The 143,792-nt window shown below is 40.4% G+C and overlaps 3 protein-coding genes and 1 non-coding gene across 6 annotated transcripts; 3 read left to right on the forward strand and 1 right to left on the reverse strand.

The window, feature by feature from the left end:
• The first annotated feature begins 28,842 nt into the window (after positions 1 to 28,842).
• adamts16 (ADAM metallopeptidase with thrombospondin type 1 motif, 16) lies at positions 28,843 to 83,929 on the forward strand. Its single transcript, XM_078253415.1, has 24 exons — positions 28,843 to 29,396; positions 29,552 to 29,630; positions 32,492 to 32,850; positions 44,353 to 44,755; positions 47,368 to 47,570; positions 49,805 to 49,888; positions 51,317 to 51,476; positions 53,102 to 53,207; positions 53,886 to 54,023; positions 57,041 to 57,194; positions 60,312 to 60,407; positions 63,180 to 63,328; positions 65,698 to 65,870; positions 65,975 to 66,105; positions 66,447 to 66,570; positions 66,712 to 66,956; positions 67,174 to 67,309; positions 68,843 to 68,969; positions 80,365 to 80,569; positions 81,278 to 81,472; positions 81,609 to 81,665; positions 81,944 to 82,159; positions 82,866 to 83,013; positions 83,164 to 83,929. The coding sequence occupies exons 1-24, from the start codon at positions 29,307 to 29,309 to the stop codon at positions 83,277 to 83,279; spliced, it is 3,894 nt and encodes a 1,297-aa protein (XP_078109541.1). The 5' UTR covers positions 28,843 to 29,306; the 3' UTR covers positions 83,280 to 83,929.
• Positions 83,930 to 92,694: 8,765 nt separating this feature from the next.
• trnae-cuc (transfer RNA glutamic acid (anticodon CUC)) lies at positions 92,695 to 92,766 on the reverse strand. Its single transcript has one exon. It is a non-coding gene; the product is annotated as a tRNA-Glu (tRNA).
• Positions 92,767 to 93,442: 676 nt separating this feature from the next.
• ice1 (KIAA0947-like (H. sapiens)) lies at positions 93,443 to 106,194 on the forward strand. Its single transcript, XM_078253416.1, has 23 exons — positions 93,443 to 93,664; positions 93,858 to 93,916; positions 96,062 to 96,173; positions 96,380 to 96,456; positions 96,567 to 96,604; positions 96,725 to 96,807; positions 97,017 to 97,093; positions 97,245 to 97,282; positions 97,411 to 97,493; positions 97,646 to 97,722; positions 97,926 to 97,963; positions 98,095 to 98,177; positions 98,277 to 98,313; positions 98,578 to 98,634; positions 98,804 to 98,893; positions 99,058 to 99,425; positions 100,043 to 102,568; positions 103,015 to 103,183; positions 103,459 to 103,619; positions 104,328 to 104,518; positions 104,657 to 104,757; positions 104,870 to 104,968; positions 105,358 to 106,194. Exons 1-23 carry the CDS (start codon positions 93,584 to 93,586, stop codon positions 105,555 to 105,557), a joined length of 4,845 nt encoding a protein of 1,614 aa, XP_078109542.1. The 5' UTR covers positions 93,443 to 93,583; the 3' UTR covers positions 105,558 to 106,194.
• A 1,107-nt stretch (positions 106,195 to 107,301) lies between these two features.
• On the forward strand, positions 107,302 to 119,805 carry LOC144519902 (terminal nucleotidyltransferase 4A-like). 3 transcript variants are annotated; one of them, XM_078253417.1, is made up of 12 exons: positions 107,302 to 108,223; positions 108,800 to 108,923; positions 111,421 to 111,467; positions 112,278 to 112,398; positions 113,622 to 113,729; positions 113,816 to 113,944; positions 114,587 to 114,800; positions 115,191 to 115,317; positions 115,443 to 115,546; positions 115,721 to 115,905; positions 116,124 to 116,261; positions 117,402 to 119,805. In XM_078253417.1, the coding sequence occupies exons 1-12, from the start codon at positions 107,523 to 107,525 to the stop codon at positions 117,837 to 117,839; spliced, it is 2,436 nt and encodes an 811-aa protein (XP_078109543.1). In that variant the 5' UTR covers positions 107,302 to 107,522; the 3' UTR covers positions 117,840 to 119,805. The 3 variants fall into 3 exon arrangements, with proteins under 3 accessions (XP_078109543.1, XP_078109545.1, XP_078109544.1); XM_078253419.1 differs by having other exon boundaries at positions 117,456 to 119,805; XM_078253418.1 differs by having other exon boundaries at positions 115,191 to 115,308.
• Positions 119,806 to 143,792: the final 23,987 nt, after the last annotated feature.

A 143,792-nucleotide genomic window follows, 5' to 3' on the forward strand; every position in this document is an offset into this window, starting at 1 on the left:
TGCACACACAAAACTTAATATGTGAGTGATGATTGACTTGCCCTTACTTTGGCTCAAATATCAAAACCTCATCAATACCGCATGATCAAGACTAGATTTAAATGCCAACGTGTAAATGTTTTAACAGATACGTTTACAACAAAGCCATCTATCACGCATTATCACTAATCTGAAAATTGCACATGCAAATAATATGCATACACTGTGCACGCTTGCATGACATCTTAGCAGGTGCCGGTCATTCATCTTGTCAGTCTTTTTTAAGTAAAGCAGCTCTAATTATCCTACAATCACAGAATATTTTCTCCTTTGAAAACAAAATTATAGCCCCCCCCCACTCTCTTTTGCAGTCATTATGGAATGCAGCCTTGGCTTTATGTGTGTGTGTGTGTGTGTGTGTGTGTGTGTGTGTGTGTGTGTGTGTGTGTGTGTGTGTGTGCATGCGTGCGTGTGTTCTACACTGTATAACTAAGCACAGAAAGAGAGACTGTCAGTCTTCAAACATTTGGCACAGGCCCTAGATATGTTACCATCCTAATTAGGTTGATTGAAATGCACCCTTGGATTATCACGTAAAGGTTTCCATTCATTAGACAGAGGTTTGTTGCAAAATGAAAAACATGAAATGTGGTTCTTCCATCCTAGTTTCCATTCAGTCTCTCTACAGAACTGGAGGTAGAGGAACTGTAGACTTCTTTCACTAGTTAACCCTTTTCATAAAAAGAGGCAATGTAACTGCAGGGAAACCATCCATTAACAGGATGCAATATAATGTAGCCCTACATTATTTTATTAAATAAAAGTTGCCGTAACGTTGCGTGTGAGCTAATATTGACCCTAAAAAATGAATACCACTTATCTGCTTACAGTCTAGTTTTGACTGATTTATTTTCTCACAGCAACAATAATAATAATAATAATAATAATAATAATAATAATAATACCACATTTACATCATGTAGAAGTTTGTTATTTTTGATCCATCTACAGTGTAGAAATTATCATTAATGAATCATAGGTGTGAAGAATATACAAACCTGGTGCCCCAAGACAACAGTAGCTCGCCGTGCAAGGTAACCAAATCTTTATGTTTCAGTATCATTTACGTACATGGTATCAAGGTTTGTTCTTTTTTATTAGGTAAAAAAAGGACCTGCTTGTCAACAACGAAATAGAGCGTAAAAACCTATTATTGTGCTGGATTTTACTGGAGCAAGCATGTTTGCTTGCCTGCCAAATGTGTGGAATCAAAATGTGGTGTAAAAATAGTGAAACTGGCTACCAACCGACCCTGAGGCCTGTATTGTCCTTGCTCACAGTGTTGATGCCAGGTCAGTCTTTATTATACTTGCAACATGTGCTGCTGGCTCAAAAAAAAAAAAATGGTGCTTCTTTATTTTACCCACTTCACAAAAACTTTGAAATTAAACTAAGCTCAGGAACTCCAATTATTTTGGCATTGATCAGTTGATGTGATTTCACCTCACTAACTACTAAACACTGTTTGCAACAATACTGAGGCACATAATCCCTGGTGTATCCAAATTGAGGTATTCTTAACAACCTTGTTTCAAATAGTAAAGTACAAAGCCTTGACTATTGGTAAATGACTCAATTAAACAGTGCAAGTGCTTACCTCAGACACCCTTCCCTGATTTGTAATCAGCTTAGTCTAATGATGTTTTTAATAATGACTAATGAACTGTAACAGCTCTGCAAGTCACTGATTGAGTGGGCATTTTTTTTATAGTGGAGGGAAAGGGTGGGTACCTAAACAATGTAAGAGTGATTGACGAGATGTTTGGAATACCATTTGAGCCTAGTTGGTTTTCAGCATCTCTCCGTTTCTTTGTTTTATACTCTCTTCTTTTTCTTTCCCTCTCTGGGTCACTAAATAACTTTCCATGGGAATTCCCCGATTCTCCTTCCAGTCACACAATAGCATGCCACCACCAGGACATCCACTCATATACTCTCACTCAAACATGAATAAAACACTTTTCTCCCATCATCCCTCTCTCACATCCCACTTCCCACAGTACCTGCCAGTCATAGAGGAGCCTTTGCTGTGACAATGCCAGCCTTTGTCTGATAGATGAGGTTTGTGGGTATTCATTAAATCTAGCACAAGTGAGCACTTCCAGTGGCTGCCCATAGAAATAGACTTGAAAGTGTGGTTGTGTGAGCCCGCACAGTGGTCACCTGGAGGCAACGGTGTGGAATTAGGAGAAAAATGTCATGCGTCCTACCACTTACAAGGACAGATTGAGCTAAAAGAGGGAATGTTGGAGCTTGTAGAGTAGCTCTCATGTAGGTGGTTTATGATGTGATAAATATCCAACAGTCTAAAAAGACTTGTTTCTTGGACAAACCAAAGTTTTTTTTTAAAGTGGGTGCATGAAAACGTTTCTGTACTTTTTGTCACAGGCATCTCATGCATAGTAACGATATCAGCAATAGTGATGTTCAAAGTTGGAAAAGATTGAACATTAAGTGCAGCAGGGAAATGTAAAGCACAAGCACCATGCAACACCCAACGTTGTGTTGCCGCAAAGTTCGGGTTGATTGTGACTCTGCACCCCAGTCTCACGGCAGTTCGTGAAATGGTCACGTTATTGAATCTATCGATTGTGTACTGAACACGTTAATGTAATTATTTTGTGTGGTGAGCACAAATTTTAAAGTATGTATTTCAATGGGAAGCATATTTCGTGATCACAGAACGATTACAGTAGCGAGTAGTATAGTACAACACAGGACTTTCACCCCGGAGACCGGGGATCGCTCCCCGCGTGTTGCAGTTCATTTTCGCGTTATTCTCTTCCTAACCACAACCGTCCCATTGTTGTCGGCGTCTCCTGCGTGTGACGGTTCCTTTCCCCGTTCATCTTTTCGTAACCACAACCGTCCCGTTGTTGTGGCCGGCGTGTGGCATTTCATGTCCCCGTTGTTGCGTGCCACAGAGACCGCGGATCGTGTCCCTGCACCCGGGGATCGCGTCCCGCGTGTGGCGGTCCGTCCCGTTGTTGTCGCTGGCGTGTGGCGCCCAGTGATTGTATCCCGCGTGTGGCGGTCCATCCCGTTGTTGTCGCCGGCGTGTGGCGTTTCATTGCCCCGTTGTGGCGATTCATTTTCCCGTTGTGGCGTTTCATTTTCCCATTGTTGCATCCCCCAGAGCAGCCCAGTGTCATGACAGTTCGTGAAATGGTCACGTTCGAAAATCATAACCTGTACACAAAATAAACGAGAAAATCGTGACCTGTACACGAATCAATAAATCAAAATAACGTGACCATTTCACGAACTGGCGTGAGACCGGGTTGGACTCTGCCACGGATCACATGTAGATAAGCCATAGAAAAAAAACATTGAATTTAAAATCTCTATTATATCTAAATGTCCATTATGTATGTAAACAGGTAGTAAAAGCATAAATATATACAGGAAATAAACCCCCTGTAAATATAACATTATCCACTGCAGCAGTCCTGCATAAGACGTTGACTTTGGCCAGCAGGGGGCGTAGTTCCACTTTCTCTTAGGGCAGTGTGCCTGCTGAGAGGTCAGTGGCTGAGTGAAAATACAGGAGGAAAAAAAAACCTTTCTCACTGGACAAAAACACACCAACACCAACTAACATCTGGCTTTTGTCTTTAGTGGGAAAGGGTACAATCAGCATTCATTCCTGGGACAAATTACTCTGCTCTCTCTCACTTACTCCACCACACACAGACCGGTTCTGCTATTCTTTAAAAGAGATTTGCTACTCTTACAACACAGGGTAGAAAGCAGCCTGGAGACCAGTGAAAATGTTAGTGGTTATTCAGTCTCTTTCAAACTCGTTACTGACTAAATTTGAAACAATGTTAGAGCGCTGCTTGCACAGAGACGGACAGATTTTGTGGCTGACATGACAAAGAGTCATAGCAGAAAATTTGCGTGTCCACTCGGGTGTCATGTTTCTGTCACTGCCGATTGGAGCTGGAGCCGATAAATACCTGCGACTAAATTCAGAGCGAGCGATCGGAGTGGAGGACAGTTTAAGTTAAGTAGCAAAGATATCAAGTAGTGTTGTGCATTGTATTGGAAAGCTGTAGCAGTAAAATTTAAGACCTGTTTTCCGGCGTGTTCTTGACGTCAAATGTGACACACCAGCAAAAAACAAAAAACAAAGGCATACTTGTCTACTGGCAATGGTAAAAGGAGTCTAGTGCTTATTTTTAGCGGGTTTACCCGTGTTTAAAAAAAAACATTGTATACACGCTATTTTGCTAGTAATGGCTGCTGTTGCCGATGCTTCTTGAGTGATAGCAAAAAAATAACTAAATAGCATTTGAAGTCTTGTGTGGGATTTATCCCGGCTTCACATATACAATTTTTTGACTGAAGCCAGGTCTCACATTCCAAGTGTAATCTGCGCTTTGACAAAAACATATGAAAAAGGATTGAAAAAGTACAGACACGGGGTAGCATATTGCAAGACTAGTCTGTCTGTGGGTAAACATGATTTATCAAAAATCCTAATAGTATTATAATAGAATGCAATGCCAGAGTAGATACAATAAAAAGGTTAGAAGTGAAATGACTGAATTTACAGTAAGCACAGTGGAAAAACAGACATGAAATGTCTGTTGATGCCATCTGATAAATAAATAATAGGCGGCTGCAGCTTTACCCCCCTAAGATCTTGGTTAACGGGATATGGGTGTCTGGCTGGTGTACAAATCACCCACTGTTCCATAGCCACCAATCGTCTCTTAAAACATCTGAAATTATTATCTATGGTTTTGCGTTAACTCGACATCTTACACATCTTGGAGAGAAATCTCCATGCCTGATAAATCAAAATCCTGAGCATCAACAGGAACAAGGAGAACTTGAGAAAGCACCTGTTAAGACAAAGGATTCCTTTTGATAACAGTCGAGTGGCTTTAGTCGTCACAACAGGTGTCTTTGTCCGAACCTTTTCACATGGCTCTGTTCTTTTTCCAAATAGGAAAAAAAATGTAATGGGAAAATTCAGACACTTGCTAAAAACAACTGCTGAGAAAATGAACATCATTTGGTAAGTGAAGTGTGACTCAAGTGTGTAATACATCACAGGGAAACCCATTCATTTCTCAGTAAATCAGTCGAACTGATGTCCGTATCAAATCTACAACCCACAATTCAGGATGGAAGAAAAGCCACTTTGTAGTGACAACTACGCTCTTGAAAAAAAAGACATAATACAGAATGCTTCAGGAAAAATGGAAATAATGGTCTATTTTCTCATTATGTCAAATCATGGGCATAATAAGTAAAATTCGGACATAAATGCAATAGCCTTTTACCCCTTGGCTTTTGCAGTTCCTGGCACAAAATGGATTATGCTTATCCACGTAGAATATTGGTCACATAACAGACAGAATATCTGCCAAAGTATGTCACACTGTTGCTGCGAGTATGAAACACAAACATATTTGTATATAAACATGCAGTAATTATTTGGAGATCGAAGGCTTGCAACTTGTAAAATTCCTCTAGGTACTTACATGGCGATAGGTTGTGCTGCGCAGATTCAGCTAATAGCCAGCCTCTTTCTTTGTGGAAACTCATTTGTTAGGGTCATAACATGGCAACTGTATATTTTTATAATCAGTATCGCATAACAGTGTGTAGTATGGGTATGTAAGACAAAAAGAGCATCACCAGAAATTAGTACATCAGTTCTTTGTTGACCTCTATTTGCCGTTAGCTTGGTCTACATTCTACAAAGTTATATACTCATGACAAACTAATATGACTCCAAATTGGATTGGATGAGCGCTAACGTGCCTCTGCTGCCACGTAGTCAGGGCAGCTGCTACCAAGGGAGGTTGTCTCCAATGAAAGGGATTAGTGAAAACCAGTTGTCAGTGGATAAATGAGAGCCATGGGAGCAAAAGGGTCTCCCTGTAACTGAAAAACCCACACATACACACAATTTAAACAGAAGCATGTAATTTTACAAGAGACCACGTACAAACCGTTTTTTTTATGTAGAACAGTGCTCTAAGTCCACATATGGGCTTACTATTTGTTTGTTTTTTTAAATCAAACTTGACATTCCGTCTTACTTTTAGGCCCAATGCTGGGACAAATGTAAAGAAAGTCACAATTTCACAGCAACAACTATAAGTGAAGAAGACATCTAGTCCTCCGACACAGAATGCAGGTGTTTTAATTGTTCTGTTTTTATTGTTAGACAGCTATAAAAAAATAAATAAATAACAATTCTAATATCTGCGGAATTACCATTTTCTGACCCTGGACTCACCTTTTGAAACACATGCAGCTGTGTGACAGACAACAGATCAGAAACGATAGTTACGTTATTGTAACTCCAGATTCTATGAGTATAGGCGTAGCCCTCTAAGCCACGCTATGGGTTTATCCCTTCGCGCATGCGCAGTCGTGAAGATTTTCTTTCCCGCCCTTGCGTACCGCTCGGGCTTCAACTACGTCCGCAAATACTGTATATAAACAGAGCGGACCCATTGCTCTGCTCCCAACATAAGCTTTTTCTTCAGCTAATGTAACTGGAGCAGGTGGCCCAGATCTTAGAGGGCTACGCCTATACTCATAGAATCTGGAGTTACAATAACGTAACTATCGTTCTATTTCGTATAGGCTTTGCCCTCTAAGCCACGCTATGGGTTAGGGCGAAGCTGATGTAGTCAATTATTTTCCCTCACTGTCTCTCTCTCTCATGCACTGACAGGAGACTGTATCAGATAAGCCGTTATCTAGGTAACGGAGCCTGCCATGGTAATGATTTGGCCTAGCTGGCTGTAAGGCCCAAGCTGATAGTGCAGGCATGCATGATTGGTGAGGGTAATACATGATTGATAATTATGGGACGCGCGAGTTCCTCCCAGCCACCTGGAGTGGGGGGGGGGGACCCCAGGCAGTACACATGCAGCGGCACATATCATGATATATATATATACACATACTGACAGCGCGCATAAGTCGCTCACTCGCTTGGCTGACGTCAGGGCAAGGAGAAGCGCCGTTTTTAGAGACAGCAACCACGATATAGGGTCTGTTTCCCTCTCCGTGCACCAGCGCTGGAAAGCGGACCAACACGCCGCGTAACATGCTGTTGTAGAGGGGACTCTCGCGCTCTGAATAGTGCGCACCACGGCAGGAGGCAAGCCTAACCTCTGCAAGCGTTCCCGTTCAGCAGCCAGCCCCACAGTCGCTGGGTTATCACCGGGGGGTGGGATATCGCGCCGTCCAACTGTGACAAGGAGTCCTCGCGCCACGGCAATTGCCAGGGGGGGCCTGCCAGCAGCTGGACCAGCGTCGGGAACCAGGATGCGCTTGTGTGCTCCGGTGCCACCAGGATGACCGACAGATTCTCCTCCTGGATGCGTTCCAGGAGACGAGGGATCAGAGGGGCCGGGGGGAAAGCATATAGGAGGGTTCTGGGCCGGGGTTAGTGGGAGAAAGCGTCCACGCCGAGGGGTGGATTGTCCCGTGTGCTCAAGGAAAACCACAGAGCGCATTGTGTGTTTTCTCGTGAGGCGAACAGATCCACCTCCGCTTCCCCGAACCTGCTCCACAGCTTCTGAATGATAGTGGGATTCAATTTCCACTCATTGTAAGAGGGCCCTCCCTCGACATTAGGTCTGCCGCCCGGTTTAGTATCCCGGGGATTTAAACCGCCTTGAGGGACAGCAGATGATTATGTGCCCACAGCAGAAGGCTCCTGGCTATTTCCAATAGCCGGGCCGAACGTACGCCGCCCTGGCGATTTATGAACGCTGCTGCTGTAACATTGTCTGTTTGTACGACAACATGACTCCCCGCTACCACTGGGGCGAAGTGCTTTAAAACCTTCAGCACCGTGGACAGCTCCAGGCAGTTTATGTGTGGGGGAGGGGGAGGTGGCCATTCCCCTCCCACCACCTGTGATTCGCACATCCCTCCCAAGCCAGTGAGGGACGCATCTGTGTACACTGTCACGTATGACGTCACCTTGCCCAGGGTAACCCCAGCTGACAAGGTCCTGGGGTTCCCCCAATATGACAGGTCTGACTGCAGAGAAGGAGGGATAGTCAGCATTCGCCACTTGTGGCGTATGGGGTCGACGCGCTGACGGAGGAACCACCTCTGGATTTTTCTCATGTGGAGAAGCCCCAGGGGTACTACCATGTAGCCCGCGGACATCATGCCCAGAAGGCGCATGACAGACAGCGCTGATACCTTTGCGCGTGGCGTGGTGCGCGACAGGAGAGAGATCAGCGCGTCTTGCCTTGGCGTTGACAGCCTGGCCCTCATAACAATCGAGTTTAGCACTACGCCCAGATAAACTATCGATTGTGTGGGAACCAATGAACTTTTCTGCCAGTTTATGGCGAAACCCAGTGTCTGCAGGTGCTGCAGAACTGCCACAGTGTGCAGCGCTGCCGTTTCCCGAGAGGGAGCCAAGATGAGCAAATCGTCCAGATAAAACAGGACTCTGACGCCTTTTTTCCGCAACGGCTGAAGTGCCATCTCCATGCACTTGGAAAACGTGCGGGGGGCCAGTGAGTAACCGAACGGTAGTCGGTTGTACTGGAAATGAGCCCATTCTTGGTGGCGCACGCATTCCAACACATGTCTGATAGTCAGCATGTGGAATGGACGCTCCATGACGAATCGGTTGAACTGGGACAGGTTAAGGATGGGGCGTAACCCGCCTGACTTTTTTGGAGTGAGAAAGTAGCGGGAGTAAAATCCCTCGTTCTCCTCCCCCGGAGGAACGCGGGAAATTGCTCCTTTGACAGCAGTTCCTGTAGTTCTGACGTCATGGTGTCTGATTCTGCCTGGGATGACACAGTTGTCTCCAACACGCCCACATAGCAAGGCGGGGGGGAGGCGAACTGGAGTGTGTAGCCCCGCGATATCAGTTTTGACATCCACGAGTCCATGTGTCAGCCTGATCCATGACGCGCTGTGCTCCGAGAGCGGGCGCGCGCATGTCTGTGTGTTGTTCACAGACATAGCTAGCAAGAAGCACAGAGCCCGTCCCGCCGCTGGGCAAGACATGAGTAGATTGTGTCGCCCAGCCCATGGTAGGGCCCTGTCGAAAGGGTGGCGGGTCATCCTCATCCTCATCCCGCTGGCGTAGCCGGGGGGAGGAGGATAACTGAGCGGCGCTAATTGTAGCGGGTGGGCATTTGCTCCCGCTGTCTGCATAGTGAGAGAGCGGTGGAGCTCCGCGAGCAGCGGTGACCTGGTGTGTGCTTGTGTGAGGAACATCTGTCATGACATCAGCGTAATGTTCAGTGGGAACAAGGGCTGCTCGGTTGAAGGGAAACTGCTCTTTAGAAAGACTGAAGTGGCCCTTAAAAGGGCCGTTGTGTTTCCAATTTTCAACCATGGAGGGACAGACATTCCCCGTGCCCCGACGCCGCTGTTTGTTGGGTGGCTCGGGGGGTGGGTTAGACCAGGTGGGGGCCGCCTTCATGGTCCCCCAGCTCCGCGAAGCCTGCCGGTCATGTGGGGCTAGCAGTCGCTGCGGAGGGGGGGCCGGGCGGAGGAGCGGAGCTCGAAGCCTGGGAAAACGCAGCCGCAGCACAGGCTGTGGTGCGCGACTCCACTTATCGGTGGAGGGTGGAGCCGCCTGAGGCAGAGGGGAAGACCGCCAGAGTGGTGCCCTTGGCCATTCCGGAGATGGGGAGAGCCGCAATGGGAGGGCATCGATCCCCGTTACGAGGCCAAGTTCTCCCAGGGGGGAGGAGGGACAGCCGGTGACGGAGGCGTTATCTGAGGGAATCGAGCCATCGGACTCGTACTCGTCGACAAAGCCTTCCTCCGGCGGATTCAGGGTGTTGACGGATTGCCGTCTGTCTGCCCAGCTGCCATCCCCTTCCCCGCTAGCCTGACACTCCAGAAAAGCTTCCGCCTGCCGGTTAAGCTCTTTAGATGGCAGGTGGATGCAGAACTGGCAGGAGGCGTCGGGGGTGAGAGCCTGACACTCCAGAGAAGCTTCCGCCTGCCGGTTAAGCTCTTTAGATGGCAGGCGGATGCAGAACTGGCAGGAGGCGTAAGTGGCGCCAAGGCAGGTCTCATAGCGGGGATGGAGGTCCAGCGGCAGGATGCAGCCGGTCCGGCAGGTGGAGCAGAGGTGAACACCGCTAGAAGTCGAGCTTGTCTTCATACTGCTAGCTTGAAGAAAAAGTGGGAGCAGAGCAACGGGTCCGCTCTGTTTATATACAGTATTTGCGGACGTAGTTGAAGCCTGAGCGGTATGCAAGGGTGGGAAAGAAAATCTTCACGACTGCGCATGCACGAAGGGATAAACCCATAGCGTGGCTTAGAGGCCGAAGCCTATACGAAATTGAACATGTCAATGACAATGGCTATGCTGTAGTGCACACTATTAAAACGCAACATCCATGATCACAGAATCTTGGAAGCAACAAAACAGTTGGCCCAGTATCATTGCTCATACTGGTGAGAACTCATCTATTTGAAAATCTGATGGCAGTCTGACTGCAACCATTGAGATGGCATAGAATCACAATAATTCATTCAGGAAAGACAAAACCGTCTCTCTGATCAAGAGGTCAAACATTACTATTCCTGAGCTTTGGTCAAGAAGTTTTTCAATTAGATACTTAACATTGCCCATAGATTCTACAGTGTAGTGGGGCATTCTAGCATCACTGTGATGTGCCACAGACCTAAACACAGGACAGATTTCTTCTCAGTGTCTTTTTCACCCTCCCCTTTTTCCACCCATGTTAATGGTTTCATTTTTCTCCACTTCTCACATTGCTGAATCTGCAGGCTTCCTTTATGTGCGATCTGCAGTGAAAGGCTTGTCATGCCAGGAGACTAATGGTCTGCCATTTTCAGATAATAGGCTTTTAGTTGTCTCAGCTACATGGACAGAGTGACAACTACTTGGGGACTGCCCACACAAAATGCTCGGCCTTTCTCACGAGGAAAGGCTTGTGGGAGAGCAAATTGTTTGGGAACTGCTTTGGTTTTCTGGGTCTTGTCTAGTTTGACTCTTTGTGTTTATGTTTGCATTGTGTCACTTTAAGTGAATACAAAATGTTATTAGGCTAATGTAAACACAAACATTACTATATGTCTAACAACTTAGGCCAGACATCTTGATACACAGATGAAATATTGAAAAGGGGGTTAATTTAAGTAAACAATGTATTTCTCTCACTTATTGTTTAAGGCTTCTTGATTGAGACACTCCTGGATGAACAAATATGATATATATTTTTAGTTCTGTATGTGTATATGAGTGGCTGGAAAAAATTATTACCATCTCCTGCTTACAGTGCTTTAATATAGTCCCAAATTGCCAGTGATTGAAAACATCCAAAGTTAGAAAACATTTAAAAACTCATTTAGTACTGTGTGGCTGACATGTTTTTGTCCTCTAGGCTTACAGTAGCTGTACATGATGCTGAGATTGATCATCACAACAAATTTGTATACTCGACTAAACCTGAAAACTCAATTGCTGTGAAAAAGACTGAACAGTTACATTAATGCAAGAGAATACCGAAAGTACCGCATGGGGACTTCATGGTTCATCAGATTGGTGATTCAGAACCAGACCGTACCCCCAGAGCTCGTGAGCCTGTGGCTGCCTGTGGATTTTGGTGGGACTTGTTACTGCAATTTGGTTGATAATTTGATGATGTATTTTGTATGTTAGAGTAATAAATGTTTAGATGAATTGATAGCATGGCAGCCATAAGTGGCCAAACATAAACACAACATAGACTTAAAGAAAATAAAAATCTTAATTTAATTTTTCTAAGCTGATTAGTTAGATGCAGATGGATGAAAGATAACCATGACATGGCAGCCATGATAGATAAAGAGAAAAAAGATGGATAGAGAGAGGAGGGGAAAATAAAGACATTAATGGATGGATGGCGGATATATTGAGAGACAGACAGTCATGGCACGGCGGCCATGATAAATATGTAGGCACAGCAGCCAAACAAAAATACATAACAGACTTCAAGAAAATGTAAATTACAGTTATCCCTCACACTAAATAGATAGAGAAATGAGGGACAGATCAAAAGATGAGGGATAGATGAAAGGATGATGGATTGATAGATAGTCATGGTGCAACAGCTATGATGATAGGTGGAATTCTGGAAGAGACTCTCTTGGAAGAGACAGAGACGAGGGAAAGATGGAGAGTTGAGGGATAGATAGAAAGATGAGGGATAAATAGAAAGATAGTCATGGTGTGGCGGCCATCGTAGATAATCAAAGAGATAGATAGGTATGCGCGTACTTTTTGTAGCTCTTCCTGGGGTGGTGGTAGTTCAGTCTGTAGGGATGTTGTGTGGGAACCAGAGGATGGCCGGTATAAGTCCAGCACGGACCACTGTACGTGTGGTCTGGTAGCTTGAGGTGCCAGTACAACTCCTAGGCACTGTTTATGTGCCCTTGAACACCAAAAGCCTAACTGGCTTGGAGCCCTGAATATGTGGCAGTCCCATTACTTTCCCAAATCTCTCTACAACTAATGCATGTCTATAGGTTCGGTGTTTGCATGTGTTTATTTCAGGCCTATGTGTGTGTAATGAATAATACTAGTGTAAACATTTAATTTCCTTAAAAGAGGTATTAATAAATAAAAAATGTATTGGACCAATATTGATCTACCCTAATTAGAAACAGATGAAAGATTAATGACACAGCGGCCATGATAAATAGAGATACATAGAGAAATGGATAAAGATATTAGGGATAGATAGAAAGATGAGGGATAGATAGAGAGATAGTCATGGCGCGGCAGCCATCATAATCAAATAGATAGGTAGGCACGGCGGCCAGCCAAAAACACATCACAGCTTTAAAGACAATTAGAATGACACTTACTTTTTGTAGATCTTCCTGGGGCAACGGTACCTCAGTCTGTAGATATGTGTGGGGATCCGACAGTGGCCAGTTCAAGTCCAGCACAGACCACCTTACAGACTGTGGTCTGTTAGCTTAAGAGGTGCCAGTAGTACACATCCTGGGCACTGTCTATGTGCCCTTGAGTAAAACACCAAAAACCTAACTGCTTGGAGCCCTGAATATGTGGCAGTCCCATTACTCTCACATTTTTCTACAACTAATGCATGTCTATAGGTTCTGTGTGCATGTGTGTATTTCAGGCCTATGTGTGTGTAATGAATAATAGAGTGTAAACATTTAAATGGCTCGGCGGCCATCATAATCAAATGCATAGGTAGGCACAGCGGCCAGCCAAAAACACATCACAGCTTTAAAGACAATTAAAATGACACTTACTTTTGGGGCACTGTCTATGTGCCCTTGAGTAAAACACCAAAAACCTAACTGCTTAGAGCACTGAATATGTGGCAGTCCCATTAGTCTCACATTTTTCTACAACTAATGCATGTCTATAGGTTCTGTGTGTGCATGTGTGTATTTCAGGACTATGTGTCTATAATAATAGTGTAAAGATTTAATTTCCCTAAAAGAGGGATTAAGTAAATTAAAATGGTATTTGACCAATATTGATCTACCCTAATTAGACACAGATAGATAAAAGCTATTCATGACACAGCAGCTATGATACATAGAGAGATAAATAGACATATGGATAGAGATATGAGGGATAGATAGAGATTTGGAAGATATAAAGAGATGAGGGACAGATAGAGAGTTGAGGGATAGATAGAAAGATGAGGGATAGATAGAGAGTTGAGGGATAGATAGAAAGATGAGAAATATATATATAGAGAGATAGTCATGGCGCGGCTGCCATCATAGATAATCAAAGAGATGGATAGGCAGGCACGGCGGCCAGCCAAAAACACATCACATACTTTAAAGACAATTAAAGTCGCAGTTTTTGTAGATCTTCCTGGGGCGACGGTACCTCAGTCTGTAGGGACATAGGTCGTGTGTGTTCATGTGTGTATTTCAGGCCTATGTTTGTGTAATGAATAATAGAGTGTAAACATTTAATTTCCCTAAAAGAGGGAAAGATGAAGTAAATAAAAACATATTGGTTATTGTTATTGGACCAATTTTGATCCACCCAGATGCAGATTGATGAAAGATGTTCATGTCACAGCGGCCATTATACATAGAGGGATAGATAGAAAGATGAGGGATAGATAAAAGTAAGAGGGTTAGATAGAGATTTGAAAGAGCTAGAGAGAGGAGGGACAGATAGAGAGTTGAGGGATAAATAGAAAAATGAGGGATAAATAAACTTAGCACAAAAAGTAAGGAAATTTGTGTTTGGTAGATTATTTCTCTGTGGTAACAATACTTTTTGGCAATACATCTTATACCGTTGGAAAGTCTGTTTAGTTCCATTTCAAATGGTGACCCATTTGTAAGGAACATGCATTTGTGGGATGAGCAGCAGCGCTGAGTATGTGGGTTGCGCCCATGGAAAATTTGCTAAATCTTCTCTGCCAATGCCAAACAGCTTATTCTGCCATTGACTCGTTTGGTGTTTGGTGGTTTGGATGATTCTGCCGACGGCAGTTGGATCGTAGGGTCAAATTGTGGAGAAGACGCGGAGAACGCTATGTTCTATTTCGTATAGGCTTCGCCCTCTAAGCCACGCTGTTGGGTTTATCCCTTCGCGCATGCGCAGTCGTGAAGATTTTCTTTCCCGCCCTTGCGTACCGCTCGGGCTTCGACTACGTGATATATAGGTAAATTAAACTAATAAAAAGTTAAATTAATGAACTCTATTCAAAATGACAAATGACTTAATAGTCTTTTACACAAATTCAATGTGGTGCTTCCTTGTAAAATTTTCATCCACTATGAAACCTAGTAATTTGACACAATTAACTTGAGTTATTTCAATATTGCCTATCTATATGTTGGCTTTTTCTTTTGCATACATTTTATTTTTGTCACAAAATATCATCAAATTAGATTTATTTATATTGAATGAGAGTTTGTTTATCTAAAACCATTTTGAAAATGTACAGACCAATACCTAAATTGAAAAGTTGGCAGCCCTACCTACCAAGGGCCCTAAATACTATTGAAGCTACAGGCCCAGTCAGTAAACCACAAACACCATTCACAAAAAGTGAAGTCAAATAAATAAGACTTAAGCTACAGTACATACATACTGATATTTTAGTAGGTTACAACATCACAACAAGCAAAGGCAGCCAAAACAACACATACAACACACCATACAAACACCAAAAAATAAACTGCAAAAAATGACTAACTTACTGTTTGTTGTCACTTGGAAAAAGTCCATGTAGCAATCTTCATGAAGACATCTGTTCTCTTGTAAAAGTCCTCGCTCTTGGCCTCCAGCTTTACCAGAGACTTGACGACCAGTACAAAGCATTTTTATCAGTTTGAAAATAATGTCAGCTTAAAAGTTCAGTTTTCATCCACACACTGCTGCTAGTTGAAAACACAGCATAGCTGCCTTCCTTTCTTTGCAGCAGATTGAGTGTGTGGGTCTTCCATTTGCAAACTTTTCCATTTTCTTTGGCATTTAATGCAGGAAGGAATTGGCTGGCTACCTAATTCAGAATCAAACTCAACCTTGCATTTGCTCTGCCTCCTAATGTGCATCTTTGGTTTGTTCAGCATGTTTAAGAATGGAGGCAGTGAACTACATTTTCACATAATTGTTTGCAATGTGGGATTTTTACTTCCTGGAAAAATGACTTCTTCTTCTTTTTCTTCTTCTTCTTCTTCTTCTTCTTCTTCTTCTTCTTCTTCTTCTTCATTCTTCTTCTTCTTCTTCATTCTTCTTCTTCTTCTTCTTCTTCTTCTTCTTCTTCATTATTCTTCTTCTTCTTCTTCATTCATTCTTCTTCTTCTTCATTCTTCTTCTTCTTCTTCTTCTTCTTCTTCTTCCTCATTCTTCTTTTTCTTCATTCTTCTTCTTCTTCTTCTTCTTCTTTATTCTTCTTCATTATTCTTCTTCATTCTTCTTCTTCTTCATTCTTCTTCTTCTTCTTCTTCTTCTTCTTCTTCTTCTTCTTCCTTCTTCTTCATTCTTCTTCTTCTTCTTCTTCATTCTTCATTCTTCTTCTTCATTCTTCTTCTTCTTCTTCTTCATTCTTCTTCTTCTTCTTCTTCCTCATTCTTCTTTTTCTTCATTCTTCTTCTTCATTCTTCTTCTTCATTCTTCTTCTTCTTCCTCATTCTTCTTTTTCTTCATTCTTCTTCTTCATTCTTCTTCTTCTTCATTATTCTTCTTCATTCTTCTTCATTCTTCTTCTTCATTCTTCTTCTTCTTCTTCTTCTTCCTCATTCTTCTTTTTCTTCATTCTTCTTCTTCTTCTTCTTCTTCTTCATTCTTCTTCTTCTTCTTCTTCTTCTTCATTCCTCATTCTTCTTCTTCTTCTTCTTCTTCATAAAAGTTACTTCCTGGAAAACAATTGGTGAAATGCTGCATAAATAGGTGGGGCTAAACACTTCACCCAATAAAACCATCACAAACATTTTGAACATTCTCCAATTGGTTTGTTTTTTTGTTTTTGTTTTATATTACTGCTGGTTGTTTAAAGTCATGATATTACACACGCCGGTACAGTAGGTGGTGGCATGCAGCTTAATTGGTGGTTTGTAGCCTGTCAATACAACTAAAAATGGGAAGAAGACAAAGAAAAAGAAGAAGAAAGTAAGGAAGTAAGGATACCATTTCATCAGGCCTTTGAAGAGTACTTGTTTGAGTGCTGTTAAGGAGGATTAGGGCTTTCAGGTGCTGACCCTGAACTAGGTTCAAAGTTTAAGTCTAGTTGCATGTCAGTTCCTGCTATTTGTCATGTCCATTTAAAATGTCCACAATAGACATAGCAACATGATGCTAATTAAACTGCTAAATTAGCTGATAGCAATGCAGCTGTGAACTGAACAGATATGAATTCTTAACGTCTGATTCAAATACATTCACGAGTGGAATTGGAGCACAGACAATCCAATCATGTTGCTTAAATTAATCAGTTTATGTGTCTACAAGTGTAAGCAATTTTTACATCTGACACCATTTATCCAGATTTCCAAGGTCGGCATATTTATCCACAGCTGGTGATAGAAAGTGACCCTTCTCTTTACTGTCTCCTCCGTTTACTGTCTCCTCCGTACTGTCTTCTCTGTCTCCAGAGAATGGCTTACTGACTGCTCCAAATGTCCACCAAATGAAGAAGGTCAATATATGATTATGTGTGACTTTCACAGGCCATTTCCATGAATAGATGCTCTTGTCAATTTGCCTGGTAAAATATTATTTAATAGGCTACAGATCTGGATTTTTGTTTTAAAAAAGTGCCACAATCACTCCAAGTTTATTATGTTAACTCCAAGTAGCAAAACAGCCTATCACAGTTTCTTTTCTCTGTTGTCCAGACAAAAAAAAAGAGACAATGCTTTTGTTACATTAGTTAAACAGGAAAAATGGAAGACATATATTTAGAGTTAGAGAGTTTTTTCTCTTCTTGTTTGGACAGCTACCAGAACATTCAACAGCTTCACTTCACCCAAGGGATTGATACTGCTCCTATGTCTAAGAGAAATGTAAGCCGTGGTATATGCAGTGTACCTGTATATGTTAAAATGGCGAAAATGTAACAGATGCTAATGAAAAAAAGAAAAAAAAGCTTGCCTGAAAGGGGGACAGAACTTCAGATCTCTTGAAATTGCAGTCAAGGTGAATGTATGGTTGAAAATTTACAAAAGACAACATAATTTAGAAAGTCCTACCTCAAGGAAGCACAGATTTAAATATGGCACATACTTGACATCTGTGTGTCATAATGTGTGGTTATATTTTATTGTACAGTTTTTTTTTCTCGGGCTTCCAAAAGAAAGTTGTTTCTGAATGTCAGATCTTTTTCGCTTGTCAGCATCAGATCTCATCATCTTTCATCTTTGACCCAGTTCGAAGGTAGGAATGTGCTTTTTACTAGTGGAGAGATGGATATGTAAACTCCCTGCACTATGGGGTCAGAGGCCATGAAACATTCCAAAGGAAGCCCTTTTTTAAAGTCATAATAGTGACAACAGAAATATATTTATAGAGACTTTGTGGGTGATGGCTTTATTTCTTATTGTCATGCTGAGCAAATCAACTATGTATGACACATTTCAAAAGAGGGATTGTATAGTAAGTGGAATTACCAATTTAATATGTTGTTTGGTGGGCAGATACTCATTTCTTTCCTTCCAAAATTATTTGGTTGTTGGTTGTTTTGCCAACTTTACGATCATGACAAAGGAAATCTGCAATAAAAATTCCAAACTAAACACAGTGAAAAACTAAAAGAAAACTAAAACTTATATCGTGGATTTCAAGTAAATAAATCCAAGACTGCCAATTTTAAATTTTCACATAAAAAAATACACTGAGAAAAACAAATGGTGCAAGATACCCCACCCTTTAATCAAACAACTAAGTGGACATGTTTTTAGTTGCTTTCATTCTACAGCCTTAGTTTTCACCCATGGGTTTCTCTTAGTGGTTGATGCTTTCCAACAAATATTTTCAGGTTCACTGACACAGCCACTCAGGCAGCCATGACAGCTTCTGTCAACTTGCATCTCAGGACCTTTGAACCTCACAACCAAAATAAAGCTTTGCTCCTGCTACGGATGGTCATCTATTCTGTCTCTGATGGGGACAGATGCTGATGGAGGTTTTGACCTGTGATGATTGTCCAGTTGCATGTAGAGTATTGTTGTTGTTTTTGTTGTCGTTGTTTCTCTATGTGTGAGTGCATGTTTGATGAGGTACCCAAATGAGGTTTCTTTTCGAGACTGGATAGCCATTGGAAAGAAGAGGGCTATTTCACAAAACCAAGATAAGGGATTAAGCCAGGATTTCCCAGCTATCCTGGCTCAATTTAGCCTTGACTCGGTTTCACAAAAGCAGAGGCACCTATGTTACCATGGAGATTTATTCTGTACAGCTAGCCTGCTCCTGACCAGGCTAACAGCCAGGATGTATTAATCCTGCTGCCTTTTCTGTTCACTCAACAGTGGTTTTACCCTATTGTTATCAGCCTGCATTAAAATACAACATGTGAGGGCAGTGGTGGCCTAAACGTTAAAGAAGTAAGCTTGTGACCGGGAGGTCACCAGTTCAATCCCCAGACCGACAGGATAAAAAAATCTGTGTGGGGAAAGTGAAAGAGCAGTGCTTGTCCCCTCCCTCATTTACCACCACTGAGGTGCCCTTGAGCAAGTCCCTTAACCCCAACCACTCCAGTGCTCAGTGGCCAGCAGATCAGACTGTGGTTGTACTGGGTAGCTTCCAGGTATGAATGTGTAACTGTGAATGTGACAGGTTGTCGTTGCAAATGAGAATTTGTTCTCAATTGACTTACCTTTAAGGTTAACAAAAAAAGTGCATTGCTGTTCATTACAGTTTTTTCTGATGGCTTAGGCACATTTTTTTGTAACTATTGGCTATTTTTGCAAAACTCTACACACAAATAAGAAAACCTTTCACCAAATCAGCAAAACATTGTAGTTCTCTTGCAAAAGCTAATAAACCTTGCTTAACTCTTCAAACCTTTGTAAAAATTGTATTTTCGTATCAAACAGTTAACACAAGCCATCACATTAATAAGCACACAATGCGCCAACTACACACTGATGGCATGACTAAAGAACACATCTGGCTTTTGCTTTCTCTGTGCACAAGGTAGGCTATGTCAGTTTGAGGTCATACTTTTGTCATAGTTCTGTAAACATACAGGGATCCAAACTTCAAGTATTGGTGTTTATTTACACACATCAAAACAAACACAAGTGTTTTTTTCCAAGTCAAAACACAAAATAGTAATTTCATTGAGAAGAAAAAAAAAATCAGTCTACATCGTGTCGTCTCTCTGGGTCCGGCCACAAAATTTTGTCTACATCACATGCAATGTCCTCTAGTCCAAGACACCGGGGAAAATATCTTCTGGAATGCTGTATCCAGCCATGACATGCCTCCTCCATTGCCTGTAAAAGGGCTATGTGTTGATGGGGATGACGGTCATAGACCTTCCAGTGCCAGGCAGAGAAGAACTCTTCAATTGGATTCAAGAATGGAGAGTATGTGGGGAGGTTGAGTACAGTGAAGAGTGGGTGATCTGTAGCAGACCAAAGCAGCCCTATGGAAACTAACATTGTCCCATATGATGACGTATCTGGTCTGCTCTGGTCTCTGAACATTAGTGAGCATGTCATGTAAGGTGTCCAGGAATGTAATGATGTGTGCAGTGTTATATGGGTCTAAGGTTGCATGATGGTGAACAACACCATTTTGACTTATAGCTGCACACATAGTTATGTTACCACCACGTTGTCCTGGGACATTGATTATGGCACAGTGTCCAGTAATGTTCCTGCCACGTCTCCTTGTTTTAGTGAGGTTAAAACCTGCCTCATCCACAAAAAGCAGCTCATGACCCATGGCATCTGCCTCCAGCTCCATCACTCTCTGGACAAGACAAAACAAATGCAGCACAGCAGGCCCATGCACAGCACTACAGTATGCACTTCCAGATTCAGTACCAATGATACTATATCTTACCTGCACATAATCATATCGCAGTTGTTTCACACGTTCACTGTTTCTTGCAAAAGGGACTCTGTAGATTTTTTTCATTCGGATTCTGTTGCGGGCAAGTACACAACATAATACAGAAATGCTCACATTGTGTATGTTTTGGAAGGTGGTGTCATCCTCAATTATGCGCTGCTGTATTTCTCGTAGCCTTATGGAATGATTTGCAATTAGACTAGGTAAGCCTCGCTTTATCGATTATCCTGGATTTATAAATTCTGCTTTTGTGAAACATCCCCAAGGTGTGTCCAACTTACGTAATGACTCCTTCCCTCTTATGTTATTATTATGTGACTATGTGCGCGCACACACACACACACACACACACAAATACACACATGCTCACTGGTATATACATTCACACCTGGAAGCCGCTCGGTACAGCAGGGGTAAATTAAGTGCACCTCAATTCTGCTCTGTCACTTTTTTTGCCTGGATTTATCTTGCCAATTTGAATGCCAATTCTAAATGAGGAGTCACTCATGTTTATAATAGACATGGCTAAAAAGGCCCTGCAGACTAATAAAGAAATTTGAGCTTCTGCATCCAAATAAAACTTATTAACCTAAAATAATGTGAGTTGTGTCACTTGTATCTCTTACAGGCTCATTCATGGACACTAATTTATTGCTGTGAGTAAACATTAGCTTGAATGCCCATTAGTATAATCCTGTTCAGCTTGTCTGCACTTTTAGAAAAGAAAGAAATGAAGCATCACTAAAAGAACAAAGCAGGACCTTCATAGGTGAAGGTGAATGGTTCCTGTAACCACGCAAGGCATTCCTCTCAGCAGAAAGATTGCTGTGGATGCGGGGGCATGGCTAAACATCTTGGTGAAGGATATTTCCATTGTCAGTTGGGCCATTGTGCCACCTAGCAAAACGTACAGTATGTGCATGTGTAAAAGTGCAATGAAACTGCCATACACTCTAATATTTCAGACTTGAGCTTTTGCTAATTTTGCAGGACTTTGTGGAAAAATACAACTTCACATTCGGGAGGGCAATCTGCACCATGCAGTGCCTGTGTGTGTGTGTGTGTGTGTGTGTGTGTGTGTGTGTGTGTGTGTGTGTGTGTGTGTGCGTGTGTGTGTGTGTGTGTGTGTGCGTGTGTGTTTGTTTGTGTGTGTGTGTGTGTGTGTGTGTGTGTGTGTGTGTGTGTATTCATGTGTGTATTCGTGGGTGGTCTGCGAGATTTCCATACTTTGATTATCCTGGGGGGCGAGGCAGGTTGTTGGTTTGGTGACTGGTGGTGAATTAAAGTTTGTCAGCATTATATGCCAACAAAGGACATTTTAATCCACATCAGCAAGTTCACTCGGTGCAGCTTTGAATAGTGCTGTGGCCCAGCTCAGTTGTTAGGATTCATAGTGCACAAATACAGTTACTGTGATCAGGTGACTGAGTAAAATGTGTAAAGTATGTCAACATAATGTGGTTGAAATGAAAACCTGAAATGTAATTTACTCATCAATAAACCTCAAGACACTTTGTAATGAATCTGCTAGAGTTGATTAGTTGCACTGAATAAAACCTAAAGTTGAGTCCGTGCCACTGTATAAGCCCACGCTGTGTTACAGTTGCAAGTATTTCAGAATAGTTTCTCTGGGAAGTAAATTAACTATGAAGTAGTACTTAAAGGAGTGCAGCAAAAGTATGTAGAAAGATGGATATCTGATGCTGATCTAATACTTTATGGAGATTCTCCATACAGTTATCACACAACCGGGAGAGGTCAGGTTTTTTTAATGTCCCAAATGTAAGTATGGAATCTAGATTTTATTTAAAAAGAAAACACAAACCCCTTGCAGCATATTTCATTGCGTTATCTTTAATAAAGAAACTGATACATTGACAGGTTTTTCTACTTCTTCTACTTAACTCAGAAAGAATTTTGCAGTATGAACATTCACACACAGCCTACAGCTAAATGAGGACTTTTGTTCTTTTCCTCATCTTCGTGCCAGCGGGTTCAGTTCCACACCACACTATGGACACTGGTGGGTTGTCTGGGTCAGAGACTCTTGGCCAGACATCGGTTCCCACAGGGTGAAAAACCCCGCCACCAGTATGCAGACATGCAAATGTTTGAGAGCCGAGAGAGAAACACTTTCCTATGGGTCTGGCAGTGTAAAACTGTACAGTACAGAAGGTGAGACTGGCAGTGCTACTGAAACTGGCATCATATTCATCTTAGTACTTTGTACTTTGTACAAGATCCAAGTAAAGTTTCCGGAGATTAAGGCTTTTAATCATAATGATTCAGTCAAATTTACAGCACATCCTACATATTTATTACTCATGGAAATATGCTGTTATATCCAACTCTGATACAAAAACCCTTCAAGCTGGCTTTACAGGCTTTTTTCCTTGCCAAGATAAAGGCATTATAACTGGGCTGCTTACACAATACAGAGGTGGTGAACTTTAGCAGGCTCTCACCCCTGCAGAGTGTCATAAGACTAGCCACTTTGTTTTTAGGTTTCACCCCTCCAGAGATGCTCTTTCTGCCCCAGTGATCACATACAGCTGACTACCAATAATTAGCGAAATTCTTCAGGCCTTCATTTTCATCTTGGGCTCTCAAACCCAGAGAGAGGGGTGCTGGGTTAGCAAGTTGCTAATATTTCTTTTTTCTTTAATGTAAGGCAGAAAATAAGTGAAAACAAAGAATCTGTGTATGCAAGTTGCAGTTATGGATTTCAGTGGTTTATTTTCATAAAATAAAAGTACAATACAACATAGTTATCATAGGAATATGTGACCTAAACCATTAACTCTGTTAGTGTTGTAATTAAAGAACTTCACGCACTCAAAGTGTAACCAATGTTTTCGATACGATCCTTGTTGCCGTAGATAATGTGCAACTGATTGGATTAATAGCCTAAACCACTACTTGGACAGCAATACATCAACATGATGATTACCTCTATAAATCAGAATAATCAGTAATATGTCAACTTCATCCAGTACTACTCACAGGGTCAGGACAAGACCTCCCACACTGCAACACGTCTCGGGCCAAGTGATGTAGAGCACTGACATCAGCACAATAACTTCACTAATTAGTGGTTATTATGAAGAATAATACTTGAGTCACTCAGCCATGTCCAATACATTATCTAGTTCAGTGGAAGCTATTAAAAAGGGAGGGGTGAGGCAGTACAGTAACATATTCCTAGTGCAACTTTCCACTGGAGTGCTGGTGAACCTACAGAACCAAAAATCGGCCGTTTTGTGCTCAATTTGGCTTACTGAAACTAGCAAGCCTCCATGATTTTACTGACTCCTGTTGTAACCCATAAATAAAACTGGCCTTAAAAAAAGTTGGCCCATAGAGGCAGACATTGTGGCAGCCTGTTTTCTGCCATTATAATGAAGTACAATATGTTGTTGAAGAATAATGTGCACGGACTGTTTTAGTCTTCTGAAGGAAAACTGTTATCATAATTCACAGATTCACAAATTGACTTCAAATAACATTTGAAGAGAGCAACTGTCCTTTCCTGTGTTCTTTCACGCATCTGACTTTGTGTTAATGCTCATATGTTACCCCTTAACCAGTGTGGCTGCTAAAGACAAACCATATGTAGCTTTAGCACACTTCTTTGCTTTGACAATGCAGATGACAGCATATACTGCGTGTCATTCCTCATGGTTGCTACAGTAGGTAATATGAAGATTGAACCTTTATCATGTCAAGATTTCAAGAACTGTTACTGGTGAGAAAGAAATTACATGCTGCCAAGTTATGTTGGATTGACGATCAGTCATAGCTTTTTATTCTCAAATTAAAGCAACACTATGTAACTTTTCCCACTTCGGTCCCCCTACAGGTTGTCTCATTGGAACTACAGCTGCAGCTAAAAGTTACATAGTGTTGCTTGAAACCAAATTCAAATTAAAGCATTGTGGAACATTGCAAGGTTCCCAGTATTGCTCATAAACCTTAACATATCATTGGACCATTATATAACATGCTACTGATTATTCAAGTGCTTGTCATACTCTCATCATTTTGAACATACACGTACCACCAAAACAAGTTCCTTCCCGAGGCTATTTCGCAGCGGCACCGGGGCTCTGTCCGGCGCTTAGCATGACGATTGTGATTGGTTTAAAGAAATGACAATAAACCAGAGGACGTTTTTCTCCCATCCCGGAATGCTTTGTGGACTAGCCAGACCCTCCTCTGCAGCGCTGTGGAGAAAGTTCTGGCAAAGCGAGACTACTTTTGCACCAACCAGCCTGGCACGACCAATGTTCTTCTTTTCATACATGCCTCTTATTGCATACATCTTACACATGGAAATGTATCTTCTCTGCTAATATCATGTAAAAACATATCTTTCATCCAACTCAATCAAAACAAACCACTATACCTTATATATTTCCACAGTTTTATTCCTAAATCATTCATTTGTGAAATGTTCCAAATACAGCGTTGTTTAACAGTAGTTTACATTAGTTGCAATTTAAAATAAAATAAAATAAATATTAGTCTTCTAAATTATAAAGTAAAATAGATAAATGGATAACTTGGAATAGGTCCAGCGGTGGCCAAAAGCCAGACTCTAGCACCATCTGCAAATATTTAGGGGAAACAGTTGTTTCATTCTGAGCTGATACATCCAGGGTGAATGGGTTACACTCAATAAGGTCAAGACAATAACAGTAAAGGTATCAGTATTCTTTGACAGCGCTACAGAATTTCTGCAAAGCCTGACTAAACCTTCAATCGTCAAACTGGCTGGCAACCACCGTCTCCCCCTGCTCCACACTCACCTTCATCTTTCTCTCCCACCTCCCTTCACTCTTGCTCCCTGTCAGCTCCCATCAGCCTCCCCTCTGTGATGCTCAGAGAGGAATTTTACAGCTGTTGTCAGCTTACTATTCTCACACGCACATACATATGGACCAAAACACACATGCACATGCATACATGCATGTACAGGTTTACACACACACATTTACGCACAAAGACCTACAGTGTGCACACAAATTCACATTATGCTCACCACAAGCGTACACCCTTGTGCACGCTCACACACATCTTGCCCGGATGACAGTTTTAGACAGCTAATTAAATTAGACCATGGAGTGAAAACTACCTGGAGAGACTAAAACAGAAGAAAAAAAACTTTAAGACCCACATTGTGAGACTTAGGGGAATAGTTTGAGATTTTGGAAAATCATTTATTCACTTTCTTGCTTAGAGTTACATGAGACGATAAATGCCCCTCTCATATTAAATTAGCTTAGCATAAAGAATGGAAACGGGAATATCAGCTAGTCTGGCTCCGTCTAAATGTAACAAAATCTGCACCTCTAAAGCTCACTAATTAACACATTGCATCCCTTTGTTTAATCTGTACAAAAACTGAAATATAAAAATGACAAATTGCCATTTTAAAGGTAGGTTGGGTTCCAAACTACAGTATTTTCTTGGCTGGGCCCAGTTGTCAACCAGTGGAGACTGCATGAATTGATTACACTACACATCTTGGTGCGGATTCAACAAACAAACAAATTTTGTTACCTCTGAAGAGAGCCAAGCTAGCTTTTTCCACTCGTTTCCAGTCTTTGTGCTAAGCTACCCTGCTGCTGACGATAGCTTCATACTTAGCATCAAAATGAGAATGGTATCAATCTTCTCATCTAACTCTCAGCAAGAAAGTAAATACGTGCATTTCCCAAAATGTTAAAAAATCCCTTTCCTCTTACAACCACATCCAAAAGTTGCACAACAATTTAAATTCTTGCAGATGTCTGTGAAAAAAAGATAATTGTTTTAGTGCATGTATTCCTTATTTCAGACCAGTATACAGATCAAACTCCTCCTGTAGTGATCGGGTATGAATGTTTGCAGCTTGTAAACTGATGCACTGCATGTGTAAGACTACATGCCTCAGTGTGTGTGGAAATACGTGATGGAATAAGCTTCCTTTATGTGCCAGCTCTTTTGTACATCCCAGAAGATATTAAAGACAGGCTGTCAGGCAAATAGTCAAGCAAAAAGAGAGACAGGCAGGCAGACGGAGAGGGATACAGAGGGTCAGGGGTTCACAGGTCAAATCACTTACAGCAGCCAGCTCAGTTCGGACTTCTACAATCCAATACGATCCAATACAATACAGCATCTTCTCTGGGCCACCAGGTCCCTAAATTCATAAAGTGTGTATGCACTGTGATGTGTAAATGTTGTATATATTGCTTGCTTCTCTCCTTTTATTGTATTTATTGTTATTTGTTTTTATTTATATTTATTATGCACTGGCCGAAGAAGCACTGCAATTTCATTGTATACCCGATGTGCAATGACAATAAAGATTCTTATCTTATTCAATCTGCTGTACCTGCACACTCCCACAATGACACATGCAACTGTCAGACTGTTTCAAAGTTCAAAGCATTGAAAACTTTCCAATCAGCTGTGTACATGTGCATTAACTGAATAAATATAAAGAATTGACTCACACAGAAATATGCGAACCAGTATGTTTTCAGGTGCAGTGAGTATTGTATTGCAGTGTGTGCACACATACGTGCAAGTAAGAGGTGTGAAGTGTGTGTGTATGTGTGTGTGTGTGTGTGTGTGTGTGTGTGTGTGTGTGTGTGTGTGTGTGTGTGTGTGTGTGTGTGTGTGTGTTGTGTCTACCAATGTAGGAGGAGGGGCGATATAACTTCAGCAGCAGCTGACACTGTAAAGATTTTCTGAGCTTCCAAACATATGGTAGGGATTGTCTTCATGATGGCATGTTATCACTGATTAAATCCAGAATTGGCAAACTTAGGCAGAGATCTGGAAGTCAGTTTTGTATATGTATTAGTTTTATAAGCTGAGAGCATAATACTCTCAGTATGACAATGGTCTTACTTCTTTTGCCCACTTCTTATCTGTGGGGGAGTTGGTCATTTGGTTTTGATACTGCAGCATTGTGTCATGTATTATTTTCCTTTTCGATCACAAGAAATAAATCCTTCATGGCTGACACTATATCTGATCTTACGTGACACAGTGCATTTGGAAGATGCATCCAACACCTAGCACAACGTCTCTGGACAGAGTGTCACAGAGAAAGTCCTGTCCCACTTTTTCACTTAAATGTAATTTATCATAGATGCCTCCCCTTATCACTCTCTAAAATTCTGACACATGACTGGGGTTTCTTTCCTTATCTTAAGCTAAATGGGTATCAATTGCTGTGCTGGGCACCTGAATCTGTGAGTAAGACCCATCATATGCTCACATGTAATTAAATTGTTCTATTTAAAGACATAAAACCCCCTTTGCATGTTTCAGCTTTGTAAAAATATTAAAAAAAAACGTATACAAATAAAAACTTGACACTTGTGGTACAGAGGCTATAGTTTAAAAAAAGATGGTGGAACTTAACAGACCAACTTGCTTACAATCACCTCGATTTTTTTCACTCTGATCCAGATACTCGGACTCTGTGCCAAAAAGATCACACCGTAAACCGTCACACATGTATCTCTCCTGCAGCACAGCAGAACACTCATCTGGTTTTCTTTTGGGGAGGATGAAATGCTCCAGAATATAAAACAAGCGCTCCCGATCTTTTGGCTCTCACACTCTGAAGCTCTTCTATGAATGATTGTGGGGAAAGTTTAGAAATGTTGGCACGCTGCCTATCAGTGCAGCTGCGGAATACGGGAGAGATGGGAGAATGAGAAGCAGATTAAACAGGGTCAAATGTTAAATTTCAGACCGTAATCCATCACAAATTACTGATTATACCTGCTTCAGGCTGTAATCTCCAGATCACGCTTGGGTTACACAAACCCAGACTATTGAATTCAAATAAATATTTTCATTCATGTGTATACATATAGGCTACTTTATAGCCTACTTTTGAAACGCATCATCAATTTAAAACTACATGATGTGAAACAAACATAACAAACACTTGTTGTTGCAGACTGTCCTTACAAAGAGGGAATGTAATTAGGCCTACTTCATTGCCCTGCAAGGCAAACAGAACACTCTTTATGTGTTCTTTTTATCACACACTGTTCCTCTCAAATACATCCTCCTGCAACCTGAGAGCTGGACACAAACCCCATCTCTCGGCACAGGTGTCAATTGTGATTGTCTACAGGCTGTACTTAACTACACCACCCCACCCACACCCCCTTCCTCAAAACACGCACAGCACTCGGCAGCCTTGCGTTCAGTGCTCCCTCAGCAGGCTCCCGGGGGGGACACAGATTCATTTCTGATTCACACATCGGCTTTCATAGAAGTCTGCTATTGCTATTGCTATTGCCAAGACGAGACGCAGCCTATTTAAGACAATCACATGATTTCACTGGGAGTCAAAATGGTCCGCGGGGGTCACTGGGTAGAGAGAGAGAGAGAGAGAGCGGCAGAGTGAGCGTGTGTGTTAAAGAGAGAGGGAGATAGAGACTTTGAGACTCAGAGAGATACTGGTCGGACTGTCTGAGTGAATTAAAAAGAAAATGACTCGCCTGGAGAGAGGACTTGAGTTGAAGCGATTTGCCGCATTGGAATACTGCGCTTGGAAATGATTGGAAACCAAAGTGGCCCAAGTGGAGAAACCTGCATCTGAAACTCGTTGATGCCTCAGCCACCACAAGTTCTGCAGAGCTGCAGCGGCGGCTGTTGGACCGGTTTATTAAAGCTCTCTGGACTGCCGGCAAGTGGCTGTGTGATTTAGGCTTCAGCTTTTGCGTAAAGGTGACCAGCAGCGATGGCTTTCCTACGGATTTGTGCAGAGTGGAGAAACTGGACGCGGCCGTTGCTGGTTTTCCATCTCTTTTGCCTTTTTACTCTGAGCAAAGTAAGTCAGTTGTATTATCTCCGCTGCGCCTGTACGTACATGCATGCAGAGCTCATAAAGTTGTCAACACTTCAAATGACAGAGTGCCGAGTTATTTTCCATGATATTTTGCAGGATACACAGACCAAGTCTTATGTACATTTCCTTCCTTACAGAGCGTGCTTTTGACAAATGGTCCTGACAGTGTTGAAGCATCGGCCCTGCTCCGCTCTCTCAATTTACCTCAACATACAGGTAGGCTAAGTGTGGAACAAAACCACATTTCATCAGTGTTTCTGCGACTGTGATGCCATTTTTGTTAGTGTGTAAGAGTGCATTATGATCCATCAGTTCATGTTTTGCTTTTCGGTACAATAATAAACATTAAAAGTAAAGTCATCCACTGCCTCTCTCAAACGGCCAGCAGCATTAAACAGCGCTCACCTGCGCTGTGTGTTGCCTCTCTTCACCGCTGGGGGGCGACCTGCACCCTGACAGAGCCACCAGTGTCTGCTGCAGCACTGCAGCTTAAATTGGTGTTCACGGCAAAATGAGACATATTTTACTTTTGTAAATCGCTAATTTCTTTTAAATTAACAGATTATTAAGGTACTTAGTTAAAGGAACTATTGATTTGTGGAACACTTGAGCAATAATCAGTTAATAGAAAAGTACCAATAGGCAATGTGACAATCTGAATAGCACAGTGAAAATGCCTCCCTTAGTAGTACATTGATTTTTATAACACACTGGGGAGTCCCCAAAACCTTCAGTGAAGGCCCGCTATAGCTGCTTAGTCAATTCAGTAATTAGTGCAAGCAGTGAGTGCATCATCTGTTCTGTGTTTTGTGGGTCTAACCTCATGTGGTGCGCTGAGTCAGCAACTGCTTTGGCTGTGTAATCTCCTTCAGATCCTTTGTTGTTGTTGTTTTTAGTTTTTTTTTTCAGTTACCATGAAAAGCAGACACGTAAACAAATAAACAAACATCAAAACTCCTTTCACAGGGCACATGTGGAGATGATCTGAAACAGAAGTGAGGGGAAGCCCTTACTTCTGTTTCAGATCATCTCACAGCCAGCACTTTAGAAATTATAGCACAGTGTTACATTCATTCAGCTATGTTAGAGCGGGTGGGGAAAGAGTTCACATGTTCAATCTTTTGTTAAATTGAAGCCAAGGCACCCATTGGTTAGACCCCCTATCAGTACTAATGGCACTCAGGAGCCACTAAACCAACAAACTTACCACACCAGGATCTTGTCTCAGTCCATCAGACAAGATGTGTGTGTGTGTGTGTGTGTGTGTGTGTGTGTGTGTGTGTGTGTGTGTCACTCTGTTCCCGCAGAGTCTGTGTTTGTATACTGTCAGACACGGGTCACTGCAGCTGGTTTTTTAGTTAGGGCGGAACAAACACAGTTGACTAGCTTTAAATGTGTGAGTGTGTGTTGGGGGTCGGTGGACAAAACGCCAAAGATAGTGAAGACCATTTTCTGGTTTTGCCTAAGTGCTTTGGTGTCTGCACAGAAAATGCTTGAGACTTGAAGTATGTGTTTGCTCTTTGCAGTTATGTTACTCTTTGTGTTGATCTTGGTTGTAACACTTCAAGGGGTTGGAAGTTTGCTTCCCACTGTGACCACCCAAGCTTGTATGCAGCCATAGTAATGCAAGGTGCTTTAAATAAATGCATCCACTAATAAGCATATGTCATGTTGTGGGTAGGGGCTTTAAGTCCGCTCAAGGTGCACCAAATAGCCAAGTTCAAACCTCAGGCATTCACACTGCCAGTGATGACACACTGTCTGCCACCCTGCATGTTTCTCCCACTGCCAAAACATGTCTGACTGTCTGTCTGTCTGTCTCTCTGTCTCTGTGCTATATTTAATTATTATTCAGGCTTGCTAAAGCAGACCATACGGTACAGTAACTAAGACTGGCTCTTGCTGTTATTTCTGTGCACTTTAGGCTGACAAGAGTGGACACATTTGTCCATTACAACACTGTGACAAAATCAACAATGACACTGCTTTATTTGTTTGTTTTGTGGTTACTCATAGACCCAAAGTGTTTCAAGTGCATAATGTGTCAAGGTGTGTGTAATGGCTTACAGCACCAGAGACTCTATTACCATTAAGATCCCACCACAGTAACAAAAGTTACTGTAAAACACCATGTAAAATTTCTCCCAGCATCAGTTAAGCATACAATAATTCACACTTCAATACATTTTGTTGCATTTTATGATTCTTTTGTGCATGCAACAGGCATGATCTCCCAAACCCTGCAATGTATCCAAAGCTATAAAGACAATGAAATGCTTCATTGCTTATGCAGGATTCCCTGCTTTAGTAGGTCAGCCCATTCTTCGTTCTGACTCGGAGGATGGACAGGAGCAGCATCAACTGTCATGATTTCCTCTGGAAAACTCATTTTGGTTCAGCTGAATGAGTCAGCTACTCCTTTGATTTGACCTTTGGAGGAACGCCTGTTAGTTTGTTGTCTGTTAGTGGCCACAGCACCATTAGATATTTAACTGGTCTAAAAGGCCAGGCCTGTGACCTGCCACCATCTCCCTTTATGACCTGCAGTTTTTCAGCCTGAGCTGTAGTAAAAAAACTAGTAAAACACTAGGTCAAACACGATTCACTCTCCGCTATTAGGCCTGTGTTGGAATTGTCTAAAACCCTTCCTTTTCTTGTAACTACTTCATGACCCTGCCGGCAAAAGTATACGAGGCAGGTCAAGGAAACTTTACAAAGGGAACATTTTGTTGTTTTTATTCAGTCCATAATGCAGCCAAGGTAGCAGCTGACACAGCATATCACAGCAAATGATGTTGACATATCAAATTATTAATGAGTGACCACAAGGAAAATGTGCTTAATGTTTGCCAAGTTGCATTTACAAAATATAGTTCATGACATCATAGCTTTCTCTCAGCAGTCTCTCCCGCTGTTTTGATCCCATGACATCTCTATTAATTTAATTGTCAAAAGAGTAGATTTTGCCTTTAAACTGGCTGCTTTCTCTATATATATATATGTTCTCATTGCATCTAAATTCACTTTGTGAAAACACCCAATAATCTTATTTTCTTTCTTCTTTATCTCTCATCCAGAATATGAGATTGTATCTCCCTACGAGGTCAACCACCAAGGCGTTTACATCTCTCACGAAGTTGCCCACCACCAGCGCAGAAGGCGACGCAGATCCCTGGCCCCAGATGCAGGCTTATCAAACAGCGACAGCAGCAGCGAAATGGTTCACTTCCGGCTGAGTGGCTTGGGGCAGGACTTCCACATGGAGCTGAGGGAGGCCTCTGAAAGCCTGATTGCACCTGGCTTCGCCATCCAGGTCCTGGGAAAGAACGGCACCAAGAGCCTGAGGGCCTACGAGCAGGACAACCTTTGCTTTTACCAGGGGTCGCTAAGGTCAAGGGTCAACTCCTCGGTGGCACTGTCCACATGCACAGGGGTGGTAAGTCTGAACATGCACAGAGTCGGGTTGCGGGAGGGTTTGGATGAGAAGGGGGGGGAGTAGATGAGTCTGATCTGTGTTGGTGTGTTTGTGTCAGTCAAAAGGACTCCAGAGTCAGTTCATTTGAAAGTTTTTGCATTTTTTATTTTGGCAGCATTTGGATTGATCTACCAAGTGAGTACTATAATTGCACTAACTGACCTAGAAGAAATACTGAGCCCTGGAGCCAAATTTAAGAAATGTAGCTCATCCTGGGACAACTGTTAATGTAAACACAGCATTAGTGTTCTTGTCATACTGAATTAGCGTGGAGACCATAGGGAGAAGGAAATTACTGAAAGCGATACATAACATGTTTTGTAATTTTGGGTTAGAATTAATATTAGACACCCAATGCCAATCAGACACTGAGATACTGGAAAGAGTGAGAGGGGAACGAAGTATGAAAGAAATCTGATTACAGCCATCCAGTAGATCTAGAAAAACAAAAAATATTTTTTTTTATTATAAGGCACTTTCCTTTTCTTTGACAAAGTCATCAAGCAGTCCTTTCAGTATGCTACTTGAGTCGGTGCATTGTTGGTCTGGTCTGGTCAAAAAATGTACTTCTACTTGACTTAAATTGACTTAAAACCCACTGGCTAAGTTGCATGCAAGTCATGCACAGAAGTTTCTTCCTCCAGTCTGCCGCGCATCATTAGTCCAAGCGCATTCCGTGTATATTGCACTTTTGCCCAAATCAGCTAATGAATAACTAATGAATGGAAAAGTAAACTCTGTGAACACCACGTCATGTTGGTTAATTAGCCAGGACAATCCCCTAAACACATCCAGTACATGCCAAACATGCCAAAACAATGTTTTGGTGGTAGTTCATCTTCTTATTTAGCACACAGTATACTGTTTAGTCAGATGTAATGGCCAACACATGACGTACAGTTCACAGATACATTTTATTTAATATGTTTTAACCTTAAGTTGCATCTTTTGCATGGATTTAATAAGGTTCTCGAACACACCTGGCAGCAATATTAGGGAACTGGCTGTGTGCAAATTGCAAACTACAGTATATAGAAAATGTAATTGCACTGAATTATCTTATAAGAAAGGGTGGGGTGCAACTTGGTAGCAAGCTTACTTGTTAGTTATGTTCATATTAACATGATATACAGCATACTAAAAGCTACACGACTAATAAACTGATATCCAAATCCAAAATTGTGCAGATGTTTTGGTGTTGAGATGATCGGTTCATAACAGAAGTTATTGGTCATTTTATATTGTATTGAAGTGTGTGAACCAAAGACAAGCTCTGTATTTGTTTTGGTGGTGTTTAATATTATTATTTTTTTCTTTCTACTATTTCTAATGTTATACATCCAACTTGTCTCAGATAAAAGTCTAAAAATATAATATGTTGGCTGATAATGCTGAATGTACAAATGCTAGTACACCTGGACTTGTTTGTGTTCTGTGGAGAAGGCTGGCTGAATTTCAGTTCTTGCCTTGGTGGTCCTCATCTTCTGTATGAATATAAAGGAAACATTACTGTCAGAATGACATTAAGTAAGCCTAAGTGAAGCAGTTCTACCCCAGTAAGACTCAAGTGTTATAGCCCTCTTAGCAGTCTGAGAGTAGAGAATAAAGGACTTAATGAATACACAGTAATCATTTCAGTCTTGAACTCACATACACATGTATTCATTTATAACTAAACAATCACTGGAGACAGAGTGCGGCAACTGGGCAACAGGAACATACATTCTTGTAATGTTACTTATTTGCAGTTACGTAAATTGAAAAAACGTCTTGAGCTAATTCCATCTGGAGGACCTTGTTACTGCAGAAAATAAGATGCAATGTAGTCATTCAAAGTTGCTTTCTTCACAGTTTTAGAGTAAACCAAACAAATGTTTTTACTGTAAAACAAGTATGACCACATTTCGCTTCAGCATTGCTTTTCGGTGTTTTAAATATATTAAATTCCTGGCCTGTCTTTGCTTGTTTTCTGTTTATACTTTCATTGTAGAGGTCCACTGCTATGTCTGAGAATAGCCTACTAAGAGAATGGCATGTCTCCAGGGATGCTTCTTCTTCTGTGTGTGTGTGTGTGTGTGTGTGTGTGTGTGTGTGTGTGTGTGTGTGTGTGTGTGTGTGTGTGTGTGTGTGTGTGCGCATTTCAGACCACATCCCAATAAAAGATTCAGCCAAAAGGTCCGGGGTTGCATAGACTGTAAATGTGGTTCTCACGAATGAGGCTGGCTAGGATGGACTGGGTCAGTGCTTCAATGAGAATTCAACTTTTTCTTATGTGAATACGGGAACTCTGCAAAGCTACATCAGCAGATAAAGCTATTTAGGCTCCTGGGGAATGCCAAAGTTGGAACTATTTTTCAAAAGCCCCAAATTGACTCTCATCATGAGCTGAACAGCATAATTTTACCAATATACATTTTTACAACAGGACCTGGATACTAAATATAATACGTGTTCTTACATTCATTCCTATAATGAAATAAAATCATGATTCATATAGATTAGAATAGCATATTGGTAATATATACATTTCTATCTTTGATGTAGTGTAAAACTTGAACTCAACGTCTGCAGTACCAACCTGGCAATGCATTTAAAAAGATTGCCCTTGATTATCTGACTGTTGTGCATGTGTGTGGCATGCACTCATATACACATACTATGTTTTGTGTGCTCCAGATGTCCCAGATTGCAAGCCAACAATTGGAGAAAACTTGGTAACAGAGTTCACTAGGCCACCTGAGAGCTTATGGGAGACTTTGCACTTTGGTCAAGTTCCTATTTGGCAGGAGGGAGGTAAATATTGACAATAGGAACTCAGATCAATAGTTGATGTGTAAGAGGACCTGGCCTCCAACTGCAGCATGAGATCATTCCATCACCCGTATTTGCTCCAACATTTTTTGAGAAATTTTACTTGATAAAGCAATTGTATTTGAAGATTTGAACTTGACCTGGAAATCACATATCGATGAATCTAAACGGACAACTCCTTTCAGTACAAATCCCAGTATACATGTATTACTTTAGTGTCAAAATCCATCAACAACATTTTGGTCCTGTTCTTTTTGTTAATATATGCACCAGACACTAAGCTAATGATATGTCCCATGTTACATGTGTTAGCTTAACTTACAGACATATAATTAGCCAAAAACTAACATATGGATATTTGACATTTATCATTATGTTTATATATGCAGTATGCGTTGTTTGTTGAGTGTGATTGTGTTGTATTAAGTCTCTTCAAACAAAGACTGAAATTGATCCTTTCACTATTTATTGATGATCAGTGATTCCGTATTTGTATTAGTCAGAATAGCTAGTAGGCTACTCTGTGAAATATTGTAAACATACATTCTCTGCATTGGCAATATTGGCCTTTGCTTTAATTGCATTGGTTGTTGGAAATAATGTTGTTAATACTAAAAAATGCTTTTCAATTGCATATATTTTGTTATTGTCAGCTGAGATAAGCTCCAGCCCCCCACAACAGTGCTTAACGATAATGGTATGTTTTTGTGTGTGTGTTTGACTCATACACTCTGTCTGTATGTTAGTGTTTTCCAGAGCTTGCCAAAAAAGGCAGAGATAGATAAAGAAAGAAAGATGGGCGGAAAGATAAGAGAGAAATGTACTGTAGAGATGAAGGCTATAAGGGTCATTGTTCCCTCCCTGGCAATTTGAAGTGCTGAAAACCCCCTTGTAAGGAGTGTTACATTGTAAAGCTTATGTATAAGTGGCCTTTTCAACTCCCCTTCTCTGGCAGCCCATATGGTGGTTATCCCCACTTTGATGACAGTAGGGAGTTCAACCATTAAAATCTCATACTTACAAGCAAGGAATTGGTGGAATAAAAGAAGCAGGGCAATCCCACTGACTCTCTTCACCTGCCAAATGGTTTAAAACTCTGCACAGTGACACACGTGGAAGGGGAAATGCTGCAGCGTAATCCTCTTTAGTCTGGCTTTTATGGGGGTGAGGGAGTTGAGGGGTGAGGAGAGCGCCATTGAAGGCATTGTTTTACTCTGACACCATGAATCATTATTTTTCCCCATATATGACATCTTGTGTGATTTTCTAGGAATGGCCATGTTGGTCCGTCGGTCCACCACTTTGGTCCAGACTGAAATATCTCAACATCTATTGGATGGCTTGGCACAAAACTTCGTACAGACATAGCCCCCAGGAGATATAGTATGGTGACTTTAATGATCCCTTCACTTCTCATGTAGTGCAATAATCAGGTCAAAATTTTAATTTGTCCAATATTTTGGTACGACTAAATACTAGACATTACCATCAGCCTCATCTGTTGTTTTTAGTGCTATTTAGCAATGTTAGCATGCTAAAATGCGAGACTAAGATGTTAGCACGGTAAGCATTACACTTCCTTAACTTATGCATGTTAGGATTATCATTGTGAGCATGTTAGCATGCTGACGTTAACATTTAGCTCAAAACTAGCAAAGTATAGCCTCACAGAGCTGCTAATATGGCTGTAGATCCTTAGTCTTGTAAATTGGACTAGTTTGTCGTGTTATCAAAAACTGGAATACGTTACCTGCTTGCTTTAACACCTCAAGCTTTATTTCTGTCTATTGTGCCTCTAAATGTATTCCATTATCCCTGAGCTTCACGTGGGCTACATCAGTATCTGTTTGTCTAATCTAATTTTACTCAGACTTCGCAATGGACACTTTTCGTTTGTACCAAAGGGAAATGCTAAACGTCCTCCCACTACAAATCACTTGGGGGTCGTGTTTTCCTCTTGTAAAAGGATGGGTGTGTTTCTTGCCTCAGGCCTGGTAGTAGTCGTAGTAATAGAATGTTGCGCACTCGTCCCACCTCTGGGATTTCCAAGAATATATGAGGGATTGTCTATTGATGTGATAATGCTTTGAGAAGCAGGCAGTGTGGTCTTGGCAGGTTGCTTTAATCAATTTTCAAAACGTACAGTAAGATCAATCAAAGGATTGTTACTAGTTTTACCATTTGCTAAAATCACTCATGTTGTTCTCAGTCATATGAAGTAGATTACTGTACTGAGCAATGTGCATATGTCTCAGAGACTGGGGTGAACGCAGTTTGGAACATTTTTGGTTTTCAAATTGATAGAAATCCAGTTGGTGTGATGTGTTCTGGACAGCTAGCCAAAAGATGACTAAGGTACAGCTTGAAGTGAAATAGCTAATTGATTAGTAAATGGTGTCTAGTGCAATGTTGCAATATAATTCCCAATTTTCCAATAAGCCCTGTCAACATTGAGCCAAAGTTTGAATCCCTGCCTTCAACTGCTAAAAATGCAGCCATCTTAGAACCAGTTTGCATGCACCAAACACAGTAAAGAATGATTGCTGCACTTTGGTCTGTCAAAAGGAATGTGCTTTTGAAAAATAGATTTGCGATGTCAACTTATCCACTTGTTGTAAGATTGTTAAAAAAAGAAGTAAAAGAAGAAGCAAATCTGTTTCTCTGTTACGGTAATGAAACTATCTAAGCTCTCAGCCATACTGTACTTCTCATATGCTTGGACTGAAATAGAAAGCTAGCCAACAACTTAATTAATAATGAACTCTAAGTAAGTTCCTCAGTAGATTTTTGGTTTCATTTGGTCACCACAAGGGAGAGCATTACAGAGAGGTAGACAGAATAAAGGAGAGAACCACATACTACACACAGTCAAGTGCACCTTGTAATGCACTGAATGCTTCCCCCCTCAGTTCCGTTTTCCTACCCCCCTTTCCTGTCGCTGCTTGTCTGGATGCGTCTGACTCCAAAGAGTCCAGCTGTTTGCGCCCTCCCAAGTAGTGTTTCAGCATTTTATGACTGCTATTTGCACCTCGTACCAGCACAGTGTGTAATCTGATGACTTTGGCTATTTAGGAAAGGCAGTAGTTGACCTAATCTCTTAACATAGTGACTTGCATACACACATACTCTGAGGAAGTTGCAGATGCATTTTGTTTTGTGTGACACCAAGCTTAAAGGGTAATTTCTTTTTTTCAACCTGGACCCTATTTTCCTATACATTGGTGTCTAAGTGAACATCTTTGAAACTGGTCCAGTATTGAGCAAGAGCGCTACAACCGGCAGCAACGAACTGAGCTGCAATGTAATCATATAGGGCAAATGCGCTTCACAAAAAGTGCTGTTTTTGCCACTGACTCAAATTGTTATTACAAGTGTCTTACAACATTATGGAAAGGATCCCTACAGAGAGAGAATTTTTTTCTGCAAGAGTAAAATTCTTTTGTGTACCAACACAAGTTATTAATACAAAATAAAAAACTGGATTGAATATCTTAAGCACAGGACAAAACGCATAAAGACGGAATTCATTAAACAATAAGGAGCATTGAGGGGAAACATTCCATCCAGTCAGTGTGACTGCAGACGTAGATGAGAGGAAACAGGAGGATGTGTGGAGACTCGTGCATCTTGTTATGATGGCCCCATAAAACACAAGGCATACCAGTAGCTTATCCCTGAGAATGAAAACCTTCATTTGACAACAACTTTACTCAGGAGCCATGATTTGAGAGGATAAGGGTATATAGAAACAGATTTCAAGTTGTACAGAAATAGACAATGGTCATACTGCAGGGAGAGTACATCCAGAGCCTACATCCTTATGTACAGTATGTAGAGAAAGTTCAATCAATCAGTCAATTTTATTTGTCACATGAAATAGCACGGGTAAAATTCCAACCCCTTCTCATTCCCAGTTTGTGAAATACTGACGCTTGCTCAGTGGCTCTCAGCGTCAGATAGCGATGCAAAAATCATCCTTTAGCGTCTGTATGGGACGCACCGGGCACAACAGTAGCTCGACTGCAGCGCTGTAAGATGACATAGTATTAAGAGCGACAATGTTAGAGAGTAGTATGAAGGACCAAAATCCGTGTAAGGAGTCAGGTTGGGGAGGTAGATGGGTCAGACAACAGGAGACCGGGTTTGTGTCCCGTTCTTGTCCCGCGTGTCACTGAAACGTACATTTTGTAACCCCACCCACGAGCTTTTTCAAAAACCTAACTGTCCCGTTCCTGTGCCGCATGTCAGTTAAACATACATTTTTTTTAAATGACGCCAAATCGGTCCTGACCCACAGTGTCAAAAAGTGACGCCAAGAGTCCCGATCAAGCGCGTTGTAAAATGACGCCAAAAGTGCGTCTGACTGAGACGTGCTAAATAAGTCTTAGTCAGTGTCCTCATTTAGGATCCTAGTGGCCTAAGTGTAGGAGCTCCTCCTGAGCCTCTCAGTGCTGGCCTGGTGTATCCAGTTCTTTCTTCCCGACCTCAACAGGGAGAAAAGGCTTACCCAGGTGGTTCAGCCTTTTTCCTGTGCCTGCTGTAAATATCCTTTAGGCATTATCCTTTGCAGAGCCTTGTGGTCCTGTTCGGTGCTGTTTCCGTACCAGGTAGTAATGTTCCCCACTAGGATGCTCTTGATCATGCAGAAGAAAAATTGCTCAGTATTTGAGGGGATACCTGGAATTTCCTCAGGCGTCTGAGGTGAAACAGACTCTGCTTTGCCTTTTTTTCCAACACTGAGATAGTATGCAGCACCCAGATCAGAATCTCGGTGATGTGGACACCAATGTACAACCTTTCCACTGAGGACCCGTTGATGTTAAGGGGGGCATAGATCCTTTCCTTTCTCTTCCCGAAGTCCACTATCATGTCTGCAGCCTTGCTGGCATTCATGTATAGGTATGTAGGTTGTTGTCCTAACCCCAGCTGGTCAGGTCCTGTACTTTTTAAGGTAGGTCTTTTCACTGTTGTCTATGATCAGGCCCAGCACAGCTGTTGGAGTTAAAAGTGGCTACACAGACCTACAACCCTGGGGTTCTCCGGTGTTAAGGATGAGGGTGGAAGATCTGTGTCCGCCTCACTTGGGGTCTGCCTGTCAGGAAGTCAAGGTTCCACATGCACAGTGAGGTGTTTATTGACATTTTATTCCCCTCTTCCAAAAGCTTTAACTCTCTACTGTTAGGATCAAAATACAAAACCTTTTTGTTACCTATCACATGGCACCTATTATTCCTCGAGAGCTGCATTAGCTCCACACTAATGCAACAATTCTCAACATCGCCCCCCAAACAACACCCTCCCCCCCCCCCACCCTCCTCTTAAAGCACCCGCCCAGACTAAGTACTTAGCATGTGAAATTTTAAAGGTTGACAGCAGCGCAGTTCAAGTCAGAGGCCTTACCGTGACTTGGAACCAAATTATGACAGTCGCCTGTGATTACACAGTGCCTGGGCGGGTGCCATGCAGATGACAGAATCATGCACAGGTTGTCACATACGATTGTAACCGACAATCATGGCTCTGGTTCCCGGCAAGGATTATTTCTTGACCGTTGGCAAGCCAGATACAGTGGAAGGTGGTATGCTTTCGCGAGACTCTCTGTCCTCTCTTTCGCTCAATAATTGATCCCACACCCTCTTCTTTCTTATTCCCCGAAGAAAACTGGAGTGTATATCAGTTATATCAAATATTTCATAGAATTGGTTGCAACATTATCATGAGGAAAACCCACAGCTGTGCTTTTGTTTATTTTTACACAGAACAGGACCAACAGTGCTGGTGACTTGCTGATGTAGTAAAAACATGCGCACTGTCTGAGACTTGAGGACTTCATTATGAAGCTACCATTGTTTTTGTTTTTTTAAGGGACCTTAATAATTGTAATCATCTCAATAAGTACTGGGTCAAACTGTGTTTCCAGCTATAAATATGTCTCCAAATTTATTTCTGCGTCGCTGTTTCTCTGTCAAATATCAATTTTCATTATCTGACACAGAAACACCTGTAAACAACTGCTCTCCACTGGCTTGTGGTAAGGGAATAAAAGTTAACAGTGGGACTTGAGCAAGCGTTCCCCTACATGGTAGCCTACATTTGACAATAATCTGCTATGAAATCCTTGCACTTCAGAGTCATACAGATGCATGCCTACTATTTAAAGGAACACGCCGACTTATTGGGACTTTAGCTTATTCACCGTATCCCCCAGAGTTAGATAAGTCCTTACATACCCTTCTCATCTCCGTGCGTGTCGTAACTCTTTCAAAGGCACCCACCGCGAGTCTCGCTTAGCACAAATCCTGGAGGTAACCGGCTTCATCTAGCCTACTGCTCCCAATAAGTGACAAAATAACACCAACATTTTCCTATTTACATGTTGTGATTTGTATAGTCACAGCGTATGCAAATAACAACGTCACATGAGACACAGCCATCTTCTAACCGTATACATACTGGGAACTATATTCTCAGAAAGGCGAAGCACTGCTACTTCTGCTACTTGGGTGGAATGATTTGCTTGCAGCACCTGAGAAGCCCCGTGGTGAGGAGCAGAGAGTAGTTGCAGTGCTTCGCCTTTCTGACATAGTTCCCAGTATGTATATGGTTAGAAGATGGCTGTGTCTCATGTGACATTGTTATTTTTACACGCTGTGACTATACAAATCACAACATGTAAATAGGATAATGTTAGTATTATTTTGTCACTTATTGGGAACAGTAGGCTAGATGAAGCCGGTTACCTCCAGGATCTGTGCTAAGCGAGGTTAGTGGTGGGGGTGCCAGACAGAGTTACAACACGCACAGAGATGAGAAGGATATGTATGGACTTATCTAAGCCTGGGGGATACGGTGAATAAGCTAAAGTCCCAATAAGTTGTTGTGTTCCTTTAAATGTCTTTGTTCTCTTTTTGCTGATAGATAATGCAAAGTTTGACCATTACTATTTGTATAACAGTTGAGAGACTAAGCCAATTTGGCTCTTGTAGAACCAATAATATAATATTTATAAGATAAATGCATGATAACTTTCTTTTGCCACACTATGTGATGAAAGCTATAAACTGTACAGCCATTGCGGTCACAGCTTACACATCTGCGTTGGCTTGTATTCAGAGTTCATCATTTTCAACTTCAGTGCTTAATACAGTCGCAGCATTTTCCAAAGACTCTGTTCCACTGGTTTCCTGATTTGTGGTTGAAAGGCTGGCGGAGGCGGAGGCGGAGGGTTGTAAGTGATGATGAAATGGGGAAAATCAGTTGTGGAGATCATTACAGCAACATCAAACACATCACCAATAGAGGTCTGCTTCTACAAGATAGACTAAGAGACACTCCCAGTTGTACACATTCACACAGGCAGACATTCAGTTGTGTGTAATCACTGTTCTCCCACCTTCCACTCTAACCCTTTTTTTGTCCCACATACACACATCCCCCCTTGTATTGTGTTGAGACTGTCATACACGCACATATGCATACACGCTTACCCTGGGCCAGCCATAGCCTCACGACTGCCACTGTATCAGCCTGTTTCTGTCAGCCAAGGACCTCACACTCCACTCATAGTGAAAAAAAAAGTCAGTCAATTAAACGTATATTAGGGAAACTACTCTTTCTGCCAAGAACAGTTACAGTCCAAACACTCCATGCCAGTTGACTGTCAACACAGATGTGGTGCGTGTTTGGAGAGACTGAGAGAGACAAAGAGAGAGGCGGAGAGCAATAGAAAGTAATCTCCAAGTGTCTGAATCGGCTGCGTTGATAGAAGTTTATTGAAAATGGAATATGAAAACTGGAAATGTCTGTCTCTTTTCCAAAGAGAGAGAGAGAGAGAGAGAGAGAGAGAGAGAGAGAGAGAGAGAGAGAATAATGTCAACTGTAGAAAACCGGTGCTGAACTTTTAGAGCTTTATAATGGGCTTTCCCAAAACGTATACCCTAAAATGGAAAGCATATGGCACTGGTACTTAAAGTGGGGCCTGCAGCAGTTTAAAAGAGTGAGAAGTATTCATAATATCTAAGAAGGATTTGTTTGTTACCTTTTATATTCAGATAGTACTTTTTTGTTTGTTAGATTTCTAATACATGTGAACATTAAAGTAAGGAATGCCTTGAGAACTGTGAGAGTATACATTGTGTACAAGAGAGATGCTACCTCCCTTCATCCTCACACCAACACTTTTGTTTAAAACTCTTTCTATCTGACCAATTCTTGTTTAGATTTTGCTGAGATAACGTCTGAACCTGTACAGCAAAACAGATGTTGAACATGAGTAACACGGCCAGTAATCGAGCCTTGCAGAGGTTTAGTGGGGTCAGGTTCGCAGTGACCCAAGAGTTGAATCCTGAGTAATTGCTGACAGAGACAGATTGGAAAGCCAAATGAATAGCTGGTGAGGGGTATTGTTTTGTCCATTAGTAATATGACTGCAGCCCTATGTGCTATTTTTGGAGTGTAGGAGAATGGGTCAGCTGTTGAGGTGTTTGACACCAACAATATACAATATATTTTAAAAGTCACTTTTAAAAAATGTTATGACACAAGTGTAGCTACTTGAATAAAGGCTGAGCAAGTAGGTATAAAAAATAAAGTCAGGCTAAATAGATAGAACCAGCGCTGTAAAGCTAATAGGACTTTCTGTTTTGCCTCTAGTCAGGTTTGATCAGAACACAGGATGTGGATTACTTCCTGAGACCCGTGTCCCACAGCCTTGCTCAGAGAGAGAACTTCAAAGCACCCTCCAGTCACCAGCCACACATCCTCTACAAGAGTGAGAGAGACTCCCGGACGGAGCAGAAAAGTCACGACCCTCGGGCACTTCAGAAGAGATCCCCAGATTCAGCTCATCACAAATCTCCCAGACACTTTGTCACCAAGAGATCCATCAACACACAGACGGATTCCGCTTACAACACAGTGATTGAAGATCAGAAAAGTCACGGTGACCAGATGGAGCACCATGACAGTGGCCATTCCCGCAACAGTCATCACCATGACAATGATTACAGACATGGGGAGAAGCAGAGGCAGCACTTCTGCGGGAGACGGAAGAAATGTATGTAAGGGCAATTTCTCATTCCACATGTAGCATACAGTGTTATTATAAACTGTATACCACCCCTTCATGTTGAGATGCATTAAACATCCCTGCAACCGCTTTCCATGCATATATTAAGTAAACAGGGAGACAGAGTGTAAGTAACACACATTTCTTTAGTTTTGTACACTAAGGACATGGAGAGAAGTAAAACATAGAAAAGCATCGCACAAACCTTTTCTGCACTAACGATACAAGATGTGTTTTTAAATGCCTCAACAACTCAATAAGGTTTTATAATAAGGTTAATCTTACAGCTACCTAAGGGATATTTGCTTTTGGATATTTTACTTTAACTCATAAAATTAGATTATGTGATGTGTTGAAAAATGTAATGTGGTCATTTTTGCCCTTTTCAATCCCTCCAATGAAAATGGTTAACATTTGACACTTAAATAAGAATGTACGTCTCACATTGCACATTTTAGTCACTGTCATAATCTTCAGTTTTTCACATATGACTAAATTAGTAGTTTGAACTCAAAGAAGTTAAGCCACATTTCAAAAAATCATCACATCACTTACAGGGTCACAGAGAAATGAAAAAAGATTGACATATGATAATAATTCTATTTGTTGAAGATTCTGCTTAACTCTATTAGCGGTCAGTCTCCCAGGGTTGTGATTGGTTGGCGTAAGGGGAACACAGAGACACCACCATTAATATGAGCCCAAATTAATGTTATTGCAATGAATGCCAATGTATATTCACTTAGTGCGTCAAAATTCACAGGTACTTACAGAACTAATGTGGTAAGAACAACACATGGTGAATCATTTGTAGCACCGCATTTAAAGTAACAACATGTGCTGTCGTTAACACATCATTAGCCCTGTTGTGTTAAAGAGAGAGAACAAGATGTGTCTTTTTACATAACAAGAGGGTGGAAAATAAATCCAGACATGCCGCCTTTTTAGACCTCACTGTGTTTTCGACTCATCAGTCAATTTTTAACTGAGGAGATTTTATAGCCTTTGAATACAATGGGAAATCAGCAAGTTTGGTAAATTTCCTTTAACAGAAATCCTGAGGCTATAATGTTTTCTTTGAAGAATATTATCTCAATCTATATTGACATTTTCTTGGTGACATTCGTGACATGACCTGTGAAAGGTTAAGGGAAATGGTTTGTAGTCACTTAACAGTGTGACAAATGTTTGCTCTCAAGGAATTACCACAAGTCAGTTACATCAGTTAACATTGCTGGGGTCACAGGGGCCATATGAAAGAGAGCAGGCAGGGATTGGACTGGTACCACCACCATTACACTGGAGAACCCCAGCTGCCTGTCCCCTGTGAAAACACACTGATGTTTACGTTCCCATGGGATGACATCACTGAACACCTGTGCCATGTTTTAGTCAAAAAGGCACTTTGGTCGCTCACCTGCTGTCCCCCTATATAAGCAAACTTTCTAGCCTTTGTAGTTTATTGCAGCCAGATAGCAGGTGAAGATTTAGATAACCTGAAAACATAGAAGTGAAGATTTGAGGCAATAATGTCACAATATTATTATTAGTTTAAGGCTGTGCTTTGCTTTGACTTGTGTGTACTGCTGACCCCATGCCATAGTGTAGACGTGAGTATGGATGTGAGACGTGTTTCCCAAAGGCGACCCAGCTTCAAAAGGAAAGAAGGGCATTTGATGTCAAGCTTAGGTGTGTGTGTTCGTTTGAGTCACATGTTCACTTATGAAAGCCCTGATAAGTTTTCACAATACGCTTGTATTTTTTTTTAATTCATTACAATTTACGTCATCATACAGCTTCACAAAGCTTCTCTTGACACACTGAGACACTTTAAGCACCATTTAAAATTACCTCTATTAACAAAGCTTATGAAGTGGATTAAAACAGAGCTAGTTTAATACATGAATTGCATTTACTGCTCGTAATGAATCTAGAATTGGCCTTTGCCCATCACTATATAGCATTGTGTTATGTCTACAAAATATGAAATTGCTCAGAGATCTTTTCGATGTCTACACTAAAAGCAAAATGGATTTGCTTTTACTAATGTCACTGTAAAGCTTCCATGTAACTGTTGCACATGAGAACATTTGACTTTATGCTAATGTACAACCACACACTGTGGTTTCACACTTTACTTTATGGTAACATAAGACTGCCAGAGTCAACAACAGAAAAAAATCTGTGTGCAGTTTATCCATGACATCAGTTCATAAAAGTATGAGTATAGTTAATCACCCACAATTGTTGTCAGTTACCTGCCAGATTCGCTGGTTAACACTCACAGGCAAAGTTGGTCATTTGGCTAGTGGCTATAGGTTCATTTCAAATATTGCACAACATATAGGCCTAATCAGCTGTGGGAAGGAAGGTTTGTATATTTGTAATGGCTGCTATTAACATGCTATTATATGCACTATTGTTTTTAATTTCATCAATCACTTAGAACCTACTATACTGTACAACAGTTTGATCCTAATGATGTGAACTCTGCAGCCACAGTGTTTTATAAAGTTTCATTCTGTTCGTTCTGTAGTTGTTTTTCCTTTTAAAACTGTTAATTAGTTCACTCCCTTTATCCTTTGCCCTGTTTTATTTAGACATGCCCAAACCTCCAGAAGACGATGCCTTTATCCTTCCAGATGAGTACAAGTTCATCCCGAGGAACAAAAGAGCAGTGTTAATGAAGAACCAGGCCAATCAGAAGCTCAACGTGGAGACGCTGGTGGTGGTGGACAGGAAGATGATGGACAACCACGGCCACGAGAACATTACCACATATGTTCTTACTGTGCTTAATATGGTGAGGGAAACCCAATTATAAGTGCAGTGTTAGACATCATAGCATAGGAGCTAAAAGGGAAACTACAATAGAAATGTATTGACTTTATTGGAAGTGTGATACTTTATGTTTAGTACCAGTTAGGAAATTAGGTACATTAGGAAACATTATACCTGCAATACTATAGCATGTTAGCATTGTCATTGTGAGCATGTTAGCATGATGATGTTAGCATTTACCTCAAAGGACCCCTGGTATTAATTACAGCTAGAGACGGTTTAGAACTGAGACACCTTTAGGAGACTAGCAGCAGGTCCTGAGTGTATTGATTCCAATGGGAGTGAATGTGAACACAGATTATCACCGATTTTTTCGTCCCATAGTCACCAAAGTCAATATTGGACCCGTTCTTTACAAGCCACATATCTCCTGAACATTCTGAAATCTAAAATTTTCAGACGGACAAATCAGGAGAAAATTAACTTAGTTTGAGACCTGTTTCTGTCTCAGGACCAAACTCTTGTGAGATCTGGCAACACAGATAAGCTAATGTAACGTCAACTAACGTTCTGGAATGCCCTAACAAAACTAATTTCCGTAATGCTAGCTGTGTAAATATCAAATGTTAGCAAATATAACTTTTCATCCATAGTGACGTGACACCCCTGTCTTCCATTCTCACTTATCAGAAAAAGCACATTTAAAAACATGAAACCGATATCTGGGTGAGATCATTGCCGCGACGCTGACAGTGTCCGCCCGTCCCTCTCAGCTGATCTGCAAGCAAATTCCGTCACGCTCATTTTGCTACTTAATGACTGACTGACAAATCCAAAGATAATCCGTCTATTTTGAAAACATAGTTCCCTGTAGTAGAAACCAAGTTGGGGCAGTCACAGCCCGCCTCTTAGGAGTCACCTAAATACAGTATGGAGTTTCACAGAAAACATCCAACCCCCTACCCCACCTGCCAGCTCGCATGGGTCTTAAAAAGGTTATTTGATATTTGTTAAAAATTGAATCTGATATGCCGATCCAGGATTTTTGTTTTCTTTGCAGCGGAGTGGAAAGACTTCAAAAGTGTTAATTACCTATTTTAAAAAAACACACTGTACACAAAACACTGAAGCTCTATGGAAACTGGTGATTGTTTTGGTGAAAACACAGTGATTCACTATATCTGTTGAATTTTGCAAATCTGGAGCTCTGTCAAACACTGCTGTTCCAGAAGATCGTAGTTTGTAAGTGGTTTTGATTGCCTCTTTGACCTCTGAATGCTGCTTGAATTTGGTAACAAACCACAGCCATGTGTCTTCTCATGAGTAGCTGCAGAGGAAGACCAAACATCAGGAACATAAGGAACGAATGAGTATTAATGTTTCTGCAGGGGGAGGGTAAAAAGGTTTAGTGAGTGGCACCTGAGGTATCCACAGGGCCTGAGTGAACAAAAGCAAGAGATCAGGAGTCCACTTTCAAAGCCCAAAGTGTTATGATTGATGGTCAGATATCCATGTGAGTACAAGAAGCTGAAATGAAAACAGCAGTTGTGGCTGTCATACCTCACCGATACATCAAAAGGGGTTATTTCTCCAAGAATGTCAAGGTGTGTTGTCTCATACACATGACATAGAGCATGTCTAAATGGTGCAAGAACGTAAAGATCATAAGTATAACAGTATCAATATCCAATTTTATGTAGTGTTATAAGCTTGACCCATAGATAAAAAAATATCCATAATAATCTCATTGTGTCAGTCTAGATACCTTTTAAAGAAGTACTTTATTCTGAATTTGAATATTTTACTGACTGATCCAGCATGTCTGAAGACAGAATAACACTTCAAATGTCACTTTCCTGACCTAATCAAGCCATCCAAAGCTCTCTGAAAACACATGTCCAAAAGCCATGTATGCTCACTTTCCCCACTCAAGAGACTACATTGGGTGAACTGGATAATAGGGCTGCAACTAATCTGCTGATTATTTTCTCGATAAATCATTTGTTCTATAAAATGTCAGAAAATAGTGAAAAATGTCCATCCCAGTTTCTCAAAGTGTCACAAATGTCTTGTTGTGTCAGTCCAAAACCCAACATGATATAAAACAAAAAAGCAGGAAATCTCTGTGTTTGAGAGGGTGAAAACAGCTTTTTTAATTTATTATCAAAATAGTAGTCTGTCGATTTACTAATTGAATAGTCGACTAATTGTTGCAGCCCTACTGGTTAACAGTGCCTGTGTTTGTGTGCCTTCTAGGTCTCCAGTCTCTTTAAAGATGGTACGATAGGGGGGAACATCAACATAGTGATAGTGGGCCTTGTGCTTCTGGATGAACAGCAGGTGAGCATCTCAAAGCATGTAAGCATTGTCATGTGAAAACCCTAATATTTCCAAAAATCCAGCCTCTCATACAGTAAACACTGTGATTGATCGTTGCATTTTAAAATGTGGTTGTGGGGTTGAAGGGTTTGAAAATTACTCTTATAAAAGGTTTGGTATACACACGGTTAAAGAGACTTTAAGAGCACCTCTAACTAAGTGTGTGTCCTGCAGTGTTAGCTGTACACATCATGGAGCTTCAGACACGAAGGGAATGCAATACACAAAAAACTTTTTGTTTATTTGTTTTTATGCCTGAAGGTCCAGATCTTAGGTCTCACAGCGATTTTCCTGGGGTTGTCCCAACTACTAAGGACTTTTACAATGGTTAAGTATAGGGTGTAAATTTCCTTGGATCTTTGCCAGATTTAGGAGGGAAATTATCTTAGCGTGCAGGAGATGGAAAGACAGCTTGAGTACAAGTGAAAAAGTGGGAGAGAAGGGAGAGGGACAGAAGCAGAGAGAAACAGGTGGGGCACTGTCAGAATAAAAGAGTCAAGCAGGCCGAGGATAGTGGATTCTGGTTTCCATCCACCTGTGTTGTTAATAGATTTCAATCTTCCTTAAGAGGCAATAATCAGTGGGAGGAATGCCAAAAATGGCAAAAATGTCCCAGACCTTTGTCTTTCTAGCAGCAACACTTCTCACACACAGTCTCACGGCAGTTTGTGAAATGGTCATGTTATTTAATCTATTGATTCGTGTACACAGACACGTTTAAGTCATTTTTTTCGTGGTGGCATATTTCGTGATCACAGCACGAGTACGGTAGGGAGTAGTATGAAAAGCCGAAAATCTGCGTAGGGAGGTTGGTCGGGGTGGTGTGGCGTTTTATTTCCCCTTTTCCTAAACACAACCGTCCCGTTGTTGTCGCGCGTCCCCCAGAGACTGCGGGTCGTGTCCCGGTGTGTGACGTGTCCTTTCCCCGTTCTTCTTTTCCTAAACCCAACCTCCGTATAGATGCTTCCCATTCCGTGCTTAGTACCACGAAAAAAACAAGATGGACGTGTCCGTGTACACAAATCAATAGATTAAAAATAACGTGACCATTTCACGAGTTGCCGTGTTGTATTTGATCAGTGTCTCCTCTCGCATCTTCACGTTTCATTTAACATCCATCCGTCTAAAGATATCGGTAATTGAATGAAAAGACCAAGCAAGGAAATGGTAAACCAAAAGAATTGCAATACATATAATAGCGTGGCCTTCTTGTATTCAATGAGGTTGTTATGTAGTTTTATTGATGTTTTGAAGCAGTGGGAAGGTAATGTCATTCATTTGCCTGACATTTTTCTCATTTAAATCCATACCACTCTGTGTTCACAGCTTCCTTTCATGAAGACAATATTGTCTCTCTTTCTGCCTCCTTTTATCTGCTTTATCTCACAGGATGGCTTGGTGATCAACCACCATGCAGACCACACACTGAACAGCTTTTGCCACTGGCAGTCCACTCTGGGAGGCAGACAGGGCCGACACCACGACCATGCCATTCTCCTCACAGGACTCGACATCTGCTCTTGGAAGAATGAACCATGCGACACTCTTGGTACATTTAAACACTGAGAAGTAGATGCTGCAGTTACAATAGGTCTGAAAGTGTTATTTGAGACAGTATAAATGCCAGAAAATGTGTGGACGAGAGGAAATACTGATAAGAAGTAAGAGTGTTTTTGTGTCGCTCAAAGTCAAGTCACAGAAACGCCACCTATCGTTGTTTTGTGTTTGTTTCCTGCTCTTGGTATAAATATGTGATTCTCTCTTGCTGTGTGTCTTTCTCTGGGAAGGTGTCCCTTTCCTCTGTCACACGGTGTGACCAAGGATCCCATTAGCCAAACCAGATGTTGAAAAAATCTGCAGCTTTCAGATCTTTTGGGCTCAACAGTATCACACACCTATATAGTACTATGGAAAAAAATATTACTGTTATGAGCATAAAAAGCATTATCAGAAGATCACATCTAAAACATATTCATAGATGCATTATTGTATGCGACATCAGAGGAATATAAGCTATACATTCAGAAAATGACATGCTAATCATGTTTTCACTTAAATCACAGGACATTCCAAAAAGTGGGTTAGGGTTAGTGGGTTATTATCTGTACAGACCAAGCTCAGCTACTTTAAACACATGTGTGTGTGTGTGTGCACACACACACACACACACACACACACACACACACACACACACACACACACACACACACACACACACAATGTACCAACCTACAACAGCTTGTATGTGGTAATGGCCAGGCAAACACATTGTTGTCTTCCACACTGTGAGAACAAACTTGTGTCCCAGAAAAACACAGTCACACTGAAACACACATGTAAGAGAAAACGCACACTCCCTTCAAACCCCAGACTTAAGTTTTAACTTCAAAGTGTTGAGGCTAGCATTAGCTCTAATCGTTGCTATGAAAGCCCAGTTCAAAGGTCTGTGTGTGACTCTGCATATGTGCAGTAAAAAAAGAGTTAGTTCTGACTAATTCCCAAAGGCGCAAGGAAAAATGGCCATCAGTGCTAACAGTCAGTATATAACACAGTGTATTTGCATTGCTGTTACAGCCCTATCCCTCAGTGTTTTCCTCAAAAGCAGTATAATATCAATGATCTACCTCTTTCCTGACACAAAAAAAGAACTAAATCACAGTTCTCACAATCAATCTGCCTGCTTGTGTTTAATATCATGTAATTATCATTATCATATATGTGTGAGACAGAAGGAGAATGGACAGAGAGAGGCATAAAGGGAGCTGAATAGTAAAAGGGAGTTTAATAGACAATAAGAAATATGAGAAAGAAGTGAAGAAAGGCAAATAATGTTTTAAAGTGAAGTAAAAGGGAGTAGGGGATCGAGGAATGTTTCCAAAGAGTCCCAAATTTTAACATATGGAGGGGTTTTAACTCAATTATTCTGTTTGATCTTATGCATGCAGTCCACAACTAGCTCAGACTGGGATATGTATTGTTCTTCTCATCTGAGAGAATCCTGTTGGAGAGAGTCCTGTTGAGTTCAAGTCCAATTTGTGTTAAGTAGGAGTAAACACAGTTTGACAGTGGTTATTGACATCAATTACAGTTTGGGTTGGAACTAAGTGAGTTACCACTGATGAAATAATTGAAGTGTGATGTAAAATCTGTAAAATTGTATCACTGGTTTTGCAGGCTTTGCTCCAATTAGTGGGATGTGCAGCAAGTACCGGAGCTGTACCATTAATGAGGACACAGGCCTGGGTCTGGCATTCACAATCGCCCATGAATCCGGACACAAGTAAGATTTCCATTCGTCTCATGAGTGCATGATGACAAAGGAAAAGTGCTGAGATGTCTTGTGGCAAAGTTAAGGTGTCAACCATGAACCACACTGTACTTCGTATCCGGCCAGGGGCCTTTGTTGGATGTCATTCCCCATCTCTCCCCTCGTTTACTGTCATTTGTGTACCGTCGGCTATCCATTACAGTAAAGGTATAAAATGCCCTGAAACATAATTACAAAAAATATAATAGGTGGTAGAGCGGTCTTCTACCAATCGAAAGGTTGTTGTTCGATCCCTGCAGTCTACATGTCGAAGTGTCCTTGGGCAAGAAACTGGACCATGAAATTCTCCTGATGTTGCGCCATCGTTGTGTGAATGGAAGTCGGATAAAAGCGTCAGCTAAATGAAATGTAATGTAATGATCCAGTAGGATAACAAATGCTGTAAACTTCCAATGCTACATGTGACATGTATCAACATATGATTAAAGCATGGACCGCAAAATATGTTTTCAAGCCTTTTTCCATAGTAATGCAATGTTGTGGTTTTCTGCTTGCACACCCTTGCTACAAACACATTAACATGGTACGGCTACCTGTCTTCTACTGTTGGATTAAAAAATATAAACCCATTATTATGGAGCACTGTCACCATAATTTGAAAATATTTTATACCGTTTTTTCATTCCGCAGTTTTGGAATGGTCCATGATGGTGAAGGAAACGTTTGTAAGAAGTCAGAAGGCAACATCATGTCTCCAACATTAGCAGGTCACAATGGTATCTTCTCCTGGTCTGCCTGCAGCCGCCAGTACCTCAGCCGTTTCCTCAAGTAAGCAGCCATACATGTATTTTCTATTACTGCTATATGCTTTTGTTGTGGTGCTAAAACAATGTGAAAATAATTGATTTAAGAAGCACTTAATGTTAGTAATGACATTCATGGGTATCACTGCTTGAAGAGTCTTATTAAGTTTCAAAACATAAGAGCTCCATCACATGCATATGGCACATTGATGAGTAATGACTAAATCCTCATGCCAGCCTTTGTTGCTCATGCAACAAAGACATAAAGCACTGTATCAGTTTATAAAACTGACTTTTAAAGCAAAAGTCCCCTTGGCAATAGCCACTTTTAACATGCATTGTGTTTACAATATTCAACATGTGTTACTGATAGATGAACATGTGTTGAAGAAAAAAGCGGCAGATATATCAGTTACAAAGGCTCTGATCCAAAGAGTGGCAAGTAAAAAAAGTGCACTTATGTTATAACTATTATGAGACTTTTGCAAAAGCGAGGACAAACAGGCCTACTGTATGTATGTGAGAGGCTGAAATATATAGCTGAAATAGCAACTAAGTGATATGTGGTGCTGCTACTCTCCTGTATGTGTTTTTTACAGACTGCATACTGTATGTTTTATGTCAACGTACATGTGAGTGAAAGTGTGCGAGGCAGAAAGTTGTGTGTGTGTGTGTGTGTGTGTGTGTGTGTTGCATTTTCATACACAGCCTGCTAATCCAAGCAAAAAAAAAGAAGCATCATAGACATAGCTCATGGCCGTCTGGCCGTGTGTGTGTGTGTGTGTGTGTGTGTGTGTGTGTGTGTGTGTGTGTGTGTGTGTGTGTGTGTGTGTGTGTGTGTGTGTGTGTGCTTGAAACCAAATAGCTTAGAGCCAGTGCCCGCCACTAAATTTACCAGTGTGTCAACTGAACTGTCAGGTCTCCCCTCTCAGAGTGGTGGAGACAGACAGTGTATTTCCTCGCTGAGTTATTAGAGCTGTGGTGACCTCACCCTTGTTAGAGCTGTCAAGCCTTATATTAAACTCCCATCACCCCCTGAGGCCACGTGGAGGGGATCTCTGCACCACTGAAACAACCAGGGGTCGTCTTCCTGCATAATCACTGAATGATAAAAATGCTGTACGTTTTCCTAATTGCAATCAACAGAATGTTATGGTATTAAAATGTTTTTTGGCTAAATGTGTCTCATTGAGTTGACCAAGACTCCTAAATGTCTTTACATTAATCTGCTATGGAGGGGGAGTGTCAGCCAGCAGAGTTTACATCACACTCACTCTAAATCTGCCTCTCCTCAGTCAGCTATGACAGAGAGGTCTGTGCCAACACTGTATGTATAGTCCTTTATCAGACCTCTTTGTCATGCCTAGAATGGATGGACAACTTTTCATGGCAGGGGAAGCAAAATCTCCTTCAAAGCCACTTGAAGTTGTTTTCGTTTTTGTGAGCACTCGTGAAACCCTTTTGAAAGTCAGTGATACATAAAAGTTACAAGATTCTCTTGAGGTCCAATTTCTTTTCCCAGGGTCAGCTATGCTACAATGGACACAGTTTGGCTCTTTGGTCTCATTCTAGCCAACATCTGAGGAGACATATCTGTGTCTCTTGTAGAAGCTCCACTTGTGACATTTTGGGACATTTGCTTTTTTTTTGCCAAGAGTTAGACAACAGGATCGATAGCACTCAAGTCTGTTTGATAAGTATGCGGCTGGACCCAGCAGGTGGTTATCTGGTTAGCTTAGCATATAGACTGAAAACAGGAGAAAACAGCTAGCCTATGTACAAAGGTAGCAACATTTGTATTAATCAGTGATCTCTAAAACTCACAGATTAACACGTATCTCGCTTCCATGAGAAATTCCTACAATTGACCATTTTATGTGCCAGACTTTGTCTTTGTGTTTGATGTACCAAAACTCTGTGGTGAATATAACATGCCCAATAATTTTTATCAGGAAGAGATGAGTCAGGAGATCTGCAGAAAAGAATGGGTGCTTTTCTTATTTATTTTATTTTTTATTTGTATCTATTTTTTATGTCCCCAGCTGATGATAATCACGTGGCGTTCAGTGCTTACAGCTTAAATTTTGGAAAAAACATTTTGTCCTAAGCCTCTTCCAGTGCCATCATTGAATGTAAAAAAGCTGCTCTAAAGGGAATCTGTTCCGAGCTACATTGGGCTTGTAATTTCATGTGTGCGTGCTTGTCCACGGCCCTTACTTGTGTGCCTGCTGATGTGTGTACACTGTAAATGTAATGTATTTTTCAGAAACATTATTATGTGAATAATATCAGAATATTCCACTTGAAGAACAGCCATTGTTCTCTGTAGACACATAGGACCCATAAAGCAATAGAAGATCAGGCACACGCACACACACACACACACACACACACACACACACATATATACTCTGCTAAAGCAATCATGACCACTCACTAGCACGATGAACCTTTCCAACATATTTTGCCTTTTCATGCTCTTTCCACCATATTTCTGTATTATATTCCCTTGACTGCAGTGTATAAGCTGTAAAACATCTCTGTATAGTAACCAGTGATATCAGTTAACATTGGAAACCCCCCACTGGTGTTAGGATATGAACGATATGGGCAAGGATTTTTTTGTTTTTTTATGTCTGTCATAATTGAGCCTCTGATGCATTAAAACCATTACTTTCAGGGTTTAAGTTTGGCAACTTGTTATGTTACCATGGCAACACTTAACCGTACTCTCCAAAGTGGGAAACAATGGAGCATCATGGACTGATGCCATGCTCTCTGTTGTAGAATTTCTGTGTGCACAGCATGGAGCCTTATTTACCAGCTACCTTATATTTATAAAGCTCTGAATTACATGTCTGTTTGACTGTTTATGTCTGCATGCAAGTTGTTTAAAGATGAATGATTAAGTCTGCTTTCTTTTCTTTTACTGTCTTATTCCCTTCTTTCTTTTTCTGTCCTCTGCTGACCTATTCACTTCCACTCTCTCCTTTTCTTTACCTACTTTCCTATGACTTCCTCTTTAATTTCCCTCTCCTCCAGTTCTGCCCAGGCTGTGTGCTTATCAGATGAACCCAGAGCAGTCAAGGAGTATCAGTACCCTGAAAAGCTGCCTGGCGAGCTGTACGATGCAGACACACAGTGTAAATGGCAATTTGGGGAGAAGGCCAAACTCTGCACCCTGGACTTCAAGAAGGTAAAATTGGTTTTGACTCAATTATGCCATCCTATACTAATTTAAAAATAAGTAAAAAAAAAAACCATGCCACGCTGTAATTCTCTCTGGCGTTTTCTTAGCACACCCGTTCAAACTTGAGTGCTTAATTAGTTTAAAACAGTATGGTGGCAATTGTTCCATAGGAAAAAACAGAGAAAGAAATTGAGAGTGGGATAGAGAGAATAAGGTAGAGGATAAAAGGAAGAATAAAGGAAAAAGGAAGGAAAAGAGAAACTGATTAGGATTGTATTTCCTCATGTGCACACACACACATGCATGCATGCTGTATTCTCACGCATACACAAAATAAACAGTGAGATATAATCCTGCCCATATAATACTCACTGGGATAGATGACTAAATATACACTGGAGCGTTGCCAATGGGAATCTCTTCGTGTTGCTCTCCCATTGTCTCATTACTGCTGATGTTACTGTTTAAGATACCCTGCTTACTGTAAGTCTAGATAGGGTGTAGATTACTTCAATGTTTAATGACAGTGTAAAGATGTTTTGAATTATTGGTGTTCTTGCATCTGGATTAGAGTTCTTCATGGTTCCAAACATGATAAACTCACCTGAAGATGCACCTGCCCTTCCAAAAACATGAGTCAATGGATTTCTTTATTTTATTTTTATGAGATAGTAATTTCTTTAGAAATTGTTCTGACACAGCTGACTTTTTCCCCAGGACCCCTTGCAGGCCCTGCACACTGTGTGCATACATGGAAATATCAGCAAAATCATTAACCCCAAAATAGATTGGCCACCATGTCTACCTTCAGGCAGATAGAAATCTTAAACTGTAAGACTGTAGCATTGGCCAGTTAGACTTTAACTAATTGGTGCAATATTGTACAGTGGTCCTGAAATGCAAAACACAACATTTCACAAAAGAAATGCAGCCTATCAACTTTATCTGTATGATGCCACTTGTGAACTTGTGACTCCTGAACATGCACTAGAGACTGCAATGGGAAAACTACCACTTCCACAGTATATTTTTAATGCACTGTATTAGCTCCAATGCGGTGGACATCATTAGTTCTCAGTCTCACTGATTAAAAGCGTCAACATTTGACATGGGATGCAGATTAGATGCTTCTTAATACAATCAGTGAGTTATGGTTAAAATTGTTTATATCTGCACCCTGAATGGATTGGAGTATGGAACTGGACTGGCAAGAAGACTTCTTTCTCTTCTTCAACATTACTTTTGAGGCTTTTTCTTTTTTATTGAAGAGTATGAATGAATGAATGACTGAAATCTTTATTTCGAACGATAAAAAAAACGAAAAATAAAATATATATATATACAAAATGTAACAAATAACAAACAAATAATGTATAAAAAATAAAAATAGTCAGTCTCACTTAACAGTCTTTACCACATCTAAATCACAGTCAAGCAAGATAAATCAAACATACCGTTTTAAAAAATACAAAAATACTACTCCACTATATGTCCTACTTTATCTAAATATTAGATAACAACTGTAACATCAGTGTAACTCTCTTTCATCACTTTTGTACTTTTCAAAAATAAATCCTGTCAACCTTTTTTTAAATTGCAACATGTTTACCCTTTGTTTAATCGATTCATTCAGACTATTCCACAAAGTATGGTGAAAAACAGAGTTGTTAAAAGGGACTTAAAAATGCCACAGAGATTATTAGCTGGATTTGAACCCATGATATCAGCACATGGTATCCTACTTAGCCTGCTCATCCATGCAATATTTCAGCTATAAGATATTTCAGAATTGCTCCCTCATGGTTTTGTTTTTGGTCTTATACTGTCTTTGCTTATGCACCTGGTAGCAGCAAGGTGCACAGGACCCAAACAATCTCCAAGCAGCACTCATGCTCATACTCACTGTCTTTCCAGACACTTGTTACTCATAAAAAAACACTACAAGAATCGGCCTCTGCGGGGCAATTTATCGTGTAATGAATACATATTTCATGAAACTTTTTGGCACGCATTGGCAAGATAAGGTACCACTGGAGGAGCCAAATGATACTCTCCGTGGTGTCTGTGGTCTGTGTGGTTAGATAGAGCTGGGTTACCCTAGCAAAGAGCAAAAGGATATGCATGGGTGTTTTTCCCTTTTTCTCTATTTAACTCAGTTTCTGTCTCACTCTGTCCATCATCTCTCTCTCTCTCTCTCTCTCTCTCTCTCTCTCTCTCTCTCTCTCTCTCTCAGTCTTTCCCTTCCTCCATCACTCACTTACTCTTTTTCCTGTCTCTCTCTGCCATTTCAACTGCTACAAAAGGCCTGAGCAAGCAAAACAGCTGGACAAATAGGCCTTGGGATGGATTCCATGTTGGCTCTTGGCAGCAACAAGCTGAGGCCGAGGTGCCTGTCAACATCTGCACTGAGTTGTCAAAATCTGATATAGTCATTCAGATAGTAATAAAGTGGACATGTTAAAAAGTAGCAGGCCATGTTTCTCAGGCAATGTGAGCAGGGAAACCACTCGGTGCTCCCATCTGAATATTTCAAACCGCTGCTGAGAGACACAGCCATGACTTCATGTAAATTTAAGTCTTTTGTGCCATGTTAATGTACATAATTGCATGGCATTATCTCTTTTATCTAAGGTTTATATCCTGTGTGGGTTTCACTTTTTGCTGACATACTGTAAGATGTACTGTATGTTAGGCAAAGAAAATGTATGAAAATATTAATTCCAAGTTTTTTAATGTAATTATTTGTTATTCAGCGGCAGAAAAAATGGATATGCATGTTTTATTTTCACTGATGCATTGCATTGCCCGTGGGATCATACAAATATTGTTATCCTAGCTACTGAAGCTAAATATTTTGGAAATACAAGGTTACTGCACACTGACAGCTTGCCAGATCAATATTCAGACAATCTGTATATCAGCAAGTTTCCATCAACATGTTTTAATAGCTCTCTAGTGACAAAATAACAATGTTATTATGATTTATTGTCTTTCCCATCGCTAGCTTTGTTTACAGCTGCTGTATGAAGGATACTGATTATCCCACTACTGAAATGTGGAGCATGAGAATATATTAGCAGCACTGTGTAATTTACTCTCTGCCTTTCTCCCATGTTGTTCCAGGATATCTGCAAGGCTCTGTGGTGCCACCGTGTTGGGAGGAAGTGTGAGACCAAGTTCATGCCAGCCGCTGAAGGCTCTGCCTGTGGCCCTGATATGGTGACTTAACACGTGTGTGTGTGTGTGTGTGTGTGTGTGTGTGTGTGTGTGTGTGTGTGTGTGTGTGTGTGTGTGTGTGTGTTTGTCACCTCAAGAGTGGCATCACATGACTGGCATGGGAACCCATTCATTTCTATTGGACTTTTTTATCCGTCACCTTTGAGGCAATTCAAGTGGCCATACCACAGACATTTCCAGCAGCTAGCAGGGACATGCAGCTAGATACCACTATCTTCAGTGTATCTTTAACCATGAAAAAAAGAAAAAAAAGAAATGCACCATCCATTCAGGGGGTAGAATTATCCTTTAATCATACCATCACTAAGATAACCTTTGTTTCATTTTAGCCGAAGGAGCCAAAATGAGTTTGCCGTTGATACGCCTGTTTCATCAAATGAGGACAGCATGTGGGTTTTTTCTGTATTTTTCTTCTTTTTTTTTTTTTACTTCACTGTTGATAGCACACTGCTCCATGGCAACATCTTACCAAATACATCCACAAATAAAAGGCACCAAACAAGAGCCTCTCGCAAACATATGTTTGCAGTTTTGGTGAGAATATGCCCAACAACACAGTTCAAACCGGAACATTGGTAGCCATAGCTTTCAGATTCCCTGCACAGCAGACTCAGCTGCGCAAGACCAGATACCTCGACAAAGAGTGTTAGTATTTAATAAGGTGAACAGGCTGAATTGATGGAGATACTACTATAAAAGTAACATTTATTGAGTTTTTATGTGTCACTCAGTTCGGCCGTTTCAAGACAAAGGCCTTAAACTGTGTGACAGTGCACTCCTTTGAACAATGTCTTTGTACACCAATGTCTTTGTCCCAGTGCAGACTAATAAATCTACTTGAAAGAGTTGGGATTGACTTTATAATGTTTTAATGTGGGTTCATTTGAGTACAGTGTCAATACAGTCTCTTGTTGATAGAGGTACCACAGTCTTTCTCCATTATTTTATCTCAGGGAGCAGCTGCAATTCGTTTGTTGCTGATGTGGCAAAAATATGCCATTGTGGCTTGCGCCAAAAAGCAATCTGTACTCTTTATTTATTCTATGTTTCTTTTCTTACTTCTATCAAGATGATTCTCCCCCAAGGCTGAGTCTCTCTCTCTTACCCTCTCTCCCCTGACAGCCCATCATCCACATTTGCTTCTCAATATATTGAACTTGATGTTTTAATCCCACCCTCTCCCTCCACGGGACAATTAACTGAACACAAACAATGACAGGCTCACTTAGGAATCTGTGGCACTCGGCCGCAGGGGGAAAACTGAGGGGAAATCAGCTGTTATAGTTCCTAGTCAAGGACCACAAGATTAGTTGGAGGGGTGTGTGTGTGTGTGTGTGTGTGTGTGTGTGTGTGTGTGTGTGTGTGTGTGTGTGTGTGTGTGTGTGTGTGTGTGTGTGTGTGTGTGTGTGTGTGTGTGTGTGTGTGTGTCGTGGCAGGCATGAACACAGTGAGAACAAGAACAGCTGAATATATATGCCCCCCATCAATACTAATGCATGAGTGGATTGTGTGTACAGTGTGTGTTTGTGCTTGCAAAGGATCACTCCAAACCGAGCAGTCGAGTATATTGTGACTGATGTCATCTTCTGATGTACAAATCCAGTTCAATCCCGTGCCAGGGAACTGCCCATGACATAATGTTACTTTATGTGAGTCTAGATTCTGCAAAGTATTCTCACATTACAGTTGGGGATTTTGAGTAAAATACTGCTCATTTTTGGGAAACGTGATTGGTTGGTTGGTTAATGACTAAGCCTTTTTTGAGATAAAGATTCAGCAGTATGAGACAGGAACGTCCTGTAGCACCTCCATCTCATGCAGTACACTCTACAGACAAACTGAATTCACTCTACTTGCCTTTTGGTTTAACATTCATCTCCTGCCTTGCCTGTTTGTCTCACGGAACACCTTTATTAATGCTCATGGGTGGCCAGAGTGGCCCCTGTGCAGAGGGGTGGTGGTATCTGAGGTGGTAACTGTGAACCCCACTGAAGCTCCTCTTTGTCGGGTTAAAAGAAGCAGCATGTACAGTCGTGTGTGTGGGTAAAACCTTTTGAAAATGCATAGGAAAAATGGGCCTGTTCTGCTTCACTTCTTTCAAAAAGTAGGTAGACACCATATGATATACTAATACACAAGTCACTAAAAGGCTGATACCCACACTTATAGTTTATTATCTCAGTGCCTCGGCAGGTATTATTCTTTTGTTTAAGAATGTTTCAAAAGATGTTTTACAGCAGTGAAGAAACATTACTATATTGATTTATGCATTATTGGCAACACTATTTCAACCTGTTTCATGGTTTTATAGATATGTTTTTAACTGTTTCTGCTTTTATAAAGAAAAAAGGGCAACCTGAAATGCAAATATGACACGCTATAACTGTTGGAGAATATCCTTGTCAGGTATGAGACAGTTTTTCCACATTTCAGTTGTGTGTTTGGCTTAGCTCTGTTAATTCTAGCTGATGACAGCTCAAGGTAGAAGCTGTCCAAAAAGCACAACTGGAGTTTCACTGATAGATTGAGAGTATGTAACCAACCAGGCCCACAACCTTTTTGACAGCAGTTAAACCTGAAAGCTATATCTTACATACCTCTTCTGTGGTTTGACAGACAGTCATCATAAAGAAGATAAAGGGCATGGTCCATTGGAAATTTTTTACTTTTCACTTTTATGGCTCTTTGCTTGTGTGTGCCTCCCTTCTTCTGCCACCCTCTCTCCACTCATAATTCCTCTCTCTCTTTCCTCAGTGGTGTCGTAGGGGCCAGTGTGTGAAACAGGGTGACGAGGGCCCGAGGCCTCAGCATGGTCAGTGGTCAGAGTGGTCGTCCTGGTCTGCCTGTTCACGAAGCTGTGAGAGCGGAGTCACCTATCGAGAGAGGCAGTGCAACAACCCCAGGTAGAGATTTACATAATAACAGTCCCCAACAAATAAGTACAACAGTGCATGTTAGCAAAGATTAGAACAGCACAAAAATGCAAATATCAGCAATCGGTATTAGAGGAGTAGTTTGACATTTTGGGAAATGCTCTTTCTTGTCAAGAGTTCGTTAAGAGGGTCAATACCACTCTCATGTTTATGTATTAAGTAAGTTGTAATAGAGCTGGAGACAGCCACCTTCGCTTAGTTGGAGTCTTGATGCTGTTTAAATTATGTAGTCAAAGATCTTAAAACAAGGGTAAAACCCACCGCTAAAGCTGAGTGTTATGTTGTTGTTTTTGCCTACCTAAGCTAAACTATTTGACTCACACTTTTCTGCTGTAATCAGGACACTCTGAAGATGTATCAAGTGACTATGCTTTGGTACGGAGATGGTCTGTACTGTTTGTGATTGCTTAACTCAAGGCCAAGAGTATATTAAGACACGTGATTAAAATAGTGAGGATCGCTCTCACATGGGTCTGTCGCTTTATCACTTATCTGCTTACTTAGTCCCCTACTCATCAGTCACTCAGGATTATTTGCTCCGCCAGTCAGTGAGGGGGGCCCCATCCCAAATGCCGGTGCCTCCTCCTTATCATGTCATGCCAAGATCCTGACAAGTGGCGGGCTAAATTAGACAGAGAGTGATGAGGAGAAATAGAGGGAGATGGTGATGGAGGGTAAGAAAGACAAAGACAGGCAAGGGGGGGGGGGAGAAAGGGGGATTAGGAGAGATGACAGAGAAGGGATTAAAAAAGCAAAAGATGAAATGCAGAGATATGAAGGGAGAGAATCTGAGAGCGAGAGAGAGATAAGTGACAATGTGATTAGAGGGCTTATAGAAGGTGTAATTGTACCGTGGAAGGGATTTTAAGGAACATAGCCCGGGGATATACACCTGTGATTGGAGGATTCTTTACAAATGCACAAACAGAATTACAATGAAATTCAATGTATCATAACATCAAATGCAACACAGGTGATTTTCATCCTTAGAATATCATGTTAATGCATTGCAACCTGGTAATACCTTACTGGTGATACATATCATCACTCACTCACACACATATTTAGAGAATAAATCACGGCATTAGGAAGATAATAATTCTAGTGAAATACTGGGTAACACTTTACTTGAAGGTATCTACATAAGAGTGACATGACACAGTCATGACACATGAACCCTAACCCTCTAACCCTAACCCTAACCATAACTTGTCATGACAAAAACCGAATGACACTTAGGCTGAATCCCATTTCTCTGTCTTACCCCTTCCCCTTTGTCTTACCCTTAGCCCTTGTCCCTCGAAACAGAGTGGTAAGGGTTAGGGGTGAAAACATACCCCTATGGAATGAGACACCGCGTGGTTACGAATACGTCATGATACATCATACATACTTAGGTCTGTTTGCAATAAATATTTTTATACACACTGCATGGTGTGTTGTATATCTGTTTCACTTATCACTGTTTTGAATGTCATTGATGTTCAGAAACACTTTCTTTGTTAACAAAAATCTGTCTTTATTGCCCAATAAAGTAAACATAACAGGCAAAAACATTATATACAAATATATTATATTACAGAACCATTATCAACTATTAGAACCATAACTTACATGTCACACACACATAAAAATAGGCACTCAAATGTATAAAACAAAAAAAAGACACACAAGACCACAAAACAAAAAAACTACAGCTATTCTGAAATTCCAGACCACAGTCTGATGCCTGTTGGCAAGTAACCTTTCCCTCCATCCCCATTTGTTTCATTAGTGTACTGTATCATAACCATCAACAATGTAAAGGTGCATGAACTGGAATGAATTACAAATGATTTGAATAATACAGTACCAATACAATCATGAATGGCTACAATATGAACACAGAAACTTCTGCTCGTTTTCAGCCCGAAAGTGGATCAGCTGCCGGGTTTCCTCCTTCCTGTGTGATACAGGACGGTATATGTAAAGCACGTATCGATGTCTCCAAAGCAAGTAGTGTTATGCACTGATATCAAATGAAATTCGCTGCTAATGGAGTTTAGTTAAACTGTAGACATGCATGTAGTCCATTCAAGGCAGAGAAATGCGGGACTGTTGTGCAAATCAGCAATGTAATGTTAACGTTAGTGTTAGCGTTACCATAGCAAACTAGTGAAAAAAGAAGCGTTATGTCATAAACGTTTATGACTTGTTTATAATGTTCATGACACGTTCATGACAGTGTCATGTCACTCTTATGTAGATACCTTCAAGTAAAGTGTAACCAAATACTGAATATCAAACATACAATATGTTGCAATAAATAGAGGCATATATTTTTCAATCCTTCTCTGCAGACCTGCATATGGAGGGAAGTTCTGTGAGGGCTCCTCCAGGTCGTACAAACTTTGCAACACTGAGGATTGTCCCCCCAACGCCACTGACTACAGAGCGCAGCAGTGTGCTGAGTTCAACGGCAAACAGTTCAGAGGATGGTACTACAGCTGGAGGCCATACAGTAGAGTGGATGGTGAGACAGATGTTCCATTCATTTTTAGAATTACTTAGGAAAACAATTAAACAATCAATATGCTCGTTGCCTGTGGCCAATGTGGTTATTTTCTTTCCCCCCAGATCAAGATGTATGTAAGCTGTACTGCTTTGCTGAAGGTTATGATTTCTTCTTTGCCCTGGCCAGCAAAGTTAAGGATGGGACACTCTGCTCACAGGACAGCTCTAATGTCTGTATTGACGGACTGTGTGAGGTAATACTTTTAAATGGCAAGTGGCGAGACAGTAACAGGGTTTGACTGAATAATGATTTCAAAGCGTTGCACAGTTAGTGCTAAATTTTGTTTGAAGATGATATCATATGTAAGGTGTTTGAAGTTGAGCTATAAATTCTGAGCGTGGATTTAGCAGTAGGAGATCATCAATAGACACTTTCGCTGTGCTGGTTTACTATTACTTTAAATGTCATGATAAACCAAAATGTTGACGTGTCAACACATAAGGGATAAGTGATTGAAGTCTTCATTTATAGTTTGTTGCATGTTATGTACAATATACTTGTTTTTTCAAAAGCAATTATGTTTTTCTCCCACAGAGAGTGGGCTGCGACCGTGTTTTGGGCTCCACAGCTGTGCCTGATGCTTGTGGGGTGTGTAAAGGAGACAACTCCACCTGCAGGATCTACAAAGGCCAGTACACCAAGCAGCATTATACCAACCGTAAGTCCCCGTAGTTAAATTGTTCAGTTCATTGGTTTTGAGGGGATTTCCTAACTGCCTTTTTTTTGCCTTTTATCATTTCATAGCTCATACACAGCTACACAACGTGTGTGTTGTTTAATATTGTATACTCTTTCTCAGAGTACTATGGGGTGGTAACCATCCCAGCAGGAGCTCGGAGTATCCGTGTGATGGAACTGAATACGTCCAGCTCCTACCTGGCTGTCAGGGACACCCAGAGACGCTACTACCTGAACGGCCACTGGACGGTGGACTGGCCAGGCAGACACCCCATCGCTGGAGCAATTTTTGAGTACAAGAGACCCTACAACAGACCAGAGAGCCTCATATCAACTGGCCCTACTAATGAGACACTAGTCATAGAGGTAAAGGATCCCTGGACACACAAAGTGTTGCTTTGACTGATTTATGTCAATGTATTTGTGCAACTAGGTTGTTTTTTTACGTTTCCTACAACCTTTTCCCATCTTTCATTCCTCTGTGACTTATTTCTTACTTCCCATGATAACTTTCGTCTATATATCTGTGCTACGTTTTGTTGTCCTTCGTCTCATTGCTCTTACCACATTCTTTCTCCTGTAGATATTGTTGCAGGGCTGGAACCCAGGTGTACGCTGGGAATACACTCTGAAGAAAGCTGATGAGAAAAGGAGCCACATCAAACACAATTATACATGGGCCATCATACGCTCCCAATGCTCAGCAACTTGTGCCGGAGGTAAGTGTATGCATTAATGACAAAAATAGTTGCATTATCATATTACAGTCAAAATGTGTTTTTCCAAGTGTGGAAGTGTGGCATTGTCCTTTTCATCTCCCTTGTCATACTAAATATGTTGTGCAGTTAGCTGTTCTTCTATTTGTTAAAAAAGTACCATAATTGTTTGCGTTTTTTTTACGTAGCTATAGTTCTAAAACAATTTAAAGTCTTATCGCGTTAATGAAAAAGGAAAGATCACCTTCTGTTCATAAATCTGGGCCAGCATCTGAAGCTCAGTCTGACCTCTCTGATCTATAATAAGGCTTTTAGCTGCAGGTTAAATGGAGATGGGAGCGTTCCCATCATTACTGAGGGGACATTAGTAGCTCTTGTTTGGGACTGGTAGGACCTCTTCCTGTTTTACTGAAGACCTGCTATTACCTGCACGCACGCACACACACACACACAGACGCATACACAAATGGATACGCTAGAGCAAGCAAGCACACACATGCACGACTTCGACCAGTGTCCTTTGTTCCACCTGGGGCACACACACACACACACACACACACACACACACACACACACACACACACAGACACAAACTAATGTGAAGTTGTTGTAATGACATGGGCAGACCCTGGCATGGTGATTTGAGGCTGGAAGTCAGTAGACAAAAGTGTGTGTGTGTGTGTGTGTGTGTGTGCGTGCGTGCGTGCGTGCGTGCGTGCACTTACTTGCCTTCATGAGTGTGAACAAAGCCCCCAGTGTAGAGTTCCTATTGATTGACACTGCAGGTTAAAGTTCCCCACCCTGGTGTGTTGCAGTGCACCCTAACCACCTCCACCTTTTTGTGTGCTGATTGTAGGCCATGATGGGTTGGGGGTTGTTTGCTTTATTAAAGAGTGTGACTGACTAACTGACCTGAATGAGTTAGGATGTGCAGATTGACCATGCCTGAGGCCAAATACCAACCAGGGGATCTGTGAAGCTGGGATTCAAGTTTCTCATACATCAAACTTTTTTTTTCTTTTTCGTTTGTCATCATCTGAAAGAAAGAAAGTTAATAAAAGAAACCGTTCATCTGTTGTTTTCATATATTACAGAGCCAAAAAAATTTTTTTGCATATCACACAGAAGGAGGTGTGGCGAAAAGACACAAGTTTAAATGTCCATGAACATTCCTTTGACTACCTAGAAGGTATTTTAATGTCAGTGTAAAACGAGTTAAATTGAACAGGTGTCACATATTGCAGGTATATAATGTGCAAACATTTGATAGCATCCTGACAAGGAGCTTGTCACAATATGACTTACAAAACAAATTGTTCTAAGTTTCAAATACCTTTTTTGTCAAACTGCTGTGTTTCAGTGCACCTATAATACCCCTCTCCATAACTAAATCCATTACTGTAAATATGAGACAGTTTTGTTGTACTATTATTTTAATGTAGCCAACAGGCAGACAGCATAGAGTGTTAGTCAAAATGAAAATTATATTCTCCTTTCATGATGATGTGCCTGAAATGATTGATATCACCTATACAGGCCAAATGAACACCAAGTCTGCGTGCTACAAAGACTTGAGAGCGCAAGTGAATACGTCCTACTGCAATCCCAGATCAAGACCAGCTACTGGACTGATGCCCTGCAACACCAAACCTTGTCCTGCCAGGTCAGACCATCTGCTCTGTCATATTTCAGTGTTGTGTTTGCTAGTCATAGTGGTGATGGTTAGTGATGTAGTTACTGAGTCAATCTAGATGAAAATTGTGTGCAGGCATTCATGGTCCCCAGAAGATGAATTGTAGTAACTTTGGTGATTCCATGACTTTTCCTCTAGGGCCACCTGCAGGTTTGAAAATGTATTTGTTTAGTGAAATATCTTGACAGCTATTGGATGGATTGCTTAGCAATTTATTACAAATATCCATGGTGTCCACAGGATAAATCCTAGTGAAATATCTCAACAGCTATTGGATGGGATTGCCATTAAATTGGGTACAGACATTCATGTCTCCCTCAGTATGAATTGTTATCCATTGTTGCCAGATTTTTTATCCAGTGTTATCAATCAGGTCAAAATTAAATCATAAGTTATTCCAGTGCCAAAACTATTGACATTCCTATCAGCCTCAGCTGTGTTTTATGTATAGTGCTAATTAGCAAATGTACGCATGCCAACACATTAAACTAAGATTGTTAACATGGTAAACATTATACCTGCTTAAAATCAGCATGTTAGCATTGCCATTGTAAGCATATTAACATACTGACATTAGCATTTAGATCAAGTACGGCTGTGCCAAAGTACAACCTCACAGAGCCGCTAGCGTGGCCGTAGACTCTTGTTGTTAAGATTAGAGTTTATGTGAATTAAATATCACAACTCATTCAACTCAAACCTTAGTGATGTCAATGATAATTTGTGGCTTCAAACATTTGTGAATGACCTCAACAATATATCTTTGCTTGGGCTCTCAATCTGGACATCATTAGAAAATGGTATTTGAACGGTACAGACATTTCCTCATATTTTCCTGATACACATTTTTGGATAGAAAAAGACAGAATAGTTGGCCCATCTGGACTTCTAGACTTTGGGGTATGTCAATTATTCAATTGTTCAATTGGCATATCCTGGAAGGGCTATTTTGTGAACTGTAGGCTATGTGACAGCCAAAAACATTGTTGGCTGTTACCGCTCAACATTCTATACATGCATGTTCATGTTTGGAACTCGAGGAGGCAGCTTTAGGGGCCACCAGCCAAATAGGTTGATATAGATAGCTCACCGCGCTAGTGAAGAGATGGTCTTGTGGATCGTATTTTACAGTAAGTTTTCACTCTACTTTGACTTAATGTCCTTTTCTCTCATCCTACTTCACTGTTTGGAGGTTTGGTCTTTTGTCCTCTTACCTTCTGTCCTTTTCACCTTCCTTCTTCTGACCGCCATGTGTTATTGGTCTACAACACCTACACATCTGCTCTGTAATTTCTTGACATGCGGTGTCAAAAAGAGCTGTTTATTGGTTGAGTCAACTCTTCCAAACTACTTCCCACACTATCTCCTCATAATAAAGCAAATGAATGGTGTCAGGCAGCACTGGCTGTATTCTCCACCCTTTTCGAGCCCAATAAAGCACCTGTTCTATGATGATGACATTTTCCTCTTGTGTAATGAAAAATAGCTTTAACATTTTGGCCAAACATGTGTGTGAGACATGGTGAAGAAGGGGAAGTTCCACTGGATATTCTCTTTGTGTCTTTGTCCAGTTCAGCATGATACCTCACCAACTGTCAAGAATGGTTAGCTCCTGTGTTTGTTTAATACAGCAGGCCAAGGACTTGTAAACCTTTTCACATGCAGTCTCACCGTGGGACCTAAGCTCATAACAAAACACCAATTCTCTGGCCCTATCAATACCCACCAGAGACATCACTTTTCAAATTGTAGTTTAAGAAACACGGCTGAACAGAAATGGGCAAAATCATTATTTTCAGTGTACTGAATCACTAGGATCAGTTTACTAAAAAGATTCATACAAAAGATTTGTTCACCGAATCGTTTAGTGCTTAACAGGAGCTCCCACTGCAGTAGTCCTACTCACTAAATTGAACCACGTCTGAACCTACAGTCTGAGAACAGAGAGACTACTCATGTGACACCTAATTATTAAATAAAATATCAAGTCCAGAATAGAAGCCATATAGAATAACTGGGCTGCAGGACATATGGTTTCAATAGCCATTTTGGTTTTGACATTTTGACATATGGTTATAGCAGCAATAAACACACAAGCTCTATTTACGCTATTTTTAATAATTAATAGATAGAACAAGCATATAGATTATGCATTTATAAGGGAATGGAGAGAAAAGATGAACAGAGACACCTACCGTGCAGCAAACTCTACTCTACAGAATTATGTGCCACACAATTATTAATATATTCTGCTCTCGTGTTTCACCATAAAAGTTATAAATATAAGACTTGTTTAAGTAATAATACGTTTTTTCGTTTGTAGAGCGGATCGCTGTGCCACATACTAGGACAATTTTTATGCTTTGTAATTTTTGTTTATTGCTGTAGGCCTACCCTGCCTTGTCAAACTTTAAAAAATTAAAATGAAACTGAACATTGTCGATACCGGTTACAAACAGGCTTGAATTAGGCTTAAAAGTTCCATTAGATCCGGACTCAGTGTTCTTCTAATTTGTCATATCTGAACCTAAGTTACTACACATGCATGGGTTACAGAGAGACATTGCCGCTAAAGCTGTTAGCAACCTGTCCCCAATCAGCTGTGTATTTGCTGTCTTGAACAAACGCCAATCCTCCTGTAAAGGAATGACTTGAGTCACTCAGTCACTCTCAACTCACTTCTGGTGGATGCAAAATGCACTGCCAGCTGAATTGATGGGGCATGTTGGTTGATCCAAACCCTGGTGATCCTCAGAATTTTCTTCCCACAAGGGTGCACCAGAAACAAGCTCAAGATTGATTTGCAGTTGGGAACCAAAGTAGCAAATATCATATGTTGTCACATCAAGGATGCTGTGGACAAGAGGGCTTTTCTTAGAAATGTTGTAAAATGCCACTGCTGTCATTTAGAGTGGCACTAACAAATTTTCTATGATGCATGATGATAGCAGACAGTGAGAGTGGGAGCGAGACCCGCTAATGGTTCTGTGGTTTCAGGGTGTGGTTCTGTGGGATCTTGGCTCAGCTCAGTTGGTTCGGTCACTGTCTATACCCCTGACACACAAGAACCAAGGCAGAGGATCAAAGGTCAGTCAACATGGTGCGATGCTGCAGACATCATAGGGAGTGGTGCGCCCATTGACAGGCAGGACATGTATGAACACACATACATAAAGACACGCATGGGGGAAATGTCCCTCCCTTGTGTGTACTGCTCTGGACAGTGTCACGAAGGGTAAAACCCTGGCTAGAAAACAAATCAGTGAAACACACTCTTGGGATAACATTGGTTTTAATAAGAGGGGAGATTTTTTTGATTTAACTTCCTATGTACTTGTGTCTGCAAGTATTTGCCAAGGCACAAAACATAGAGCACCCTAAACAGAATACCTGTAGTACTCTGAGTAGGGATGCTAACTTAAAAAGAAATGTTTCTGACCTGGTAGAACGTGCGCCCATATACAAAGGCTCAGTCCTCAACGCAGCGGCCGCAGGTTCAGTTCTGACTTGTGGCCCTTTGCTGCATGCCATTCCCCCTCTCTCTCCCCTTTCATCTCTATGCTGTCCTGTCAAAATAAAGGCCTAAAAATGCCAAACTCGTCCAAGACACTCGGACATACTTTGCGGACTTGTACAGGTCGCGCAGCCACGATGTTCCATGCATTGTCGTGGACACATGTAGCCACTTTCCTGGAACAGCTTGCGTGTCTATGCGACCGACACAAGTCTGCAGCCATCTTTTAGGTTTGTTTTAATAATATTGTTTTTAACCGTTTAATTGATAGTATTAATCGGTCAAAATTCTTATTGTTGGTTAACGGTTAAACGGTTAATCATTAACATCCCTAACTCGGAGCCTCTATCAGGAATACTACTGCACGGAGAGTTACAGAGTATAGTAGATGCCTGTCTCCCAAGAAATAACAAGAGCATTTATCTAGAGGCTTTTGACAGCTGCTGTTGAGGCGTCAATTCCTCTGTGCCTCTATTCTGAGTATTCCCACGTACACTCTTTGCAATGGTCTGAAATATCAGCCAGATTCTTGCAAATGAAGTGGACACCGCTGACAACTTGTGCCTTGATTTACGAGCAGAGAACGGTTTAGCTGAGACACTGACCTCATCTTGGTCAGTGTTGCATGTGGATGTCCAAAAGAATTCTGTTGTTGTTTGTCCAAATGTGACTTTGTCCCGATGCATGTAAAACTGTTTTGTTATGTTGTGGCCACATCAAGCCTTTTAAAATATTGTAAGAAGTCTCATTATTTCTCGATATTAGAAGGCATTGCCAGAGAAAGGCACAATAAGGCATTGTTACATCTTTGCTCCTGGACATCAGTGCCTCTAATGCTATGAGTCACTTTCTATTAGTGTTTGCTGAACGCCTGTTATGTAATATTATATAGTTATTTGCAGAGTTTAAAAAGCAATGAAATACAAAATAACAGAAGAGAAAGAGAGACAAACAAGAAGAGCAAATAAAATCAAACTTTGAGTGTTAGAGTTTGCTATGCATATGAAGTATAAAATAACATGTACAGGACACTTGCAGCCATTGTGTATGATGCTGTTGTTGCTGCCATCATTTTGCCAAGAACAGAATGACTGGCCATCAGCTGCTGTCTGGCAAACACACACAAACAAACACACACACACACACACACACACACACACACACACACACACAAACAGAGGAAGAAGACAGGGCAGGGCAGCAGAGGAACAGTGGTGGTGTTTGGTTACTATGAAGCTCACTCCCATCCAAACTCTCTCACCCTTTCATCAAGACTCCCAAGGAACAATTTTCTCTACTACACTCCACCCAATGAACACTGCAGTCTAAAGTATAACTATCAAAAACAATTAAATATATTACAGTAACACTAATGCACACGTTTCCAGAAGTAGATTCAATCTCTCTCTCCCTCTCTTTTGTTCTGGATGCTTTTCTTTGAAATCTCCCCTCTCGCTAACATGAAGTCATCTCTTCCTTAATTTGCATTCCATTGGTGATGTCCCAACACCTGCTGAAAAACCACTGTATTTAGAGGGCACGAATATTATGTAATCACCACTGAAATCATGGAATCCCAGTTACGTTGCCATTTATCTCATGTTTTATAGTAACCAACAGCTGTTCTAAAGGGGATTTTTCCTCCTCATAGCAGTGCAAGTGCCTTCTTTTTCCTTCTTGCTCATTTGGTGTCTGTCTCCGTTTTGGAACAGGTATCCTAGGAAAATCCTGCATGATGACCACATAGCTGTCTCATATTCACTGACATAAAGTAGCGATCGTGTTGACAGAAAATAAATATATAATCATCAGAAAACGAGGGCCATGTCCCTCCAGAGCTTTGTTAGGTCAGACGTAAGTAATAATGACGTGTTTGTGGTTCACTGTGTCATCATGTGTATTTATGTGCTGTATATTATGTAGTCATTCCGGCTTTGTTTTCACTGTTATATAAAAAAAAAAACTGGTACTGTGAGCACAGCGCACTTCTGCCAACTATACAGATTATTCCCACCGAGGCAAAACACGTCTGCTCCCATAGAGTTGTCAGGCACTTTGGATAAAAGAGATCCTCGAATGTTATGTTAGGATGGCTACCACTGTACTCCACCTACAGTCTACATTATTAAGTATTGGGTTGTATTGGGGTAATTACTGTTACCAAGGATTCTTTTACAAAACCACACAACATTTTAGAAACTTTGTAATGTAGAATTAAAGGTCAGCAAAGAAAAACACATTTTAACTAATAGGACTATCAAATGACAAGATGACATAAGTGCGGTAAAATGTTACTTTGTTTAAATATATGTATAAGCTCTATGGTTAAATGATCAAAAAATAATAAATGCAGTCTTTTGCACATGCACAAAGGTAACAAAAACGTCTCAATAAAAGGTCCAACTGACTTGTTTCTGAAGCTTTCAACATCTATCCTCAGCAGATGGAGTTGCTCAGTTGTCATGGAGATGGTTTAGTCGCCATGACCTGAAGTGTTAAATTTCAGTTACCTGATAACATGAAACAAAATAATAAAAACTGGCGGGTAAAACATGCTCAAATAAAAAGTGCACCACAAAAATGGTCAAATCATACTGTTTTTAATGTTGTCATGCATCAAACAAAGCTGTAACTACTAACAGAGTTAACAGAGTTAACTTACATTTTTCACTTACTGTAACATAAACCAATGAGAAACATAGACATTTAACTTGTCACTTTTTGTTATGACAGAACAACTGGGTTACAGTAAGTTCAGTAAAAGCTAATATTTCACCATAAAATATGTAATTTAGAGCTGTAATAGCTAAAACAAATGTCAGTATATTGAAACAAGACTCACTGAATGGTCTCAACTAGGTTTGTCAATTAAACCCTTGTAAAAATCAGATAACAAAAAGACCATATTATGGCGTTTTTCCACTGCTAGTACAAGCTCGGCTTGACTCGGCTTGGCTCGACTCGACTCAGCCGCGGTTCCCCGTCCTCCTTTTTCCATTGCAGATTTAGTACCGCCTCATGCGTGAGGCGAGCTTCATCATAGCGGCGCCGCAGTAAACTGCCGCAGAACGTCGAAGTTGTGTTGTTGTTGTTGCCACAGCCAGAAGACACATTTTGTTTCAAATGAAGCTGGAGGCAGCAAAAAAAAAAACACAGCTGGCTAAACTATTTAAAAATGGCAGGTTTGTTAAGGACACCCCCGTCTGTCGCTTTCACGCCACCTTCTGGTATCGGCTCAGCTCGCTTGGAACCTCGACGGAGGTGGTACTAAAAAAAGTACCAGGGACTTTTTTCGTAATGGAAAACCAATAAAGGCTAGTAGAGTCGAGGTGAGTCGAGCAGGTACCATGTAATGGAAAAACGCCATTACTGTATACATATATGTACGTGAACCAAATCCATGTAGTGTATTGTGTCTACGCCGCATACAATGGAACACTTAATTATGTTCCTGTTGGTATATGGATCTTAGTCAGAAACTAAACATTTAAGGAGAGAAGAGGGCATACATCAAGGAGGAAATAGGGAAACTCTTGCTCACAGTGTTTCTGGGTTTATGCAGAGGAGCCAAACAATTAAAGCTTTATCTGCCCATCTACAGTGTGTGATCCCATTGTCATTATCTGGTAGCCAGAAACGGTGATTGTTCCACTTCCGTATGTTTCAATCAGTATTTAACTGCTGACTCATCTCTCAGGATACTGTAGGTACAACAGATGCTTCATTTCACCTCTACACACACACACACACACACACACACACAGCCACTTGTCTGCAAGGGGCACAGCCTCTCTCTGTCCCCGTACCTCCCCTCAGTTTTTGTCCTTCCCACTGTCTGACTCTGGTTCCCTCTGTCTGTCTCTCTCACACAGAGGCATAGGTGAAGCCTTTGAGGTCAGTTTTGAGATCCTTCTGTCCCACCTCTCACCCGTCCACATACACACACACACACACATACACACACACTCTGCACAGAGAGACAGCAGTGCTTGGTAACACAGACCTAAACGGCAGTGTCCATTACCTGGGTGGCTTCAGGCTCAGCTGTACCCTAATGGCCTGGATTTCTTTTTTTCTCTGTGACCTGTCCAACCCTGTCCTAGCACACACAGATACACACATACACATACACACACACACACACACACACACACACACACACACACACACACACACACACACACACAAACACAAACAAACAAACAAACAAACAAACACACATACTCCACCAAGCAGCCAGCTAAGGATATGTGTCATTCAAACTTTGTTGTGCTCGGGTCACAGCACTTCCAGTCTCTCAGCAGGGATTTGTGAGGCTGTGGTTTGCTTGTCTGTCTCTGTCTGTCTGTCTATCTACCTCACTGTATCTTTTAAAAGTCACCTATAAATAATCTCAGATACTGAGATACTGCTCTCTGATATTTCTTCTTTCCACTTAGCTTTCTTTTCTCTCTATTACCTCCTCTCACACACTCTACCACTTACAAAGTTACACACACCACCACCCCTATCAGCATGTACTCACTAATGGATTTGTGTGTTTACACTAAGTTGAGGAAGCAGTGATAATGGTGGCTGTAAAGTAATCTCACAACTGTTAACACTCATTTCCTATCTCCTTTAATATCTACAGCTAGGGCCGCTTAGGTGTGCCTGTGTGTACACACGTGTATTCATGTATGTGTGTGCGTGGAAGTATGGAAGAAGGCACTTACAGAGCTACTTTGCTTGTTATATTTGACCGATTATGTGTACATTACACATTTATGTGGAGGTCTTCGGGAACTGGTAATTAAACAGTCAGATAATCTATGGATCTATTTGTAAAATGAAAGATTTCCCTCTGAATAAGGTAAACTTTTAGGTAAAGCATTGGTACCATATTATAACCACTTTTTACAATTCGTATGTTTAATCTTTATGTTTAGACTTGAGACCAAACTTTTTTAAATTAAGAACACAAAATGAATGCTGATTACGGCAGCGCCTCAATTTGTTGCACATTATCAGTGACTTATTAGTGTATCAATAAAAATGTCATTACATCTCTTTTAAATTAATAGTTGTCAATGTGATTTAAAAAAAAATATCCAGATATGTTTTACATTCTTTTATTAGGGAAAGGGACATTATATGCCATTATTATCATCACTTTGTTAATACTTAGTGTGTTTACTGTAACACCCATCACGCTTTGTAACAACATATACTGCCAGACTTTTCTGGCAAATTTTCAATACAGACATTTAAAGCAACAGCGTTCTCATGTTACGGCAGAACATTTGCACAGTAACAATATTACTATTCATCTTTTTCTTATTGGTTGCAGTCTAAACCTCCAGGCTTTATTTCCATGCTTTTATACTCTGTTATTTGCAGCATGGTAGTGTGGTATACATATCTCAGATTTCATATGAAACGTTCATAAGATGCATATAATATTGTTACAGTGTTGCTGTAGTGTGGGTTTCTGATGATCACATTAATTTGTGTATCCTACTATATTAGAGTTCTGTTTCATGGTTTAATCAACCAGAACTGATTTCAGTTGAACCTCTGTGAAATGCCTGGTATAGAACATTTTTGTTGAACTAAACTGAAACATATTGTCCAAGAATACGTGCATATGTTTCTTTTTTTCACCAAGCATCTGGACACATTTTCAATACGTTTCTAACAGTTTGTGGGCCCTCCTCACACATAAACTGTGAGCAGAGACAAAACATGTGGACCGACCAGAACATGCGTGCCAGACTAGACAAGGTATCTGTGGTCACCGTTCCATCTCTGCAGGTTATACTATTGTGAGGCCCTGCAGTTAATACATTTTGCTATGTCTGCACCCAGTAAGTTGGATTGAACGGGCATTACATCACGGAAAAATGTTTCCGATGCCCGCTCACATTTAGTGGATGATATCATTCTCTCTTGCAGTGTGGACGTACACTGATACAAGCACAGAAACACCCTGACATGTACACTTGAAAGCTCAAACACACGCACAGTGGCACAGCCATAAACACTGGTCACAAGTTATTTAATGCCTCTGGTGAGCATGTAGACCAGAGTCATTTAGACCACAGAGACTATATGACACTGTCCACAGGACATCTGATCCCCCGCGCTTCTGTCTAGAGAGTGTGATGCTTGCTCATCCTCCAACATCCCCCACTTACAAATAAAGGCAAAGATCACAAGGTGGTCTATAACTTGATATGGCATTAATCGTTATATTACACCAATGGTCATGCCGGTGGGGTCACTAAGGTGATAAATCCATGTTATAAGTGAATGCCTTCAGTATTAATTAAAGCTCTAATATTACCTTTATCATCTCCCACATTAAAAAACCTTCAACCTCCTGCAGAAACTGATATCTGAGATGTAATTAAGTGATGTATAAGGGCCAAAATAAGATTTCATTAAGTATGCCTGTATGATGTCATACTGTAGGTAAATGTTCTAATCTATGGTATCAGCTAACCACTACGTGCTTGTGTGTTACATCATAGCAATCCTGTACACTTTAGGTATTGACATATGGAAAAATACAAATTAAGAAGTATTGAATTCCCTCTCTCTTGAAGCCAACAATGCAAGCGTAATGTGTCCAAATATGTCTTAGCTCTTGAAAGACACGATGTGGCTCTAAAAATTGCTGTGACTTTAGTTGGTCGTCTGCTTCCATTTATTTATGTATTCAATAACACCATGAGGATTTAGCTCCTATTTCTGCGCCAAGCGCCAATAAATATGTCAGCATGTTAGATATGTTACATGTATGTGTTGATCACTTGGTTAAATGTTTAAAGTAATAGAAATGTTCATCTCTACATTCCCTTTATCCTCCCTCATATCATCCTTTGATGATACTACAGCGTGTCTCTTCCTCCTGACAAGTCATAAGATATATAAAACCAGATGGAACTTCTCCATCCGTATTTATTTAGATTTGATAGTGCATGTATAATGCCCTTTAGAGCTAAACTCTTCTTATCCTCCTTATACAACATTCCAAGCAAGTGATGCACCAAATTAGCACAAATAAAGTTTAGACTGTTAATATATACAACTCAATGTGGTGACAGCAATGTTTTTTGGGTTGTTCGGTGTAGATCATAGGAGGCTGGGTGGATATATTGGGGTGAAGTTAGCACGTGTGATGAGGGATTGAGCTGCCTGCACCTTGAGTTTGGGGATAGATGCAATGAAGCTTTGAGGAAGAGAGAAGGAATAGGAGACACAGGGATTAGGCGACATATGGTCTGCCCGGACGCAGTGTTGAAAAAAATAGTTTTAGGGTTAACACGGGCTGCGTTTAGGCAAAGAGGGGGTATAGAACTGTGCAGTGGGGTTTAAGTTACAGTTTAAAAAGCCTGGTGTTTCGGCTGTTCTAACTTGCTCTGAAGCCAGTCAGCCATGAACAAATGTCTAAGACCCTAAAGAGTTAGGCCTGCAATGTTCCTACAAGTTTAGCGATATATGAAGACTGGATACTTGTATTTTTTTTGTATGTTTATTTCATCTTTGTTATCACATTATTGGTATTGTCTGCCAAGAAGTTAGGTTTCTCTGTGAGAAGATGTTTTACTACTGAAAATTAGTTAAGGGCTATTTATGCTTATGTTAGACATACAGTAAGTTCTGGGTTTTACATCCCTTCTATTTTATTTCCGAAGATGAAAAATTTGCAGAGGCCACTGGAAAAGAGAAGTGGCTTAGATACAACACGGGGAGTTTTCTACATTCGCTGTCATTGTACAGTGTCATTTGTGAATTCCCGCAGGCCTGTCTGAATAAGTGATTAAGGAGCTGTGCATGTTGACTCAGTATTGTATTGTGTTGTCCCAGCTGGTCTGTAGGAGAGTGGGGGGTGTGCAGCCAGAGCTGTGGAGGAGGGGAGCAGACGCGGCAGGTCCAGTGTGTCCAGAGAACCAGCCAGACCAATGTAGACGCCCTTGCCTACTCTCACTGTGCCCAGCCCACCCCAGCCAGAAGGCAAGCCTGCAACACACACAGCTGTCCACCAGTTTGGACCACTGGGCCATGGTCACAGGTAAGCATGTGTGAAAGTGATCTGCCACCATCATGTAATAATGTAAGAAGTTTCAAGGCATACTAGTGTATTAGTACACCACTTTCATCCTAAGCAGGAAACTTCAAAGTTGCACACTTGCCATTCAGCCTAAAGAGCTGAAGTGAAGTCTTGTGGGCTTCACCACATTTTATGACAGTGATCTCAGTGGCTTTGAACTATGAATGTGCCCACTGAGAATGTTCTCTGTCCAATTCCTATAAATTGTGTGTAATGACTTGTCTCACTCTTAAACTTTAACTACCATTTACCCCACATATCCTTAACTACCTGCCACAAATGGTGTCCAGTTTACTTCCTCTCTGGTTCTCTGTGACACGGTGTAATGCGTCACAGCCCCCTGTTTCATGGATTTAGGCCCTAACATAAGATGTGTGCATGGCATAAGAATGAATATTTGGGGAATTGTTGGACTACCTCAAAGGTAGTATTAAGGAAGTAAAGCACAATATGTCACTGTGTGGAGAATGTAAATATATGTTCAAATGCTTTCTGTGCATAGTTGGCTTGTTCAGATCTTTGGCCTGTGACATTATTTTTCTATGCTTAAGTCATTTAATAGCTACATTATATCAAATCTCAAATTCATTTAGACAAATCCTTACTGTTGGTAGCTTAAAAGCATTTAACATTGCATTACATTTTATCATTACCATGTTTATTTGGCAGTGTTCTCGTAAGTGTGGCAACGGCTCAAGGAAGAGGACGGTGTTGTGTACGAGCATCAACCCAGGTGCCCAGACACACTCACTGCCAGACAGTTTGTGCGCAGGCCTGTCAAAACCCACCAATCAAGAATCCTGTTTCATCAAACGTTGCCAGAAACAACGCAAAGTCCAGTGGTTTGTCTCCACGTGGCAAGAGGTAATTCAAGAGCAGTTATAAAGACTGATGAAAACAATATGTAACTGAAATAAATACAGCATTAGTCATGTAAAATTATAATGTTTAGCTAATGTAAATATGTTCTCTCACCATTTCTTCTCCGTTCTCCGTCTAGTGTTCAGTAACATGTGGTCGTGGCTATCAGGCACGCTTCATCAAGTGTGCAGAGAAGGTGTGTATTAGATGTGTAATGATGTTCACTCAAATATAGCAAAATGTTGATTCCTAATTATTTAATTAGTAACTTAAAACATTAGTTGTGACAAATCCCTGCCTTAAATGATCATCTCGTCAAATCTCGATTTGGTATAATTTAGGTTTTAATTTTTTTCTTTACTGTTGTATTCAGTATTTACAGAGTTTATTGTGAAGAATAGTTTTCTTGAGGGTGTCATATTACAAAATGGCATCTTCTGGTTTACATGAATGTTTTTGGTTTTCATAATACAGGACACTGCAGGAAAGTACAGGGAGCTTGCTGCCAAGAAGTGCCACCATGTCCCCAAGCCCACAGTAGAGCTCCAGAGGCCCTGCATCCTGGCCGAGTGCCAAGTCCGCACTACCCCACCAGTCCACCGATGGAGCAAGCATCATCGTGCCTATCCACCTCAACCCCTCCCTCAACCTCCGCCTCGAGCAGAATGGCACTCATCTCCTTGGTCTCAGGTACGAACCATGCATGAGCACTGCATTACATTCTATGCCTGCAGAGTTTCTGCTTTGTTAATGGTTGTGGTGGAATTTCCAGAAACACCATGTTGTAGTAAGATGAGGCAAGGGGGAAAACTTAAGTAACATCAGGTTACTTTTAGGTCACAGGTCAGGGGACGAGAATATGTATTTGGCTATACTCCAACACCAAACCTGTCCTGTGTTCAAGTATGAATTTATGCATGTATGTGTGTCTCTAGAGATTGAGGAAGTCTAGGCTGCTTTATGATAAGGGAATGTTGTGTTCCCGGAGTCGGGACCGTCTCCTTTTAAAGGTCGGCAGAAACAGGGTAAAGGGGCCTCACGCACACCTTAGTCTATTTCCCAGTGAGAGATAAACTGAACTTGCAAAACAACAAGATTTGGGTGGGCATCTGTGTTTGTGGTGCCTATGTTATGGCGCCATCAATATCTTTGCATAACTCAAACTTTACAGCTTCAGTAGGAGATATAAGCCTCTTGGAAATACACGACACGCAAAGTTGGGATGGCACTGGGGTTAAATGCTTCTGTGTAAGTCATGTCAGAGTTGTGCTGGCAATGGTCACTTTGTAAGCTCATCAACACTTGGTGATTGACAAGAGAGGAGGAATTGAATAAGTTAAAACATGGTTCATGACATTCACTGTAGCCATCATCAAGGTTTCTTTGTACCCTACAGTGCACAGTGACATGCGGCGGAGGAGTGCAGGCCAGGACAGTCCAATGTCTGGTCCAAGGGAAGCCCTCTCCTGGCTGTGCCCTCCATCTTAAACCCTCAATGTCCCAGGCCTGCAACACCAACTTCTGCCCACAACCTGAGAAGAAAGGTACTGACGCTCTAACATAATATAGTGCTACATTCATGCTTGTATACAAACTCTTCTAATCTGTACTGTGAACAGAGTTATCTTCAAATACACTGTCGGAACAGAAACAAGCCTTCATAAGGCTATTTATTTTCCTTTTTTTTTCTACAGACCTTGTGTGTCGGGATTACTTCAACTGGTGTTACCTGGTGCCCCAGCATGGAGTCTGCAACCACAAGTTCTATGGCAAGCAGTGCTGCCAATCCTGTTCAAATTCAAACCTATAATCATACAGAGTGACTCTGTCTGTGACACAGACAGATAGGTAGTTATAGATAGACAAAAGACTAAATTTGACGCCCATGTTTTAAGCATGTGGCGAGCACTGAAAAACAAATGACACTTCATTGGAAGTGCAAGAGAGTTGCGGTGCCCTTTCTTCTCCCTGTGATGCCGGACATCTGGATACAAGAACTTGATTCACTACACAGGAATGTGATCAGGACAGTACAACTAAAGGAGAGAATTATGAGGAGGAACTAGCAAAATGGGAATCTTGATTAAAGCGAATAGGACTGACATATCTAAAAGAAACTGAAAACCTTAAAAATCCCAGCTTTGTTTATGTACTGTATGTGATTGAACAGATCTGTACCCAGGACACCCAACATCTCCCAGTCAACCAAAGGCCAATGATGACAGGCCAACAGAGAAAACAGTTGATGAGGTTTCAGGCACTGTCACGCAACAACATGTGATAAGGCCTGGTCTGCACTGCAATTCTTGATCAATTGGAAATCTGGGGTTTGATAATGAAAAGGGATGAATCAAAGAAGCAAGTAAGAAAACATAATTTTACTCTACGGCTTGATACAAAACAGACTGGGAATAATCAAAGTGGGCTTTCTCAATAGCTTGACAATAGCAGGAAGCTTTGTGTTGTCATGTAAAAAAAAGAAGAAGAAAACAAAACAAAATACATCATACATAAGAGTTATTTTGAGATGGGTCAAAGCTGTGTGAACTGACTTTCATACTCAGCGGTGCTACAACAATGTCTTCTGTCACCAAATCTATGTGAAGTCCTCAAGTTTCAGGAAAGAACAAAAGAATTGTGTGACCCGTGTACAGTATTGTTTGTCTTATTTATTGGCTTTACAATACAGCGTTGCTGGAAGACTGTATTATTAAGCAGTATAAATGTGCCATTGTATTACTCTACCCTAAGCCCATTACCTTTATATTTTTTGTATTATGTTTCATAGGATTTCATGCTGACAAACTGCACATTTTTTATTCAAAACATTTATTTTATTTTTGAAGAAAATAAAAGTTAATGTCAAAAATGTCAATGTCCAATGTCAACATTACTGATCATTTACAACAGCGGTCGAGTGGAAATCTTTTTTCATGACATAAGGTATAAACATGCTGTCTGAAGTGTCACTGCTCCGTGTGTCCTACAGTTTTACACAAGTCATGTATTGCATGCATTAATATGGAACAAAAAGAATGCATTACCTATATGGTTATGGTTCAAAGCACTGATAGACAGGTGATGGCTTTTTCAATGTGATTTTTACAATGCAAATGAAATAACAATAAACAAAAGTGTGTCATGTCAGCATCTCAGCTGTGGCATGAGTCCTGATTTCATTTTTTTCAGCTATCAATTGGAGTGAATTTGATCTTACCAGGGTGGTGTGAAACTTAAAACATCTACATCATATATTCTTCTCAAAGAGAACTTGATTCCTTCAATCATACATTTTGGGCTTAAAGCTTTAGTGCGTAACTTTTTGATATTAATGAATGTCCGTTACATTCAAGCCATTGCCAAATGAGTTGCTACAAAGCTAATTAAGACTATCAGCTCCACACAACTCTCTTTGTATTTCTCAGTATGGCTATGTTCAGAAGATTGTGGCGTCCGGTGACTTTCCCACGCAGACGCTCGAGTGAAGATAATTATTTCTTCTGAAGAGTCCATGTTTTTTTTAATCCTCCGTGTCCTCCTTGCATACTAGCAACTGCGTGGAGGAGAGGTGGGGGCGCATGCGGGATCGCGTAAAGGCTCTTATACACTAGACGTAGCCCAGCTGGCGCGTGCAAATGTGACGTCATGGGATCGGCGTGACTATTTATATCCGCACTGGTGCTCGCGACACTAGTTGCAGTCTTCTCCTGAACAGAGGTGGCGCTAATGAGCAAAGGCTACAGACGTTGCTATTTCTATGGACTAGAAGAAGAAAAAAAAGGTAAACAACGGCAGAACTGGCAGCAGCATTGCCGTCAATGCTTCGATTTGATGACCTACTTCTTAGGATCAAGCCTTTCATTCGCCATAAAAGAACTCATCTTAACCTAGTAAGTTTACAAGAGAGACTTGCAGTCACTGTGAGAGTCCTGGCATCCAGTTGTCGGCGAACCCCTTTAGGCCTCCCGTTTCCACTTTGTAGCGCGCCACTGAAAAAAAAAGAGCCGTGCGCGGATATTACGTCATTTTGACGTCACGATGGTGCGCGCCACCTTGGATGTGTCTAGTGTAAAAGAGCCTTTAAGGCTTGTATCATGTGGACGCGCCGTCAGTGTTGTTGTCATTACATAGAATTCCTCATGGGGGAGACAGAAACTACACACTATAGCTTTAAGTCTTCAACATGGCACAATATTGTTGTCATGCCCTGACAAAGGATTTGTCTTGAGGTCCCCTATTCATATCTCCACAATGCAGAAAAGTACTGCGGTTTAGGCTTGGTGCATGCTTGGCTTAACCTGACACGCCAGATGGTTTGTTAACACAGAACCATCTGAGAAGCCATCATTGGAAACTGTTTGGAAAAGGGCAGGCACTTTAAAAAAAATACCAGGCAGGTGATTGGATGAATCATCTGTCTATCATGTCCGCCATATCGTCACACACATAAACCACGCCCGTAGCTCCCAGTAGCTCCTCAGACGCTGATTGGTTTGGTTTGCTGCTGTTCGGACACAAACACAAATTACTTGAGCCTGACAAGATTTATTTTTGTCTGATATGTGATCCTGTGATTCACGCGTGATCTTGTGATATTGATCAAGCTGCCATGCAAGGTAATGCTTAGCTAGGTTTAGCTTAGGATTTGTCAGAATTGTTAAACCTGCATTAATACATTTTTTGGCCACTTGGGACAACAATGACATATTATCACCTTTAAAAGTTGATATAGCAAGCATGTCGGCCAACAGTTGCCTATTTACACACGTAGCAGTCAGGTCCAGCATAAGTATTTATTTGAAGTTCTGTTTATGGCCACCAGATGAATGTGAGTGTTTGTCCAAACTATGTCAATAAGGACAACTGGTGCAGCTTAAATCAAGGTTGATGAGAGCGGTGAATCAAACCCTTAACGTTGCGGGCTGTAAAACCAAAACAACACTCCATCCAGCTGAGGAGAACTGCAGCGTCTGTAATTATGTGTGGGTTTGTCTCTACCAACGACACCTTTCACTTGAGCATAACAATTGTGATTGGAGCAGGTTTAAACTGATGGATAGGGCATGTTCCCAGCAGTTATGGTCCTCATATGGTTTCCTGCTATGGCTATTCTCCTTCAAACAAAAGTAAATGTTATTTAAGAAATGACGCTGTTGCCTAATTCTGAGCGCCCTTCCTTAGTCTGCAATGGAGTGCAGCACTACTACAGTCAGGTCCATAAATATTGGGACATCGACACAATTCTAATCTTTTTGGCTCTATACACCACCACAAGGGAGTTGAAATGAAACGAACAAGATGTGCTTTAACTGCAGACTTTCAGCTTTAATTTGAGGGTATTTACATCCAAATCAGGTGAACGGTGTAGGAATTACAACAGTTTGTATATGTGCCTCCCACTTTTTAAAGGGACCAAAAGTAATGGGACAGATTAACAATCATAAATCAAACTTTCACGTTTTAATACTTGGTTGCAAATCCTTTGCATTCAATTACAGCCTGAAGTCTGGAACGCATAGACATCACCAGACGCTGGGTTTCATCCCTGGTGATGCTCTGCCAGGCCTCTACTGCAACGGTCTTCAGTTCCTGCTTGTTCTTGAGGCATTTTCCCTTCAGTTTTGTCTTCAGCAAGTGAAATGCATGCTCAATCGGATTCAGGTCAGGTGATTGACTTGGCCATTGCATAACATTCCACTTCTTTCCCTTAAAAAAACTCTTTGGTTGCTTTCGCAGTATGCTTCGGGTCATTGTCCATCTGCACTGTGAAGCGCCGTCCAATGAGTTCTGAAGCATTTGGCTGAATATGAGCAGATAATATTGCCCGAAACACTTCAGAATTCATCCTGCTGCTTTTGTCAGCAGTCACATCATCAATAAATACAAGAGAACCAGTTCCATTGGCAGCCATACATGCCCACGCCATGACACTACCACCACCATACTTCACTGATGAGGCGGTATGCTTTGGATCATGAGCAGTTCCTTTCCTTCTCCATACTCTTCTCTTCCCATCACTCTGGTACAAGTTGATCTTTGTCTCATCTGTCCATAGGATGTTGTTCCAGAAATGTGAAGGCTTTTTTAGATGTTGTTTGGCAACCTCTAATCTGGCCTTCCTGTTTTTGAGGCTCACCAATGGTTTACATCTTGTAGTGAACCCTCTGTATTCACTCTGGTGAAGTCTTGATTGATTGTTGACTTTGACACACATACACCTACCTCCTGGAGAGTGTTCTTGATCTGGCCAACTGTTGTGAAGGGTGTTTTCTTCACCAGGGAAAGTATTCTTCGGTCATCCACCACAGTTGTTTTCCGTGGTCTTCCGGGTCTTTTGGTGTTGCTGAGCTCACCGGTGCGTTCTTTCTTTTTAAGAATGCTCCAAACAGTTGATTTGGCCACACCTAATGTTTTTGCTATCTCTCTGATGGGTTTGTTTAGATTTTTCAGCCTAATGATGGCTTGCTTCACTGATAGTGACAGCTCTTTGGATCTCATATTGAGAGTTGACAGCAACAGATTCCAAATGCAAATAGCACACTTGAAATGAACTCTGGACCTTATATCTGCTCCTTGTAAATGGGATAATGAGGGAATAACACACACCTGGCCATGGAACAGCTGAGCAGCCAATTGTCCCATTACTTTTGGTCCCTTAAAAAGTGGGAGGCACATATACAAACTGTTGTAATTCCTACACCGTTCACCTGATTTGGATGTAAATACCCTCAAATTAAAGCTGAAAGTCTGCAGTTAAAGCACATCTTGTTCATTTCATTTCAACTCCATTGTGGTGGTGTATAGCGCCAAAAAGATTAGAATTGTGTCGATGTCCCAATATTTATGGACCTGACTGTATAAGTCAGCACCCAGGCAGTAATAGAAACAGTAATGCCAATACCGGTATTAGCCATTTCAACACCTATGACATTTTGTGTCTGGGCTTTACTCTTTAGTCATTTCTCAACAAGTCAAGTAGACACAGATGCCCAAAACAAAATCACTGTTGTCATAATCCTCGGGGCAGAGCCCTAAGGCCTTCAGATGAGAGGGAGGGAGGAGAGAAGAAGAGTGTGAGAAGAGAAAGAGAAAAAGAGTAGAAAGAAAAGGGAAGAGGGAGGGCATCTATGTATTTGGTGCTGTCATAGAAAAATGCTGTGAGAAAGAGAGAGAGTGAGCCAGAGGGAGAGGTGGGTATAGAAAGAAAAAGGGGTTTTCCTCCATGTCAACCACCTCTCTAGTTGATTTATAGTCGGTCAGCTGTGGGCACTGTGTTACTCTGTCTGTGTGCTTGTGTGTGTAGACACTGTATAACTGAATAAATGTTGGCCAAGTTAGCAGTTTTTTTTTCCACAAGCAAATGTCTGTAAGATGTTTAGAGATGCAGAACAGTTTAATTACAGTTTTTCTCAATTGCTAAAACACTAAAACCCATTGGCTGAACAAAGTTCTCAGTTGTCTGAACTCATTTAGCTAATTGTGCAGTCTGTTGTCAATACCTTAAACCATTTCACATGGTACAACACAATTTGCAGATCTCACTTAGACTTTTCAGCAAAACTCTAAACACATTCTCATTCTCAAAACACATTCTGCACTCTAATGCACATGTCATCCATACTGGTAAACACAAGTGGCTACAATCAAATACAAATAGAGAACACATGTCATTGATTGAACACAACAATCAAAATTGATTTCACTTGTTTCAAATGATGTGACACAACCAATATAAGCCCGTTCAGAGAGCAAACAGGTTGTTGAAGGTGGGAAGGAGAAAGTCTGAGAATGGATAGAAGAAACAATGTGAGAGGACGAGGATGAGTGCGTATGCGAGGTGGGCGACGAGGAGGAAGAGGGAGGAAGAGGAGGACGAAGAGGAAGTGGAAGTGGAAGAGGAAGACAAAGAGTGGAAATATCTGATGAAGTTCGAGCAACAGTCATAGACCATGTTCTTGTCCAAAGACAAGAAGAAGCACATTGATCACATGTTTACTCCTTTGATTTTTGTCCCTTTTAGTATTGTATACTGTAGTACAGTGCATTTGTAGGCTGTATACTGTACAATGAACAAATTGTATGGCCCTGAACATTGTGCTTTCCATTTGTTACAGTTTTTTCCAATTGCTAACACACTAAAATGACATGCATAGCACAATTATTTAAACTGACACACAGAGAGCAAAACCTCTTCTCAAGTCTCCAAAAGTCTAAACACATTTTCTGCTTTACACACATTTTTCAATTTGAAATGGCACTTTTTAAATGCACTTAACACGGTTCTCTGCATAAGACACAACAATCTGACAGCAAGTCACATGTTTGCCATTTCAAAACACTGCCATTCAAAATGACACTACATGAGCTAATTGGCCAACATATGCGCCACCTGGCCAAACACCTCAATGCTTAATTGTTACTACTTCAATCAGGAAGTAAGCACTATAAAAAGACCACATGTGAGCACCTCTTTTTTTTCTATATATTTTTTCTGCAATATTCTTTTTCAGTTTACTGTTTGTTGTGAGCATATTTCTGTTCAGTCCTATGAAAATATATCTGCTGTGCATATGTTGCACTGACTTGTTTGGTTAAAAATAAAAACATAAATGTTTCAACAGCATGTGTGTGTATCTGCAAATATTTAGATAGATAGATAGATAGATAGATAGATAGATAGATACTTTATTCATCCTGAAGGAAATTTTAGGATCCAGTAGCTTAGACAACCTTACACAACAAATGCATATACACACATATATCACATATACATAAGAATAAAAATAAAAAGCACACACAGAAATGCAATGACCATAATAAGGTCTGTGCATGTGAACAATCTGACGAGTTTTCTACAATTTCAACTATTTTAGTATTATGGCAAAGCATACTAAAGATGAGAGTGCTTTTCATTATGCCCAACAGTGTGTAGTTAGACAAAAATCTGGTAATATGAATGAAGTGTGTGCCATGTGGTGCAAAAGTTTGATTTTGATAATGCTATATGTGGTTTTGGTTGCAGTGCTTAATTTTGCAGGATATATGAAGTATTTTGCAGTTTGGGTGTGTGGTTTTGTGAATTGTGTTGAATATTTTGATAAAACCACACTAGTTTGCAAAATTGTGTTTTAGCAATTGAAAAAAACTGTAACAGTACTGACTGCTCAATAGATTTTGACTGGTTGCAGGTTCATATCAACAATGAACAAGCATTACAGTATCACAGAGACAAAGGACAAGTTTGTGAGATGCAGGGTACAGTACTGTAAAAATAGGGGTACAAGGAGGAGGAAGAACAAAATAAATTGCAAAGAGCAAAGCAGAGTAGTATTTCTGATCTATTTTGAGCTACTATGATAGAACATGTTTTCAAAATTTGTCTTGAGATTAAAAATGTACTTCTCCCTGAGAACTATATGTTTTGAACAATGTGTTTTCTATTTGTTGGTGTATTGTTTACTGACTGCTTGATAGTGTATATCATTTTGATCACTTTGTTTATGATTTGAGAGCAGTGTTTGATTTTGAACACAGGTAAAACTGTTTTGAGGCGAAAGTTTCATTTTGCGAGAGGAGTCAGAGGTTTTGTAAATAGTGCTTGAAGATGAGGTTTTGTGTTTAATGTTTTCAGAAAATGGAGCAAGGTTTCAGAAATCGTGTTTTAGCAATTGAGAAAAACTGTAATTAATGCCAGTTTGTTGACACCACACACACTCACAAACACACAGAGTCAGATTACTCATCCCCACCCCCGAGTTTATGGAATGCACTGACATCAGCCACTTTGCACCCCTGTCAATATATATAATATAGAGAAGAGAAGAGAAGAGAAGAAAAATCTTTTCTGTGTTTAAAATCATGAACTATACCTTGAAAACCATCAGTGGGCTTCACAAATGCGTCAACATTACATTTTAAATTGTGTGAGGCAGGAAAACACTTCATCTATAAATCTATAAAATATAAAATAATGAAATAATAAAGTATAGTACTGTATTGAAAATGTACACCTGGACACTTATGTAAATTGATTTTTGATTGCTATACAGTATGTCTGGAGCTTGCATTGTCCCTCACTGTCTGTTTGGGTTTCCTCCTGCTGTTAAACAAGCTGTTCAGGTGCATTAGAAACTCTAAACTGCTTGAGGTGTGAATGCGATGGAGATGTATTTTTCTGTCAATGTGATTGGTGACCAGTTTTTGTATTTACTCTTCCAAGATTAATATTCTTTTTCAGAATCCATTGCTTTAGGGACTGACTTTCATTAGACAGCAAATGTATTTCCACCTCGCTCTGTGTAATTTGCTATAGCAGTTTAACAAAGAAAAAAAGAAGAGGGAAAAATCCAACCACACAAGAAGAAAGGGATTAAGAGGATAAAGCATTTTGTTTATACAAAGATAGTTATCAGTCAAAGGATCCCTGTAAATAGAAAAGGTGATAGAGACAAATCTGGCAACATCCAAAGTGTTACCTAACCCATGTCAGGCAACAGAGGAGAGTATCTGTCAGAGAGAGACAAGAAGAAAGAAAGCATGCCCAGCACTCCCCTTCCCACTTTAAAGAAACTATGCTATCTCTGACTGAATCTGTTTGGAGAGATTTGGCTCTTTAGCCTGGAGGCTACACTCTGAAGGTTCATCTGAAGTTAAAGGGTTATTATCTTTCCATCAGGATCCACCAACAACAATCCCAAATTTTGTTGTCGATACTCTTTGATTTCATGTGTGTGTGTGTGTGTGTGTGTGTGTGTGTGTGTGTGTGTGTGTGTGTGTGTGTGTGTGTGTGTGATAGAGAGAGAGACACAGAGAGAGAGAGACAGAGAGAGAGAGAGAGAGAGAGAGAGAGAGAGCGAGAGAGAGGAAATATATAATAGATTGGGAACACTGTTATCTGTATGACAGTACCCTCTGCTGACTGTATAGAAAAGTAACCCAATGCACACATTGAAGCAAAACACATGTAAACATCTATACAGTCTATGGTAAACACTTGCTATAAATCCACCAAAAATGCTGGTCACACAGCACTGTGTTTTTTAGGGGTGTAGGATACGGTAAGTAGCCTAACGTTGTTGGGATAGTTTAGCAAGCTGAACAAGCAATTTTTCACATTTGGAAAAGATATTGTGCTGAGAAGGATGCAAAGTGGTGGTGGACATGGAGAGAGACATGGGAGAACAGTATCAGATTGTAATAAGGGCTTTTGAGATTGAAAAAGTGAATTCCCTGACCGGGAATCGAACCCGGGCCGCGGCGGTGAGAGCGCCGAATCCTAACCACTAGACCACCAGGGAAGGTTAGTTATGTCAGAAAATCTGACGATTATAATGTTAAAATACCTTATATGCAGACTTTGACATCGTTGTAAAAAAACGCTAAATGAAATAATTAATTCCATACTCAGTAAAATGATTTAACTCACTGATACTCACTATACTATGCCGAGTATATATATATATATATATATATATATATATATATATATATATATATATATATATATATATATATATATATATATCTATGATGCCGACTCTTTGCGGTGTAGACTGTCGAACTGTAGCTAATACAATGAGTATACAGCGGTATGATTCTGATTTCTGATTCTGATTCTGATTCTGATACATGGGTGTATTATGTTGTTATACAGTCTTAACCAGAGTGGTAGAGGAAAGACTTACTATCTCTATGGCTTTGGTCTTAACTAGACGATTACACTGCCCCTGCTGGCCGGTACGCGCTGTTGTAAACGCCCATGCCATTTGCCAAAACGAACTGCCTGACGCTAAATCCGAATGTCCGGAAACATCATATTTCAGCCGACAAAAAAAATCTAATATACAACTGAACGCCTATCTTAGGCGCATTCAATTGAATACACTAGAATGTGAAAGTGGTTAAAACGTAGAAAGAAATATTTCATTTTAAGTTAACCGGCATTTCACAAAGCTCCCTTTGTGGGTCCTGGCTTGGGTCCTTGGTCAACGTGGGAGACGCGAAAATGTGAAGTTTATTTTGAACCTGTCTGGAATTTGTGTCATATTGACATAGTCGTCAATTTATATAATATAAAATAACGGCTGTGAGTGTTTCGGTGAAATCTGTCTTACCATGATGCCAGGGGACAGTCAGTCCAAAACGGCAGTAATTGCCGCCGTTGGAAACTGTCAGAACTGCTCTGTTTTGCACCAGGTCAGATCATCTTTATATGATAGAAAAGTCAATTAAAAAGTTTAATTTCGTCTTTGTTGACTGAACATAAACAGTCATCAACGATTGTGACGCGATTCATCTGTTTTTTATCTTATCAGCTCAGAACGTTGTTGGTAATTATGCATTTTCCTTTGTTTGTTTTTGTTTTGATTCGTCCCGTCTCTTATTACAGAGCCTGACCGAATATGTGTCGTCATTTCTGGCACTGAAACAGAAGATACCGCTTTCTGAGTGAGTAGAATGTATTCTGATTGCCATGGCAACAAATCATAAATAAATAGCTAGCCGTGACATAAAGTTGGGCACTTGAAATAGCTAGCTACTTCGTCTTTTGAAATATCTAACACCTTTCAGTATTCAGGAAAACATACACATGTTGTACTGAGATTTCCACGGAGCTCGGGCAGGTATCCGGTGTAAACTAGATAAATGTAATAATTTGTGTTTACTAACTTTAATTATCGATTTGTACCCTAACTTAGCTATTTTAACGTAACTTTGTGTGCTGTCTGCGGGAAAGTGTCTTTCCACTAAAATGAATTGACTTAATTAGATTAGAACTACGTCATTTTGAATGTCCTTACTAAATATAACAAGTTAACGTTAGCATAGTCACACATAAAAATCAAGACTATTGAGTAGCAACGTGAGCTATATTGCTAACTAGCTAAACAGTTGTAACTACAGTTAGCTAACTGACGTTAGGTGTCTGTTTGCTTTTGCTGTTATTTTTTTTTCTTGACGTAAAACTTCCAAATCCAAATATGTTTGTGATATATATACAGTACTGTGCAAAAGTCTTAGGCAGGTGTGAAAAAATGCTGTAAACTAAGAATGCTTTCAAAAATATAAATAATGATTGTTTAGTTTTATCAATTTACAAATTGCTAAGTGTGCGAACAAAAGAAAAATCTAAATCACATCAATATTTGGTGTTACTAACCTTTGCCTTCAAACCAGCATCAATTCTTATAGGTACTTGCAAAAAGTCAGGGATTTTGTAGGATTGTAGTCAGGTGTATGATGACAATTATAGTATATAGGTAGTTATGCTGCATCAGCAAGGTCTCTTCCAGACAAATATTTCAAAGCAGACTGGTATTTCAAGATGTGCTGTTCAAGCTCTTTTGAAAAAGCACAAAGAAACGGGCAACGTTGAGGATCGTAGATGCAGTGGTCGGCCAAGGAAACTTAGTGCAGCAGATGAAAAACACATCAAGCTTGGGATATGGGAAGATGTCCAGCAGTGCCATCAGCTCAGAACTGGCAAAAACCAGTGGGACCCAGGTACACCCATCTACTGTCCGGAGAAGTCTGGCCAGGAGTGGTCTTCATGGAAGAGTTGCAGCCAAAAAGCCATACCTCCGACATAGAAACAAGGCCAAGCGAGTCAACTATGCACAAAAACATAGGAACTGGGGTGCAGAAAAATGGCAGCAGGTGCTCTGGACTGATGAGTCAAAATTTTAAATATTTGGCTGTAGCAGAAGGCAGTTTGTCCGCCGAAGGGCTGGAGAGCGGTACAATAATGAGTGTCTGCAGGCAACAGTGAAGCATGGTGGAGGTTCCTTGGAAGTTTGGGGTTGCATTTCTGCAAATGGAGTTGGAGATTTGGTCAGGATTAATGGTGTCCTCAGTGCTGAGAAATACAGGCAAATACTTATCCATCATGCAATACCATCAGGGAGGCGTATGATTGGCCCCAAATTTATTCTGCAGCAGGACAACGACCCCAAACATACAGCCAAGGTCATTAAGTATCTTCAGTGTAAAGAAGAACAAGAAGTCCTGGAAGTGATGGCATGGCCCCCAAAGAGCCCTGATCTCAGCATCACAGTCTGTCTGGGATAACATGAAGAGACAGAAGGATTTGAGGAAGCCTACATCCACAGAAGATCTGTGGTTAGTTCTCCAAGGTGTTTGGAACAACCTACCTGCCGAGTTCCTTCAAAGACTTTGTGCAAGTGTACCTAGAAGAATTGATGCTGTCTTGAAGGCAAAGGGTGGTCACACCAAATATTGATTTGATATAGATATCTCTTCTGTTCATTCACTGCATTTTGTTAATTGATGAAAATAAACTATTAACGCTTCCATTTTTGAAAGCATTCTTAGTTAACAGCATTTTTTCATACCTGCCTAAGACTTTTGCACAGTATTGTATATGCAGATATTTTTTTTTCTACCCTCAACATGCATTTTCATAATGGCGTCAATGAAACAATACTCTGTAGGGCTAATATACTTAAAGGACCTCAATAATTGTCTTTCCATGTAGCTCGTTTTTGAAGAATAAATACACACAGGCAGATATGTTCTTTCATGTTGCATGCAACTGGGTTTAACACGTTCCTATTCTTAACATGCTTTATGCAGTGACACAATCAGGCTTCAACAACAGCTGGAAGAGCTGCAGATCAGATTGGTTACTCTGGAGAAAAAGACGGCAGATTATGAATCTGTGCAAGCAGAACTGGAGGAAAAGAAGGTACAGTATGCTCTTTCTCTGTAGAATCCCATTTAAAGCATATTCCTCATGATTGTAATAGTGTATCTGTCTCTAGTGCTACAACACAAAATCTGCCCAGGTCTGAATACATTTCCCCAACTTTTTCCTAAATGTTAGTGGCTTTTTTTCTTTTCTTTGTTTTTCTGCCATTATGCTGATATTCACACTGTGAATTCTTCTTATAGGGTGCCCTTAAGACCTATGAACAGATGTCTGAAGAGATGGAAAAATTGAAGCACCAGAACAGCAAGATGATGGCAGAGTAAGAGATAATTATGACATAATGTGCAGATAATTATATTATAATGGTATTATCCTTGTGGTAGGAGAATGTTAACTATTTTTTATTTTTATTTTTTTTACGTCCCTCAGGAATAAGAAGCTTGAAGACCAGCTAAAGGATGTGAAAGGTACTTAGAATTCACATCCTGTAACTTTTACAAGTGAAGAGTTACATACCTTGTAAATAATAGTATGTGTTAAAATGCAACCCTGCTTTTTTTTTGCTAAATTCTTTTTCAACCGATTAGAACTGACAGAAACACAGTCACTTGAAAATGCACAGCTGAAGAGGGAAAAGGCCGTAGTAGAAAATGATTTGCTGGAAACTCAGGTAAGCAAACAAGTGCTCTCCAAATACACTTCAGTCATTTTAATTTGTTGTAATCTCATAACCGGAGCTTTTTATATATATATATATATATATATATATATATATATATATATATATATATATATATAGAGAGAGAGAGAGAGAGACTAAATGTAGCTCAGGAAACGTTATAATCTTGGGAAATAATCTTTTAATTTTCACCTCTTCAGACATTGTTGAAGAAATCTCAGGCACAAGCAGATCATGTTGACAAGTTGATAGAAGAGAATGCCAAGACAACAAGCATGTAAGAACTTACACTTGCTTTGCATATGTGGTTTTCTTAAATTGATGGCAGAGTAATAAATAATTAGCTCATAATTATGACAGCGCAGATAATGATATCATGTTATAATCCTTGGGGTAAAATGTTAACTATTATTTTTTACGTCCCTCAGGAATACGAAGCTTGAAGACCAGCTAAAGGATGTGAAAGGTACTTAGCATTCAGATGCCGTAACTTTGACCACTGAAGAGTTACATAACTTATGTTAAAAATGTGTTTAAATGCACCCCTGATTTTTTTTTTTTTTTTTTTTGCTAAATTATCTTTCAACCTCTTAGAACTGACAGAAACACAGTCACTTGAAAATGCACAGCTGAAGAGGGAAAAAGCCGTAGTAGAAAATGATTTGCTGGAAACTCGGGTAAGCAAACAAGTGCTCTCCAAATACACTTGAGTCATTTGAATTTGCTGCGCCACATAACTGACAATGAATGAGAATCGTTAGGAGCTTTAGCCTAAATGTAGCTCAGGAAACTTCATAATTGTTGGAAATTTGTATTTTCACCTCTTCAGACATCTTTGAAGAAATCTCAGGCAGAAGCAGATCAAGTTGAAAAGTTGATGGAGGAGAACGCCAAGACGACAAGCATGTAAGAACTTCCACCTGCCTTGCATATGTGTAATTGGGCTTTAAGAATTGTCATGTTTTTTTCCCCTCTCCTTGTGTCTTTTCATGTTATATGTTATGTTACATTATGATCATTCATGGGTCATTCTTTACCTTCTTTTGTTTGTGAGAAAATCTTTAAAAAGATATTATGCTAAAACGTCCTGTGTTTTTTTTTTTTTTTAGAAAGGACAGCCTCGAAAATAAAGTTAGACTGCTTGAAGGTTGGTATTGAAAATTGGATTTCACACAACATAAATAATGATATTATGTTCACAAGGCTGTCTTGAATCTGTGTTTATATGACAATGCTTGTTTGGTGGTTTAGCTATACATATTTCTGTCCTTTTTTCAGAGTCAGTTTGCAACCAGAATCATCAAATATCCCAACTGAGCAAAGAAAAGATCCTGCTAGAGAGAAATATTGATGACCTCCAGGTGCAGTAATGACCTTTTGTAAACGGAAAATTGGTGGAGGTGTCTTATCAATAATACTGAACTGGCCTTTGTTTGTGTATAATTTCAATTCATTTGCAGGTGAGACTGATGAAACTGGAAAGAGAAATGAGTAAAGGTAAACAAGTAACAACTTCATTTATAAATACAGTGAATGCTTATTTTGATGTGGTAGGATATTGTTTCTTCAAGAAGTTAGCTTTTCAGTAATCAAGAAAAATAGCTAAAACGCTTCCAAATCACCCAACCTTTTGAATTAGGTTTCACATGCCATAATGTAGAGGAAGTTAATCTGATCTATATAAGAGCAGCAACCTTTTCTGGCCTCAAAAATCACATTTAAGTTCAAATTTAAGCAATTTCTGACTTTTCTTCTCAACAGAATATAGGAGCACATCAACTCAAGCAAGTGTACCTGAGGAGCCTAAAGTTGACAAAGGTATGCCGTCAGCCTCACTTATTATTTAATATTTATATAAATATTTATTATTATTACTTATTCATGAGGATCGAATCACATGCATTAACCCTAAAAGCAGATTGTTGTAATTTTTACTTTTGCAGCGTGTGATTGTTTGTGTGTGTTTTTTGTTGTTGTTTTTTTTCAGAAAAGTTCCAGATGCTTCTACAGAGCTTGTGGGCATGTGTGGAACCTAAACAACAGCAGCAATCCTCAACAGACCTGTTGCACTTACCTGGTAGGGCATCGTTAGGCTCTCTTGTATATCTGTGTTATTATTGACACAACTCAGCAAGTGTCCTCACTTTTGAATACTTCTTGTTCTTCAGTTTTTGTTTGTATTTCTTTCACCATTCATGCATTTATTGCAATCCTTTCTTTTTTTTCTTTTTGTAATTTCAGAGTCCAGGTCCAAGCAAGTTCTACACTCCTCCCCACAAAACAGACTGCACTCTCATCTGAGTAACGCATCCCACTCTGCTTCTCACAAGAGCAGAGAATCCCACAGTTACCCCATGCAGACAGAAGACACCTTTACACAGTTAAAGGCCTCTCCTCATTGGGAGAAAGCCATCAAGCAGCAAGCATCTATGCAGTCAACAAGTAGTGCCAAGAAACAAACAGACACTCCCAAAAAAAGAAAGCGATTGTCCAAGGAACACAAAACTGAGGAGTCATCTACTGACTTGGGCAGCTCCGAAGTGTCTGTTGAGGAGATAATGGCATTGTTCAAACCAATGCTTGCCTGCATTTCACCACTACCAGATTTGGTAAGAATTCAGAAATGCTTCATGCAAATGCTTTTTTTTTTTTAATTACCGACTAATATGCCGTTTCCCCTATATTTATTTGTGACGTTGAAATCTCTTTAGATGCGCAGTGCAAGATGTTATTATAATCACAATGAATAAACAAGCAATTTAAAAAGAAGTCACAGAAGATAGAATGTCAAACCACTTTCCAAAGGGTATGTCTGTGTCATCCACTAGTTCAAGACGCTGTTAGTTAATTTATCCTAAAATATTTAAAAACCACTTGATTGTTCAGTTTTGAATTAAAAAATACAAAGTACATTCTGGATAGTGCGTCATTGTGAATTGACTGAGTTGAATTATGATCAATTGAGAAACTCACAAAACTCTATTTCCTTGTATAACTTGTTTGTGGATATAGGCTATACATGTGATTTATATGTTCAAAAAGTACAGATTGTGTCTTTTTAACAAAGCACAACTTTGTCACACCAACACTCCTGTAATGTAATTCCAAAGTGACTCAATTAAGCACTGGCATTTTTCTTGCCTTCTGATTACCCTGGCCCTTCTAAAAGTGCCACGGTGGTTGTATCTTATTGCAAACTACATCGGTGTGTTCTTCTTTCTGTCAGGACACAGAGATGGAATCGACGGAGACAACTGATGGGGAAAAGGAAAACCATCCCAAAATCTCTGATGACTCGGTTCCTTGTCACCAAGAAGCGTCCTTACCCATCACAACATCAGAAGAAACAAGTCACTGTCCAAAGACTTCTGCACTACCAACCGAGGGGAAGGCAGAAGACTTGCCAGTGGTCACAACACAGGAAGGGGAACGCATTTCCAATGAAAATGACTCGGGACAAATTGAGTTGAGTGGCGTTACTGAAATGAAGGGCAACAGCAGCACAGATGGTGAGGAAATCCATTTTCAAAAAGACATGGAGACTGAGCAGGAGCCAGAGGCTGTGTGTTTAGTATCCGCATCATCTTCTTCTTCTTCCACATCAGACATAACAATTTTGGTTGAGGTTGTCTCGGTAACTACTGAAAGTCAAAAGGGATCCTGCAGTGCAAGTCCCAGTAGCAGTGGTGCCAGTTGCATCTCTGAAAGTGAAAATGCTTTAGGAAAGGCCAACGAGGATCACTCAGAGACTATTACAAAGATGGATGTAGACACAAGCCTGAGTGATGTTACTGGTGCTGAAACAGTCACTCCTGATGGTGGAGAGTCACCCAGAAGGAGTGATAAAACAGCACTCTCTGAAGAAACAGGAGATGTACAGTTAGATACTTCCTCCACATTCATTGACTCTGCGAGAGACGCTGAGGTTACCAATACAGAAAATGGTTCAGAAATGGGCAATCAAGATGCCACAGTCTTTAAACCCCAGGATAACATAGGCTGTCTTGGCGAGGACACAGATGTGCCAGACTATACCCCCTGTTTTTCAGGCAGCAGTGATGACATCGGTAGTGTCTCCAATAAAACTGTTGAAGAGAGGCTTGAAAGTGATGCATCCGTAAAACCTATTGGGGAGGAAGATGGGAATGAAGCCCAAGGAACTGGAGCTGTTGATGTAGCAGCTTCTCCCTCAGAGTCAAATGACGCTAATAGAACTCCGTCTCCTCACAAGTCTCCACTGTTGAAGAAGGAAGATGACAAGTCCCATGCTCACCTCGTGCTGGAATCTGGTCAAGCAAATGTTGAAACTCCTTCAAAAAAGGATGTTGACAAGGAGACTTTGGAGAGTGAAATACTATCAGATCATGGACCTTCCCTTTCTGACTCCCAAGAGACTGTTAACTGTGAATCTATGAAAGAAAATCTACATTCTGTGTGCAGGCAGTTGAGTCCTACATGTCTGTTACCCACTTTAAAATTGCAGCCTTTCGAAACACATGCAAACCCAGGAAGATTGAATGTCGGTGTTAACATTGAACACAGTTCAACGACCAAAGAAACTCTACAGTCTGTGCCTAGTTTAGAAGAGGAAGGTGTCATTGAAAATGCTATTGTCAAAGACTTGCTTCAGGACAGCATAGACGCAAGTAACCATAAAGTGGCCAAATATAAATTACGCTCTGGTAGGTCTACTACCTCATTAAAGAGTGCTGCTGCCACAAATGGACAAAATAAATGTTTGAAGTCGCGTACAAAAGTGCTTGAAAAACAAAGCCCACATGTGATCAGAGAGGGAAAACCTAGCCCAGTGGGTGATTCAACTACAGCTCAATCACCAGAATGCATAGGCCAAGTTCGGTCTGAAATGGGCCCTCCACTTCCTCGTGTCCTAACCCCCCTGAGCACACCTCCAAAGGCGGGCAAATCGATCAATCCAAGGCAGGCTATTGGGAAACTGTCATTTCCCTCACCCATGGATAGATTGGCTTCCCCTACCACTCCTGTCCAGGCCCACTTGACACCCAACAGCCAGCAGCTGAGTTCCTCATCTCTAAACGGAGTCCCCTCATCGCCACTTCAGTTTGGCTCTGCCACTCCGAAACATGCCGTGCCGGTTCCAGGTCGTCTGCCCGTGACGGCAATGAATTCTTCCCCGTCGTCTTCCTCCACCCCCGTGTGTCAGGAAAACTCCATGAGGATTCTTGACACCATGTACCCAGAGCTCTCTGCCCACGCCCGGACTCTGAGCATTCTAAGAGGGAACGTCGGTCTCAGCATTTGTTCATCGGAGAGTGGAACATTACCAACAACAACCGAAAGTCAGATGTCTTGCTTTAAAACTATCAACTCCGCTTCAACGGCCTTCACCAAGACTGAGATGAGAGGAGAAAAAAGACAGGGCGTCGGTATGCCTCAACCTAAAAGCAGCAAATGTCTCCGGCTAGATAACTGCTCTCCTACTGTCAGTCGCAAGCAGGTGCCTTCCTCTTCCTCAAACAGTGGAGAGGAGACCACCTCACCCCAGACTCCGAGGCTCCAACGGCTCAAAAATGAGACAACCACTCCATCCACGGAAGGTGGAGAACCTGCAGAGCAAAATCTTATCGTTAACTATTTAAAGAAGATTGAAAATCAGTGTTTTGATCTATTGCCTGTGATCCAGAGCCACCTGTATGTTGGTAACCTGCCCAAAAAGCCTGTCTTGAGAGACGAGGAGAAGGAGGTTATCTCTGAGATTTGCCAAAGCAGCTTGGTGAGTATGCTGGTTTGTTGCCATTCATCCACTGACTTAATTCTGACACTCTGGTCACTTTGCATTGTTTTACTAGTATTAGTAACATCTTAAAAGAGAAACTAGCATTTTTCAGGTGATCTCTGAGGTCATTTCATTTCCAATGCCATCATTCTTATCTGCATAACTGAATCAAAGAAACGGGTTTAATATTATTTTATTGCAAAAACAATTGTAGGTAAAAAAAAAAAAAAACTACATGATTCTTGTTTACAGAATTGGCTCATTACCATCACAGTACAGTACTTGTGACAACGTGAAGATGTGAATGGCTCTTGCGTTGCCTCCTGACAAAAACTGTAAAGTCAAAGCACCTGCCAATAGCCCATAAGACAAAGTGTGTTGTTTTCAGAAGTCTTTGTCTATGAAAAATTGACTTGTCCATGTTTTCTCACTTTTCTCTTCAGCTTCAGGCAGATGATATGATTTTGGCCATCCTGAACAAGCTGAAAGCAGAGAAAAGAGATCTCAGCATTAACTACATGCAAGCCCTCTGTAGAGTCCACACAGGGCTCTGTAGACAGAAGAGAGACTGGGAGAAGGCTCACATCTTGGCCCACAGCCTTCTCACAGAAGGTTAGCAATTTGTGTCATACTGTATTCCTTAAAGCCCCTTACACACACTTGATACACCCGCAAAAGTGTTTGAACTTATTGTGGCTAACTAAGTCTTTTCTCTTAACTGGGAGGTTGAATAAAGAAGTCTTTATTGCACCTAGATTTTTGTTTTAATCTATCTGTCCTTGTTTTTAACTAAAGTCACTCAAGTGTACTTGCCAGCTAAGGCACCACTTAAGCTTAAATTTGATCAATGCTTTTTCTTTCATTTTTTTGTGTCTTCCCTACTGCAGATTTCCCAGACTCTGCTAAGCTGATATTGTTTGTGGTGACAACATGGCCCAATGTTCTCTCACATGGTAGTTCTATGTGCCAGGCAATACATACTGTCACCAAACTGAAAGCACAAGAACACCTCCTCAGCTGCCTTTCAGCATTCCTTGGTTGGGAGAAGGTAAAGTATTTGTAGAAATGGGGTTCTATATTTGTCATACTGCATATGTTTTACTCAAATCCAGCTTGTCTGATGTATATCCTCAGACTTTTAAAGGAAGTGGCTGGTGCAAACATTGCCATTTCATTTTGAATTTGAAATACCTTTTAAGTAGGGCTGCACAATTAATCGCAATTGTATCGAAATCGCAATATGGACTAGTGCAATATCCAAATCGCGGGGGGGGGGCAATATTTCTTAATGGCAAAATATGTGTCAAACTTTGCTGAATGAAGTATTGTGGTGCTGCAGAGATGTCCCGGCCTACAAATCGTATCCCACAGACTAAAGAAAAAAAATCTTTGTTTGGTACAGATCCTCGCAAAAAATCACACTATAATCATTTTAATTTCTTTCGATGTTAATAATTTTCAATGAAAATGAGAATAATGATACAAAAACGATCATTCCCTCCAATATCGTGAATCATATCCTAATCGCAATATCACTCAAAAATAATCCCAATTAAATATTTCCCTCATATCGTGCAGCCCTACCTTTTTTTTAAGGGCATTTTAGCTTTTTACACTGTTTGATTTCTAACCTGTGTGACCTTAGTTTAGAGTCAGTTCATTGTCTTTTATCACATCATCCCTTCTTTCCCATTTGTATCCTCTCAAATTAAGTAGAACAAGCCCTCTAAAGCCCTATCTCCCTATATCGCTGCAGAGTCCTCCCTGTGACATTGATGATCTGATCTCCAGAACACTGTCTGATATACGGTCAGGGTCTTGCCTGTCTTTCACCAAACACAGTCGGTACGGGCATGACCTGGGGACTGAGGCTTGGCAGCACGTCTTAACACTGCAACTCCTTTGTGCACACAAGAAGTGGCAGTGGACCTATGATAATGTTTTGGGGTATGTTACTTATTCTGACTTACTTTTTCTGACTTGAAGCTAGGGTAAATGTGTAAAACTTGGTTAAAGAAGTTACCCATTTGTGTAAGCAAACATCTTGCGTAATCCTGTGCTAATATGTTCATTTTGCTTTGACAGCAAGGAGTTGTGGCCATTAATGAACACTTGGGTGACACAGCCCAGAGATCAACAAGCCCCCGTCTCTGATGTGACCGTCGCCACTGTACTCCGACTCATAGGTCAGTTGTTTCGTTAATTGACTTGGGTGTTAACCATAACCTGAAGTGAAGTGTAATTCAATGATCACCAGAGGACTGTTGAGAATTCTTATTGTCATTTTGTTTTAAATAGGACGCCTTGGTCAACTGGGAATAGAAGAGAAGTGTGTTTCCTCTGTGGTAACTGTCGCCAACGTCATCAACGCGTTGGGTAGGCATGGACACACTGAAGGTACGAAATATGAGAAACCTTGGTAAATACAGAATGATTCAGTTTGGCTGTAACCGATCCACAGCCTCTATTGTGTGCTGAGAGTGCTGCCAATTTCCCACAGACATGCCTTTCATTGATCATGATTTTTGGAACACAAATCTTTATCTTTTTCACGTGTGGGCTCACAACTACTTACCTGTGTGTATTTAAGCAGATTCCAGTTTTTATATATCACCGTGGCATTTTAAAGTATGAGCGTTTGTATTTATTATTTATTATAATTGTGCCAAATAAATTTAAAAAAATAACTATAATGCTGCTCTGACATCTTGATGGGAAAGGAAAAGGCCATCCAGCAGATGTATTTCCAGTAAGAAGTCTAATCGCGTCATGCCTTCTCTCCCCAGGTGTGCCATGGGAGGTCCAGTTAGCAGCCATCTACTGCATCTACGACTTGTCTCCGTGCAACCCCAAGCAAGCCCTGGATGCCCTGGCAGGATGGAGAGGAGAAACATCTCAGAGTGTCCCTCCTGCTATTACTAGCTGCATTAACCAGTTAGCTTCTCTCTGCAGACAGGTCGACCTGAGAGAGACGCACATGCTGTAGAAATCCACATGAACATGCATGTCAGCCTGTATCTATTTTAAAGACAGAGGGAAAGGACATCCCACTATGCACCTCAAAGTTCATTTTAACTTGCTGACTGGCAGCCTATGAAAGAGCTGTTTACCATTTGCGCTCATGAATGGGTTTTGTGCTTTTTCTAATACAGGGTGTCTGGAGGTTCATAGTGAGTCTTTAATTAGAATGTGCTGTCAAAGACAGTTTCAGACAGTGATTTTAGTTTTTTTTTGTATGTGCACTTCTACTTTAAAATGAACACATCATTTATATGTACTCCATTATCTATTTTGTAGCAAATGTTTCCTCAATTTTTATTGTTGGAGACGTGTAAAATTTGGTTTCCTAAAATTTTAAACTGTCCACACCCTGTAATAAATGTACTGGCATAACTCCCTGCCTTTTTCTGCTGTTCTCAGGTAATGCTCTAAAATATTGTAGAATATGTACTTGTTGTGGTTTAACTGTGGTGCTGTTGTATATGCTCCTTCATTCAAGTGTTTGTAAATATGAGGTATTGATGTTTGTATGAATGAAAAATAAGATTGCCACAGTAAATGTTTTGTACAGTTTAAAGTTTCAGAGGTTATTTTATTTTCAAATTAAAATATATTGAACCAAATCATCGTCTGTTTTGGTGCATTCTCTCCTCACCTGCCCTATTGCAATATACAGTATCACAACGCCATTAAACTTCCCCCTTGAATTTCAACTGATCAATATGTTTCAGCTATGTGAGAATACGTATTTTACAAACCCACATTTCTGAAGAAAGAATAAAAAGCGCTGTTTACACCTTGTAGCTCAAAGCCATTTACCACAGCATTAATATAAATAAAAAAAATGATGATAAAGGCGGCGACTAATGATGGAGGAAAATTACTACAACTATAATGTTTTTTTGCGGCCCGGTCTGATCTGTGAAATATGGTATGACATTAAAAGCTACAATTTCCGGGGCTACCTTATAAAATAAAAGCCCGAACCACATTTTAAACTTTATGTTTAAGGTATTCTCTACCTAATACCTATGTGAAGAAAATTATTTAAGATCATATTACTGGAATTTAAATGACATTATTGCATTATTTTGACTTTAAAAACATTTTAAAGAAATTCTGAATAAGAAAGTCGTTTTAGATAGGGTTTGAAATAAATCCTCAAAACTAGGACTAGGACAAACAACATATGACATTAATACATTTTGGTTTGAATTGTTGGTATCTATTTATGCTTTAGAGGTGGAAAGTAATGTTTTGAAATACTTATTTCTTATTTCTTCAATGTTATGCAAGAATCCTATAGACAGATATTAGTAAAATGTTATATATATATATATATATATATATATATATATATATATATATTAGCATTAAATCTAAAATCATATACTATATTAGTGGCTATTGTTATTGAGAACTGTAAATATACAGTCTGCTTAAGGAAACAATTTTAAAAATTGACAAATTAACACCTAACACACATTGACAAAAACGTGCATCGTGTGAAAATGTATTTAAAATACAAATATTTTGTGAGTACTGTAAGTATTTGTACTCCTTTGTAATTTTGTCTGGTGTATTTGATATGACCTTTCAGGGGGGGAACAAATAAAAGTTCAGCTTCCGGTTTTTTCGGCCTGTGAATGGTTGATGTGACTTGACGCATCTTTCAGTCTCGAGGGGTGTGTTCAAAGATTTAAATCCCTCAGACATGCGTAGATGCTGATCCGTGCTGCTGGGTGCGCCATATTGGCTGGCTTTCATGAGGAGTGGAGTTGGACAAGCCGCTTGTAATACCAAACCAGTTTCTGGACATGAAGCATTTCGATGATAATCAGTAGCTAAATCAACGCGGTAGGATTTATCTGTTTCCATAAGTGCAAAGTGTTTAATTTGCCAAATTGCTCGCCATTTTCCCGTCAAGAGGTTCTCGACTAACTCGAGTCCAATGGATCCTAGGACCGCTTGGATCCAGCCGGAGCAGAAGGGACCTGACAATTCCCCGATGGACATTTGGGAACCCTCTCAGGGATTTGGAGCAAACTCCAGCATCGACAACCACCTTCACCACCAACGCAACTTTGCAGCGCAAAATGCAAACTCTACGCAGTCAAACGGCGAGTATTGCAAAAATGTAACGTTAGCACTGCCGCCGGGGTGTGTGTTTGGAAAAATGCCGAAGCGAGACGGCGGCGGAGAGAGGGGAAATGTCCGAAGGAAGGGCTCGTTGTCACCGTCCTCTTCCTCTCTAGACTCGGAGGCCGAGAGCTCTTCTCCTTCCGGCTCCTCTCTGCAAATCGATAATTTGAACGTCGCAGAAGATGCCAACCGGTTTTTACACTACGGCGAGCACGAGTTGAACGAGAACAATCTCAAACGGCAACACCCCCCTCCGCCTTTTCCCACTGTTCAGCAACACTGTCGCAGCATGCAACAATCGGGCGGCCACACCCCCACTGGCATGAAAAATCAGCATGTGAACAAGCACCACCACCATCGGTCCCATTCATCCGGACGCAGGAGGCATCTGAACAGAGCCAACACTTTCCACGGCATCAACCCTCTCCTGTCCCACGGCAGCAATGGACACCATGTAGACTCTTCTTGTAGTCTGTGGAAAACCAGGCGGTACAGCCCGGGTTTTAACGGGTAAGAATATGAGGTTGTTTTTGTTTTTTTACAGTCATGGAAGGGTTCTCAAAGTGAGATCTGGGGTTTCACCAGGTCACTCAACACAATTAGCGCTGGTTAGGTTAATGTACACGGTTTCATGACTTGTAAGGGCGTATGTTCATTATAATGCATTTTCTCTTCGTACAATGAAATCTAAATGTGCTAGTTCTTAACAAATTGCATATACAATAGTAAAAAAAACAAAAACACCAGTTGTGGTCCCTCCAACAAAACTAAGGATGTTTTTCACCTGATGTATCTACTAGAATATATTTAACGTGCATGTCTGTCAGATTTGTTTTGGTCAATACGTTTGCATTCAAGTTTCTGTGAGCACAGGTGTATTTGAGTTAGAAATCCATTTTCTTTTTTTTTCCCCAATTCTTCAAACATATTGCCTTTTGTGTAGTATTATAAGTCAGTATTTAAGCCCAGGCCTAATACTTTCCATAATTGTTCTCATACATCCAGCAATACTGTCCATACAACGCTCAGTTCCCTTTTTCAATATCAGTTTATGATCCCATGTGTGTTTCCCTTGGTTCTTTATAGTCTTCATGAAGAAATCATGGACTTTTTCAACTTCATGTCACCACGACCAGAGGAGGAGGCCATGAGAAGAGATGTCGTGAACAGAATAGAAAGTGTCATCAAGGACTTGTGGCCCACAGCACGGGTGAGTGACCGACCCCTCTGACCTATACAGTATGTAAGACTATAACATGTCTTTAAAATCTCTTATTTATTTGAAGTATACCACAATGCTCCGTCCTTGAGGGCAGGCTATTCTTTTGCCCTATTTAATACCATTTTTCAGATGTGCTTCCAATCTTTCTACTAAGTGAAACAATCCCTGTAAGTTGCAGCTTCCTGCTGCATCAATTATTGAACTCAAAACCTCCTTTTACCAGAGTTGGACAAGGTGTAGTTTACTGTCATGGTCCATGCATTCATATGCTCTCTATAGCAACACAAGTTCTCTGAGCAGCTGTAAAATAGACGATTCAGACACTTAAATCAGTTTAAATAGTTTTTTTGCTGATACTGTCAGAGGTGATGATCCAACCTGGGTCACATTTTTATTTTTTGGGGGGGGGGGGTTTCCGCCTTTTTAATTTGACAGGACAGCTAGGTGGGAAGGGGGTGGGGGAGAGAGAGGGGGAAGACATGCAGGAAATTTGTCACAGGTCAGATTTGAACCTTGGACCTCTGCGTTGAGGCATAAACCTCTCAGCATATGTGCGCATGCTCTACCACTGAGCCAACCCGGCCACCCAGGTCACTTTTTTGAAGTTTGGTGGTGGTGTTGTAGTGGACTGCTTTATGTTGAGATATAACTTATAACGTGTCTGATGTGGTGTTCACCACCATTTACATAAATGAGGGAGACATTACTAGGGAATGTTAGTACTGTAATGTTTTTTAACATTCAAAGCTTCTATTGAGCCAACATATTCGTCCAAACTATACATTTGAATGTTTTTTAGAATTTGAATGTCAACATTATAAATGAAGGTTCTAACTATGCGGTACAGTCCTAAATATTGCTATTGAGTTGAATCACCACTTCTGACACACTGTCTAATCAGACAGCCAGCATTACAGGCTTTAGAAAGAATGGGACCCATTGGAGGGCTATTGTTTTAGAATGACAGGTGTACCTGATAAAATGGCACACTTTAAAAATGTTATATATAAATTATTCACCTGTCTCTGTCAACACATTGAGCCACTACTGGCCAAGGAGCATGGTGTACAAATCCATTTCAGTAAACAATGCTTTAAAAATGCATGCAGTTACCATTTATAAAAAGAGTTAGATTTTACTAATGACCTCTGGTTTTTACTTGTGCTGTATCAGATGTTTAACCCCTTATGAACCGGAGTGTACCCAGACGACACACACGAGAGCAGACTTCTACTGCCTTGGTCCCCACCCAGGACTCACATTTTACTGTAAAATGCATCAGGATTTTTCAGGGAGTTTTATTTACTATTAGCATTTTCTTTGATTTGTAGGTTTTTTGCTTTGCAAAGCTCCTATGTGCTGTTTAAATCATTGTTATTGTCTTATATTCTCAGCAGTCAGTGTGTCTGGAGGTTTACTGCACTTCACGTATCCTGTTTGGCCACGCTGTCGGCAGTCAACAGCCTATTTCACACTGCACATCCAAGCAGTTGGGCCAGATGTAATCATTATTCATGTCACTTGCATTCCCACAGTAACATTAGTGAATTATTTTCCATTGTATGTTGCCAACAGAGTGTTTGACAGAGTATACTTTGTAACAAATGGCATTTTTTTTGTTGGTAATAAACATTTTGAACTAATAATAGTCCAGTGAAGTCCCACTGGGCCTAACTTTTCCCCAAAGACCAATTTGCGTTACTCTTCCAAGTTGTGGCAGTTACATTTTTGTAGTAGGCTTTGGTCCCGGACCAGAAAATAAGGTTATTTAACATTACAGTGGACAAAAGGCCACAGTCAGTAATAACATCCAATACCACTATACGGAAATAGCACTGCCCATGTTCTACAAAGATCAGTGTGTCGTAACAGTAGGCTTTTCATAATTCATGTTGTATAGAAAGACCAGACTGTTTGTCTGTACAGGTCATAGGCATGGTTAGCCTACAAGTCTTATAAGAAGCATAACTTGAAAAGATTACTAAACACTTGAATATTTTTAGCTACCTTATTTTCTCCTGACTGTTGCTTTGTTATGAGAAAATGTTTGATCCAGCTCTAGTTGCCAGATCTTTTTTTATTGTCAATAACTAAACCCAGATTGCACATCCTATTGTAAATTACCTACACGGTTCACTGTGCAGTGGAGGTAATGGCAGTTACCTTGTGTAAGTTACTCTATTGCTGACTGGGTTGAACTCTCTCCAGGGAGGGGTCTGCCAGGATTGAGTGGAAATAGATGTACAGAGTTTTTTAAAAACTGTCTGAAAAACTAATGCATTATGAACACTGCCCCGATGGCAGCCCTCTTGTTCGACAGCAACACTGGTATAAGGGATAAAACCAATTCAGGCGTGGAGCAGTAAAGCTAAACTGCTAAACCTAAAGGTCAAACTAGCTACAACAGGAACTAATTAAAAATGGTTACAATAACGTCTTTTACGACTTAAATTATGCCTGTATTGATGTGTCTTGTACTCTGCAGGTGGAGATATTTGGCAGCTTCAGCACAGGACTTTATCTTCCAACAAGGTAATATTTGAGTATTTATTCTTGTACAGTCTGACCTTTTTTATATATGGGCCAATTTTGAAATGTCTCGTTAAAATGCTAGTGTTTTTTAGGAGGTGGGAACACTATTTTTGGTAGGGTGTGTTTTCATGTGCTTTCATGGTGTTTTTGTATACATGTCATGGCATGTGGTTCTGAGGATTACTGGGTTATAGAGCTGAGCAATACTGGGAAAAGTTCCTTTCAACATATTTGTTGTGCAAATAAACAGTAGTTAAATAAATTGAATGGGTTCATTTGGAAGTGATGTATTAGTCTAGAAGTCATTACAGGGATTTCTCGAGTGGGGAAATAAGGCAGCTGTTTAATGCAATGATTGTTTCAACATCACACCACTGTATTCACTTAATACTCACTCGTTAATTTGGGCTAAACTCCATGATCAATAAATTTTTGATTATGAATTAGGATCAGGTCTTGATGAACTCATTTCCTGAAGTGACGGATTCTTCAGCAAGGTACTTTGTATAGCCTACTTGTACAATCCTTGAGGAAAAGTAATGAGAGATGGTCGAGAACTTATTTTTGTTCAGTTTAAGAGACAAAGAAATGATGCTTAACTGCAGCCTGCAGTTTTTTTTATCTTCCAAAATAAATTCTTAATCTGTCAAATTGTCACATTTTATTTGCACAGCCTTTCCCAGAAGTTAGTTACACAACATAAAACTAGGCTCTTATGTTGTGTTTCAGTGACCTCTGCATTACTGTGTGTAGACAGAATACTTGGGGGCGGGGGAAATGTTTTAAGGTACTTTGTGTTTTTGTTCTCAGTGACATTGACCTGGTGGTGTTTGGAAACTGGGACCATCCCCCACTGCAAGAACTAGAACAAGCCCTGAAGAAACGCAATGTGGCTGGCCCTTATCCCATCAAGGTCCTGGACAAAGCTACAGTAAGTCACTAGGAGAGAGCTCAGTCTCTTTACTTTGGAATCCACACAGTTGGTTTACAACTTGTATTAGGTCCTGACGACCTAACAGAAGAGGTTGTCAGTTGGTCTATTATGAATCATGAAATGTGATTAGTTGTTGACTCTTTCAGGGCTCGACATTAAGGCTTGTCCGGGACAAGTGGATTTTTATTGTAGGGCAAGTGGAAGAGAAATGTACTTGCCCCACTGGACAAGTTAAAACTCAAACAAAATAAAATGCCATGTTACTTCACTTTTTGTGCCACTCATTACATCTATGTTACTGATTTTATTTTACCGATTTCAAACCAATACATTAGACCCAACGTTAGACCTAACATTAGACCCAGCCCGCTGTTCAGCTCATTCTCTGTAAGCGATGCAGCATGAAAGCACGGCGCAACCAGCCAGCCAGCCGGTGTTAGTTGGCTAACATTAGCTTGCTAACTCCATCTTAACGTTACCCCGTTGCCACACCGTTCACAGAAAACGAGCCGAATACAGATGTCACTCGTGGCGATAGCAATGTGCTTTGTGTGGATGAAGCATTAAGTTAATTTGACTCATTTAGCGGCTGGCTCTCTGCCTCATAACGTTACTATTCCGCTGCTCGTTTGTCCGTCAGTTATTGTAAAACCTCAGCTCTGCGACTTGCCGTAATAATCAACTGTAAAGTAGCTACACCTTTAAAGGATCCCATGGTAAATCAGCCTCTTTCGGGTAGAAAGTGAAATTGTAGAAAGAAGGGAAAGGGGGGAAAAAAAAAAAAAAAAAGTTAACACCAACATTTGGTGGCAAAATCCATTATGTCTACAAAATTATTTTAGATATAGTATAAGTTCAATTTCAAGTCACCACTACCTCTGGTGATACACTGCACACCGGCGTGCAACATATTACTTTGTATTATGGACTCTGGAGATCCTTTTTTCTTGTTGAAGGGGAAATCTATTGTTGGGACACGTTTTGTTTCTACTGTTTCAACTGAATTTTATTAATATTGATAGTGTTTGGATGCTTTCAACGGTTCAAATTCTGCATTAGCAAAACATTTTTTTTTATTTTTTTTTTTTATTATAAAATGATAAATCTTTCCCCGGACAAGTGACTTTTCTGCATGGACAAGTGAAACGTAAATGTACTTGTCTAAAGGACAAGTGCCTCAAAAAGTTAATGTCTAGCCCTGCTCTTTGACCTGTCCTCAGGTGCCGATCATCAAGCTTACTGACCATGAAACCGAGGTGAAAGTGGACATCAGCTTCAATGTAGAGACTGCTGTTAAAGCGGCACAGTTCATCAAAAGCTATCTTAAGGTAACACTTGATGCTTACAACACAAATGTGGACCCTTTTTTTTGGGTTGTTTCTTATCTTCTGTTTTTGTCTTTCTATCTTTTTAGAAGTACACTGTTCTGCCGCCTCTGATCTTTGTCCTGAAGCAGTTCCTACTGCAGAGAGATCTGAATGAAGTCTTCACTGGAGGCATCAGCTCTTACAGCCTTATACTAATGGCCATCAGCTTCCTGCAGGTACACATCTGTATGCCTGCAAAAAAATGCTTTGTCTATGGAATTTGTCAATTTAACTGAGCCGATCTCCGTATTGGCATTCTGAAACAATACTACCTCAGAATTGTTCCATCTGTGCACAAAATGAGAGGAAGGTGTTCATATATTAGTTTGAAATTTAAATTGTATTGAAATATTGTGTGCTATGTATATGTACCACAATTACATTTCCTTTTGTCTAGTTCATTTCTGTTTTTAAATGCAGTACAAGATAGATAGATAGATAGATAGATAGATAGATACACACACACACACAATGAATAAATAACTTTGGTAACGTATTAACATTAATTGTCCGAGTTCAGTGGGACATGTATTTTGGATAAGTGTGGTAGAAGTAGATCACAAAAGTAATGTTTATTTTTGGTCTACTGTCTTATGTGTTTTTTAAGGTGCTGAAATTTCCTTTTTTTTCATACTCATAATTTTGTGTGTGATGATTTAGAATGATGTTTCATGTTATTGCCAACACGTGGTGTTACTTGATGCACAAACAAAATTAATATTTCCTGCTGTGCTGTCCACCAGGGAACTGATTTTAACCTGGCTGGATTTGGTTACAAAGATGCTTACAACGTGTTGTCCTTGTTCTGCTCTTCACAGTTACACCCTCGGATCGACACACGACGTGCCAACATCAACCTGGGCATCCTGCTGATCGAGTTCTTTGGGCTGTATGGCCGCAATTTCAACTACATGAAGTATGGCATCAGGGTGAAGAATGGAGGGGCTTACCTGTCCAAGGAGGAAATGCTGATAGGCGTGGGGAGTGGAAACAGGCCATCCATGCTCTGCATGGAAGACCCAATACAGCCAGGTCAGATTGAAGTTTGAATTGATGAATAAATGGAGAGCGATCAATTCACCCAGCCATATAGAAGTCATGGGTGTGACATCAATAGTAGCAAACATTTATCATACAAGTGCATTTACAGGGCAAAACGTGACAAATTAAATGGTGAAGCGCTGTTGTGCAATCCGCTGCATAACCAAAATTCAGAGCGACTAAACAAAGTGAGACAAGAAGCGAATGGTTTGTGTAATTCAGTGAGATTTGAGTTCTGGCTTCAAAATGTAGATGCACAGTTGCCACTGTATCCATTATGTTACATTTGTTAGTAAACTTACCTAATTAAACTTGATTTGACTGACAAATCCTGCTCTTGGATATGATCAGGCTAAAGTAATCTCCATACATCTTTTACAGGAAACGACGTGGGCAGGAGTTCATATGGCATCCTGCAAGTCAAGCAGGTGTTTGACTTTGCCTTCATGGTGCTGAGTCATGGAGTGTCTCACCATGCACGTGCTTACCCCAACAAAGAGTATGACAGGTTGGTTTCTTCACAAATGAAATCATTTCTTAACTTTTGTAATGATTTTTTTTTTTTCTTCTCCGCACTGGTTTACGTTTGTCCTGATAAGCATTATAGAGTACCCCTCTCTCTCTGTGTTGCAGTACTTTAGGACGCATCATCAAAGTCAGCCCAGAGGTGTTGGCCTACAGGGACTGGACAATTAAGAAGTGGGGAGCCAAGCAGTATGCCAAGCTGGAGAGCCATGGTAAACGTTGTGGGAACCTTGGGTTTGCATCTTCTTCGTAACATTTAAGCTGGTGTCGTATTTTGGGATGGCTCTAGAAAAGTGACTCTACTGTCAAATGTATGTGGTGAATGTACCTGATGCTGTTGAAGGAGTTCAAACTGATTTCAACAGTAGAATTCTGTTTGGTCCTAGACGTGGAGACCTGTGAGCGGGACCTTGCCAGGCTGATGCTGGTTTCTGTGGAGGATCAGAGAGACACATGCTCTCCCCTCAGTGCCGACTCGCCCTCACCTTCTCCAGTCTTCCTCCCCAGCCCTCAACACCACTCATCATCATCCTCTGCATGCTCGCTCTCCTCCTCCTCCGGAAGTGACATAGTAAGGCCAACAGATATTTTGTCTATTGAAACATTTACTAGATCAGTGACTCATTAGTTCACAGCGGTTCATATCCACTTTGGCAACACATGCTGTTAAACCATTACCTGTGTATTGAGTGATCATAGCACCTATGATACTCCATTTGTCTGCCCAAGTTTATTTTATTTTTTTATGTTGGTGCTACTTTGTTAAACTGTGTGTACATCTTTTTCCAGGAGTCTGATTCTCCGCCGAGCAGTAATGCTGCTATCCAACTCCACCCCCTCACCCTGGCCTCAGTCCATTCAGTAATCCAGATGGCTACTGACCTGAGGGCCACACATCCAGCGGGCTTTATCCACACCACACCTCAGGTCAGTTAATTAAATGTTTCCTTTTTTACAGGTCAACCTTTTGTAAAACCTATTAACTCAGTACACACTCAATTAAAACTAGGTAATGTACATGTTTAATGTGGGCATAGAAGCTATTGCATTTCCTCCTATCTTGACTATTCAAACAAAATTACATTTGACAGTGATGTATGATTTTAGTTTTTTCCTGTGTTTTAACACTAGAAAGGCCAGCATTCCATTTACTCCTAAAACCGCAGAGCGGGTAATATTTACCCGCTGCCGAAACCGCGTCGGCACTCGCCAATATGGCATTTATTGAAGCAGTTAAGTTATTCATTTTTATCTTTTTTTATTTATTTTTTTATAAACGGCAAGTATGACTTGACTAAGTAACTATTTAAAAGTCAGTTTATGGCCTCTAGGGTCTTTCATTACAGATCAAAAACACACACAGACTGTGACTGCGTGCTCCGGTTGTAGACACTTCCGTCCCGTATTGGTTGAGCCGACACTAAAGAATATAAATATTTACAATTACTTTAGCTAGTGCAGTAAGCTAACGTTAGAAACTGCTAACGTTACACGAGTTGCGTCTAACTAGGCTGTGTAACGTTATCGCTGGACTGTAACTGAGGCAACTGTCCCGTCAGCGTCTGAGGGCAGCTGCGACGATACGGGCGAGCTGCGTGCTCCTCGTCCTCACGTGAAGATTCCTCATCTGATGAAAATGACGGGTCATTGACCTCTCCCGATCCGATTCTCACTCGGGTCCAAATCTGGCTTGCCCTAGCTTGTGATATGGCAGCCACCTCGTCAAAAGACGTGAACAATACGCGTTGCTAGGCGACCAGCCGTGTTGTGAATGCTGAGCGCAGCAATATACAGCGAGAGTAAATGTACCCGCTAGCAGTTTAAGGTATAAATGAGCGTATTTTCATATATACTACCCCCCCCCAATAACTCAACCCAATAAATCAAATAATATAGTTGGAAAAAGTCATACACTGAGAGATGAATGGGTTTTATATTAACAGAGTTGCATGCATTTAAATATCCCAGGTGGGAAAATTGTACCCGTTGGCCTTTCTAGTGTTAACAATGCAAAAACGTACTCCTAGTGGTATTCTCATTGCATATCCTGCTTCATTTATTATCTAGATCCAGATGTCTCTCCCTGAAAACCTAACCATCCCCTCGTTCTCTGATTGCCAGTTCTACCATGAGAATCCACCTTCAATCAGTGTTGTGCACTGTCACATGTCACAAGCTGCACACATGTCCCAGCATGCTAACTCCACAAGCCCCCTCCACCAGCTTCACCACCCACAGATGGGAGGGCAGCATAGCCACACTTACACCATGATATCCAATTCCCATGGCTCACTTGAGCCGCACAAAGTTGGCTTCAAGCACAACCATGGTGGCAGCCTCCGAGGTCAAAATCACTCTCAAGGTAACTTCAGTCCCCAGCAGCGGTTTGTTCCCCAGAGTCATGACACGGCACCGGGTTTCAGGAACCAGCAGCAGCAGTACAACCGCAACACCTGGCGCCGCAGGAAGAGGGACAATCTTCCTGCTCTGAACCAGAGCAGATGAAATGCATGCAGGACTTGACTGGCATTGGTTTTTGAAGGCCTCACTTAGCCTAACGTGGGTCTTGGTGTTGAGGAGCTGTGAAGAATTCATGATACACCTGTGTTTTGTCAGAGGCTCTCAAAAACTCCCCTACTTTGTCAAGGAATTCACAAGTCAATTGAAGTTGACTCCAAAGGTTTCGAATGATTGATCTCTGCTAGCATTGCAAGCACTTGGTAAGGCTACAGGGCTCTTGCAGATGAGGGAAGACTAAAAGTCTTAACTGTGCTCATTTTGTTTCATCGGTCTGATGATAGTCAGAGGCCCTTCCTCGAAATTTGATGCACACCAGCGCAGACTTTGAGTAGATCAAGGAACTAATGATTCCCTGACTGTCTGCTCACCAGTGTCCCTTTCCAGCAGCTAAAGACTCTGGCTGGTTGACTGAAGAGTTCGGTCAAGTATTGAGTTTTCATGCAACTTCATGTGCCATAGTACTGAACTGGTTTGGTTCTCCTGAAGTTTTGACTCTTATTGGGCCTTTTTGATCAGGTTTGGGGCGCGTCTGGTCTTCTGAATGCAACTCCCTCTCAACTATGCTCTTGATTCTGAGCTCTCACAGCTTGGACTATCATCTACGAATTGTACTCTGGACCGAAGCAAAGCACTACCTTTCTACCTATGCAGCGCAACGCTGACTTGATGTATTTGATGTGACGGCACAAAACGGGACCTTGTCCAAAAGTCTTAAACTGTGATGACTTGTTTGAATGTACCAAGTTTTTCTTTTTTGTGTGTTGGTCATTTGTTTTCTTGTTTGTCACTGAGGGCTTTTTTTGTTTGTTCACATTGGCACTACATGTTTTGTTTGGTAAACATTGCCACCTTTTGTTTGTTGCGTTCATGTGCAATAATTGCTTTTAATTTATTTCACATTTTAGTTATATGTTAGGGGTTCTCCCCACGATAGGTTTGCTTTTTTTAATTTCTAGACATTGACCTGTGCAATAGATGGATTTAAGGTGTGTGTGTGTGTGTGTGTGTGTGTGTGTGTGTGTGAAATGTGCCAAAAATGACATGATTTACCATTGTATTATGATCACTTGAAATTTTGCCAACTGCCTGTCCAAATGATTTCCACTACTACTCTTATCACTTTTAGCAGTAGGTTTGACTTTTATTTTGGTGTATTTCCTAGGCTGTACTGGAGAAATGAATCGTTTTTAGCAGTGTTTACTCATGTCATTTCAAAAATAGTTGGTGCTACTTATTACCAGCAAAGTGCTTTTTTCTGCCTTATGTCTCCTTTTGATTCTGTTAAAGCAACAGGTTAACTGCCTTCTTAAATGACCAAATTTGCCCTTTTTCTGTACGTAGTCAGCTTTCTGTATTACCTATTGTTTCTATAAGCACTGCCAGGTTTACTTGGCTTTTATTTTTACACGCAGCTTCTAGGTGTGTGTGTGCTCCAGGAGGACACTCCTACTGCAGTCTGATTGTTAACATTAACATCATGTCGGAACTTTTTTTTATTTTTATTTTTTTATTTTTTTTTTACTTCAAAGTTCATAATTATAAAAGGCAAGAGGGCCTTACACTTCAGATATTTTCCTCTCCCATATTTAAAGTCAGCATTTGTACATCTTGTGAGACAAGGTTTTCAAAGCTAAATAATTTACACAGCAATCCATAAATGGACTTGAGCTTGGGATGTCACAGATTTACCATTGCTGGAGTTTCGGTAGAGCCATTCACAAAACCAAAATTTGGCAAAGATCATATGGTACAAAAGTCAGTGATTATTTTAACACCCCGCACACCAATCTGATGGACTCAACATACTAGCATTAAACCCTTGTTTTCAATGCCGCTTTTAATAAGCACCCTAGAGGATGATCGATGGGTTGTTGATGGGAACCAAATCCCCAGCTTAAATTTGTGTAATTAGGATGGGTTATGTGTAAATGGCTGACGTATAGATATATAACTTTTTAAATGTAAGTTTTTCTATTTTTTTAAATAAACATTTTAAAACTCCCATTTCCAGTTTAGTGTGTAATTTTGTTCGATTGTAATGTGTTGTATCCAGTACGTTGTGGCTGAATGGTGAAATCGCATGTTTATACTGTTACATACAAAAGCGGTATGTCAATGCAAAGAATTAATGTGCTTGTTACGTCCTGTAGCTAGGGGTATCAGGACATAAACTTAAAACCAGGTGTAATTGGTATTTGAAAGGAAATTTATTTTGAATAAGGCAAATTTAACAAAGGAGCTTACAAAAAGGAAAAATGGGCCGGTGGGTGCTGTGGAAATAAACAGAATATAACAAAGTATTCCAAAGTTTGAGACAGGAACTTTCTACTTTTGGTTTTTGATTATGCAGTTTCTAGTTGGTTGTCTCTTACTGTTGTAAGGCTTTGTGTAATTCAACCCCACAAGGAGTTCTGGAGTAGTACCATATAGCTAGCGATATGTTCGGACCACCTTTTTCTTGATCATGCTGTACTCTTGGTTCAACAGAGTCAGAAGGGACACTGAGGAGCGCCATCACTCTTGTGGTGTGTTGTAATTCTTTGCAGTCTCTGATGGGGGCACTGGTGGATCATAGCTCAGTTTAGCTGCATCTAGTCCATTACCTTTCGGATTGTCAGCAGGGTGCAGGGAAGTAGAACGACTGTGGAGATGTTCAATCGCCACAGGGTTAGTGGCTGGAACGGTTATCATTTTATTCCAATTAAAGCCGAGGGGGGGGGGGGAAGTGTCCTCAACGAGACCCCTTTTAGTTTTTCTTGACTCAAACTAGCTGACTAAGGCACTCGAAAAATTAGATCCAGCCTCCATGATGTCATCCACTTCTTTGGATCGGTCTTTATTGATGATTAAATGGAAGTGATACTTTGGCTCAGGCTATAGTTCATAATGTTGTTAAAAGCTGGCTCTTTGTTCCTGATGGGATATTTTAACCAAATTAGACTGGCAGGGAAGCGTTAATCCTTTATTGGCAATCTGCAGACACAAATGTACATGTGACATGAACACACAGTCTTGTCAGTGTTCACATGAGAAATCCATTTGCCACTACACACAGCAGTTGTCTATACAATATGTTGTGTTGCAACATGGTGTGTATTTTAATGCATGTCCATCTCCACTGGATGAAGCACACACAGTCCTCAGGGAAAATAAGGAAGCAGCCTCTTGCTGAGCTCTGCATGAAGGCTTGCTTTGAACTACACAGGCACACAAAATCAAAATCAAATATTTGTGTAAGCAGAGAAAATGATACCAAGTGTTAAACATCGGAACTTTATTGTGTTGTTCCTCTCCCAAACACCTCAGGGAATCACTCTGCAGTTTACTCTTCTCTTTAATCTAGCTGCTGAAGAAAACAAAAATAGACTTTTTATGGCGTTTACCATGCCAATCTATACAGTATAAATGTGAGAAAGCCAAGCATACTGAAGTAAACAGAGAAAGTTCTTTATATAAAAAAACCTTCCTTCCAAATCCCACTGGCATGAAAAATGAAGGTCTCTTAAGAAAAGGTCAGCAGTTATAGCTTCAGGCTGATTGTGGCCATCAGTATCTTGACAGTAGAAAATGTGCATCTCTGCCTATTCAAGTCCCACGCACAGGCCCTCCACAATGCAATGTGAATCAGTATGTGGATGTAATTAGTGTTTGCAAACAACATTGTTCTAATGACAGATTTAACATATTGCATCCAAATTGAAAATGTTTTACCAAATTTGATCTTAAAGTCACATCATAATGTATATTGCAATTACATAATATACAATTGTCTTGGCAATTCAGGGGATGCCTTTCATCTTGTAAGCACAACTGACATGATCACATAGTGGTAAGTGTGATATAGCAAGCATGTTAGCAAACATGCTTATTTACACATCTAGCAGACATGGAGCAGCGTCAGCATTCATTTAGAGATGTGTTTCTGGACTTCTGGCAAATGTAAGTTCATTATTCACTCTCATTTTAGCTCCAGTCTCTACCAACTGTAAATGCTCCGCTGTGTTCACAAGCTTGCAAACTTCTGTTTGATGTTTGCTGCTGAGGTGCGTACAGTGGGCTCATCTGAGCTTTTACTCACGTGTTGCTCCTGGAAAAAGAGTGGTGAAATGAATCAAAACAGTAAAGTTATAGGTCATCTGACATCAGACTACTGCTGGAGGATTATGCCACAATTTTTGAAAGACTCTCTTGATCAGAAGTCATCATGGATGAGTCCAAGTCAAGTCTAATGTTAATAAAGAAAATGTGATAAAACAGTAAAGAAGAGCATGCCAAGTGCCCCTTATGTAGCCAATAGTGCACATCCCACTAAATAAGACAATATGTATGCAAATGTTTTCATGTATTTAAAGATTAAGCTCATATTATAAACCTTTTCAAACCCCACAGAATCCAAAAACTAGCAGGTTTTTTTCAGTTACCGTCAAGCAGCTCAGGCCAGAATAGAGAAAATGTCTTTATTCCAATTACTCTTTATGTCGGTCTGTCTCTCTTCCTCTCCCTTAGTGTATTTCTCAGAGAGCGCGAGAGAGAGAGAGAGAGAGGATTGTGATCAAAGGCTCTGCCTTAACTACTAACAGGTTCTGATTGTTGTGCTCTTATGATGTAAGGAAGACATATTTCTACCATTATGCTATTTACAGCATTGAGCCACCTAGAGACAGATGTTACAAATAGTACAAAATAGAGGTGGTAATGACAGATATGCTTTTTCTTTTCAGTAGCATGAAGAAGAAAGAATGACTAAATAAAAGAAACGAAAGTAAAAGAAATTCCTCTTTTACACTAGTCTAATGGATATGTTCATAATTATAACATAAAACTATACTTACTGACGTACAAGCAAGTCCTTCCACAGTTCTCTGATACACATATAGCATCACTGGTAACTTCTGGTCCTGTAAAATAATGAAGGCATCTGCAACATCTGTCATACTTCACTGATTATTCAGTGTTTCCTTCTTTGGTGACTCATAAGAACTATCTAACTAATCTAACTATCTATTTCTGACACAGATAAATAGGAATAACAAGGATCATGTTGTTTGTCTTTAGATTATGTTGATTTTGTTCCACCTTATCTGACTTGCTTTAGCATGTTGCCAGTGTATCATCAGTGTAAGCCTGCATTTTAATTTGGGTTAGTGTAGTGCAGACCATTGATGTTTTGGATATGCCAACCATCGTTCTTTCCTCTAAAACCAAACATATAAGGTACAGATTCTAAAATGTGAGAGCCCATTAAATACAGGTCTATGTGTCCTCATGGAACCATGTTCATTCATTGAAGTTGCAATAATCATTTTTTTCTGAAGTCAGAGCAGATCACTCTTTTTGCTAAAATCTATAGCCTCTTGGCTTAGATATCTTCAATTACCTTGAAATCATGCTCATTCGCAGTTTGATTCACAGTGTGCTCACTTGAGGTGTCCTTTCTTCTCTGACTCAAAAAGGCCTGATAGATTCTGCATTGTGTATTCTGCCTGGTAAAATAGCTCCATTCATCCTCTCTCCAGTATGAAGATCACTAATGACCCCATACAATGATAGTATTCAGGTACTTACACACAAAACTTATTTTTCTATGAATAATATACCCTCTTCTTTTGTGCAGCTTTAAGAAACATCCTTTGCCTAGACCCGTACAGCACAGTGGAGCAGCTACATCTGTATTTGCAGCTCATTCAATTTTTGGTATTTCTTCCAGTAGCCTGGTGGTAGGCAGTGTTCATTTTTCATCTTTTATAGGGATAAAAGGAATGTTGTGAGTGTCAACAAACAACAGCAATACCACTGATGCATGGCCTTCATCAACCAGCCACAACCTAAGCCTGCGTGTCAATAGATGTTGGTCAGTAACCGTAATAGGCTAAATGTACTGAATTTACAACTTGAGCCTCATTTCTATATTGCATGTCATTTGGATCCCACTGATCTGGAGGGATTTGGTTTTTTAAGAACAATATGCGGTGCTGGTCTGGTAGCACTGTGGGTAGAGCTCTTATTGTTGTTGCTGAAAACAGGGTTGATGAGAGCTGTGAGACCGGTCCGGAAAACAATGAGCTGATGGGAACTGCAGAAAAGGACGATAATTCTTTGTAAATGTATCACTATGAGCGACACCTTTCACATTACAAAAAGTAATCAATTGTAATAAAAAAAAAGTAGATTAGTGCATCTATTTGCAAGTGGACTAGATTATGAAATACATAAACATATAACTAAATTATAATGCAACATCATGGAGACAGTTATAAGACAAATAATGAAACATTTATTGAAGCTTCTGGTGGTTTATGACTTTTTTGAGCTTTTTTGTTTTTTGTAAGTTCGTCAACATCAGGAGCTTTATTAAATATTTTCATTTGTTCCCTCTTAAGAAGCATTTTTATCTCACTACATTTGATGTTTCTTTCATTAATATGCATGCTGTTAGCTCCTGAAAAAGCTTACATGTTACATGCAGGTATGCATATGTATTAACTTGTGTGTGGGCCATTCATAGTCCTTGTTCTCACACACACACAAACACACAATTCATATTTCAACACTCCACCACAGTCCCTAGTGCCTGACAAAACAAATAAACAGCAGGGGGCTCAGTTTGCATGAATTAGCTTTTAAATATAGACTATTGATTTTTAACTCACACAGAAAAACATGTTTTTTTTAAATTTTTAAATTTAAATTTAGAGAGCAAGTGCATGTTTCAGGCTAGATTAAATGATTGTCCATCCTTGGTGTATTCACTTCAGTTTAAGGCATCATTTCCATTGAAGCTTTTATCCTGCCTATGAGTACAGCCTTGGACTAGTGTTTTTCATTTTTCAAAAATCTTTATCTAATTATCCAAATCACTCAGCCTGTCACTGCACTGTATGTGTCTTTTAGATGGAGATACCTTGGTTGCCTGTTAATTTAGCAACGTTTCATACAATAGAGCAGAACAGAATATAACTCTATTCAATCCTATTTCAAAACTATCTTTATATGAGTAGGTCACAGAATTGCAATATGTCCAGCATGACTCTTTCCTTTGACAACAGGCTGCGAGGGTAAGGGAACGACTGAACGGAAGATAAAATTGACACCTTGTTCGGATGCTCTTCTTTGTCTGGTAAATACCGTAATGCCAAAGGTAAAATAGTTTTTTTTTAATTTTTAATGTTTGTACTTGTGTTTTCATTGTGCTTACATTTACCTTTTCAGTTGTCTTACTGTATGTGCAGTCCTCCATGAACAATCCCACACCTTTCCCATGAGCTTTTGGTATCAAGAGGGATGATTTTAACAGAGATGTGAAAATCCATGTGTATTAAGCCTGCAATTACCCATAGCTACAATCCTGCTGTCTCTTTCACTCAAACATCAGTCCACAGCTTTCAACAGTCTACTTGTAAGAGGTGTTACTTGGAAAAGTCAGCAGCATAAAGACCTTGATCATTAGCTTTGTCGTATTCCTTCGGGGACATGTGTGTGTGTGTGTGTGTGTGTGTGTGTGTGTGTGTGTGTGTGTGTGCTGCTGCGTGCGTGCATGCATGCGTTTGTGTGTTTGCTACTATTGTTCTTTGCACTTTTTGAAGCACATTGTATTTTGTTGGAATGAAATGTGCTACATAAATAAAGCTTTCACAGGAGTGAGAAAAAAAACATCTTAAAATCACACAACTGTGATTGTAGCAGCCTAGCAAGTGCAAGGATACACAAACCCACGGAACTGAACAACCTTCTTTGAATTGGCAGACACGCTAACATTGGCTGGCATCTGTGAAGTGACAGTAACACTGTCAACAAATGGCAGATACTCTTATCTGAGAGAATTAACATGCCACTCATTATTCATGATCAAAACAATAAAGCCATCAGATAAGCTAAAGATAGATATTTGGCATCCATCAATTCATGCAGTGACAAGCCGGAGGTACTACAGGGAGTTGTGATGCTCTGGAACACACTTCCATTGGCACTCCGCTTGTCAATGTCTGTTCACAGTGGTAGAAACCGAGTCTAGCAGCAGTATGAACTTAGATAAAAATAAAAATAAATATTCAAAGTAAGAAACAACATAAACATCATACCCTTTTTAATCGTGTCTATGAATGTATCGTGGTATGACTAAAGCTGCCCTAGTCAATGTTTTTATATTAACAATGGATCAAATGAATATGTGTATATGAAAGGGGTCGCTCATAGCAACAAGCCAACAGAGAAATATCACTCAACTTTGCAGCCCCCTCAGCTCTAGGGAACGTTTTAACATCTTTTAACTCATTGTGTTTTAGTTGTAAAGTCTGCATGGTAACTGTTTTTGATTCACACTCAAGCTCTCATCAGCTACATTTCCAGCAGAAGCAGGCAGCTGTTAGAAAAAAAAGCTTTAAAAACCAGTGTCTACCTGCCCACCATCAATTGGCACAAAAAAATGCAAATAACAGGTAAACCTAGTGGAGCATTTTGCAGCTAAAGGGACATAATTTCCTCAGGAATAATTGGAGACCAAAACAAAGCTATTATTGGCCTTAAATCTGTCAGTTGTGCTGAAACATGACTCCAAATATGTTGCTCTGTATCTGCTGGATGTGTACAAAAGAAAATCAACTTTATAAGGTAATTGTATGTCAATGTTGTTTTTACAGCTTTGGCCTGCCCTTGTGGCCAATATCCTCCACTCAGTATAAAAATCCATTTTAGTTTTGTGGTACAGAAGCAATGGCGATTCTTACACTAAGGCGAGGACATACAGTATACTGCATACAAAGTATATTATTCCAACAGGATGTATTAGAACTGTAATGGTCTTTCGGTCCCATACAAGTGCTGTACACATCAGCAGTAAAGTAGACTCAGATTTGTTTATTGCACATAGCACCGACCTCATCGAAATGCAAGATCTAGGATGAGATTAAAGGCATCATAGTGTGAAATAGAAACAGTTCTGAGATATTTCACTTTGACAACTGCGTTGAATATAGCCCACAGCGTTGGGATACTGGAGGAGAGTGACAGGTAAATTGACTGTTGGATGATTAATTTCCCCTGGTAAAGATCCAGATCTTCCTCAAGTGTCACTGGAAAGGTTGATTTTATGACAGCAGTGGATGACTTTTAATTGCTTAATTTTCATGTCCGCCTCACTCACTAAAAGGCAACAGATTAAAAGATAAAATAAATATATGGAAATGCTCATCAAACTTCTGGCTGTGGATGATAAGAGAGGGCAGCTTTTAATATCTGGAGAATAGCAGGGGAAAAGTCATTAGGACTTTGTATATCTGCTTCACATTTATGCACCAATATTATGGTACAATAGCTGCAATTTTTTTGAAGGAATGTGTGTCACGCAGACCAGGGTAACTACAAAATGATATGTATTTTCTGTTACTTGTAAGAATCGTATGGCTCTAAACAAATTACACACAGGCTCCTTACATATCTGCATTTTTAAAAACAGATACAGTTTAGCAGAAAAAAACAGATTGAAAGAATAGTGTAACTTCTAAATCTTTTTGAAAAGTAGGATTAGATGGATGGATGCATGAAGTGTTGGACTCAACTTGTTTCCCCATCACCCCCACTTCACTTCCCATTTAAGTCTGTGATGACGGCTGGAGGCTTATTCTGAGCACTGCCTAACATCTTGGCCTGGTTGTCATGTCTATCACCCAAACCCAAGCCCCTTAAGTGACGATAAGGCTTTAATTACAGACCCTGTTCATTAACACATTCTACTCCACATGCAAGCCAGTCAGCTGTGTGTGGTATTTTAAGATATGTCAAACTGTGTGTGTGTGTGTGTGTGTGTGTGTGTGTGTGTGTGTGTGTGTGTGTGTGTGTGTGTGTGTGTGTGTGTGTGTGTGTGTGTCAGTGTTCACACTCTCTTTATTGCTGTGATCCACATGGCATGGACAGGTGCGCAGACACGCACAGAAGCTAAAGTAGAAGTGTGCCTTTTGTGAAATTTCTCACTTTTATTTTTTTAAATTAAATGTACGGCTATACTGCACTGTAACTGCACTGAAACTGTACTATAACATTTATGCCTTTGTCTACTATATCATTCCTTTGTCTATATAAAGACGTTTAATTATTTCATTCAATTTTAATTTTGTACGTTATTTTTGGTTATTGTTAAAGTTGCATTAATGGGCTCTGTATAAAAGGTGGCGTTCAACATGCCTTGCATGCCCACAGTGTTTTCATTGAGCTGCTGCTGTGTCTGTGCTTATAGACAAACATTTCATATGAATACTGTATTGAAGAGTCTATTTGACTAATTGTGAGAAGTTAATAGAGTGTGATTGATTTTTCTTAAAGGCGCTTCCACTCCCCCTGACATCAGGTTTAAATGCCATGATGTCTGCTGACAACCTGTATATAACATAACATGTTATGGAAAAAATAATAATATTTACTACAAAATCATAGTGGCACAATTACTGATTTCACAATATGATGTTCTTCAGTAAATGTTTTCTATATCTTTCAACTGGCTTGCACCAGATATCACATTAAATGTCTGTACCCTTGCCAGGAAATGTTAGCAATGGGCAACACAACATACTACAGCTCATCTCTGGCAGTGATTAGTACCTGCACTAAACATCACACTACCATAAAAAGCAAGGAAAAGCTTGCAGCATGGCACTGGCTCATGTGTCTGAGCTTGGACTGGCAGAGTAATAGTTTATTTAGTTTAATAGTGCTTGCCTGAGCAGTGTCCTCCTACAAGGCTGATAAGAATGGATGCTGGCACAAAGAGGAGTGAGCTCTATGCAACTGAACGGAGCTGAGATCACTAATATAGCCTATATCATTCAAGTGTATTCTCCATGCAGAGGACATCTGGACAATGAAGCTCAGAGGCTTAGCAAGATTGCTGTAGCAAGTGTTTGCTCTTCTGTGGGTTTGAATCTGGTTAGTGCGTCATTTTGGAGGTCATTCATTCTTTACTCTTTACTGATGTAGAAATGCCACGATAAAAGAGCTTTTATTAACCATTGTTCAATTATGTTTTTCTACTGCAATACTCTTGTTGATGAACTGATCCCTGGCTGCCCGTTTATAGCAAATACAAAATGGTTTGCTGCTGAGACATTGGGTCTGAACTGTCAAACTAACATTGCAAGAAAAGTGCTTTGAGCCGATTGGTGGAAAACAGTGATGTTAGAAAGCTATGTTGCCATAGTGCCGCACTAGTCCTCAAAAATCTCTTTCATTGTTTATTGTCTTTTCTTTTCATTATGCAGTACAATACAGCGACATTTCTAGGAAATGTAAGACATCTTAGTGACAGGCAATTTATTTCCCTGTCTGCGACTTGGAATACTAAGGAGCCCCTAAGGAGACGTGACGTGACTTTTTTTTTTCTTTGTGCGCATGAGAAACTTTCTGGTGCTAGCACTGTTACTGTTACTGTTGCTAGCAAAATGATGCTAACAAAGTACTGCTACCGTTATGTGGCTAAAGTTAATAGTTCACATTCACAGCATGAAATCAGTTAACAGTTGCCTTATCATCTTTAAGTTTGTTGAAGACACTATCAGGTACATTTCGTTGCGTTTTCAGGAAGATGAATACCTCCTCATCAGCAGCCATTTTGACTACTACTCAGATTGGTTTCTCGTGCGCACCAGAAAGTATCCCGTGCACACCAGAAACAAATAATTTCCCATGCCCCTTTAGGGGTTCCGTAGCATACAGTACAGTGGCAGCAGGTGGTGCGTAAATTGAGATCTTATTATCATATTGTAATATTTATGAAAATAATGCACATTTAATTAATATATTTATATTTACAATAGATCAAAAACAGCTCATTGTTTTGTTTTACGGTCCACATTACTGTTTTGGTTCTCTCTCAAAGTTGTCCAGCCACTACTGGCAGCTGTTTGAAAAAATGCCTCGATAAACCTGCTGTATGCTACCTGCCCAGCACCAAATGACAGATAGCAACTAGCCAGCGGGAGGACATAATGGAACATTTAGCAGCTAAAGAGCCGTTCTTTTTTATCAGGTGTTTGTAGAGACCAAACACAGAAAGGAGAGTGATTCCAAACCAAGCTTTGAACACTTTTTTCAAGAACTGCACCAATACGGCAAAACTATAAGAGACAGTAAGAATAAGAAAGCAATTTAGACTGGAATTTTGTTTGATAAATTTCTCATGTACCGATGATACATTTGACTTAATATGTACTACTTTTTTTACTTTTATTTATTTTTTACCTTTTTATTTATTTTCTACATATATTTTTTCTTTATATGCACCACTGGTATTGACTTTTTGTATATGTACATACTGGCGTTGTACCTATGTTCTTTACTAATAAAAAAAAATAAAAAAGTTTGAACACTGGTGAACGTGATTCCATAAATGAATGCTAATGTTGCCCCCTACCTGCTGGAGGTGTTAAGGGGCAACAAGTTTGTCATATAAACTTTATGAGATGATAAAATGTCAATGTAGTATTCAGAGCTTGTTGCACTTCCCCAGAGTGGCCGAGAAATCAATCAGTGCAAGTTTCGATATAATAAAAAGAAATATTAGTAACACTGATCAAAATAAATAAATAAATAAAAGGACACATAAGGAATGTATTAACACAGTTTGTTTTAGGCCTATTACATGACACTGAGGGCATTATTACATGACATTTTCTATGACCTCCAGAACAGAGTTAATGAGAAAAACATTGCTAATGGAAGACTGCTTTGATTTACAGTTCCCTATTAGCCACTCTGGTTTTAAAACTGATATACAATTCAAACAAGGCAATAATGTAACTCAGTGAAAGAACATTGCATGGCTTTAGAATATTCTGTAGGGGACATGTAGTCCAGGTACTCATTTAAATAGCTCTAAAAAAAGAAAAAAAAGAAAGCAATATACTCTACTTTACTGGAAAAACTAAAAAAGTATTTTATTATTGTGGCTAATTCTGCTATGCAAATGTTTAAAAGTGAACATTGTGTTGGGGTTTTCTCAGGCAGGGTGTGGGTGTAAATTATATTGAACTGTGCAGATACAAGTGTATTTAATTGAGCAGCTAATTTGTCTACCACCTATATTGTCAATAGTATTCTCCAGTTTACAAGCAAGCTATGAAGGCAAATATTTTCTGTCGAATTAGCTACTCAATTAAATGCACCTGCATCTGTAGCGTTCATATCGTGCAGGAAGAGCCTTTTTCCATTCTTACATTTAGCTTGCTCAAACAAAAACATGTTTACATTTTTCTAAATGGTAAGTGCCTGTCTTTTTTTTTTTTATCTCGATTTGCAACTTCTCAGTTCTACCTTCTTTAGTGCAGCATCCCACATGTGTGCAGTAACAAGTCGAAATATGTAAGAGGATGCATTTATGTGAGAAGATGGCAACTTGAGAGGAGTTTTTACCTTTCTTGCCGGAGGGCACAAGCAGGATATTTTGATAACGTGGATGAAACTTGAATTGACAAATAATTGACACTTATATATCAAAGACACTGATTGTGTCCAGTTAATACTATTTGATACTTCAAAAAAGGCTCATAAGTTTGGCATTTTTGGTGGTGAATTAGATATAGTTACAGAGTGTATGTGTAACATGCCTCACATACTTAGGGCCTTTAAAGAAAAACATAGTTTAACATCTATTATTGACCTAATGAGTCTGATTGACCTTTCTTCAAAAAAAGGTGTTTTCCATGCTGACGTTTTATCCATTCCCCAAGTGTACCTCTTGTAGGAACTTTAGTTGTATTTGATTTTGCTTCGATTCAAACACCTGATATTTGATTTCCTACAACTGTTTTGTATTTTTCTTGCCCTCCAAGATGGTCATGTAGCAACATCAAATACTATAAATACATGCCAAGGCAACTAGAACATCAGGGGCGAGAGGTATATTGTATGTGTGCACTGATAAGCATCTCCTATACAATGCCTTTAGAAAAAGGAACCAACCCTCTACAACCGGACCAGAAAAGCAGGCATTCCCAGAAAACGTCCTAGCGCCACTTCTTCATTGAATGTACAGGTGATAGAAATTTAGACATGTAGAGTACGTGTTCATGTGTATGCGTGTATTTTTATGAAAATTGAAAGCACCATCATAGCCAAGGGATTCTTTTGGAGCCAACATTTGGTGTAGGGGTCATTGCTTTGTCATTGCTGCAAGCATTTTCTAAGCCACACACAAGCACATTGTTTGCAGCCACTGGCCTGAGCTTTGGCTTTGGCACCCAAAAGTAGAAACAAGTAGTGGTGTGTTATTGAAATCACTCAGTGAAAAGGAAGTGTGTGCACAGTTGATTTTTTTTTCTCATAAAGAAGCTTTCTGCTTTGAATATAGTTCCCATTTTTAGTTAAGCTTTGTTTTTTAAATAATAAAAAATAGTTGCCTTAACCTGAGAATGAGCTATCCTTTTCCCACAATGATGGGGAATCTACTCACATAATTTGTCATTTGGGAGTTGTTGCACACTGATCACCTGCATTTTACTTGGTGACCCGAAGGAATATTGCTAAGTAATCAATAATTATCAAGCTTTCAATGTCATTGGGAAATTCCAAATTCCAATTCCAGTCCCTGTGGGACTCATTTTCAGTCAACAAGATTAATCCACATGCATCTCTTGCAGCCTGTGGCCAAAGGGGGTACCATAAGTGAAAATTAGAAAAGGAGAACAGGGAGAGTAAAGAAATTGAGAGGTAGCGAGAGAAAAGCAAGAAGAGGAGTGTCAGATACTAGAAGATAAAGAAGAGCTAATAATGGTGGAGGAGAGAGATAGTAAAGGGCAGCAGCTGATTGCCTCTCCCTTTGTGCAATGTAATGCAGTAAAAAGGGAGTGAGTGAGTGAGTGAAAGAGATAGATAAGTCCCATGACCACACTCCAGCTGTTCTCATTCTGTCAAGACACACACACACACACACACACACACACACACACACACACACACACACACACACACACACACACACAGTGGAGCAGGTACTGTGCACACATTCCATTAATTCTTTTAAATTTCACACATTTACTCTTTATTTTTAAATACTCAATTTTGTGTTTTATGATTAATGTCAATGATTCAGCTTCCCACAGGGTAGTGTAATCAAAATTCACAGGGGACCGAATTGGAAGAAAATTGTGCCCCTAATTAGATGTTAAGGGTAAATCAGAGATCATAAAGTGGACCAAGGTTAAAGCAGATTGTGTCACACTTTCTGAACTGTGAATCAAGGCCATTTCCCCTTCTCACCCAGGAGAAGCTGTGAATAATTGAAGTCATTTTCAAAGAGAAGCCGTGTGAAAATTATGGCAGCAGGAAATGAAAATGTCCACCCCTAATGCGATGCTTCTTTGATTCTTTCTTCCTCCTGCTCTGAATTTAAATACTCACACCTATCTTTCCCATAGCAAATATGATTTAATTGAGATGTTTTTGTACATGTAAATTTGAGCTCTTGTCTTCTCTCCTCTTCTCTTCTCTCATTCAGGGACCTTTCACAGAAGAGACAAGAAACCACCAGCTTGGTTGTCTGTGGTAAAACAAGGTCAATGAGTCTCTTGTTAGGGTCATGGCTCCTGCTGCACAAATTTGTGCTGTCACATCAAGGAAACCTGATGCAGGAAGGATAAATACATTACACAGAAGACTTTATTGCTTGTCTGTTCCTCTTCAGCTTTGAGCAAATTTCATGAATTAATTTATATAAGAATTCTCACAAGTATATATATATATATATATATATATATATATGTACATGTGCACAAATGTATGTGTTTGTGTTTGTGCATGTGCTCTTGCAAGTGGCAAGTGCACTGTAGGCTAAATACACCTTGGGCTAGTTTAGAGTCACAATCAACCCAAGGACCAGTAATTAAACACAACCTTTCACTCATTTCATCATCACAGATAATTGCAGTTTTTCCACTGATAATGTTTTTAAAAATCATGCATACAAAATAATAGGTTTAACTACAGAAATCAGTTTAAATTCTACCCAGAGACAATGAAGGTAAAAAACTAAACTAAACATACAGAAAGTTCTCAGTTAAAACGGTACATGCACAGATAATGAGGGGCTACAATTATATATTGTAGTGTCTGAAAATAGCCAAGTGTATTTTAAGATCTAGGTTAAACCACGTGAGATTTGGAGACAGCCAGAAAAAGAGAATTAGATAAGGTTCTGTAGACTTTAAGTTGTGGAATACAAATGAGATACATAAAAGTGATTGAATATGAAAGCAGGTGAAAATGATCCAAAATCTTTATTTCTCTTCGAAATACAATTTTACGGAATGCCTGCTTGTATAAGTTGCGGACACTTGTGCAGGATGCAGAGGATAGCAAACGCTGCTTTATTTAATATTACAGTATCACATGTGCTTGCTGAGAACAATACACAAACGTTGGTAAATTCCCCTTTTAATATAAACTACATGTAGTAACTCCAGTTCTATTGGTTTTTATGGTTTGTACATAGACTGTAAAAAAAATACTAGGGTTTTACCCAGTAACTAAGGTTTTACCCAGAGCCCTCTGGTTTTACAGTAGGTGTGCACGTAGCCCTCGCACATGCCTAGCCTTTTGTTTGGGGCATACACGCTCTCTGTCGGACAGTTCTGGAAAAACATGTGCCGACCAGAAGAGAGTAGTGTGTCAAATTATATGTCAAATGCGGCTTACGCGTCCTCAAAAACGCGAATTTTTCTTAGAAGTTTGTATCGTGAGGTAAGCACATGAAAAGCGAATTATCAAAACTAGCTAGCTAACGTTACTAAGATAACTGCGCAAGTTTTGGCGTGTGTTGCAATGAGAGTTTGGAGAGGGAGCGCAGTACGGATTGTACGGATGATGACTGGAAAAAGCCACACGGGGTCGACCTTGGTATCTCCCTTCGTTGAGGTAATGCGGTTTACAATTTGAATTAACTTTTTGACTTGAACGTTAAGAACTTTCTTCACTGAACAGCACAATGTGTAGGGTTTTGTTTTGACGAGAGGGAAATATTTTGTGGTCAACGTACGCTGTTGAGAAGAGTCTAACGTCAAACCAACAATTACTCTGAGTAAATTAACTGAATTGGGATTTTTTTTGCCAGGTGTACTTGATTAGTTAGCCGATATCGGACCATCTCCAATCACAGGTTGATGAAGATGGGGATCCTTAAAGTGGAAAGTCCCCTGCAGAGCATGTCAGACAAATTGTTCTGACAGTGGAAAAAAATACAACTGCTAAAGAAAGAAATACAGTGACCATGCTCACTATTCTGCCTATGTTCCTTAACTAAATTTTATGTTTTTATTTGCTCTTTAATGTTTTATTTAAAGCACTTTGCATTGCCTTGTTGATGCAATGTGCTATATATATATAAATGAAGTTGCCTTGATCTTTGCCTCTGCAATGCAAAGATCATCTTAGCATCTATGTAGGATGAAGTGAGGTGAGCAAGCACTGCACACAGGACCAAGTGGTACTTTAGCAACAGAATTTTCTGCATCTTCTGTCATTAGCTTACCTTACCTGCTGATAACTTAGAAAATAGCAGAGGCATAGTGATCAGCTTTGGGTGATGTGACAACTGGAAGCTGTTTGGCAATATATCAGGAGCAATCATTGCCTGGAATATACTGTATGTGTGTTCAATTCCGATGAAGTTGGGACGTTGTGTAAAATGTAAATAAAAACAGAATACAATAATTTGCAAATCCTTTTTAACCTATATTCAGTTGAATACATTACAAAGACAAGATATTTACTGTTTTTTTTGCAAATATTCACTCATTTTGAATTTGATGCCTGCAACACGTTCCAAAAAAGTTGGGACGGGTATGTTTACCACTGTGTTACATCACCTTTCCTTTTAACAACACTCAATAAGCGTTTGGGAACTGAGGACGCTAATTGTTGAAGCTTTGTAGGTGGAATTCTTTCCCTTTCTTGCTTGATGTACGACTTCAGTTGCAGCAGTCTGGGGTCTCCGTTGTCAAATTTTTACTATGAAGGCACGGTGTTTACCCCTTTGGTAATCACCTGTTCAATATTTGTTTTTGTTTTATTGATATAAAAACAAATCAAAACTTAGGAAAACTGGAAAATCTTATTTCAAAATAAGTCAATATTTTATTTGGTTGTCTCCATAAAGTTTAAACACTACGTCTGTGCGCAACACAACATTTCAGCTGTTGTGCGACCGCTTTCCACACACACGCGCGTGTACCGTGAAAAGATACAGGCAATGCAATTATCTGTTCACGTTAATGGCGCATGTCAAAATCCGCTGCTAAAATGGCACCGGTGCCCGGTATCTACCGGACGAAATAGCAACGATGATTTCGGTGCGTCATTACGGTGCCACTTAAATGTCTGCGCTGCTCTCTGATGCTCCGAAACAGACGTTAGAGGCAACAAAAACATTGCTGCATGCCATGCTAGTAAACACTAATAACACGTTACACTTGGGAGCAGGTAACGTTAGCCTACCCTTAGCTACAGTAGTAACTGGATTCAACACGGTTAAAATGCTGATGGTTAAAATGCTGATAGTTAAACGGTGTACAAGTGTGACTGTATTTCACTGTAGAGGATTCCAACAGCGGCACGTACAACAGTCTGCTGCTAAAGCTATGAGCTAAAAGACACAAACTAGCACTGGTCACTGCTGTTGTCGGAAAAACAACACAGACGGGACAAAATGTTGCGTTTACTTAAAACTGGTAAACCTTGTGGTGCATTCAAATTTATTGTAAAATACCCTTTTCTCATCTGTTTTTGTCCTTTAACAGCAATTTACTGGTGAAAGAAATAATTATTGTTAAAGGTTATTATTATTACATTTTTAATAATCATTTAAATTCCCCCCTTTTTTGTTCTAATCCAAAAATTTATCTGATCCGTGACTCAAAACCGTGATCCAAACCATGAGTTTTGTGATCCGTTGCACCCCTATTTGAGAGGGATGGGAAATTGTATTGCAAGCCATTATCTCATTGTTTAATTATTAAAATGTGTGGTATAGTTACATAAGAAATTAATTGCTTCAAATATAGGCAGTTTACAACATGGCAACCATATTGTCAATTTCGGCAACCAAAAGCTGATGCCTGGTTGCCAAGCCGGCAACCACTTTGAAAAGTTAGCGTTGAGCCCTGCTTTACAACAGTTTTTGATGCAGCGACACCTGAGGGATCGAAGGTCACGGGCATTGAATGTTGGTTTTCGGCCTTGCCGCTGACGTGCAGAGATTTCTCCAGGTTCTCTGAATCTTTTGATGATACTATGGACTGTAGATACAATTCCTGAATTCCTTGCAGTTGTACATTGAGAAACGTTTTTCTTCAACTGTTGGAATATTTGCTCACACAGTTGTTCACATAGTTGTGAACCTCGCCCCATCCTTGCTTGTGAACGACCGTTTGGGGATGCTCCTTTTATACCCCAATCATGACACTCGCCTGTTTCCAATTAACCTGTTCACCTGTGGAATGTTCCAAACAGGTGTTTTTTGAGCATTCCTCTTTTGTTGCCCCTGTCCCAGCTTTTTTGGAACGTGCTGCAGGCATCAAATTCAAAATGAGTGAATATTGGCAACAAAAAACAAAACAATAAAGTTTATCAGTTTGAACATTAAATATCTTGTCTTTGTAGTGTATTCAGTTGAATATAGGTTGAAAAGGATTTGCCATCCATCCATCCATCTTCGTCCGCTTATCCGGGGTCGGGTCGCGGGGGTAGCAGCTCCAGCCGGGGACCCCAAACTTCCCTTTCCCGTGCCACATTAACCAGCTCCGACTGGGGGATCCCGAGGCGTTCCCAGGCCAGGTTGGAGATATAATCCCTCCACCTAGTCCTGGGTCTTCCCCGGGGCCTCCTCCCAGCTGGACGTGCCTGGAACACCTCCCTAGGGAGGCGCCCAGGGGGCATCCTTACCAGATGCCCGAACCACCTCAACTGGCTCCTTTCGACGCGAAGGAGCAGCGGCTCTACTCCGAGCTCCTCACGGATAACTGAGCTTCTCACCCTATCTCTAAGGGAGACGCCAGCTACCCTCCTGAGGAAACCCATTTCAGCCACTTGTACCCTGGATCTTGTTCTTTCGGTCATGACCCAGCCTTCATGACCATAGGTGAGGGTAGGAACAAAAACTGACCGGTAGATTGAGAGCTTTGCCTTCTGGCTCAGCTCTCTTTTCGTCACAACGGTGCGATAAATAAATAAAAGGATTTGCAAATCATTTTATTCTGTTTTTATATACGTTTTACACAACGTCCCAACTTCATTGGAAACAAACACTCGCTATGGGAAGAGAGAGTGTGTATTTTTCCTTGACCTCCACTTAACCCGGAATAGGTCAATATCTGCCAGCTGCTTCACTACCTAATGTGAGAATGTGTTTGCATTCATCTCACTGCTTTCTTCCTCCCTCACAGTCTATTTTGGACCCTGCTCTTATCACCTTAGCACAGAAGTGAATAACAGCACCACATATTTATTTTAATATCACACTCCACAAAGTAATAAGTATTTAGCGATCATGAGAGACAAATGTGATTGTCATTATTGTCAAAACCACATATATAAATTATGTCACACTGTGTGTTGAGTGGAATCTGTCTATCCAACGTTATAAATCTCTCAAATCCGCCCCCCCCCAGTCTAGACATTCTAATCGACATTGGCTTACCTTTTTGAGAAAAGGATCTACTTTTGAGTTTTCATACCAATAGATTAAATTAAATGAATTGCCCTCATTTACAGTAACGTAAATTTAGTCCGTCCCACCAAGGAAGCATGGGAGAGACGCAAGGAAATTATGTGAGCAGAGGGAAATGAGGAAATGTGTTTTTAGAGGGATGAGACGTCCTTTCCTCTGAAGCATCACATGACTTTGTGAGCTGTATGGGTGGAGTTAGCAACGGCTTTCAGCTGCACCACTTCCGGGAAGGCTGCTCTCGTGTATCCTCAGGGTTTTTCCTGCATGGAGAAAGTTTTCCTGCAAAGAGGTTTGTAGCCAGCGCCAAAGGAAAATCACGAGCGCCAAAACGTCAGATTTTCAGCAGCCTGTCTCCCTGTCATCCACAGCTGCTACATTTAACACGTGACTGGTGCTGCATTGTTTTGACCGGACCTGAACGGTCCGCTGTCAAGCTAGCACTAATTGGATCGCCGTATGCAGAGTGAGGCTGTACCGGACTATCCCGGTGACCATGCTGCCAAAAACGTCTCGTAGTTGCATTAAATAGTATTCCAGTACTGTGTTTTGGTACAGTAGGTTTTAACACCTGATGCGAGCCATACAGGAGTACGCATGAAAACCAGTTGCAACTGCCATACCTGCAAACTAGTCGCTTTTCAGCGAAAATCGCCGTTTTGAATGGGAAAATGTCATCCACGTGAATCGTGTAGATCCGAAGAGTTTTTATTTGGGGCGGGGGGGGGGGTCCGAGGTGCTAATACTGCACCGGTGCCTTAACTACTGTTCTCTACCGGACTGAATAGCAGCGCGGATTTCGGTGCCTTATTTAGGTGCCACTTAAATGCCTACGCTTCTCTCTGATGCTCTGAAAACAGACGTTAGAGCGATCTGAAACATTGGCGCACGGGACGCTAGTCAACACTACACCTGACAGCAGCTAACGTTAGCCTACCGTTAGCTAGCAGCTGGAGTAAACACGGTTAAAATGCTGACAGCAAAATGGTGTAAAAGTGTGTCTGTATTTCACTAGAGGGGATTCCAACTGTAGTTGCCGTTGTCTGAAAAACAACACAGATGTTGCGTTCACTTGAAATTCGCCTTGCCAGCCTCGTGCTGCATTCAAAGTTGTAAAATACCCTTTTCCCATCCAGGGGTTGTTTTTGTCGTTTAACAGGAATTTACTGGTGAAATAAGTTATTGTTTTTTGTATTCCATTTTTAATAAATCATTTAATTTTGACCATATGGCCATAGCAATACACAAGCCGTTCTTTAATGTTGCCGACTGTTGTATCGTCATCGCCCTTGACCTGACTCCCTGAACAAGCTGCAGAGGCAGTTTCGTCCAGCTGCTGCAGAGAGGCTCTGCTGCGCCTCGTTCATGTAACAGCGCCAGTTAAACATGCATGCCAAATGGTGGTCCTACACTACTGTAGGCCTATATTCAACATCATTAATAATTTATTGATCAATTGAATGTAGCGTATATCAAAATAGAAAACATTACGTTTTGCATTCTTAACACGATTGTATTACCGGTATGTATTATTATGTACAAATAAGCTACAACAGTAACAGCAGTTCATGTAAGTCACTACTAAATATTTTAATGTAGGAGCAGAAAAAAGTGCTCCTCTGGGAAAAAGTTACCGTCAAGTCCTGTTCATATTAGTTAAACAAACTGTGGGGTTAAGTGTAGTAGGCCCAGGTCCTGGATGGGAAGAGAGGAGGGTGAGGAAGGGAAGATGAAGATTGTAATGCAATACCAGAGGAAGGATACTGGTGGGAAATAGGCAAGGGAAATGTGTGACAATAGAATAAGAGTTAAGGCGAGTTAAAGAAGAAAGGAGGTGAAAGAAATTGTACAATACAAGGGAGTGATGAAGATGAGGAAAGAGTGAAAAGAATGTGGTGCAGGAAGGGGTAGGTACTAAGGCTGCACAATATTGGAAAAGACTGAAATTGCAATATTTCTTCCCCCTGCGATATATATTGCGATATGAAAAAAGACTAATTTTGACGAGGTGACATAAATGGCTCTATTTGGAAATAATAAATTCTCAACTACTGTGGTGATTTCGTAGGGGAGTGAATCTACATAGAACATAAAAAAAGGAACTTTTCTTATGTGAACCAGTCTTTGTTGAACTTTAATGCTTTACAAACACAAAAGCAAGTAAGCGCTGTGACTACTCTTCTGAAGTGATTTTGGAGAGGGGCATTAGGTAGTTAAATAAACTAGTTGACTCACATGACACCATTGTATTCATATAATACTATTAATCCAGGCTAAAGTCACTCATTAATAATGCATGCATGTTGTTTGCCTCTAAATTTCAGGTTGTGGTCGACTAGCGGGGCCTGCTTTGGTGGTTTGATAAATTGATCAACATTAATTATTGGTGGTTTGCTGTGCATGCAGAGCCTGCATGTCACGCACTAGCAACAAACTGTGTATCCAAGAACACTTAAATCAGTGTAATTTACGTTATATCAGACACAGACTTCTGTTGTAGATTAGTGTTACGTTTCCAGCTTCGCGGCTCCGAACCATAACGTTAGTTTGGACAGACACCTTGTTTCTTTCGGCTAACTGTATTAGCTTTAGCCTGACTGGTAGCAGCTTTCTGGCAACTCTGCGGTAAAAAATGGACGGGAGACGTTGTGATAACGTTGCATTAATCAGGTGATTTATTTTGTCTTTGCAGCAAACATAAAACACTGACTACTGTAGGTTCACTACCCATGGAGAAGCATGTGCATCACTGTGTCTGCGGCAATTTCCGCTTACGGTACTTTTCTACACACGGGAGAGCCTCACTTCCCATTACAAACCCAGTCTGACTAACGTTGTTAGTCACATACACACGTTGCCCACATGGCCACCTGTCTTAAAAGGGAAGGGTCGGCTGGTAACAATCATGTAAAAGGAGAACGGTGAAAGTTTACTTTTCTATCAAGCAACAAAAAAAATTGTGCGTTACCATCGCACGTCCTGCGATGTGACTATCGCACATGCGCACATCGTGATGTAGACGATGAAACAAAGTATTTTCTTTTTTTTTTTAACCGCTGCCCACCAGTGCTTGTAATAAAACCATCACCACCACTCCCATTATCTCCAACATCAATTGCACTTGAAAGGAATCAATCTAATGTTTTCAAAGCTATTGGCTGTGTCATGCTATAACATTTGCCTTCAGTTCTTGGTAATTGGTAATAAAATCTACAAATTAGATGCTCATTCTAGTTAAATCAGATGCAGCTGTAATGATTGCCGTGGGGAAATTGGGTCTTTGTAAGAGCAGAGAATAGGTTACAGATAAGACCAGAGCAGTGTCTGCATTGAAAGATATATATCTATCTCTATGCAGAACGCATAGAGATAACAATTAATTGATTGATTGATTCAATGTGTGTTTGTTGCAGGCTAGTAGGTTTTTAATAGGGGTGGAACGTTCACAAAATTCACAGTTTGGTTTATATCACAGCGTTGGGGTGACGGTTTTCGGTTCACTTCGGTACGTTTTTGGTACGTTTTGCCAATTTCAAAATGCTATTTATTTATTTGGCAAAATTCTGTTTAAGAACTAAAGGAACATAAACACTTCTTCATTGTCAAATCTTTATTAACGCCCCAGTGTGTAACGTTTGTAGTTTATTATCAAAATCTGTATTGCCCTTTACAAACTTGTCCTTTTTCATGAATATTTACCACCACCATCAATTCCAAGTATTCCTATTAGCTTTGAATTTTACATTTGCGCTTGCATGAACTGGGATAGATGCTCCATAATGATGCGCCATCTTGAAATACGTTAGCCGGTAAGGGACATACAGGACATACTGCTCCGCCTTTCGCGTTTTCCACTCACAGCTGCTGCTAATGGGTATCGTCGCTTCCCGGCCCCGGCAAGTTTGAAGAAGGAAACATGGAGGACCACAAGTATTCAAAATCCAAATTTCAGGAACAGGAGTCTTCTTCTTCACCCAGAAAAAGAAAACGGATATTGAAAAGAGCAAGAGACTGGCGTCATCAGAAAAAAGAGTGGAGCAGAACATTGGAGCTGCTTTGGACGCACACACCAAATCCCAACTAGTTATTTATCCTCCAGACCGCTGCAGTCTCCTTTTCTTTCTCTCCTTTCCGTCAGGTGGTGCGCGTGCCCGCTCGTGGTGTGAAGCGCGCGTCCACGCCACTCTCCGACATGAACTCATGGATGTATTAAGCGAACGCATGAACTCCAACGACGGCTAAGACGGCCTTTTGTACACCTTCGCTTTTTGAAGTGTGAAGGCTATCGTAGCTGCAATACTGCGTGGCGAGAGAGAGTTGATTGCGATGTATGATCTCAACGCTAGATGGGAGTAATTCTTACACAATGTAGCTTTAAAATAAAGGTTATCTAACTAGTGCAAACAAAATGCAGCTTTGTTATTTTTATATAAATAAATAACTAAACAGTAGCCTATAACATGTCAGTTCCTAATGGAAATATAAGTTTTTACACTTGAAATTAAAGTGCAGTATTTTAAATACAATGAAAGGAATATGGCTGGATTTCTTTATCAAAAGATACAGTGCCATTGTGTTATTAAAAAGAAAACACCTTAAGTGCAATATAACCCACACACACTGTACACTGTTTTCAAAACAGCACTATTCTGTTCCTCTGCAAGAAAATTACATTTCGGGATGAACTGTGTTGCTGAAATGTTGGTGGATATTACAGCGCGGCTCAAGGAACGTTTCTTTAATCATATGATCAAATCCTGCATTTTCCATGACTGCATATATCTTTCGCTATAAACTGCCCAATGCTTTAGTTATAGATCGCATTGCCCTGTCTGAATCTGCATGGAGAGGCTGTTTAAATGCCGCAGGGAGAAGGAGTTGCTCTTTCCTACCAGACATTCCTCCTTGTGCTGTCAATAGACACAGTAATTACTTTGTGAATGCGCCATCATATTGAAAGTATTGCCGCTAGCATAAGCCACACGTGTGCACAGTGCTTGCACACGGTCAGCGCTTTATCCTCCACTATTTTTCCATGATTGTCAGGTAACATGCTCCCATACAGCAGAATGAGGCTGAATGACAACTGCACTCTGGACCCCATCCGTACCAACTGCGGTTTCACTACTTCCCCCCAATAACTTTATTTGAAGTTTTTTTTCTGCACAAACCTTTCTGACTGAAATCTGTGAGGCTACATTTAGCCAAACAATACATACATGCCCCGAACCGTGACTAGC

The sequence above is a fragment of the Sander vitreus genome, chromosome 6 (assembly GCF_031162955.1).
Source record: "Sander vitreus isolate 19-12246 chromosome 6, sanVit1, whole genome shotgun sequence".
Lineage (NCBI taxonomy): Eukaryota > Metazoa > Chordata > Actinopteri > Perciformes > Percidae > Sander > Sander vitreus.

What these genes read in the sequence shown, in the direction of transcription:
- adamts16 (XM_078253415.1), top strand. Translation starts at nt 29,307, where the DNA reads ATGGCTTTCCTACGGATTTGTGCAGAGTGGAGAAACTGGACGCGGCCG. An exon ending in TGTCCACATGCACAGGGGTG is followed by an intron (nt 32,851 to 44,352) that starts GTAAGTCTGAAC and finishes TTTTGCCTCTAG; the next exon opens with TCAGGTTTGATCAGAACACA. An exon ending in ATGAGACACTAGTCATAGAG is followed by an intron (nt 66,957 to 67,173) that starts GTAAAGGATCCC and finishes TTTCTCCTGTAG; the next exon opens with ATATTGTTGCAGGGCTGGAA.
- ice1 (XM_078253416.1), top strand. Translation starts at nt 93,584, where the DNA reads ATGATGCCAGGGGACAGTCAGTCCAAAACGGCAGTAATTGCCGCCGTT. An exon ending in ACTGCTCTGTTTTGCACCAG is followed by an intron (nt 93,665 to 93,857) that starts GTCAGATCATCT and finishes CTCTTATTACAG; the next exon opens with AGCCTGACCGAATATGTGTC. An exon ending in AGATTTGCCAAAGCAGCTTG is followed by an intron (nt 102,569 to 103,014) that starts GTGAGTATGCTG and finishes TTTTCTCTTCAG; the next exon opens with CTTCAGGCAGATGATATGAT.
- LOC144519902 (XM_078253417.1), top strand. Translation starts at nt 107,523, where the DNA reads ATGGATCCTAGGACCGCTTGGATCCAGCCGGAGCAGAAGGGACCTGAC. An exon ending in AGGTCCTGGACAAAGCTACA is followed by an intron (nt 112,399 to 113,621) that starts GTAAGTCACTAG and finishes ACCTGTCCTCAG; the next exon opens with GTGCCGATCATCAAGCTTAC. An exon ending in TCATCAAAAGCTATCTTAAG is followed by an intron (nt 113,730 to 113,815) that starts GTAACACTTGAT and finishes CTATCTTTTTAG; the next exon opens with AAGTACACTGTTCTGCCGCC.